The sequence below is a fragment of the Rutilus rutilus genome (genome assembly GCF_951802725.1).
Source record: "Rutilus rutilus genome assembly, chromosome: 4".
Lineage (NCBI taxonomy): Eukaryota > Metazoa > Chordata > Actinopteri > Cypriniformes > Leuciscidae > Rutilus > Rutilus rutilus.
In genome coordinates this window covers 19453291-19570929 of record NC_140212.1, presented here as the reverse complement: position 1 = coordinate 19570929, position 117639 = coordinate 19453291, and the positions used below count along the sequence as shown (strand labels likewise).

General features: G+C 39.1%; 2 protein-coding genes and 1 long non-coding RNA gene across 3 annotated transcripts; 1 reads left to right on the top strand and 2 right to left on the bottom strand.

Moving 5' to 3' along the window:
* Window positions 1–24558: 24558 nt before the first annotated feature.
* Window positions 24559–25703, bottom strand: LOC311289182. Its single transcript, XR_014627073.1, has 3 exons — window positions 25577–25703; window positions 25022–25075; window positions 24559–24888 (listed from the first exon to the last, which is right to left on the bottom strand). It is a non-coding gene; the product is annotated as an uncharacterized lncRNA (long non-coding RNA).
* Window positions 25704–31977: 6274 nt separating this feature from the next.
* Window positions 31978–57970, top strand: b4galnt3a (beta-1,4-N-acetyl-galactosaminyl transferase 3a; the record flags this gene model as incomplete). Its single annotated transcript, XM_084406799.1, has 18 exons — window positions 31978–31995; window positions 32251–32340; window positions 32423–32513; window positions 32624–32724; window positions 51219–51286; window positions 51386–51461; window positions 51557–51623; window positions 52104–52250; window positions 52336–52442; window positions 53277–53377; window positions 53499–53560; window positions 54126–54303; window positions 54933–55156; window positions 56021–56174; window positions 56263–56335; window positions 56440–56593; window positions 56757–56883; window positions 57496–57970. The coding sequence occupies 18 exons, from the start codon at window positions 31978–31980 to the stop codon at window positions 57596–57598; spliced, it is 1941 nt and encodes a 646-aa protein (XP_084262925.1). The 3' UTR covers window positions 57599–57970.
* An 8123-nt stretch (window positions 57971–66093) lies between these two features.
* Window positions 66094–71774, bottom strand: tnni1d (troponin I, skeletal, slow d). Its single transcript, XM_084408466.1, has 6 exons — window positions 71740–71774; window positions 71606–71647; window positions 71397–71528; window positions 71208–71297; window positions 67102–67284; window positions 66094–66864 (listed from the first exon to the last, which is right to left on the bottom strand). The coding sequence occupies exons 1-6, from the start codon at window positions 71749–71751 to the stop codon at window positions 66778–66780; spliced, it is 546 nt and encodes a 181-aa protein (XP_084264592.1). The 5' UTR covers window positions 71752–71774; the 3' UTR covers window positions 66094–66777.
* Window positions 71775–117639: the final 45865 nt, after the last annotated feature.

Below are 117639 nucleotides of genomic sequence, written 5' to 3'. Positions count from 1 at the left end.
TGTTTGCTTTTTGGATCCTTTTTGCTGCATCTTTTGACAACTTGTAAAAGAAGTGCACGGAATAGTAACCATATTTGAAATCCTAAAAGTATATTTTTATATAAATCAAATGCATTAAAAGGACTGACATATTCTCTTGAATCTCTTGAAAAAACATAAATATTTTACAAGTGATTCATATGATGTGATTTGTACAAAGCGTATTTTTTTTAAATATGATATGTGCAAAAATTGATAATTCAAATTAATTAGCCACCAATTCAACAAAACATGAAACATATGCCATGAGATTGTGTTGTCTCTGTTCGTTTGACGCACAAGTTCCGTACCTACGAATGCGAATAAGATCACTCTGTCGTCATACAGTACCAATCAAATCTCTTTTCCCAGCATTTCATCATATAACTAGTGTGTTACTGACTTGATTAGCAACACAGAGTCCTAAGAAAGCCTGGTACGTGGGTGATGACACACAAATGCATTTGTATTTGAAGTGTGGCGGCTGCCTGGAGATGCAAGGGAAGTACTAAGCACCCAAAAGACATGACTCCCCCAATCCTATAATCAAGGCTCAGCAGCTTCCTGTGAATCTATCCGTCTTAATGAGAACCTCAACCCACACACAAGCATTCCCCTACCACCTCTAATGCTGCTTCACTTCAAAGCTCATTCAGACACAACCTCATCCTCGCCATAACATCACAGAAGCTTCTGAACGAACAACCGTCTTACCTAACCCTCCTCTCCGATATAAGATAGGGTGCTGGGACAAGGCAGATATACAGTTACATGTCATTTTTTGATCTTGAGCTCTTTTTTTTGTGAATTGCAATACTCTTACCTTTGGTTTCAGAGTGAATAACATTAGGCTGTTGTAGAAAAAAAATGGCTTTCATTAAAAATGTTTCATTTGTAACAGAGTTCTGCTCCATTTTGGACCGAATTGAGAATGCCTTTCACGTTCAAATTCATTTCCTGAATTCTAAGCACATTTGAATTGACTTCATATTTCATTCAATATTCTGATTCTGGGAAAAGGATAAAAGGATAAAAACAATAGATAAAAGAAAAAAATCTGTTTAATTTAAATTGTTAATGTGACCTTCATTTAAAGAAAATAAGCTGGCATTTCTGTTATACTCTTATTTTATTCTAAGAGCCCAGTTTCTCATTGTCATTCTGTGACAGTCTTTATTGAATGACAGCCTCACTACATGCCCAAACCCAGGCACAACAATGATGTGGCTGTCATCCTACTGTGTAAACCTCTCGTTTTTCATTACATGCTGGTGACTCCAAGGGTGAAATGAACTGAGGCCACACGAAGAGATGCTGGTAATTGTTTACTGTCAGGCCCCTCTTCCTCCCCCCGTAGACCTCAGATGAAATTCATGTTTTCCAGGCTGTCTCGGGAACACCAAAGAAAAATGACTGGGTCTTGTCACTTGCAGCTCCTCTGAAGTGTTGTGTAGGTTACATATCAGGTCTTGGTCTTTTTTGTTTTTACTGTTATTATTTGTATTTATTAATATTTCGTTTCAGCCAGGCTCATTTGTATTGAGGGTCCAGATCACAAAAATGAAAAGGATGCTCTGAAGCGGGCTTTCCCAAACTATCTCTTGTTTCCATGGAGATAGCTTGGCGAATGGCAACATCCTTTTGTGTAGCAGTGTGATTGGAGGAAAGAGAAAACTGATTAGATAGAAACGATGACAAGTGTTGAATAAGATCTGTGAGCTGGCAATACCTCTCTATGCTCAACACAAACAAAAGTGTTTTTCTTGTCTTTAGAGCTTACATTAGCTATATTCAAACGACTCAGAATTGATCTGATAAACATAAAACAATGCAGTGACAATAAAAAGGATACTGTTCATGGAATAAGCAGGCTCACCTTTCTTCTCAGATTTTAAATATATTCTGTAGTGAACTGTATAAGGTTTTTTGGCCCCTAGATGGGTCCAGTATAGGAAATCTAACTAGCATCTAGTACATGGGTTTATATTAATGAAATAGTCTTGTATATCTTATCAAAACGCAATATGATTGTCACGACGCGCACACGAAAGGGTGAATTCCAAGTGCAGCTTTATTTTGGGTAATCCGTAATCATATCCACAAACAGGTAAAAGGTCATAATCCATGTAATTCGGTCCAAAACAAGAAATAAACAAACCAAGACAGACTCTGCGATGCGGGTGACACAATACAAGGACTCCACACCAGTGACTAAGGCCCCGTTTACACGATGGGAAAATGGCCGATGGCCGATGGCCTGTCATTTACACGAAAACGCCGTTTTTATCCAAGAAAACGATTATTTCTAAAAACTCCGGCCAAAGTGGAGATTTCTGAAAACGCCGGTTATGTGTTGCCGTGTCAACTGGGAGAAACAGGGTTTTAGGTTCTCAAACGTCACATTATGCGCCAGAAAATGCTTACGTCATGTGAGCGCCCTATGTTTAGAGTTTGTTTGGCTACTATTTGATCATGGATGCTGTTAAGGTGGTACTCATTTTTACTTTTGTGCAAACGTTTTTGCCCTTTTTGCATTTGCTTCGCTGTCTGTACGCACAAACGAATCTCGCGCCATTTCTGTTGTTTTGAAAGGAACTGGAAGTCGCTCGTGCTATTCGTTGTTGTCGATTTTGAGGAGTCTGATTGGCTTGCGTGGCTTTATCCTTCTCCCTACACTGCCGCCCATAGGTTTGGCATAATTATGATGTTGCTCGACGGCGTATTTATGCGGGTTGATGTAAACGACAACTTTTTTGAAAACGATGTTGTGTGCACGATGTTATTTTTGAAAACGGAGGGGGAGAAATATTCGTTTCTCTAAATACCCGGCTATGTGTAAATGTGGCCTAAAACAGACAGGGTATAAATAGACAGGCACTTAACAAGGTGAGTGGGAACAGCTGAGTGCAATAAACAAAGATGAGTCCGACAAGGGTGATGGGGATTGTAGTTCATGAGTGAATGACACCTTGGGGGAAGAGGACCTCTAGTGGCTACCCAGGGAACATCACCCAGACATTGTGACAATGATAATCTCCTTGCCAGAGACCCCTTTTCTAAAATGTACAGGCCACTACATTTCCATGTATAAAGACAGATTTATGCTGGAAAAATAAATAAAACTAATAATAGCATGATTTCTGACCTTTAGAAAAATTAAACCGAGACAAATTCAGTAAACTTTGGTAAAATAAGTCACTTATTTTAACTTTAATATTTTAATTCATGTACTTTTTTATCTGTTATCTGAACTTTTTCTAAACAATTCAGAATTTCAGAATTGAATTGACTGTTTTTCAGTTCATGAGTTGAGTTGGTCAGAACATAGAACGTGAATGACGGGAAGATGAATTTACTGAATTCCCATTCAAATTATTAAGGTTATGTTATCTTGCTTGTTGTGACCTAGATCACTGGGCCTACAAAGCCTGTTTAATGACATTTCGCTTTGTGACCAGTTCTCTCATATACTATGACAACACTGTCCCCGTTTTTGTCACAAAAGATGATCGAGTTCATTGAACTGTATCTTGTTGCCTGGCCAATAATGGTGGAAGTGTCCAAAGACTTTAGGTGTGTCTATACTGAAATTGAAAATTGGGAATTCAGTTGCTTATAATTAACACCATGAACTATACTATAGTAAATCTGATTAAACTAAACAACTATTTTGAGTCCCTAAGCTCTCCAGAAGTCATAGTTTGGTAGTTCTGGTCATAGTTTGGTTTTCTTTTAAATGAAGAACACAGCTGACTATGGACAAACTATTGCCATTTTGTGATGATATAGACAGGGTTTCCATGGGGCATTAAAAGTCATTAAATGGATTTTGTGAAAATTAAGGCCTTAAATGGCATTAAAGTCCACATGAATTCAAAATTGACCATATTTACTTTGTTTGCCTAAATTGTTAGTTTTGTGGTGAACAATTCATCCATGCAAGTCAATCCACAAAAAAAATTTTTTGGGCTTTGTAATCTTTAATCAAAATCTGAAAATGCCCCTCCCCTCTGCATTGGAGGACCTTCCCTGATGACGTATGTTTGACGGCTTGGTTTGGGAAACGCTTAACCACTCCCCTCAAACCGTTAGTCTGTAATGAGCAAGAGATGGAGAGGAGGAGCGCTAGAGTAAAACCCTGCCCTCTGTTCAATATTCCTTTTCACTGGGAAATACGTCACAACACTGGAGAAAAGTCGTTTGCAACTTCCGGTTCACGCGGACTTTAAAAAGCATTACATTTTAATCCTACAGGCATTAAAAATGTAGATAGTTTTGAAGAAAACTTTGTATTATCTATTTGTTTGAATATAGCCTTCATAATTAATCCTTTTAATTTGCTTATGCAAAATCATTAGTGTGATAAACACGCATAACCAGTTTGGTTATTGCTTCAGGCTGGAGCAAAAGGCATGTGTAGTTACTTTCCGTCATCAGCCTGACATCTGCGGTTAAAGCTCACTTTGCAGTTTTGTGCAGATGATTTGTTGACTTGCAATGTTTTGTCACAGCGCTGTCTCTTTTGACTGACTTGAGTGGTATAATTGTTGATTACTGTCTGAGTTCGTGGCTTAAAAAAACAATAACACACACATATATATATATATATATATATATATATATATACAAAAGCCCTAATATATTTATATATGTATTTATATGTATATGTATATATGCGATTCATTTTTGACCAGTTTAACACGTTAAAATATTTAACGCAAAACGCAGCATCCATTAATTTTTGTCATCCTTCGGGTAGCGTTATATGATCCCGCTCTATTACGCCCCGTCTCTAGGGGAATATAGAACACTCTAAAGAGGCATAATAAATAATGTTGGGTTGTGGTAATGGAATCCCAGCAACGAATCGCTCTGGTCGATAATCAAACACATACACACAATCTAAGCAGAAAAAGTAATACATTTATTAAAGAATAACAAGTGAAATAAGGAGCATCTCTTCAGGGTGTCCCAATGGCCAAAATAACAAACAAAACAATATAAAAAAGAAAAGAGGAGAGAATTAATAACCTAATCCAATAACAAAACATAATACATTTATCTTACCTAACTCCCTGCCAAAAACAGAGCTCAAACCAATTTCAAAATAAACAAGGCAGCCCATCATTTCTTACAGCCCATCATTGGACAACCTATTAGAAATCAGACCAAACAAGGAAGAGAAGAGGAACACAGAAAAATTGAAAAACAGTAGGCTACATAAACACAGGTCGTAACACACTCTTATTCATTCAAATGCTTTTTACATCCTATGTCTTGTCTATGTTACACACACAGAGAGAGAGAGAGAGAGAGAGAGAGAGAGAGAGAGAGAGAGAGAGAGAGAGAGAGAGAGACGCGCACCAGAAAACGGTTCTCTTTCGCGCTTGAACAAACAATAACACACACAACAATTATGCCAAAATGTCTGTTATGCCGAGTATCCTCATAACATAAGAGCAGTCTTAAATTAGTTAAATAAAGTCTTAAATGAACGCAAATAGGCGCCTGTGAGATGTGTTGTGCAGCAGCAGCTGGTCTTAAAGAGACAGCAGCCAATAAAGCTGTCTGTCAGTCAAGTTAATCACAGAACAAAGGGAACAATGAAAATTACTCACTGCTTATTGACTAAATAACTTTTGCAGCTTTAATAAGGATTAGTCTATATTCAATTTATAATTTATGCCTTGCAGACTGTTTGATAACTTTATTCTGTATACGTCCTACCTGTTAGACAGGAAGGGCAAAGATAAATATAAATATGACATTTATTATAGGTTTATGTGAGGATTGTTTGTTAAGTAAATTAAACTAAATTAAAAGTTGTTATATTTTTTTGAAGCCTATAATGTTAAAAAATGTATTGCTTTCAATTACACTGTAATGTTGGATGGCTATTATTATTTATTATTATTTATTATAGTTTATTTAGATAGGGACAGATACAAAAAACATAGATAAACTTCAACAGATGTATATATCATAGTGTTTTTAGCTAAAGCTAAATCACAACACTTGTCCTTAGTAGGGCTTTTAGTAAAAAATAAAAATACAGACTAACATTAATGAGATAGAGATTAAATCAAATAATAATAAAAATGTAAATTGCTAACGATCCGCCAGCTGCCCGCCCCATAAGCATGCCGTCAAAAAAAACGCGTCTCTGTAGGCAGCCTAGGCTCTGAGATCTGCACACAAAAACAGTTGGTTTCACCAACCACTCAAAACCAAAATAAATAGTGTTCCAACCAATCACCGACAGGGGTGGGTGTTGTGAGGTTTTGCGCTCGTGCACGGCTGCACGCGAAAACCTCACAACACCCACCCCTGTCGGTTAGATGACTCCATTAGATGAATGTGATCATTTATGTTTGGGCCTGAAATCGCTGATACAACCTTTAAGGTGGGTAATGTTGGAATACATTTCAAGTGGTCTGGTAGAGAGTTCCATAATTTCGCCCCTTTTACTGTTTGGGCAAATTATGTTCTACGAAAAGGGTTACTACAATTGCCTCTTAACGCTGCTCGGGTGGTCGGTCTGGTAACATTTTGCTGTCTTGTTATTGTTTTGCAAAGGGCTGGGGGAGCAGCGGTATTTAGGCATTTGAAGACCAATTTAACAAAATGTAGGGAGATAAAATTAGCAAAGAATTTGGCAGTGATGGAACCTTATTCTCTTCTTGTCCAGGATTTTTAAGGCTCGGTTATAAAGACACTCTATAGACTTAACTGATGACTGGTGAGCTTGGGACCATGTGGTTAAGCTGATCATAGAGAAAATCATAGAATTTATCAAAATAAAAGCACAATCAAGAGTCGAGCCGTTTCTTATCATCATGAAACAGCCCAAGTTGGCCTTAGGCCCCGATCACACCTAACGCGTTTTTTGCAGTGAGAGGCGCCTGTTTTCAATTGGTTTCCTATGGCAGCGAGCGTTCTGTGCGCTGTTTATGCGCCTGCTGCGCCTCGCGTTTTACCGCCCGCTGCGCCTCGCGTTTTTGAAGTTGAAAAAAAAGCAACTCCGAGCGGAAAAAGCGCCCGACGTCATCGCGTTTTTTTTCACTGTCCAATTGAATGAAGTGAGAGGCGGGCCTTCCGTTTTAGTGATAAAAGCTACAGTTGCTTGAACGCCAGGAGAGTGCGATGATGGAGGATAAACTTGTGGTGCTCTCGCAGGTTACCAGGAACTTAACGACTTCACGACCGTAACTACCACAATGTTAACAGAAAGTAAATATATTTAAAGGGATAGTTCACTTTGAAATTAAATTTTGATATGTTTTAGCTTACCTCAAGGGCATCCAAGATGTAGGTGTCTTTTTTTCCTCAGTAGTTTCAATTTTGATATTTTAGGTCAAACCGTTCTTGTCTGTCAGTCATATAATGCAGGTCTGCGGTCACTGTCTCAAAACAGCATGCACAAGTCCAAATTAAAACAATTCCCCATCGTCCAAATGAAACAATTCCCCATCGTAAGTACACTTTGATGGCCTAAGACACGAAACGAGCGGTTTGTGTGAGAAAACGAACCGTATTTATATAGTTTTTGCCTCTTGAACAAAGCCGCGTCCAACTGATCTGACGGCGCGGGCGGGTATAGATATATACACTGATGTCGCCTTGGCTAATGAACTGCAATAGCGAAGGCGACATCTAGTGTTTCTATATCTATATCCGCCCGCGTGCGGGTATAGAAACACTAGCACTAGATGTCGCCTTACAGTTAATTACAGTTTCGATTTATAAACTTAGTCAGTCTTTTCTTTGTCAATTTTCTTGCAATTAAAGTCATATTATGGTCAGATAGACCAGTGATTAACTTAAATGTTTTTATGAATCTGTCAGGTTTGTTTGTGAAAATTAAATCTATCAGTGTTTGAGTATTCCTGGTCATACGTGTAGGGGCTTCAATCATTTGACAAACAAGTCATGTTTGGATATGAGATTTGTAAAAAAAAATCCTGTATAGGCCAATGTCACACTTCCTGCTTCCGGAACGCGGAGTAGGGATTCAGAACTTCCGGTCAACAGTATTTCTCGATAAGGATTTAGATTATCAGCCATAATGTCTAAAAAATCCGAGGTAGACTGACCACGAGCTATGAGGTTGTGAAATGAAGGTTTTTGCTCCTGTAGAAGCTATAAGTTCGTATGAAATCAACCTTGTTTTAAGAAAAACATGTTTTATCCGCGATCTTATGGAAAAAAAACTACACTACCCACAATCCTAAGCGTAGCAGAAACGTCTGCTGATTGGTTCAACTCGCTGTTACCATAGAAACGTTTACCTTTACCGGCGAACGGCTAGAGCTATAACAACAATGACAGGCTACAACCGCAGCTGTTGTTGTAGTGTACCAGGTTGCTCTGCATCAGGACGTAGACAGCCATACCTCAGCTTTCACGCTTTCCCGAAGGACGAAACACTCCGCAAGTCTTGGGTTAGGTTAATAAGGAGGGATGAGGGGGCTTCTTTTAAGATTCTCCGGGGCAGCACTTTCATTTGCAGTTTCCATTTTGAAAAGGAGAGCATCTACGTCTCGGAAAGTGGTCGGAATAGACTTAAAGCCAATACTATACCAACCCGGTTTCCCTGGAATAACTGGGGGGATAATCAGCCCCGTCGTCGGTCAGTTTTTGACCGTGTTAACACACGCCTAGGAGTAGCGGAGGGCGTTCAGGCTGGTGCTGAGTCTGAGGTGGAGGAGGACGAACAGTCTGCCGCCGGTAATCACGAACCTGCCTCAGAACACAACTATACCCGCGCGGATGTGGACGCAGATATGTATGTAGTGGATGCTGCTGCTGAAACCATCAGGCTACTGGAAGCTAAAGTGAGAGATCTAGAAAGCCCACTAAGGGACCTGTCCTTTACTGCTACACTTAACATCAACAGGTACTGTGCAACGGACGATGAATTCCGATTCTATATCCGCTTTCCGTCTGAGAAAGTGTTTTGGTCGTTTTGGAAATCCAACGCACCCTCAGCTTCCAGGTTAGTCTACTGGAGTAGAGCCCAGAGGACAACTGATGTAATGGCACTGGAGAAACCCAGCCCTAACAGGAGACTGCAACTTGTTGATGAACTCTTTCTTTACTGCTGCCGCGTTGCTGTTGGGATGAAAGAGAAGGTGATAGCAGACATATTTGGCATCAGCACCACCACTGTGAGCAGAGTCATCATCACATGGGCCAACTACCTGTTCCTTGTCTTGGGGTCAGAGCCAATTTGGATGACAAGGGAACGAGTGCAAGCAACAATGCCATTAAAGTATGCCCAGTACTGTCCCAACGTGCGAGTGATTCTAGACTGCACAGAAATCAAGTGTGAGGCACCATCATAATAATAATAATAATAATAATAATAATTCGTTACATTTATATAGCGCTTTTGATGGGGGAATCTCCTCAACCACCACCAATGTGCAGCATCCACTTGGATGATGCGACGGCAGCCATATTGCGCCAGAACGCCCACCACACACCAGCTTACTGGTGGAGAGGAGACAGTGATGAAGCCAATCAGTATATGGGGATGATTAGGAGGCCATGATAGACAGAGGCCAAGGGGCAAATTTGGCCAGGATGCCAGGGTTACACCCCTACTCTTTTTCGAAGGACATCCTGGGATTTTTTAATGACCACAGAGAGTCAGGACCTCGGTTTAACGTCTCATCCGAAGGACGGTGCTCTTTTGGCAGTATTGTGTCCCCGTCACTATACTGGGGCATTAGGACCCACACAGACCACAGGGTGAGCGCCCCCTGCTGGCCTCACTAACACCTCTTCCAGCAGCAACCTGGTTTTCTCAGGAGGTCTCCCATCCAGGTACTAACCAGGCTCTGCCCTGCTTAGCTTCAGTGGGCAACCAGTCTTGGGCTACAGGGTGATATGGCTGCTGGCAAAGCATCATCACTCACCCTCCAGTCAGAAACATTTTCTAACTACAAGAACACCAACACCTTCAAAGGTCTGATTGGCATTGCCCCATGTGGAGTTATCACCTTCATCTCAAAGCTGTACACTGGTTCCATATCAGACAAAGAAATCACACAGCAGTCAGGAATCCTTCGTCTACTTCAGCCTGGAGATGCATGCATGGCTGACAAAGGCTTTGTCATTGACAAAATGCTTTCTGAAGTTGGGGCCACCCTCATAATCCCCCCATTTAAAAGAGGCGCCAGGTTCAGCAGAGAGGACACCGAAAAAACCCAGAGTGTTGCCCGACTTAGGATCTTTGTGGAGAGGGCCATCAGAAGGATCAAAGAATATCATATCTGGGACAAGACCATTCCTTTGACCATTTCAGGCTCTGTAAATCAGCTGTGGGTAACTTGTTGCTTAATGTCCAACTATCAAGGCCCTTTGGATATGAAGGGTGATGTCCCAGTGTGACACATTAAAACACACCCTAACTGCAAAATTAACTTTTTGTCTTACCAACTACAAACTGCACAGAAATATTTGCATTTACACACACATGCTGTTGTTGACACATTTATTTATATCACATATACATTTATTTATTTCACAGAACAAGTCAGTGCAACATATGCACAGCAGATGTATTTGCATTGGACAGAACAAAAATAATATGCTTACAAAAAAACAGTGAACTGAAAAAGTTTAAACTGCAGAAAATATGTGCAGAAATGTTGTAAAAAATAAAATAAAAGTGTCTGTGGTCATCCGTAATGATATTTTTTTCCAGTACTTATACAGTAAAAATACAATTTATAGAATGTATGATATACTAAAATTAAATACTTATACTAGTTAAAGGGATACTCCACTTTAAAATGAAAATTAATTTTTTCTGTTGTTTTGACAGTAAATTCTGTCATCATATACTCACCCTCATGTTGTTTCAAACCTGTAAGAATTTCTTTCTTCTGCTGAACAGGAAGGAAGATATTTAGAAGAATGACAGTAACCAGACAGTTTCTGGTCCCACTGACTTCCATAGTAGGAAAAAAATATATACTACGGAAGTACCAGAAACTGTCCCTTTAAGATTGTAAATGTGTGTGTGAGAAACAGAGAGATCCTACCATCACTGTTGACTATATTTACTTGGCATTCAGGAGGTATGTGTCCATGTATGTGTATGTGAAATAAAACAGATCAAGTTTATCCTTCATTGCAGTAATTAAGGATTCATCATGCCAAATTCTTTCCACTGTCAGGTCACTTTTTGTTGATGTTATGAAATCACACCATGACAAATTAGTGATGGCTAACTGGCCTTGCACTTGGCAGTAATATTTGTGTGTTTTTTTTAGTTTGGCCTTACCATTAACAAACTTAACATGCCTGACTTCGGTTATACTGTCTACATTTGGACATTTCACCTCAGCTACCCTTACGGAAAAAAAGTATACTTCAAGTTCATTTTATGAAGTATACTTGAGTAATGTTCAAGTATATTTTTAAGTATACTTTATGTAGTAAGTATACTAATGTCAATATGTACTAGTAGTAAACTTGTAAGTGTACTATTTTAATACCGCTTGGGACTAAATTGGCCCACTTGAAGTATATAAAAGTATATGTTTAAGTGTACTATAACTTAAGTGTAACAGTAGTAAACTTTAAGTGCACAACTAGTTCATAATTATGTTTCTCATTTGTACTGCAAGGGTGTACTAGTAGTTTACTATTTTAATACTTGTAGCAACTTTGAAGTATACTCTCAGGAAACTACTAGTTTAGTAGTTTTATACTACAAGTTTTCTTTAAGTCGGGTATTATTTAGCATTTAAATCCTTAATGTACATATTTTGTATTTGTCTTTCTAATGTACACATTTATTTTTAATTATTTTTTCTTTCTTTGTTTTTTATTTTTATTATTTGTATTATGTACAGGATTTTTGAATAACATGTGACTTAGGATTTAAATGTACATAATGACCGAAGAAATAAATTACTACTACTACTAAGTGAACTTAACATCATACTTATAGTTTACCATTTATATATTATTTTTGCTCTTTTAGTGTACTCTCAGTAAACTACTAGTTTAGTAGCTTTATACTACAAGTTTTCTTTAAGTGAACTTAACATTATACTTAGTTTACTATTTATATACAATTTTTGCACTTGCAGTAGGCCTATACTACTATGTTCAAATGTTATTTTTTATACTTGAAAAATACCTTTAACTCTACTTTAATTTTAAAAACCTTTTATTAGCTTCATGCATCCTTTTTTATCAACACTTGAATGTCGGTAAGTTTCATAAAGAAAGGCAACATTTTAAACAAAATAGTTGAGAAAATCACATTTCTGTCAAAGACTACAGCTGTGTCCCAATGTTGAAGGCTGCATCCTTCGAAGGACGCAGACTTCAAGGATGCAGCCTATGCGTCCTCTGAAGGACGCACCATGTAGCCTTCCTAGGATTTCCTAATTGTGCAACCAGGTGTTCCCGATCACCGCTCCTGGCGCCAAGCAACGGTGCGAGAGGACAGCTGCTATCCTGATCATTCATTTTGATAACTGAGTAAACAGCTATGGAGCCAGAATTGGCTATTGTCATTTTTATGTTTTATATTTTACCGGAGGTCATGGTGTGCCCCGGCGCTGCCGGATCATGTATTTTCGGTTTAGCCCTGTTTGAATACAAAACCCAATTTAATATAAAAAGTCCAGTATTTCTCGCGCTCGTCATCTGCAGCTGTCACGGTTGCCAGGCGACAAGAACAATCCTTCGTAGGCTAGACCGGTCCGAACGCTTCAGATGCGCCCTTTGATATGGGACGCTGCTGTAGTTAGCAACAATTTGTTAATATTGTGACAATAAGCCTACATTTTGTTACTTTAATTTTCGGAACTGCATATTTCGTTAAGTATTCACTTACAAATGTGAAGTAACCTGAAGTACCTTTTTCCCTCACATCACAATGTGATTACATTACACTACACAAAAGTATATAATGTAACACAGATATTACAGTATATTGAAAATATACAGAAGTAAAATGCAACATAGCCTACGCAGTAATAGCCTAATATAAATGCAGTAGTTATTAAAAGTACTTTTTTCAGAAAGCCGTCGATTGAATCAGCCCTGCAAACCTGTTGGTAGACAACTTAGTGGATAGTGGAAATATGCACTTTAACACTCTGGAGACCATCCCAGATGATGTCCCACCAGCAGGAGGCATTACCAGGGGCAGCCCATCCCGGTCCAGCAGCTCAGCTCAATAGAGTCTACATCATTTTTTTCTTATTTTATGTATTGTAAAATTAAATGGTTATGTTGATTTTGATATGTTTAACGTATTTTGTAAATAGTTGGAAAAAGTACTTTAATGTAGCCTAAAGAACAAATGATTTTCATTTACCAATTTTATATGAAAAAATAAAAAGGTATAGAATTTGTTTCATGCAGAAAGTATTACTGTCATTACAAAAATAAACAATGTCCAGAACAATTCATTCTCTTTTATTTACACAATTAAAGTTGCATAAAAATAAATGTACATAATTTTTCTTTTAAAAAATAAAAGTGAAAAAAGTTAAACAAGAATATGTAGAAAATATATATATTTTTCAATCATTCTCTCAAGAAGAGAAAACAGCCTGTCCATCCTCTCCCTTCTTTCCTGTGCACTCCTCGCCTCTGCCTCCCTCTGTAGTTGCATTTCTTCTCTGATCAAGTCCAAAAACTCGTCCTGTCTCGCCGCCTTCGTGCTGGTGCTCCTGCTGGTGCTACTGGTGGTGCTGGTGCTGCTGCCCCTGGCTCCTCCTCACCGTGGGCACCCACTGCTGAACTCGGCCCTGGTCTGTCCTCAGGGATTGAGGCGATGAGGACAGGGGGGTTGGTGCAATGCCTCTGTCCCAACATCTCATCCATGAGGACAAGCCAGGGCCAAGTTGCAGCAGTGGGTTTCCCATTCACACCCTCTCCTGTCCCAGGACACTTGCAATCCTAAAGGCAGAGCAAATGAACCATATTGTTAACAACAACAGGACAATACATTTCAGCAAAGATGTGTGTACTACTTTTCTTTCTTTATATATATATATATATATATATATATATATATATATATATTAGGGCTGTGAAAAGATTAATTAAAAGTTTGTGTTTACAAAATATATGTGTGTGTACTGTGTATAATTATTTTGTATATATAAATACACACACATGCATGTATATATTTAAGAAATATTTGCATACATATACTGTATATTTATATATAATTTATATCATATATATATATATATATATATATATATATAATTTTTTATATATAAATAACACATTTTTCTTAAATATATACATGCATGTGTGTGTATTTATATATACAAATTTAATTATACACAGTACACACACATATATTATTTTAACACAAAATCATATTTCTGTATACTAAAATTTGGTTAAAACCACATAGCTTGCATGACAGCACTACAAAAACACATAAAAGTGAAACCCCATTGCCTTATCTACTGCTTTTCTTATTGTTTTGGGCTTTATTGGGTGAGTAATATTTCTTATAATACACAAGTGCAAATATTACAAATAGGTCGTTAAACTAATAACGTTATTACCACAAGTTTTGCCTAAAACTACCTGATAAATGAGACCACGCAATGGTGACGAAGGAGTTAAGAAGAAGTTTATAAGAAAATTTAACTCTGGTTTCGCTAGCTATTTAAGTAAATGAAAACATAATACTTACATTTAAATGTGAATTTGCTGTCCACCACCGATCTCTAGTCTCGGCCGCCTTTAAAAATAAATAAATAAATGCTGTCGTCAACGGAGCGCAATGACTTATGGGGTAAAATAGGCCGCTAAGTGTCCATTTATGCATCCTTCTTTTCACGGGGAAACGAAGGGTGCATTTGGCGTCGCTTTTGAATCAGGGAAGCCTTCGTCGCGGCGCGATGACGCCAACCGGCCTTCGAATACGGCCTTCGGAGGATGGAGAATTGAATTGAGACAGCCTTCATCGAGCCGCGGTGACGCAATCGGCCTTCAAATGCGACCTTCCAAGGATGCAGCCTTTGAATTGGGACGTCCTTCGTCGCGCCGCGGTGACGCAATCGGCCTTCAAATACGGCCATCCGGCCTTCAAATACGGTCTTCGAAGGACGCAGCCTTCACTTTGGGACACAGCTTACGCCTTGATCAGATTCAGAACGATGATCAAACACTGATGGAGTAAATCGAGTCCGACACCCCCCCACAGCTTCAGTCGTTTTCTCTTAATGGGTTACGCTTCATTTGGAAACATTAAGCAGTTTTGATTTACACGCTGTTTAATGTTTGATGATCACATTATTTTACATTTGAGTGAGCAATCTTCTATCACTTGTTTCAGCTTCTTCTTCTCCTGTGTTTTGATCCGGAGAGTCTGTACTAGAACATGTGTCATAGCGCCCCCTACCGTATACCAGTGAAAACATGGATAGCTGGAAAATTCAGTCAATGGTGGGGAAAAGTTGAATTAAAGTAAATTCCTATGTACACCAGTGGACTGGCCTACACAAAAATTCAGATACGCAGAATTAGAAACATATCTGTTTTATATCAATATTTTAATCAATATTTTCAAACAAAGTTTCATAAGACTGTATATGAAAAACTATGTAAAAAAAGTATATTTAATAGGCTACTCGATCAAAAGAGTTAACACAACTACAAGCCAAGTATACTTTGAATAATTAAACTTTTAACTATATCTCGATCAAAAGATTGAGTACAAGTATAGGCCAAGTACACTTAAGTGTAATTAAGTATATTTTTGAGAAGTATATAAAATGTAGACTGAAAGTATGCTTTCTTCTTTTTAGTTGAAAAGAAGTATACTAATTGAACACTTGAATAAACTTATTTTCCATGCTTATTTTATTTACTCTATAAGCTATTGCACCCGTAAGTTTGTTACTATATAAACCTGAACATGTTAGTTTATACGACAGTGTGTAATATTATGTTTTTAAAAAAGTATTTAATAAGCTACTCAATCAAAATAGTAAACACAAGTACAAGCCAAGAATACTTAGAATACTTAATTATACTTTTAAGTATATCTCGATCAACAAGTAGAGGCCAAATATACTTAGACTTTTCTGTCAGTATAAGTCAAGTACACTTAAGTGGAATTTGAAGTATATTTCTGAGAAGTACATAAAGTATATTTCTGAGAAGTATATAAAAAGTAGACTGAAAGTTTACTTTCTTATTTTTAGTGATAAAATGGAAGTACGTCTTTTAGTAGGGATACGGCTCTTCCGGTTAGCTTTTTACAATGGTGGAGTCCGAAAGATACAGCTGGAACAAATCTCTCCGCAACCTGCCTGAAGTCACTTATGATGATGTGGTTCGGATGGTAAATGTAAACTCTAAAGTACAAACGTCAAAACTGAGGAAAGGGTACAAGGTCTTCTGGGAGAAACTCATTTTCAATTACAGAGGTAAGTGTTTGAATTCCGCTGACACGCTGTCGCTAGCTAGCTTGAATGTGAAAGTGTATTTATATAGCTAGCACATGAATGTGTCAGATAAGTGCAATACGTGTGTCAGATAAAACATCCTTTTTAATTAATCGAAAAAATATGATTTACATCATTGGTAGGAATACATATTTAGTTTCTCAGTGGCTCCAAAAACTTTGCCTGACGAGCCGCAAGATGTTGTTTAGCATAGCTAGTGGCGCTTTTCCACTGCATGGTACGGTACGGCTCGGTCCGGTACGGCACGCTTTGGCGCTTTTCCACTGCATGGTACGGTACGGCTCGGTTCGGTACGGCACGCTTTGGCGCTTTTCCACTGCATGGTACGGTACGGCTCGGTTCGGTACGGCTCACATATGGCGCATTTCCACAGCATGGTACGGTGCGGTACGGCTCGCTTCGGCTCGCTTTAAATGGTACCACCTCTGTTGAGGTTCCAAGCGTACCGTACCGATACTAAAATGTGACGTGAAAACACTGCAGATCACTGATTGGTCAAACAGAATCATCATCACTACCAGCGTCATTGTATTTACGACACAAGACACTAAACCCGCTAGATTTAAACAGCCAGTAGACAACAGCCAGCGCTGTAGCGCCTGTTTTAAAAGTATTTGCTTAAAAAAATAAATAAAAGAGTATAAACTTAAAAAAAAAAAATGGCTGAAGTCAGTGGACGAGGTGCAGACGTTCCTCTCGTTGGTTGCCGAGGAGTGGATGGGGAAACACGGAATTAAAAATTCTGCACTGCACCTTTAAATCACCCTTACTAATTCAACTCTTCTCTCTTATCTACATGTTTGTTTAAATTAAACTTTTTTTTTTTACCTTTTACTACTATTAAACTATTATTAACTATTATTAACTCTTGCACTTGTATTTCCTTCAGAAAATGCCAATCTTGTTTAAAGTGTTTATAAGTTAATGGTTCAAAAGTTATCACCAACTGTACATGTTTGTTTTTTTGTTTTTTTTTTATGTAAATTGTTAGTATTAAATGGTTTTGTATTAAATACTAACACCTGTAAATTGTTAGTATTAAAGGAATCCCTTCCCAGTGAAGATGTTGGTTCCAAGTAGGGCTGCACGATATTGGGAAAAAATGACAATGCGATATTTTATTTGTCTGCGATATATATTACAATATTTCACCAGATGACTTGAATAGCACTATTTGGAAAGAATGAATCATTCTAGAATGACTAGGGTGATTTTGTAATGGAGTAAATCTGCATAGAAAGTAATAAATAAATTACAAGCATAGATAAATACAATAGAACAAAGATATAAATGAAATAAACAGTGCTTTGGTTTTTTTTAGGTAAATCTAACTGTATTCAGGTTATTCAGACACTCTTTTTTTTTTTTAAAGCTGTGATTTTACCACTGGATTTCATAGCTTTGTAAGATAAAATCCTTCTTTGCTAGACCTGATAATTATTTTGGTATACAATCATATCAATATCAAAAAGTAGAATAAAAAAAGTAGCATTAAAAAGTTTATTTTGACTAATTTTCTACCATATACAATTGAACAAAATTAACAGCTAGCTAACAACAACTCGCTTTGCACTTCTTTCTGTTTTCACCTCACTCCATAAACTATAGGCTAAATTATTATTTTTTTGATAATTTTTCTGAAACCTGAAAATACTGTAGTTCATTAAGGTTAAGCTAACCACTCTTACTAAAAAGCATTCTCATTTTAAGAGGTGTTCTGAGTAAATGATTTGTTTGTAACACTTTACGATATGGTCTGATTTGTTAACATTAGTTAATGTATTATGAACTAACCATGAGCAATACATTTGTTACTGTATTTATTCATCTTTGTTAATCTTAGTTAATACAAATACAGCTGTTCATTGTTTGTTCATGTTACTTCACAGTACATTAACTAGGTTAACAAATACAACTTTTGATTTCAATAATGTAGGCTATTAGTAGCCTAAATGATGAAATTAACATTAACAATGCTGCAGAAGTGCAGTTTATTAATAGTAAATGTTAACTAATGTAGTTAACTAGAGTTTAATAAATGGTAAATGGACTGCATTTATATAGCGCTTTCACAGACCTATGGCCACCAAAGCGCTTTACATATAGCCACACATTCACCCATTCACCGACGGCAGTGTCAGCCATGCAAGGCACCATCCAGCTCGTCGGGAGCAGCTGGGGTTAGGTGTCTTGCTCAAGGACACCGCGACACTTGGTCAGGTGGAACCAGGGATTGAACCACCAACCTTTCCGGTTTGTAGACAACCTACATGAACCACTGAGCCACTGCCACCCAGTATAAATGGAACATTATTGTAAAGTGTTACCGATTTGTTATAGGCTACACCGATTCAGACGTCTCGTGAGTTCAGTGTTGGACAGATCAATTGTTTTAACAATTCATTAAAGTGAATCGGTTCAAAGGAGTCATAAGTTTGCGAATCGGACGTACGTTTGTATGTATTATTTGTGTGATTAATATATAGTAATAATTTTGATGAACTGTTGTTTGAAGACGGTGAGAGTGTGCGCGTGCCAGTGCGCTCTCTGTGCTCGTTCTTATATGTGCCCTGTCAAGCACAGCAGTCATTCTATTCTACATCACTCATCGATCAAATAAGGCTTTGGCAGCCGATGGACTCTATGATGGTTAAACTTTGCAATTAATCCGCGAATCAGAAGCGTTACGGATCATGAATCACGGATCAACTACTATACCTATTCTTGACATCGCACATCGCGATATCGATGCTAAAACGATACATTGTGCAACACTAGTTCCAAGCCCTTGAGCAGCCTTTGAAGTTTTCTGATAAGGCCTCTGCTAATCTGAGTCAGAAAGTGATATTTCAAGCATTCAGCCCTCTGGGAACTGCCTTGATAGTCTTGTTGGGTGAGTTGGCTTCCTCTCTCTATATAGTCTCTCTGCTGAAGCCCCGGTTCTATTGAGCTCCAGTTAAACCTTCTGTGACTATACGAAGGTACTTCCTCATTGAGGCAAGATAGCTTGGGCAGTGGCCATAGGGAGTACTGCCACTGACAGTCTAGTGTGTGACTAGAAGGGGTGAGTCGTTTTGGCATTTCTACTTGAAACTGCCATTATTGTGCTATAGTCTCAGCCATAGTTTTGGCATGCACTCACCTCAGCATGGCGGTGCTGGTATTTCGTTCCCCATAAGCATCTCAGGACACAGTGCTAGTTCCCTTTCGAAAGGGAATGTCTCAGGTTACGACTTCCAGAGACGATATTAAAGCATTCCGATTATTATCAAGGATATGTTCAGCCGCTAGTTATTTTTAATAACAATAGTCAAGTCAAGTCAAGTCACCTTCATTTACGTATATACCGCTTTTAACAATATGAATTGTTTCAAAGCAGCTTCACAGTGATAATAGGAAACGACACACAGGTTTTGGCTTTACAGCATCTCTAAGATAAAGTTATTGTCCAGCTATAGTTAGTTTTGATTGAATGATTGATTTACTTCCATTGCGAAGAGCAGAGCCCGGCAGAATGGGTGTGGCTTATGGCTTTATAAGCACCCATTCTTTGCCAAGGACCTCAGGTTTAATCGACTGAGGCGATCCCCTGATCAAAGCACAGAGCAGGGCGGGTTCCAAAGCCGCTTTCCGACTGGAGGAACCTTTTCACAGTTCCTAGAACTATTGGCTAAAGTACCCGTATGTTCCTGCGGTGCGAACACACCGACTAGGAACGACTTTAGTTCTAGGAACTCCATTTGGAAGAACTAATTTAGCTCCTACGACGAGTGGGCAGGCTCCGTTTACGGCCCCGCACTGTCAACACAAGCCAGCGCGGGGCCGTAAACGGAGCCTGCCCACTCGTCGCAGTCGGATGCAGCGATTGAAAGGCTGTCATCCTTCTGTTCATCCTCGTCCGATGCCCCAGAAGAGACGAGACCTGCCGCTCACAGAGAGGGGCACTGATCCGCCTGCGTAAACAGGACCGGCGAGGGGGTTTCCTCAGGAGAGAGCGAGGCACACGGGGACTGGGCCGGCGTGTGGTCGCTCGTCTCCGTCTGCTCTGGCATCCTTTGTGAACGAGAGAGAGAGCAGGAAGCACGGGGTCGTCGTCGCCGAAAACGGCCAGTTGAGCCCGCAGGGTGGAGAGATCCATTACGTTGCACTTAGGGCAGCCGCCCTTGGCGAGTGCAGCTTCCGCGTGGTCACGGCCCAGACAGGAAGCCGGCATCCTCAGATCTGCGATGCAGCTGCTTATTCCGATGAAGGCTCTTCGACGGCGGCGACAAGGCTTCTATCCGGAGATCAGCGAAGTGGTGATTTCGCTGAAGGAGATAAAATCTGAGGTCCTTGGCAAAGAATCGGTGCTTATATAGCCATAAGCCACGGCCATTCTGGCCATTCTGCACAAACCTATGGCCGAGGAGGCTCAGACCTCGCCATAGGTTTGTGCAGTTGCCGCAGCACAGCCAATGACTGAGCTCGCCGCTCATCTGAGAAATTTTCTGAAAGGGAATGCACTCCCGGAAATAGGTTCCAAAGTGAAAACGATTATCAGTTATCTCTGCACAAACCTACGCAACCTCTGCGCAAACCTCTGAGCAAACACCGACGCGCTAATAACTACAATAACGACAATAACTAATCAAAATTGCAAAAAACAAAATTGCTAAAAACGTTTTTTTTAAAAACTCATCTAAATGATACTAAAATAACTGATTTTATTTAATCGGATAATTATAGGTCTATATTTAGAAAACTAGTTATATTATATAAACTATATTTAGTTTACTAGCATCTAATATGTTTATTCAGTGACAAGCTTTTAAAGATGAGAACAAGAAATGAGAATTCTCAAAGGACAAGAGATCAGCATATCATGTGATTCTCACCCTAAGTCATTCACCTAGGAACAGGGCATTTAACTAACCCTTGTGACAAAACATTACACCTATCTTGTTAAGCTGGTTTTTTTGTGTGTGACTGACAGTGGAAGTATGGCATAATATATGCTGTGCATCATCATACCAGGCTCAGTGTCTAGCAAAATGTTTGTAAGAGCTTTTAACCACCGCAAGACTATGCTATATTCATTTTATCTACTCGTTATATGTATTGTATTTTATGTTTTCATATCCTTGGGAACATATCATGTGGACGCAAGAGAAAAAAATGTGCCTGCTGGTGAGTCATCTTTATTTTATTATTTAGGCTGGATTCATTTATGTAATTTTTGGCTGATTTTTTTATGCTTTTTAGTTTTTCTTAAACATTAATTTTCTCATACTCTAAGTCTAAGTGATTTATTTATGTAATGGAGTTCAAGTCCTAAGATCAGTTTGAAAGCAAGAAACTAGGTGGAATATAATTGATTTGTTCCAACAGCTAATCATAAAATGTCAGGTCCATACATGAATTACTGTACGAGGCTATGTAAGTAAGGTGTAATGTTTTATTAGGTTTGCCATGTTACTCCACTCTTTATTTATCTATAAAGCCTATTTAGTTATCTTTCCAGTTTCAGAGATTCCAAGTAAAAAAACTAGTTGCGACTTGACTTTTGAAAAAAATATTAGAGGGAAGGTTGCAGGTTAAGAACATAATAGGAATATAGTGCAAAAGCCTATGGAAAAGAATAGAACATAATATTTTGTTGATGTTCCTGTTGGTCTGGTAGAGAGTAGCACTCTCTGATCTCACATGTGTAAAATCTCAAGGAATGCACAAACTGATGGACTGTACTTTCAGTTCATCATAAAATTTCTGATGATCTGAGTAGGGCTGGGACGGTTACCGCATTACTGCAATACCGCTGTCACGTGACGCCTACCGCGGGTCTGAGCTTGTCACCGTCATCACCGCAAAAAAAAACAAAAAAAAAAACATGAAAAAAATAAACACTGGCCTTCACATGTGTTCACGTTGTCTAATGACATGGATTCATTGATTCTAATGACATGGATTGTGTCTAATAACATTGTGTCTTGCATGGATTCAAGGTTTTCTAAACAAAACATCAATAGATGGAGCAAATCCGACCTTTCGCAAGTCCGTAAGTTGTTCCATGACACATAATAACATTCCATTCGTAGGCTTGACTATAACCCCTTACCCCTCATTTACACCGCACACGTCTGCGGCGCATTACGGCTGCGACACGGCTACCGGAGCTTATAGCGCCCATTCTAGTCAATGCTTGTGTTTACACCGGCCGCGACGCGGCGCGTTTCAGAAGCTTCCCAGAAGCGGCTATCCGCGCCGCTTCGCTAAATATAGGCGCCTAGTCTATTTTTGACGGACGCGCGTCCAAGTCGCACCGGAAATACAAAATAAAAGTGAAAAAAACCTGTCAATTTCAAAATAAACACCCTGTGCAGACTCCCAAACGTATTACACGTATATTGGCAATATATCCTTGGTAGGAGACCAGAAATGGACGACGAGAGATTCATCCTGGAATTTGAAAAACACACAGTCAGGCAAATCACGTGGTCTCACGCATCCAGTCGCTCCGCTTCTGATATGCTCCCGGTGTGAGTTTGCACCGCGTGGAGGACGGAATAAAACCTTGTCGCAGACGTAATGCACCGCACACGTGTGCAGTGTAAATGAGGGGTAATTTACACTCTGTGGCGTGTTACGGCTGCGACGCGGCTACCGGAGCTGATCGCGCCCACTCTAGTCAATGCATGGCTGCGTTCCAAACCGCATACTCAATGAGTAGGTACTTAATTTCAATAAGTACTTACTCAACGAGCGCTAAAAGAGTAGGTACTTTATAGCAAGATCTCGTTGAGTATGAATGCGAACCGGACATCTGCCATGTTGACGTTATCATGTGACCTACGACGCGTTATCAAGCGCAACAACTTAAAAGATTTGAACGACACGTTTAATTCATCTATCTGTAAATATCTTGATATTGATTAAACTTGCTCATTTTGTGGTCTTTTTGAAGAAACTGCTGCCCATTTATTTTGTGAATACATTTAGGGTTGATTTAAGTTCTTATATTTAACCCTACTAATGTGACCCACCGTTTTATCCTTAACGATATTATTTATTTTTATTACGAAATCCCAAAATTGTCATCTCTTGAATATGTTGTTAATTTGTTATCCAAACGTTTTCATCCACAAGCGAAAGTGGCTAACTGCTTTATTTTTTCCTCTTTTTCTTGTTGAATTTAACTGTCGTTTCATCCCTAGGCCTATAAATAACAAAAAAATATATATTTTTAAATGTATTATAATGAATTATTTAAGAAAATATATATTAAGATATTCAACCTTGTAGGTTCTTTTTTTCCTGTGTAAAAAATATCATATTATGTATGCAAAGTTTGCAAACCCATAATATATATATATATATATATATATATATATATATATATATATATTATGGGTTTGCATACATAATGAGATTTTTTACAGATCTCATAACATCAGTAACTCGACAGCCCTACCTAGAACGGATTTCCTCAGCGTTTGTAATGTCTGCACAAAGGGCAGCTGTGCGAAGACTCGCCTTTGGAGGAAAACTGTTGATTTTATACTCGAAAAATGTACGTATCATTAATATTAAAAAATAATATTACCTCAGAATGAATTGCATTGCTATCCCACCCCAAAACATACAATAACAACAACGATAAATGCTGACCAATACTTAATTATATTACTTTTTACTGAAAATGATATAATTCAATAAAACAAACAAAATGTAATGTATGTCATATGACATAGCTCTGCATGATTGAATACACTCTAGATGTGTATATAATGAACATATCTACATTTTCTTTCAAACAATTAAATAAAACATTAATTAAATAATTATATTTTATTTACTGACAACAATGAGAAATATTAATAAATTAGTAAAAGAATGAATGAAAGTCACCATCACACAATAAACAAATGCATAAGTCAACACATGAAACAAAGCTTTATTCAAACTACATCATGTATGTAGGCTACAGGCGCTCAACCCCACATCCTTCTGCCATCTCAACACAGCGGTTCCCATTCTGCAGCTTTATTCTGATGTATCAGCTGACCGCCAGAGGTGAGCCGTTCCCTCGTGCCGGAGGTTGTTGCGTGATGTGTTGTGCTTCACAATCTGAGGCAATAAGAGCAGGTTGAGTGATCAAGGGTCTTGTAAGGGCAGGTGGAGTGATGGAGGGTCTCATCCATGGCACCATCTCCAGGATTCAGCTCTGGGCTCCTCATCCTCAGTGCTCACACCAGCCTGCTGACATTTCAGATCCTACAAAATGCACAAACATAAAACAAAAGCAGTCATTTTAACCGCACAATGTCATTTGATTTCAGTATTATTTAGAAGACAAAAACGCTTTTTTTCCACAAATGCTGCCATCATCTTCCCTTGCAGGTCCTGCTCCACCACAAAAGATCTGCAGCAAATGCACAAAAATCAATAATCAGAAAAGTGCTGTAATAGCTCTGTTTGAAATTACAATAATTAAAATAAACTACAGCTTAAGATTTAAATAGTTGTTATTCATTTCTTGATAGTTGTATACTCACTCAAAGCCTTCATGAGCCACTCCACCGGATAAACACACATCTGTTCATCTGTCCCTGTAACATCCAGACAAGATTCACATTAGCCTACCTCTGTGATTTATGAACTCAACACTACATTTACATGTTGAGGTTGTTTTAACTTTTTATCCAACATAAATGTTCCTCAATTTATCAACTACTAATGGACAAATAAAATAGATAACTTATGTTTAACGTTAGTTACTTTATAGATTTGTTCTACATAATAGCACATTACTCAGATGTCTATTTCATGTTGTGATATTTCAAGATTTTCCTGTCAGATGTAAATAGACATTTAAAATAAGCGCCTTTAAGATGTATATGGTTTATGTAAATCCACGTTAGAAACGTAACTTACGTGTCTTTACTGGAGCTCGCCTGTTAGCTAACGTTATACATAATAAAACGTGTTTTTACAGCAAAATCACAACTATACTACACTGTGTAACGTCTTTACATCTTCAACAATTCAACAGTTTACTCTACAGTAGTTCAACACATGCAATTTTAACACAAGGAACCGTGTTTACTCACATTTGAAAGCACCCGCGTCTCTGATCTCTGCGATGTTTGCGATGACGTATCCTCTCGCGTGGCCTCCTGGGATAGAAGAGTATCCATCGGTCGAGCACTCAAAAATCTGGCCGAAAGCAGTAAGCCATCCGGGAACTTCTCGCCTACTCTTTTATGAATACTGACGTTTGGAACGTACTGCTTCCTTCACGTACTGTTTTCGCCTACTATATAGTAGGAAAGTAGGCATATCCGAACGCACTTAAGTCCGAATCTCGCGATAATTAGTATGTCACCCAGGTAATTCTCGCCTACTCTTTTGGATTCGTACATACTTTTTCCCTTCCCTTCACTCTTTTTCCCATACTAAATAGTAGGGAAGTATGCGGTTTGGAACGCAGCACTTGTGTGTTTACAACAACCACGACGCGGCGCGTTTCAGAAGCGTCTCTCCGCGCCGCTTCGATAAAGATAGGCGCCTAGTCTATTTTCGACGGACGCCGCGTCCAAGCCGCACCGTAAATAAAAAAAAAGTAAAAGGACCTCAGCTTTTAATTGCACGTGCGTATTTAACACAATTCTCTCACGTGAAGACCGCATTTGTCAACCCTTGCGAGTCGCGGCAAGTGCACACTCACAGCACCAGAAAGTAATCTTGACGGCACTTGCAAGAAAATGGATAGGCTAAGTAGACTACATAATCAAATTCACAAATATTACGCCTTTTAAACTTTATTAAAAATACATAGGCTAATGAGTTACTAAAACAATATTTGTCAAAGAATACACTCTCAAACTGTATGTTCACAGTTTGAACGTTCTGGTTTCCATTTGTTTAATATCAAGATCTGAGGTGAATTATCCATTGTTGCTTTTACAGCTACAAAGCTGGAGCACTAAACGATATTCAAAGTCACATTGCATGCTTTTAACATTAAATAAAGCACATAAACAGTAGGGTAGAGTGGGGGAAAACGCCCCCCTTAAGGAAAATGTGACATTACAGTGAAACAAAACATAAATGTGACTAGAATTGCCATCCCGGTTTTGAGTGACTATGGCAGGAGTTATTCACCAAATATTAAAATTGCTCAGCCCTCATAATTAATTAGTATTTTCACTGAAAATATTTTTGTACAAAGGGGGCGTTTTGCCCCAGCGGTGGGGTAAAACGCCCCCCAAGGTGGGGTAAAATGCCCCCTTTCTTACCAACCAGTTTGCTTCATAGATCAACAGCAAAATTAACAGACAATAGTTTTTAATCTCTAAAGGTAAAAGGCAAGTGATGTATCAACATGTATATATATTAATATTTATTTCAGCAATGTTCAAAATAGGCAAAATTAACTACCTTCCATCAGTGAGCTAACTGTGCTAGCAAGCTAGCTAGTTAATGCTCACTTGAGGTAATTTTTTCATGTTTTGTTCAAATATTTTGATTTTACCACCTAGTTATACTGCATTAAGTGTAAAACAAAGGATTTGATAGACAGAAATATTTTATTATAGTAATTATGATAGAGAAACTATGCCCCCAGGGGGGGGCGTTTTACCCCTCAGCGTAGGGGGCGTTTTACCCCACAAGCTATGAGTTTTTAAAAAAATGTTTAATTTTTTTAATATAATTATATTCCTTATAAATAATATATGATCTCAAACTACAGACTTCACTATTTATCTATCATACATCACTGCGATATCCTGCAGAACAATATTCTCTTAAACACTTATTTACTAATATCTGAAAATTATAGCATTTACCATGTAATCCTCTTCTCTTCAAATGTGTCGCTGGTGTCAGCTTCTCCATAGAGATTTGTATATCCCCGTTATCAACGTAGTGCATAGCAACAGTAAAAATGTATCTTGACTACTTTTAGTGGTTATTTTCGGAAAAACAGGTGGGGGGCGTTTTACCCCAGGGGGGCGTTTTCCCCCACTCTACCCTACCTGAGATTATCACTGTCACACTTTGTTTGTTGTTCCAGCCGCGACGTCGCAGAAAAAAAACTGGGGGAGGGTGGGAAGGGGGGTCGAGGTTTAAAGCGGTTTACCGCAATACCAATTTCTTGCTTTTCAACCGCGGTAAGAAAAAATCCATACCGTCCCAGCCCTAGATCTGAGGGGGCATTTACACTACACCATTTTCAACTAAAAATGGAAAACTTTATGCGTTTCGGGTGTTTATTTACACGACAACTGCGTTTTGGGGAGTAAAAAACACGTGAGCCACTGACATCACCAACTACTATAGCCTGGCAGCATCATACAGCATTTTTAGTCGTTTTGGTGGATCCGCGTGAACAGGGATTGTTTTGACAACGTTATCATCTGTGTGTATCATCTTTTCAGTTTTTAGTAGCCTACATCGCTGTCATGTAAACATACTCTGAAGTTTTTTTTTTTTATTAAACTAAAATTAACATTCAGAAAAGATTAAGGTTAGAGTTTTGGTGAGGAAAATGTATTACGCTTGGTTGAGTTAAGAGGAAATAAATTATTATTATTAAATAGGGTGTATTATAAAACGTTGGGTGTCTTGTTCATATTTATTTTCATATAAAAGCAACAGAACTTAAATTACATCCAGTTTATTGGCAACACCGTGCACGAGAGTGAATCCCGCGATATCCGTCTTTGATCTCATAGGTGTCTGATTCTAGCCTGGTAATACCAAATACTTCGCTTTGCTTCGTAGACAGAGTCTACGGAAGCCCTGAACCGCAATGTAAAAAAAAAAAAAAAAAAAAAAAAACTATAATTTCGAGATTAAAGTCGAAACGTTTCGAGATTAAAGTCGAAACGTTTCGAGATTAAAGTCGAACCACAACGTAAAAAAAAAAAAAAAAAAAATTCTGTAAAAAAAAAAATGCTATCATTTCGAGATTAAAGTCGAAATGTTTCGAGAATAAAGTCGAAATGTTTCGAGAATAAAGTCGAAACGTTTCGAGATTAAAGTCGAAACGTTTCGAGATTAAAGTCGAAACGTTTCGAGAATAAAGTCGTAATATTTTTAAAGGTGCTAATCTAACATGGCATTACCATTTGTTTTAGGACGTTACAAAATATACTGCGCCGGAATAGACTTTACAGGCGAAAACACTTTTCAGACTGGATGGAGGTAGCCAGCTTTATATCTGAGGAAATAACGGGATCCGGCCAAATGATTGGATACAGAATGATGCACCTAAAATGTATCCAGAACGGTGAAGAGGGAATCAGCGCGGATACTGTTAAGTGTTCTCGACCCAGATAGTGTTGCCTATTATAGACGAGCACGAAAACACGTCAAAAACACTGCCACATAAAGTTGCGATCAGATTGTGAACCTACTCCGGCGGAGTCTGTGCTCGTCTATAGGCGACGCCATGATAATGCATGTTGGTAGATTGGCACCTCGAATTTTCTTTTTGTTGAAAGCCCAGATAAAAGTAAAAAGCTACTATTTTGTGTAGATCCATGTCCGAGGCAGTTCGACTTCACAAGTGCATTTATTTACACAGACACACACACACAAAATTCAGAATTGGAAACACGCCCTATGCGCAGTGGACGCGCGCCGTTATGAATGCACACACACGCAACTTCTATAGAAGACTGTATTCTCTAAACGTTTCGACTTTATTCTCTAAACGTTTCGACTTTAATCTCGAAATACTAGATTTTTTTTTTTTTTTTTACGGATTTTTTCTTTTTTTTTACGTAGGCCTACTAGAATTTTTTTTTTTTTTGACGTTTTTTTTTTTTTTTTTAACTAGATTTTTTTTTTTTTTTTACGTTGCGTTTCAGGGCTTCCGTAGAGTCTGGCATGGCATAATTGAAAAGCGTTTTCTTTCTCGCGGGGAGGCGCTTGTCTGAAGTTTAAAATCATTTGTTCCCGTAAGCCAATCACATAACGTTTGGTTATGGCGTGTGTTATGCGCATGCTCAGCCGCATCTGACTTCCACTGTAAACACATGTAGTATGATGCGAAAACAAAACCATCGAGCGAAATACCGGAGTGAACATGGCTGTGAACGACTTTTGCAGATTATGTGAAGTAAATCTACGCATCCACGGTATAATCAGTGTCTACGTCACGGCTCTCAGCCCGCCCTCTGTTCGCTGATTGGCCGACTGTTTTCAGGCCGGAGGAAAACGGAAAGCTATTACGCTGTCTCAGACTGAGTACAGAAGCGAAATGAAATTGAGCGGAAGTAAGAAGTCTGACGTAGTCAGGCTAATCTGATTCACTGCGAGAAGAGAGATCTGTCCGTCTTGCTTGCACTTTCTTCACTCCTCCCCTCACTGCAGTCGTGCAGCCAATGTCACCTTCATTTCAGGCGAGGCAAGGCGCATCTCAAACAAGCCTAATCTCACAGTCATTGAACAGCTGCTATAATTGTGTGAGTCACAGTCACACAATTATAGCAGCCAGAGAAAATGTTATACTAAAAAGTTAAGGGTCAAGAGTCCAACTAAAGCAAACACTAATCACCATCATGGTGACTTTAAAATACAACTATTGATTTCATTAAAACGGAAATTAAATAAAGTAAATCTGGTTAGTAATAAGTGAAGCTGGTAATGCTGTTTGTGGAGTTGTCTAATCCTCCTCTGCTGAGATCTTCACAGATTTAATGTGCTGTGCCATGCATGTCACATTTTTCTGCGATGCTTATTCCAACCAAAATTCAATATCTGTCTGACGTTGGAGCTTGACGCCAAACAAACGTTGGTTTTAGACGTCAACCTGACTTTCATTTTCAACCAAAATATGACGTCTGACTGACATTGGATTAGTTGGAGTCCAACGTCTTCCTGACGTCACATTGTGCCTGCTGTGATCTTTTTTTTTTTTTTTTTATAAAACAATAAATGATTACAATTTTTTTAATTTGACTGCATTCTTGTCAATTTCTAAATGTTTACTTTTTGATATATGAATTATAACAGACTGATGGGAGAAAAAAAAAAAACATTATTTTGCTGTTACTTTTTTAGAATTGGTTTTATTATTATTTAACAATTTCTTGCTTTTTGTTAGTTTTTATTAGTTGTTTTTAAAATTATGTTGTGTTAACTTTTAAAATAAAGGTTTTACAACAACATCACCATCTTCTGTTATATGTGGGCCTGCATGCTCATCTACTGTACAGTATATGATATTGGTGGAGGGTGATGGGGGCCCACATCAATATTTTTTCAGGGGGCCCCGAATCCTCTAGCTACGGCCCTGGCCATCACATAAAGGTTTAAATCCTTAGGCTGGGGCCGTGCAAAATAATTAAAAGTTCTCTCTTGAACTGCAAGGGTTAGGGTTAGGGAGTAAAATGCCACCATCAATTATGAATCCAGTGTGCAAACCATTCAAACGTTGATGCATTTGCGTACTTTTGCTTTGTATATTTTTGAATCCTCAAGGGCCTGCAAAAACAAATGTGAACCAAGATATCTACAAAAGGAAATCACCTCTAGAAAATAAACCTCCTGAGGCACAGGGGATGCCGGTAAGATTGTTAACATTGTCTTTAGCATGTTGAGATTTGTCATCATCACGATTTATGTACAATATATGATCAAGAGTCAAGACCATTTTTGTCCCATTTCCCTGATTTAAAATAAATATTTTCTTTTTCCTGTGACTTTCCAAAAAAAAAAAAAAAAAGATTGCTGATGACCAACAGCCAATCAAAACACATCAGGTCTGTATAAGATTACTTTTATTAAGTTAATTGTGATTTAAATTTGAAAAACAGAATTCTGAATAATTATTTTCATATTCTGTAAAGTTTTGAAAAACATTATCTTGGCAAAGTAAGCATCCACAAGATGGTGACTGACACATTTTTTAAATACAAAACAACTTTGTTTAAAACCCCCAGTATCATTTTGTACAAAGCCATTAAATGTTATATCTGAATCTAACATTAATTGCATATAACGCTGTCCTTTTTGGAGTAAAAAATCATACATTTCACTATTATTTATTTTGAAAGTCAATTAGGGGTATGGGGTGTAAAAAGTGCTCTGTTGTAATTGTACATTGTAAATAAACTAAATAAGCATGTAAAAAAAAAAAAAAGGTAAATAAAAGGAAAAACTAACTCAGACTTAAAAATTAGATAGTTGCAGAAATATCTCATATAGCAAAAAACAAATGTCATTTACAATACAAGTCTGCAGCAAAATATGATGTTTGCGATTGGTGGGGGGTTTGAGTCATCTCAGTGAATCGATCCTTTTTAACCAGTTAAATGAAAAGATTCATTTCAATTGGTTCACTGACCCACTATAGGTACTAGACTCTAGAGAAAATGTTTAAGCATTAAACAATATACAAAAAGTTGCCCCAAAATTAAAAATTAAAATAAGATTCATATATTATTATTAATTTATTAATATTATCATTAATATATTAAAATAATATAGCTTTGTTGAAATGCTAAAAACAATCAACGTAAATATGTCAACACTCCCAATTTCTGTTAAATAAAAATGTAGAAAACAAGCATCTTTCTCATAATTACAGCAGAAATACTGGAGGAAACCTCTCTTACATTGTGTTGGACTATGGAGATAATTGAGTCAAAAAGATTAAGAACCACTTAGATCCTTTATTTTTTAGAGTGATACAACAATTGCATTATCTTGGTGCCTATTCACGACAACAGTTTGATTGCTTTTTTATGGTGCATTTTTATCTTCCCCTCAGGGTCGAGTGAATCTGCACGTTTTTGAAGACTGTTGCGGCGGATCCCTTGATCAACTTAGGAATAACCTGCTCTATCCCCTATTTCCCAATGTTAGTTCTACACACATTCAGTTGTATCCTATTAACAATGATAGTCTCAGTGTATAATATAATACCATTGTGTTTTGTAAAGGTGCGTACTACGGTGAGCAAACTTGCTGTGTCCCCTCAATGGAGCAATTATGGTCTGAGAATCTTTGGCTACCTTCATCCTTCAGAAACTGGTAGGTCCAGCATGAAAATAAAAGTTTTTTTTTATTAAAATGTTTTATTGAATGTAATTATACACATATAGAGGAAATAAACAAATACACTGATATTTTTCTGTTTATAGAAGAATTTATTTTTGCTGTCGCCTCTGATGATAACTCGGAGTTCTGGCTCAGTTTAAATGAAAGTCCAGAAAACATTCAACTTCTCGCTTATGTTGGTGAGGTAATTTCTGGTGTGAATGATTCAAGTGGGTGAGAGATTCAAGTGCGTGAGTGGGTGAGATTTAAATGGAACTGAATATAAAATTATGCAATGTATCACACTAGTGGAAGAAGATTCCGTTTTTACTCCGTGGAACAGAATATGAGACTTTTTGATGAATCTTCACACAGCTGTTTTCTATAAAGTGACAGTTTGTAGTGACCATGTGTTGTCAAGTTCGAAACAGGACAAAAAGCACAATAATTACCCAGTTACTTGATAGGGAAAGAGATGCTGCGTCAAGACATTGACACTATGGTCTGAAGCACGTGTGGAAAACGCCAAACTTGATTGGCCAACAGCGTGGTTAGGTGACGTAGCGTCAGCATGCTGAACTCAACACTGTGTCATTACGTAGACGCTATGGGAACGTTAATAACCACGTTGCCATACTGAAAAAATGCCTAACCAACAAGGTTTTGAAGTATGCACAAGCACAAACCTTAAGGTACGGATTAAACCAAAAGAGTCAAGGCCAGGTGTCAGTCCAATTCAAAAAAACATCCATGAATGCATGTGGAAAGCACCAGCCTGACGGAACACAAACATATAAAAGCATATTAACTAGACAAAGCCAAGAGACGTACACTCCAAATGGAGTGGACCCCATTACCCAAGGACTAAGCATACGTGTCTCACAGGTAACTGAAATTGTCTGAAATGGGCACAGTCTTAGAATACTTATCCATAAAGGTAGTCCCCCCAGTGCCTGGTGGTGAAGCATACTGCGCACCTCATAGGCTAGAAATGGAACTTAACCTAACATAAAGGCTAAATTCTAAACTTATCCACAAAGCCTGGAAGGCCTGGAAGATACGCAGGCAATTAGGTTGTGAAGTACTTATGTGGACAGACCTGTTAGCCTCCAGAAGATTCCTCCCTTTGCAAGTTCCATTTAGAATAAAATCCATGAATGTGCACAAAAAGGGACAGCCCACTGCAGCACAAAACACTCCATAATGGCACACCTTAAACGCCTAAGAACAAACTACATTCTTATGCTTAACCCTCTGGGGTCTAAGGTGTTTTTGGGGCCCTTGGGATGTTTTGACATGCCCTGACATTTGTGTTTTTTATAAAAGAAGAGAATTCAAGCTTCATGCCTGTGTGTCTGTATGCCTGTTTGACTGAGTATTCGCTGAGTTATTGTTCATTTTCGGACGCATTTCAGAATGGACTTAACTGACAGAGAGAAGGCAGAACTCGCTTCGTGTTTATTTTTCTTTATTTGGCAAAAAGCACAACACTTTGTTTTTATTGTGAGTATACACAAAAATAATACACATTTAACAGAATCGATTGATGTATGAAACTTGTTTGTAATATCAAAGTCAACACAGCAAAATGAATCTCTTTTGAACTGATAAAAAAAAAGCGAGCTGGTATTGCCAGCGATACCGCCGACCCCAGGGGGTTAATGGCAAAGCATGATGTATGCCTCATAAGCGAAGAGAAATAACAAACCAATAAAGTTATGACTTCCATTTTATAAACCCAAAAATACCTGAATCCTGGGGTATAAACCATCCAACTGAAGAACTATACGAATGTGTGCGGAAGGAATAATCCACCACAACACAACATCCCAAAAGGGCTCACCCTTAGGTTAAACGGGTGGTTGATTATGATTTCACTTTTTTAACTTTAGTTAGTGTGTAATGTTGTTGTTTGAGCATAAACAACATCTGCAAAGTTACGACGCTCAAAGCAAAGGGAGATATTTCCTTTTAAAGGTGATCTAAGTAACTTTTTTACCTTAACTGAACAGCTTCAGAGTCATTGGAATGGTTATATTACTTAGTTGGGGTTGAATGGTGGTCGTTTTGCACCCCCCTGGTGCCCGTGAGCGGAAAATCCGCACTTGCAACTTTGGGCCGCCGCGTCAGGAAGTATTGCGTGATATCAGGTCTCGCGATGTAAACAATTGCTTTACGGCCAAAAGAAATCTGCTAAAATGCTGTCATTATTGCGCTCCCTCACGCTGTTCGAACCCGAATGAAGAAGACGTTTTAAAGAATGTCCCATCTCCTTTGATGTCGTTGATCTACTAGCCTCTGGTGTCTGAGAATCGCCAACGAGTTTTTACAACAGTGTTGTCAAATATCTATTCCGAAGCTGTGGGGGGAGCTCTAGAGAGAAACCTGCGAGCAAAAAGCGAGAATACAGCGAAGAAATCCCGAAACTACTGAGCCCCGCTTTAAAGAAATTGCTTATAAGGACTACAACAAACAGCTGGTAGGGACTACACGACATTCCTCCCGGGTTGGTGACATCACTAACCCTAAAATTTACATAAACCCCGCCCACGGGAATGCGATTTATAGATTATCATGACAGAATATTCTAATAAATGACAAGAAGATAGTTAACTCCACATCAGCTACATAAATTTAAACATAAACAAAAAAGTTTTTTTTTTTTTTTTCAGGACACAAGCTGTTGTAGCTCCGCCCCCCGTGCTGGGAGCAGCAGCTTATTTGCATTTAAAGGGACAGACACAAAAACTGCATTTTTGCTCACCCTCAAAAAGTGACAATTTTAACATGCTATATAAAATATCTGTTGGGTATTTTGAGCTAAAACCTTACATACACACTCAGGGGACATCAGGGACTTATTTTACATCTTGTGATGTAAAATATATTGTATTTGTATTCATAAGATGTATTTTACATCTTGTGAAAAGGGCATTATACCACCTCTTTAATGCCAGAAAAACTAAACAACAGTTCGAGTATAGTATTAATGCCTACAGGCAAAGCATGGCGTGCACCTCATAAGCAAGTGAAAAATAATTAACCAAAAAGGTTGTAATTTAAAGTTTTCTATGAACCTTATGGCCTCAGGTCCTGAGGTTGAATTCATATCAAAACAACACCAGAACCTTATGAATGTGTGCGGACAGGGCCAGCCTGCCACAGCACAAACATCTTGTAATGTCGCACACTTAGTTAGAACCTTAAAAGAAGCCACTAGTAGACAAAGAAAATGCATCAAACATCCAATGGGATAGAAGCTGCTTGGAGACGGGGAAACCTCTGCCACAGCCTCCAAAGCAGACCAGTAACTGATCGGATTTATACCACAAGCCTAACAATGTAAATCCTCAAGGCCCTGACTGGGGACAAGAGATGAAGCCTTTCTTACTCTGGCAAGTCAAATGGCAGAAGAGAAAAGGCTTGAAGGATGACCGAATGAATGGTTAAAAAAAGCAACTTTGGAACATAACCTGGCCTGGGGTGCAATATAACTTTGACTAGTCCAGGGGCAAAAACTAAGCAGGAGGAGCTGAATGAGCCTGCAAGTATCCTACTCTCTTAATATAAGCAAAGTTAACGCTAGTAACGGAGCTACCTTGAGTCAGAAACTTCTCAGAGGCTGACTACAAGGGTTCAGACGGAGCCTCTGATAAGCCTTACAGGACTATGGAAAGATTCCAGGAAGGATGAGACACAGGAGGATACCTCCCCAAAAAGGTTCAAAAGTGAACTTGGCAAGCTGAATGATGGCCAAGTAAACTTTAAGAGTACCAGGTGATAGTCCTGCCAGAAGACGCTCCTGCAAGAACTCCAGCAATGAACCAACTGGGTCAATGTAGTGCTGAGTACACCATGATGCAAGAGGGCATAAAGTTTCCTCATGGGTGGAGCTCTAGCTTTTAGGTTGGTCTCCACAACCTCAGTTGATAGACCGGAACCTATGAGCTGGTATCTCTCAGGGGCCAGACCCACAATTCCCAAATCTCGTGACGGGGGTGGAGAATCAACCCCATGACTAGGACACCAATCAAAGAATCAAACCCTGTGTTCCCTCCTGGTCGGAAATCTCCAAAGGAGAGCTTTCGAGGAGACAAAGCCTCACTAGGACTCCATGGAGCAGAGCAATTGGGGAAAAATGCATACAGATGCAGCCTCGGCCATGTCTGTACCATGGCATCCAGCTCAATTGGAGCTGGAGATGTGAGGGTGAACCAGAGTGAATAGTGGGTCGACTCTGCTGGGGTGAACAGGTCCACTTCTGCTCTGCTGTACCAAATCAACTCCACCACCTCCGGGTTGAGTCTCCAATCCCCAGGCTTCAGCCCCTGTCTCGATAGGATGTCTGCTCCTCACATACACGCAAGACTTTCCACACACATGCAAAGAAATGGATTCCTGAAGACAAAGAAGCTGGTTTTGTGAAGCTGATGTTACGTCACCTGACCACGCTGTTGGCCAATCAAGAATTGGCATTTTCCACACATGCTTCAGACACCGGCTCAGTCAAAACCGTGAAGCAGCATTGAATTCCACTTAAAAGGGCTCTTTAAAAAATAACAATTTAAAGTACAAAGTGCATTAAAGTAATGATGCCGAATGTTGAACTCCCATTAAGCCAATTGCGACAAAAATAGTGTGCAAAAAGACGGCCTTTTCATTATTTTATCTCTTTAAAATAATTGAACCAATTTTAACTAAATTTAAACAATATTCATCTTGGCAAGATTTTAAAAAGTTAGTTGTAAGTAATTAACTTGTACAGAAAATGTATATATTTTTTAAGGCAGTAACTGAATTAGATTTTGACAGTCGTCTTCTTACCAACATTTCTTATCAACATTTAATTGATCATCTTAAATAAAATGATTTTGACTAGGAATATAGCGCACAAGTCACATGGATTATTTTTATGGTATATTGTAGTTCTTCTTTGTCCTTTTGGTCACTATGAATATCTCGGTTACGTATGTAACTATAGTTCCCTGAAGAGGGAATGAGACACTGCATCTGTGGGAACGCTCTGTGTGATTGCGCCATGAAGCACGTATGAAACCAGTCCAATGGCGTGACGGGACGTCATGTGACGTCATCAACCAGGAAACTATAAACTACACCTGAACCAAACAGCGTCAGCTTCTGATAGGCTGAAGTAAGTTGATCATGGGCATGCCGGGAGTATGGCAGGGTGACGCAGCGTCTCGTTCCCTCTTCAGGCAACTAGGGTTACAAACGTAACCAAGACATTCCCTTTCAAGGGAACTCGAGCTGCGTCGAAATGCTGTGGGAACGCTAATACCCAAGTGTCCGCCTGTGTGAAATCAATGCGCACATCTAGGCGAAAGCACCTGCGCCCCTGGATTGGAGCCAAGGTCCATGAATGTATGCAGTGAGGACTAGCCTGCAGCATCACAAACATCTTGGAGGGAAACTCCTGACAGTAATGCTTTGGAAGCAGCCATACTCCTAGTGAAGTGGGCCCGTACAGCCAAAGGTGAAGGCTGACTGGCCGACTCATAAGCAAGTGAGATGGCCTCGACCACCCACTTGCTCATCCTCTGCTTAGATGCCGGGCACCCCTTTTTGGGGGTGATGAACATTTTGGCAAATGAACAGTGTTCAGACTTTCTCCACAGTTCTGTGGACGTAAGCATCTAAGGCCCTAATTGGGCAGAGCAGATAGATAGATAAAGTTTCTCTAGGTCTGACGTCTGGAGGAGGACAGAAGGCCTGCAGTACTCTAGGTCTTACAGTATTAGTAGATAACCTTAGGAACATAACCTGGTCTTAGGGTGAAGAAACCCCTTTACCATACCAGGAGCAAATTCCATGCACGAGGGAGATACTGAAAGTACTTGAATCTCCAATTCTCTTGAGAGACGAAATAGCGAGGAGAAAGACAGTCTTTAGAAATATTCTCAGAAACGTCCTCAATGGGCTAAAATGGAGCTTGGGAGAGGCCTTCTAGTACAACATCCAAGTCCCATTTCGGCACCCTCCTGCGGACTGCTGGCCTCAACCTCAAAGTGCCACAAAGGAAACAAGTTATTAGTAGGTGTCTCCTCAAATATACTCCACTCAAAGGGATGCGGTAAGCAGCTAGTGCCACCACGTACACCTTCAGTGTGAAGGGGGATAACCCTGCGGAAAAAGCGCTCCTGCAGGAACTCTAGCACTGCACCCACTGGACAGTTAACTGGGTCCAGCTGGTGCTCTCCACTTCTCCCACCAGGAAGTGAAAAGTCTCCACTTCAAGGCATACAGTTTCCTTGTGGATGGTGCTCCACAATTTCCACAGTTCTGGGCGGGAGTGAAGGATCGATCCACTCGCCTGAGAGAGTAGGTCCTTCCTGATTGGAATCTCCAGAGGAGAGCCGTCGAGGAGAGACACTATGTTCGCAAACCATACTTGGGCCGGCCAGAATAGGGCTACTAGCAGTAGACTGACCCCATCCTGGCAAACCATTTCCAGAACTCCTGGGAGCAGAGCAATCAGGGGAAATGTGTAGACGTGACCTCGGCCACGTCTGCACCATAGTGTCCAACCCCAGAGGGGCTGGATGGCTGAGTAAGAACCACAGTGGACAATGTGTGGTCTCTTGGGATGCGAACAGGTCGGCCTCGGCTCGACCGAAGTTCTCCCAAAGGAACTCCACCCCCCTGGCCTTGGCCCCTGCCTCGACAAGATGTCTGCCCCCTGATTTAACCCCCTGAGGTCGGCGGTCTCGCCGGCGATACCAGCTTGCTTTTTTTTTATCAGTGTAAAAGAAACTCATAAATACTCTGTTGACTTTGATTTTCCATAGGAGTTTCATACATCAATCGATTCTGTTAAATGTGTATTATTTTTGTGTATACTCACAATAAAAACAAAGTGTTGTGCTTTTCGCCAAATTAAGAAAAATAAACACGGAGCGCGATCTGCCTTCTCTCTGTCCGTGTAGTCCATTCTGAAACGCGTCCGAAAATGAATCATAACTCAGCGAATACTTCTCACACAGACACGTGGTATATGTCTTTATGAAGCTTGAAATCTCTTCTTTTAAATGAAGTAATTAATATAAAAAACAAATGTTTTCAACTCATGTAATCCGTTTGAAAGCAAGGAGAGGTACCGTTTTTTCCTTCTGCCTCATTATCTCTATAATGAACCGAGGCCGCCCCGCCCCCGGCACTATTCACATGGTAAATAGTTTAGGTAATCTATGCTTCGTACCCGCCCCCCGATCAATGCCTTGAAAACAGGAAGTTTCATCAGATCAGATTCACTGATAGTTCATCGCGTTTAGAGAGGATGGCTCGTTTCTCCGGGAAAGACGCCCTTCAGATGATTCTGGACAGCGAGGAATAACTCACCTTGGCTTTTCCTCAGAGGAAGATTGTAGCTCAGACGACGAACGGCAGCATTTTCAAGAGCGAATTGATCACGCCGAGTAAACACCGAGTTTTCACATGAGTAAATACATGTACTCAAGTGGTCTAGTGGTAGAACATTTGCCTAGCGTGTCAGAGGTTCTGAGTTCGAATCTGCACTCATATAGTTTTTTTTTTATTATTATTTTTTTTTTTTTTTATTATCAAATCAGATTATGTTTATCAGTGGTTGTATATCAGGCAAAGACATGTTTGTGTGTATTTTGTTTTGTAATTTCACTGGAACGAAAAGAGAGTCTCCACAACGGATTGAAGCGCGCGTCCGAGTGAAGACTGCGCGAGCCTAAAACAAACACAGTATCCGCGTTTGACTCGCGGGAATCCACGGCGCAAACCTGTGAGGGGAGCCCCATATCAGCTCGAGAAAACACAAGTTTATTCAGATCATTACTTGTTTACACCGTCTCGCAGCGCTGTGAGGAATAATAATAAGGGAAAATGTCCCTCAAAAGGTAGATGTAAACAAACTATTAAAAGGTAAATATAATTTTTTTCTTTAAATAATTTTTATTGTGTTTTATTAGTAACAAATTTGGGGAGAGGATAAATATTCCAAAACTGAAAATACAGTATGATAATTAACTGCACAATTACTAGACATGTTTACCTTGGATATTATACAATTTGCAAGCACAATTTGTGGAAAAAAAAAATGTATATAAAAAATATAAATAAAATTTATTTTTGTGTATAAATATATACACATATATATATTTGTATAAGCAACGTATTAAACTGCAAATTAACATTTATATTCCTTATAATAAAAATGAAAGACCTATGTTACAGACATATGAAAGACAACATTTCGTTGATTAGTTTTGGATAGATACATTTTTACTGTAAAATATCTGCCACCTCAAATAAGCTTTTATTTGCCAATTTTTTGTCAAAAATAATCAAATAATCAATCAAATCCTTAACTTTGAAATATGTATGATAAAATGTATACTTTAGTTTTTACAAAGAAAGATTACACTTGAATTGTTGTTTATTGAAATATTTACAAGGTAGATGTAAACAAACTATTAAAAGGTAAATATAAGCCTTTTCTTTAAATAATTTTTATTGTGTTTTATTAGTGACAAATTTGGGGAGAGGATAAATATTCCAAAACTGAAAATACAGTATGAGAATTAACTGCACAATTACTAGACATGTTTTCCTTGGATATTATAGGCCAAATTGCAAGCACAATATGTGGAAAAATAAAAAAGAATTGAGATGCTTCCAACTGTTGCTCTTGCATTCTTGTGGCTTAGTGACTCACCTGAATGAATGGCTCATTAAGTATGCGGTCCTCAGGTGTGAACCACTAAATATGCATGATCTGTGACGCCCACTCGAATATTGCCTTTCCAAACAGAAAGTGCTTTGCAAAATTCAAATCAATGTATTGTGTTATGTGAAGGATTAGGCAGGGTGATTTTCACATCATTTTGAAGAAAAAACACTACACTGTAAAAAATGATTTGTTGACACAACTTGACTTAGTCAAGTCATCTTGTTGCATTGACTCAGTTAAGTTTAGCCAACATTAGGATTTAAGTTCTCTCAACTTGTATGTATTTGTTGAAATAACTTGCAGTAAATTGAACCAACGTACTGTATCAATTAATAAGAATTTATAATTTTCAGTTAAGTCAACTGAGAAACATATTGGTTGAACTTAATTTTTCATGTTTTCACAACCATTAACCAAGTCTAATTGACATAAAATAGTCATTTTTCCTCAACATCATAACTTAACTATTTGAGTTTACTGGACTTCATTGCTTATTTAAAGGGATACTCCACTTTTTTCGGAAATATGCTCATTTTACATCTCCCCCAGAGTTAAACAGTTGAGTTTTACCGTTTTAGAATCCATTCAGCCGAACTCCGGGTCTGACGGTACCACTTTTAGCATAGCTTAGCACAGATCATTGATTCTGATGAGTCCAGTAGCATTTCTTTCAAAATGACCAAAGAGTTTCAATATTTTTCCTATTTAAAACTTGACTCTTCTGTAGTTAAACCGTGTACTAAGATCGACGGAAAATGAAAAGTTGCGATTTTCTAAGCCTATATGGCTAGGAACTACTCTCATTCCAGCGTAATAATCAAGGAACTGTGCGGCTGTACCATGAGTGCAGCAGGCGTAATGATATGACGCAGCGCCTGAAAATAGGTCTAATAGGTTAGACAAACTTAGTCCCGGTCACGTTGGAAGAAGTTACCGAGCTGGGGACTATTTTCAGGCGCTGCGTCATATCATTACGCCTGCTGCACCCATGGTACAGCCGCACAGTTCCTTGATTATTACGCTGGAATGAGAGTAGTTCCTAGCCATATAGGCTTAGAAAATCGCAACTTTTCATTTTCCGTCGATCTTAGTACACGGTTTAACTACAGAAGAGTCAAGTTTTAAATAGGAAAAATATTGAAACTCTTTGGTCATTTTGAAAGAAATGCTACTGGACTAAGCTATGCTAAGCTATGCTAAAAGTGGTACCGTCAGACCCGGAGTTCGGCTGAATGGATTCTAAAACGGTAAAACTCAACTGTTTAACTCTGGGGGAGATGTAAAATGAGCTTATTTCCGAAAAAAGTGGAGTATCCCTTTAACAAGAAGTTCTAGATATCTATCTGGAACCAAATTTTGAATGAAATCAACAACTGCAAAATTGAAACTCTCAGCATTTATTTTTTTAAACAGATGCATTGCACCCAAAAGACACAGACACAAAGAATTATCTTGCAAAGAAAAAAAAAAATACCACAAGAAAAACCCTCACATATATACAGCTCACACAAACAAGTGCAAACTTCTCTATGCACAGACCCATCTTAGAGCCAAATAGTACAAATAACTCTCCTTGTCATTATCAGATATTTTCATTGCAGGAACAAGTGTACATGAAGAATTCACAATAAGCTGTGTTAAAAAACTTCACAGATTAAACTGTTTAAAAACAGTGTCTTCAATTCCAACTCGTAGAAGCATGACAAAGAAAGAGCAAGCAGGACAAGGTAACAAGAATACAGTCTGTTTGAAAATCAAGAATACTAACGTTACACTTAAAACAATGAGATCTAAAATAACAAATGCTCTTAAACTTTAAAACAGTGCAACGATTTAACAGTAGCAAGAAGGAGAAAAGATTTTGTTTGTTTTCAGTCTTATCTCAGCAACTTGCTCTTCAAAGAGTGAACTCTTGAGTTCAAGAGTCTGATCCAACACCAATAAACAGGTGCTGTATCATTTCAAAAGTGAATTTGAATTTCTTTGGGTAGTCAAGGTTTAATGCGTACACCAGGCCCATCAGGTTCAGAAAAGCATTCTTCATCACTCAGGTGACGCATTACCACTTCTTCCTCAATCACCAGGACAACGTCATTGTAGAACGCTGACTGAGGTTCCATCACATTTTCCACAACCAGTAGGATTCCTATCACCACACCCTTGATCACTTCCTCTTCAATGTCACTGGGCTTTATAGAATGCAAACAAAACAAGGGACCATTAGCCTACTTAAAACCAATTACACAAACAATTTACAGTCCCCAGACCCCTGCAAATTAAGAGATTTAAATTTTTCATTGTTTTGCCTTAAAGGTTTCAGCTTACCTCACATATCTTCATGAATTTTGAAGGATTCTCTCGCATGTACCACGGCAGGCATCCTTTGGTTTGTTGTCTGTAAAATAAAAGGATGGTTAAAGTACCAGCTTTATTGGTTCAATCCTCAATCCAATGTTTTTCTTTATTCGTTTATCCTTTCTCCCCCTCCCTCTGTCTTGTTTAAAAAAAAATAAAAACACAAACATTAATTTCAAATTTGCGCATTTATACTTGTACACTTTTGTTGTAATTTACCAGTGATGTGGTGCAACAACAGTTGTTTGCTATCTTTTTGTTCAGCACCAAAATAAGATTTAATAGTGGGTGTAACACGCTCATGGCACTTAAATCAGGAGTGTCTAAGGGTGCTTTCACACTGGCAGTTTAGTTTAGGGGGGCTTTCACACTGGGCTCGTTTGTTGCAGTACGAGCCCGAGCGCGATTGTTCCCGGCGCCCCCCCCCCCCCCCCAGCGTTGGTCTGGTTTCACACTCAACTTGATTCTATCGAACCCTGGTGCGTTTTTGGGCATATTACATCATGGCAAACGTGCACGCCGCATGATAGAAAACAGAACATGGGTCAGTGTAATTCGGTACTATTATGCGCAGCTGAGTGAACAACACAGGTTTACTGTGTGTGTTTGTGTCGCATAAGGTGAGGAGACAGTGGATTTCCAAATTTGTTGCCCTGATTCCACGTGCTGTGCGCGAATACACTGCAGGCTCACTCTCGCTCGTATCCAAGGTAAATCATCAACACTGTCATCCCTTACATGTGTTTTATTTAACTAAATACATCATAATCAGCTAAAACGCATGCGCAGGTCACTTTACTTCCTGAACAAGCGCGCACCCGAGTCCATGTTGCTTTCTCATTCACGCGAACTGCGGCATGGTTCAGGAGCAACCGAACTCAGACCAGCGTTCACATTAGCGTTTTTTCATGCGAACCGTGCCCCATTCCGAACTAAACTGCCAGTGTGAAAGCACCCTAAGTTTAATTCGGAACGGGGCACGGTTCGCATGAAAAATCTCTAATGTGAACGCTGTCAGGCGGGCCCAGGTGTGCACTGGGGTACCGAATCCGAGACTACCTAGAGGAGGTGGTCTGAGTTCGGTTGCTCCTGAACCATGCCGCAGTTCGCGTGAATGACGTACGTGTGCTATCTGGGTAGGAAAATGTGGGTCGAATTTAGAGAACCACTGTTATAAAGCTATTTAAAACATCATTCAATGTAAATTATGCAGATAATCGTAATTAATAATCGCCAATTAAAATTTCAAGGGAATTGCCTATTCGAAAATTATGATTTTTGCCATAATCATGTAGCCCTAAAACATCTTACTCTCCAAATACAATGAGGAAAACAATATCAACATTTTTTATTTCTATGGCTGGGTGATGCATTGAATTATACAGATGATGTTGCTGTCAATATAAAAGTGAGCAGTGCTATAAATATAGCTTTTATTATGTGAAAATGTTTTCTACAAATAACGTAATTCTGAATTTCATGATTCTTGAGGGCTTCACAGGTAACACAAATTACATATAAGTTTAATAATGTGATTATTACACTACAAAAAGTTATGACTTATATTAATAACTTACATCACAAGTTACAAGGCCTACAGAAGACACACCGTTTGCACGTGCTCAAAACATCCATATGGTAGCCTATGTCATTTGAAAAAATAACAACTGGGTGTTTAAGAAATATAAGTCAATCGAGCATTTTTATTTTATTTTTTTATGTTAAACACAAATATGGACTGGCGGCGCTGCTTCAGATATTAACTTACTGGTTATTATTAGGCTAGGTGTTTCTAACGATAATGAGATACGATTAAGAACACGCTAAAAAAAATAACTTATATGTACACTTTATCTATTTATCAACATTAACTTATAATGACGACTTCTCTTTCTGCTCACTGAGTCGGTGCTCACGTCTCGACAGCAGCTCGGTGTCTCTGTCTAGCGAGCAGAAATTTGTCTGGCAGTGCGTGTGGCTCCTGATAAATAACGTTAATCGAGTTTGCCAAATGTGGTCAAAATGTGCCTGGAATCAAAATACGGAAGAGGTGCGCTAACGAAACAAGCCTAATTTAACATGAAAGAAAGCACAAATCAGGGTATACTTACTCATTTCATTATTTGCAGTCCATAAAAGTCCACCTGTAGCCTACTCGTTCAAACGCGGGCTCCTTCGTCTTTTCTTGCATCAGCAACTTCTCGTGCAGAAAACGGCGATGGCGCGTCTGCTTCAAATTCGTTCAAATAGTACGTCATCATGACGTAGAGTTTCTGGCACATGCGCATTACACAGAAAGTTGATAGAACCTATGTTTTGTTGTTATATGAACACGTTATTTAAAGTTGTCTATTTCCCTTCAAGTTGAGGTTGTCATAACTCATCCTATTGTGTAGTGAGACACTGCAAGTTGACAGGACATGATTTTACTAGTCCACCTGACTAAAACTCAGAATCACTTTTTACAGTGTAGGCAATGACATCTATTAGACAAAAGTCTTATTGGCACATATTTAGTATGTGTTTTATGGCCTTATTTCAGAAACTTTAGTTTTTAGTTTTTTCAATAACCACGCATAAACATTATTCTCTCAAAAATGCAGACATGTACATTCTTGTTGCTCACATATTATGGTAGCCCTGTTTGTGCTAAATAGTGTGTAATTTTTTTTTGCCATTACTATGTTTATAAGCAACTGAAAAAAGCACAAATGTCAGGGCATGTCAGAACATCTCAAGGACCCCAAAAACACCTTAGACCCCAGAGGGTTAAGTACCCTGGGATATATATCGCTCTCAAAGAAAGTAGCTTCCCCTGGGCCCACAGTAGGATCTGGTGAGCCAGCTTGTATAAGGGGCGCAATCGCAGACCCCCCTGACGGTTTATATAGGAGACCACCGATGTGTTGTCTGACAGAACAAGCACATGATGGCCCCTCAGGTCTGGGAGGAAGTGTTTCAGAGCCTGGAACACCGCCAACATTTCTAGACAGTTGATATACCACAAGAGATGATGGTCCTGCCACATACTTTGGGCTGGGTGACCACTCATGATCGCCCCCCAACCCGTGAGGGAAGCATCCATCATTAGCGTAAAGCAACGACACGGAGCTCCCAGCACGGGCCCTTGGGACAGGAACATGGTTCTTTCCACATATCTAAGGCACGAAGGCATCGCCGCCTGACCTTGATCATGCGGAGGGGGTTTCCCCTCGGGGAGAACCTCTTGGTCCTGAGCCACCACTGCAACGGTCTCATGTACAACAGGCTGCAAGGTATAACGTTGGACGCTGCTGCCATCAGACCTAACAGTTTTTGAAACTGCTTTACGGTGGCTGGCCTACGAAAGGAAGAACACAATATTGGTACACTTCGCCCCTGAAAGCGAACCTCAGGAACTTCCTGTGTTGTGGAAGTATGGATATGTGGAAGTATGCGTCCTTTAGATCTAACGTGACAAATCAGTCCTCGGACCTGATTTGTGACACGACTTGCTTAAGAGTAAGCATCTTGATTTTTTTTTTTTATTGAGCTTCCCTACAGCGCAGATCTACAATCGGACGGAACCACCCCATCCTTTCTTGGGACCATAAAGTACTGGCTATAAAACCTGGACTCCCTGCTGGGCGGAGGAACCCGTTCTATTGCCTCTTTCTGCAGGAGAGCTTTTACTTCTAGTTCCATAACCAGAGCCTGCTCGGGCAACCATTGTGGCTAGGACCCCGCCTGCAGGACCCAGCGAGATATATTTGAAGCCCTGAAGCAGCCCACCTGCAGGGAACAACTGCTCTAGAGCCCTCGGAGGAGGAAGCAAGCAACCCTCGGGTAAAAACTCGCTGGGACCCTCTGCGCCCCGGCATGAAGGCGGGGTTGGCAGACCGGCCCTCTGAGGGCACCAAGGGGAGACGGGCACCTTATAATGAGGTGGAAACTGTCTTCCCCACGGAGGGGTGTATTTCAAACAGCAGGCACAGTGCCCTGAAGTGGCGCACCAGCAGGGAACAACTGGCCTGACTGCTCTAGAGCCCTCCACGGAGGGAGAGAGCAACCCTCGGGTAAAAATTCGCAGGGACCCTCTGCGCTAGAGCTTAGATTCTCTGCCTGAGCCCAAACTTGACCCAGGCCGATATTTCCCGCCACTATCTTCGGGCCGGGCCGGGCCGGGCCCTTGATCAAGCATTTGTGTTACAAAATGTCAAGTGTCATGCGCAGCGTCTCCTCCACTTGCACGCATCACACCGGGCCTGCTGTCACTGTGCTGTATTGTGTAGCTCAAGTGCAACATGGAGCTTGCCTTGAAGATGTAAAAAAAAAAGAAAAACAGGAGAATTAACTTGAATGTGCAGCAATTTGTACAAATAGAGAGTCTGTAGGCCTACTATATGTGTTGTAGCCATTAAATAAGCGCATTTAGTTTCATATTTGTTAAAATATTATAATGTTATTTTTTTCCATCTATGTTGATTATGAAAAGTGAACAGCACGAGTAAGATAGGATGTGCAATATATCGGGAGACATGGAGGGGGTCAAACATGATTTTGACCACTTCATTAAGTTTTGTTTTGTAGAAAGCCTTTCTTTAAAGTGAATTTCGTTTTGTATTAATTGTATCTTAATTTTAATACTTATAATTGTATCTTAATTAATGAATAATCTTTCATCAACCAGTTGCCTGGATTTAATAAATAAGAATATAGCAGACAATATAATCATGACATGGAGGCGCCGGCGCGCCGCGGTCACTTGCACTGCACGTGAACTGGAGCGCATCTCATCATAAATTAACCGAAACTCAGTGTATGCCTCACAGACATGAGAAATATATCTAAAGAAAGCTTGAAATGTCTTTAAACGAAACAATTCAAAACGAAAAGAAATAGGCTACTCTCTGATTATGTAGCCCAATCCATGATGTGCATTTCTCTCTATAGGCGTGTTCACTACGGATATGGCGATCGTCAACTTTATCTTTGACACTGACAGAAAACACTAGTTTATTAATATAAATCAATGCAGGCATTTCACCGGATTTAAAAATACACAACTTGCTTGTTGCACGCACACATATTATGTCGAATTAACGAGATAATGGGCCCTATTTTAACGATCTGAAACGCGCAAAGCGCAAGTAACTTTGTGGGCGGGTCTTGGCGCTGTTGCTATTTTCCCGGCGGGATAAATTCACATTCATAGGTGTGGTTTGGGCGTAACGTGTAATAAACCAATCAGAGCGACATCTCACATGTTTAAGAGCCTTTAAGAGCAGGCGCGCTTGTTCTAAAGCGGATTCCTATTATAACGGCGGATTTGCCAGGCGCACGCGAGGAGCGGTTCACAGGGATGGAGAAACACACCCAAATTAACTTTGGTTAAACAGGCGTATGATAATTTGGGTAAATGTGTAAGCTAGATGTATGCTTTTATAATAAACTGTCTATCTATCTATCTATCTATCTATCTATCTATTTATCTTTCGTAATAATGTATGATTTGCAAAAATGATAACTGCTGCGTCTGTGTGTAGATGAGAGAATCAAAGTGTATGCGCGTTGTGCACACGCTACATTGATTAAGGCCAAGCATGCGCCCTTAAAATAGCATATGAATAACATGCGCAACGCGCTACTGACTTTAAACTGTTTTTTTTCGGTCAGTGGCGCAATTGTTTTCTAAACCTGTAAAATAGCATGAGGGAACGTTTGCGCCGGAACACGCCTCCTCTTTGCGCTGAACCGCCCCGGGGAGCGCAAGTGTATTTCTTAGTTAATCGACGTGCTTCTGTGGAGGGAAAAGTCCGCTTTGCGCGGGTGCAAAATAGGAATGATACATGCGTCCGTGTACAAAGTAAATTGCGCTGGGTGCAAGATAGGGCCCATTATGTTGAAATAACATTATTAATAATAATAAATCTTTAATTATATTTGATTGAATGCTGAATGTTGTGCTTGTTCAATTTAATAAAAGTAATACTTTAATTGTGATAATTAAAATAATTGAATATTAAATATTAAGTGGACAATTTTTGCTAATTTATTAATAATATTTATATATAATATATCTAGTACCCCCTCAGCACCTGCGTTAAAAAATTCTCAGGCGCTGCCCCTGGTTATAACGGCCCACGTATTAAAAAATGGTCGGGTTTCAATCGGGCTTGGGCTCATAATTACAGTTAATGTGTCGTGCTGGGCCGGGCTCGGACACAACGTGCACGGGCTCGGGTAGGGTCGGGCTTGATTTTTTGGGTCCGATCTAAGCTCTACTCTGCACCCCGGCATGAAGGCTGGCAGACCGGCCTCCTGAGGGCACCGAGGGTAGACGGGCACTGTATAATATGGTGGAAACCGTCTTCCCCAAAGAGGGGTGTACCCTCAAAAACCCGACACCACAGTGTATCATCATCCATTGTCGTATCTGCAATTTGAAAAAACCCTAACCTAACCCTAACCCTTTTAGTACAAAATCGCTGTCAGTCAAAAGGAAATGCAGTCTTTCGACAGACCCTCCAAAAATCACGCAGAAGCCCGGACTCCAGGCCAGCCCACTCCTCATTCACCCCCAGAGACGCTGAGCGTCCGTGAGCGGGACATAATCGCAGCATTTATCCAATGACCGTCTAGTTTCGAAGCACTGAAAAAAACTGTTCAAAGCAGCCCCATTGAAGTCAATGGACGCTGGGCTTCAACAGGGAAATGCAATGTGAAGCTACAGGAATGTATGAGAAGGAAATCGAGTCAGCCGACCTGCTATATGTAGCTGATTCTGAACGAAATCGTCTTCGAGATGAACGTGTTCTAACCCATTTTAGTCAATAAAATGTTAACACATATTTGACCATAAATTTTTTGACATTATAGGTGAAGCCGAGCTTCCCTTGCAGTCTTAAAGAAATCCCCACTGCTACAGTGATATTTAACCAAAGACTCGCGCTTTTGGGGTTGTTTGATCTGTTGAAAGTACCTTGTTGATGCTTTTACACTTTTTAATTTCCTTTTAATGTTTGACGGTTGAAGGGTGAGTAGATTAATGTCATCTCATTGTGACACTTTTTTTAATGTATTGCGTTCATAGAGCGAGCATTTCACCGATTGTTTACAGCTTAACGGAAGTTACACCCATAATTCGCGCAAAGTGTCATGGGGCGTAGGAATAAGGTGGATAAATGTTTGTAGTGTGAATGAAATCTGGAAGTACTGCATCTGCCATGTTGGCTTTGTCATTTGGCTTTCGTTGTCAGTTGTCGCTTCACTGCCATTCATAAATCCTCTCCCATGGCCTCATGGGATAGTAAAGTGTCAGTCAGATGCACACTTCAGAATCTTGCTGGAAGCAGGTCAAATGGGTACTTTTCGCCTGAAGTACTACAAATTCGGAAGATTAATTTCGTTGTTTAATAACTGATTGTACCATATATAAATCCAAGCACCATTTCTATTAATGATACTGTTATATAAACATACTTAAATATGTTATATATCATAAAATATATAGAAAAAAAGCTATTGCATAATGTATTTGCAGATGCAAATTGGTTTAAAATGTTGGTATATACTATTATATACAGACATAAAATGTGACTTGAGTGTCTAATTATGATTGTGGCATGTTTCTGTTCACGAATCAGACAGGAAATGAATGGACTGCTCCAGGCGAGTATTGGAAATTTGCGTCCCAGATATCCAAACCTATCTTGTACGGCATATTAATTTTTGCATTTTTTGATATTTCAAAACAATTATCAAAAAAGACTTTATAGAACCCAACTGATGCCAGTCTATCTTTCTTGCCTAGGTTAGTGAAAGACATGAAATATTTTTTTGAAGTTGTTTTAAAACAGAATGCCGGAATTGATCATCTGGAAATTGCGGTATGTACTGTTTGTATGTGTTACAAAAAAAGTTTAGCTTGTTCAACTTAACATGGCACATTTTGTTGATCTCAGTTTCTGTTTTTCTTCTGCAGTGGAGGTTAAACCATGACAATGGCACTTTTTCTGTGATAACCTCTGAGTTTTTATCATTATATGAAGGTATGTTTATCGCAAAATTACAAAATTATGAGCCTGATGACAGAAATGTTCAGAGTTTTGCAAAATGTTGTTGATGTGATGTTATGTGCTTCAGAGCACAAATTAAGATATTTTTAATGAAATCTGAGAGCTTTCTGTCCTTACAATGACAGTCTACGCGACTACCACTTTCGAGCTCCATGTAGTAAAGACATCATTAAAGTAATCCATGTGACTCCAGTGGTTTAACCTAAATTTTATGGAGCAACACAATAGGTTACTTTCATTATGTCTTCACTACCTTTCTGGGGCTTGAAAGTGGTAGTTGCGTAGCTGTCAATGGAGGGACAGAAAGCACTCAGATTTCATTATTTTATTTGTGTTCCGAAGATAAATGAAAGTATTATGGGTTTGGAACGACATGAGGGCGAGTAATTAATAACAGAATATATTTTTTCCTTGTAAAAATCATGAAAACATGTACACTCATTTCTTTGTCAGATGAATCTGCCCTACAAATGGGAGATATTGAGCACATACCTCAAACAAAAGCAAGTTACGATAGACTCCTTGAGTCGATTCCCTTGTCACCTCATCCTGTAGGAGAAAAGATCAGAGAAGAAGACCCACGGGATCACATCTATAAACGTCAGCATTATCTCCAATTTACATGGAAATTTGAAGATTACAATTGCCTGAATGACATTTTAACTGTTCTCATTCTGTTAACCAGACAAAATGCTAGATGAATCCAACCTGAGAGACTTGTTTCCCGAATGCCATTACAAACCAAGTTATGTATTCACTGAACAGATTGAACGATATCAAGGCGTATATTTGGTGAGTTAAACATTTTTAATCTCTGCATAAACTAAGCTCTTATTCTAACAAAAACTTCTCAGTTTCTTTTATAACCACTGATTTTTGCTGATTATTTGGCACTGATAACAACAGTATCAGACATCTAAAATTTAGATTTATCTGTGGGTGATGTCGAAGGGTTCTAGAGTACAACCAGGCCTCTATATGTAAATATATATGAGAGCCTAACAACTTAGCATACTACCCTACCGTCTAGCCGAGCTCTAGGAGTAGAAGCCTCAGTATGACGACTTGTAAGGAGGCTCACAAAGAGCCTACAACTCACAAAAGCTATCCTAGCGGAGCTCTGGGGATCGGAGACCTAAGATAACTCTCTCGAGCAAGAGGATGCCATACAATGCTTCCAGTAGCCAAGGAGGCTCACAGAGAGACTAACAACTTAGCTCTAGAAGCGGAGGACTCAACTCTCTAAATCGAGGGGAGACCTAACTACGGACGGCCCATGCTCAGGACATTGTCCTAGCAGAAAACACTGTCCTAGCAGAGCTATGGGAGGCGGAGGTCTCAGTGAGATGACTCTCCTTAGCGAGAGGAGTCCTAGCTACGCGCGGAGTAGCAAGGAGGATCACTGATATGTTAGTTTGGTTTTGTTCTGTTCCTGTGTTCCCAGTCATTCATTGTTCGTTTCCATGGATTAGTTACACGACTGTTTCTTGTCTCATTAATCATCTAGCCCTGTTGTAATTAAATTGATAAATTGTATACATTGTGACAACTTGCCACTCTAAAGAGACAGATCCTGTAAATAGTCAGGATAATTAATATATTTGGTCCTGTTTCTTGTTCTTATAGATTCATTTTTCTTCAGTGTACCCAAATGACTACACAAGGCAAACTCATGATCTCAATGATGAGATGTGCTTTTACACGCAAGATCCATCATTTCAGGCAGAGTATGAAGCATACAGTATTGCTTGATATTGTCTTGTTCTGTAGTCTTCACATTAGTTCACCAGTTTTACCTGCATTTCTTGTTTTGTAACTAACTGTATGCTACTTGTACTACTTTTTTAGTAAAGGACTTGCTGCTTACCTGACTGAGGTTGAAGACCCTGATGTACAAAAGATAGATACAGGTAAAACTATTATTCCGATATAAGGGAATACATTTAAACCGTTTTTTATTCACAAAACACGTTATAAGCACAGCTGGCATTTGAAACATTCGGTTTGAGTCCTTACCATTAACGCTACCCTACAGTACAGCTACAGTACAGCAAAAAAAAATTCTTATTATGAAGACCATTCTTTGTGAAATAGACAGTAGGCTACTTATTCTGAACCTAGTGTGATTCAAAGAACACTTGAAGAACCATTATTTTTTACAATTGTAGGCTCCAATTATATACTTAATACAGTGCAATAATAATTCAGTAGGCTACTCTAAACAGGGTTTCCCCGGGGCATTAAAAAGCATTAAAAGTCATTAAATGGATTTACCTATACAAATTTAATTGCGATTAATCACAGAAAAAAATGTGTGATTAATCGAGTTAATTTTTTTAATCGATTGACAGCGCATATATATACCCGTGGTTAGTCATGGTAAGGCATTAAAAATGTACAATAATGCCAAAAAGCATTACATTTAATTTGAAGATACCTGCAGAAACCCTGTCTAAAACATTCTACAAAATTCAGGTGAAGGTCCTTTTTGGCAGCGTGTCTATGACGTGAAACCCCTCAATCCTGCTTCAAAGCAAACTACCGTTGTGGCAAATTCCTGCAGAACAGCTGGAAACATTGTGATGTCCCAAGATCATGCCATGCACATCGTTAGAGCCTTTTTGAAAGCACTGCATTCAAGAGAAGAGACGCGGTAAGTTTGTCCAGTTTTTACCTCTTTCAACCTTCCTCACTCAAGAAAAGCCTGAAAGGGGGTGGAGGTGGGGGGCGGGATATTTCAATTTTCAATCAAGAATTTAACTTTTCTTTATTTAGAACATTCATTTGTTTTGAATATCAACATTTGGAATGTAAATCACATTTCTCAATGCCTTAACTTGACAAGACACATCTTACCCCCAAAGTGTGGCAAGTTTTAATTCTTATTTTTGTACGGCTATATGTTGTAGACCAGGGGTTCCCAACCACATTCCTGGAGCAGCACTGCACTGCATGTTTTTCATGTCTCCTTTGTCTGACACCCATTTCAGGTCCTGGAGTATGCAGAACGTGTAGTGTAGGGGCGAGGCATGGAGGTGGGGCTGGTGGGGCTGGGGATTCTGTCTAGTCCCTGTTATAGACGACTAAAGCATAATTTAAGTGACAGTTTACCCCTGGTAAAAGAATGCACATGTCTTCCTGATTAGCACGTTTGGCCTTTTCAGCCACAACCAGAATGAGGCTCTTTTTGTTGTTCAAACATGACCACACACAAAGTAGGTGTGTCCAGTCCACATACTTTTGGAGTTTGAAGTATTTTATTATGTTTTTATATTTTCACAGTGGTTACTCCCTGTTGCAAGTGGTGAATGTTGTAAGGCGTGAAGATAAGGACGTTGGCAGCCGATATCTGGTGGAACTGGAACTTGTTGGCCCACATAGTCAGAAAGTTCTTGTTTCACGTTATGTTTATGCACAAGCTGAGGATTCATCGAAACAAATGTTTCTCTGCAGTCCAAAAGCATTCAACTGGAACCCATCTGCTACTGTTCATATAATTGTGGCAGGTGAAACTAATCAGATGTATCAATATCTGTCTTTTAACTGTATTGCAAGTCTTGTTGGAATTACAGTACTTACAAAATTACAAATTCGATTTTCAACTAGGAGCAATTCATGTCTTTAGACTCCAAATGCTCAAACACACCAAAATAGATCCTCTTAAAAGCCAAATACACGATTACAATAATGCATTAAGATTAAGCTATCTCAAGCAGTAAAATAAGTGGAAATTCAATAACTGAATGAAAAACAATAAAAAATGAAAAAAATGCTGTATACCTTATCTACCCTCAAAGGGTGCATATTACTTAAGATAGTAATATGTTTCCTTAAGGTACTAATAAACAGGAGTAAATTCTGTTTATTCTATGTGAAATTTCGTTTCCAAAAACACCTCTCTGTAATGAACTTGAAACTTGAAACTTGAACTTGTGAAAGTTTCTTCCTAGTCAAAAATTCGTTCTTTTTTTTTTTCGATGGTCCACCTTAGACATTCTACTTACCATAAGTACCTTTGCAATAAGTACTCTCAGAGGATGAGTAGATTGTTAGTAGACTGTTAGGTTAGGGTCAGGTGTTAGGGTTTGGATTAGTAGAATAAGTTGACGTAGTTAAAAAGTTGCTTATAGTCAGTAGAATGTCTATTAGGGGAGCATCAAAATAAAGTGTCAGATAGTCTACTAATATTCTAATGACTGCTAGCTGACATGTAGTTCCTTATACTTATGAAGTTACATATAGTTAGTAGAATGTCTAAAGTGGACTATCGAAATAAACTGAATACAACAATACTTTGATTTGCATCATCAGATATTGTCCATGTATGTGTTCAAATATTGTGTTTTTAAGCTTCATTTGTCTCCAAACAGTGAAAAATCAGGCCAGATGGATCATACAGTTTATCAGGGAAATGGAAAAAGTGTACAGAGCAACTGGGGACAAAAACTTTAATGTAATAATTATAGACTATAACAGCTCTGACATGGATATTGAGAAAAGACTCAAAAAGGCAAAATTACCTAGGTAAAACACTTTGTTTAAACTTTTTTTGTACATATGAGTGCACATATCAATGGCTAATTGTGTCAACATTCACACTTCAAATATACAGTTACAAGTTTAAGAGGATGGAGGGTAATTTTCAAAGAACAGGTGGCCTTCAAGCTGGAATAGATCTTGTTGAAGTAGGTAACCTCAATTTAACAATCAAAGCTCTTCATGTTTCTGATGTCAAGCTACTTTTATTGGATGAATGAATGGAAAGTTAATTTTGGTCCTTCTTCCTCAGGATGAGCACAGTATTTTGTTCCTGTGTGATCTGCACCTCTACTATCCTGTGAATATAATAAACAGTATACGAAAACACTGTATTGAGGGAAAGATGGTTTATGCTCCAGTGGTGTTGAGGTTGGATTGTGGTGCTTCACCAAGAGTCCCAAATGGTACCGGTACTCTTTAAAGTGGCTCTTATGCCAAACCAAAACACATGAACACTATACTTTTCCTGCTTTGCTGGCAAATCTTCTAACAATGCTACTGTACTCTTTATTTGTTTTTCAATATGACATTGTTTGAGTAAGCTCAAATATCTCTGCTCTTCCATAGGTCTTTGGGAGGTTGCTGGTTATGGTTTGATGGGAATCTACAAGTCAGACATGGACCGTATTGGTGGCATGAACACCATAGAATTCAAAGACAAATGGGGGGGTGAAGACTGGGAGTTATTAGACAGGTAATGAAAGCCTATTGTCTTTGAAATGATCAAAACATTCCTAGTGTTTCATTGATAACACCTGTGCACTCAGTAATTTTTCGCTAATTGAACGAGTTTGTCAGTTAAAGAAATTATGGAACTTTTGATATATATTATTTCAGTGATGAACAACCACATGAGATGAATAATCAGTCTTCCAGGAAAAGTGGTTTTATTCTACAAGGAGTTGGCACCACCATTTTGAAATCACATGACTAACCATGTCTTACAATTGCTTGTTACTAGTATTACTACTATTGCTAATATAATAATAATAATATGTTTACTTTACATATACAGATTTAAACAGTGCTCAAGGCACTTTACAAAGCACAAACAAAAGTACTGAAACAAGCAAACAAGTGTATAACAAAAAAAAAACAATACAAATACTAAATACACAAGTACAGCTTCACTAGGAAGTGGCCAATAAACTAAACAGGCAATAAACATCCATCCATGCCATAGGTGTTACTGCGACAAAAACATTTTTTGTTTTAAATTACTGAGTGCACCTTTAATTTAAAAATAAATAAATAAATAAATATTATCCTAAAATATATCTTTAAACCTCTTATTTTTCTCTTTTAGAATCTTAGGCAATGGGTTAGAGGTGGAACGACTCCACCTGAGAAATTTTTTTCACCATTTCCACTCCAAACGTGGAATATGGGTAAACGACAATTCAGGATAAATACGAATGATTCTTTTTTTCCAAAACCAGTTCAGCGCAAACCTCGTCCCACAGCCGGTATCATTGGTAAACTCAATCATGCAGTCACCTGTCAATAAATGCTCAGACTTCATGGATTCAACTCAGAGCTCAGAAAAATCATGGATTAATCGATCAAGACCAAAAGTATAATGCTATATCAGGATGTGCAATCAATGCTATACTAGAAGTGTAGATTCGAGGTTTGTATTTGTTTCCGCATTATGTAGGCAGTGAGCAATGTGATTGACATGACAAGGAAATGTTTAGAACTGGTTTTGGGTGAGATTTGTGCTGATTTTGGGGGGGGGGAATGCACACATGCCTACAGTATAGCTCTGATGGCATGCTTTACAAGCAGAATGGGCCTTTTAAATGAAGTTGTAAGTTTAATTACAAGTTTAATTACAAGAAAGTTTGAATGTTTTATACTGTTTTATAATCTATTGATTTAATATAATACAATTTTGTGTAAATTTTGGGATAAAATGTTTTGGTTTGTGTATACATTTACATCTGTAGGTTTAAGTTTTTTGTATTTGATCAATTGTTTAACATATACTGTAAGTTTGACATGGATAGACATGATGAATAAATTTACTGAACTAAAGATATTTAAAGTGAAGGCCCTAAGTTAGACATGATTAAGTTTACTAATATTTACACAGAACAAGTTTCTCCAGTCCACTGCGCTTTTGTGCCATGGTTTTTCAATGTGAACACGCTAGACAGACTGATTAGTCTCTTTTGCAACGTCTCATGCATGGCAAATTATTCTAAAAATGCAGCGCTCTAGTTAAAATAACTTGAACTTTATTTTTTTATTATTTTTATTATCATTCCACTGAACCGTGTATCTTGTTTTTAACAGCAAAAACAGGTTCTGTCTGAACCAGCCCTAACTTTCTGTACAATAAACACAAAGTCAAATAGGCAAGGCAAGGCAAGGCAAGTTTATTTATATAGCGCATTTCATACACAATGGCAATTCAAAGTGCTTTACATAGAAGAAATTAAAATAATAAAAGGAAATAAGAATAATTAAAGCTGCAAGCAGCATTTATCGGGGTTCAAGCAGTTAAGGCCTTTAAGGCCTTAAAGCACAAAAGCATCAAAAGTTATTAAGTTTTATTTAGCAAGCATGTAACCACTGACATAATAGATGGAAAAGACCATTTACAGCCAATACAGGCAATGTAGGAAATACATGGTTTTAAAGCTGTTTAACAGTTATAGCGCCACCTATCGTCCGATCTGCATGAAACTCGGCATGCTTCTTCACCATTTTATGACACATATGCTCATCAATTTTGGTGAAGGTCTGAGTTTTCATTTGGGATTTATAGGCTTTTTAGTGTATTTTGCCACACCCCTTTTCTAAATGACCCTGTTACAGCCACCCAAATGCAAAAGTTCAACTTTTTTTCGATAATTATTGATCTAGAGAGTCCAGAGAATTGTCCTAGACTGGTCTGGTTCCGATCGGGCGAAAAACCAGGACTAGTTCGCAAAAGTAGGTTTTGGACAAAATTCGACATAGCAGAAAATTTTCCCTGCCTAAATCAAAATCGGAGATGACCATTTTGTCCGCCTTGAGCCAAGGATTCCAACGATATAAGACACTTGATCCTGGGACAAACGGTCTAAGAGTTATGAGCAATTTTGAACTTTTGGTTGCTGTAGCGCCACCTATGGGCCATTCGGGGTCATACTCTGATAGGTTGTCCCTAAATTGAGGCCTACCATCTGGCCAGGTTTCACGTCTCTAGGCCTTACGGTTTGGCCTGCACGATGCGTTTTACGAATCCTTACAATTACAATAGGGTTTCAGCATTTAATGCTTGAAACCCTAAAAATAAAATACAGTACAGTACAAACAGTCGGACGAACAGCGGCACAGTGCTCATTCAGTAAATGCATAGCTAAACAGATGTGTTTTGAGTCTGGATTTGAATGTGACTACTGTAGGAGCACATCTGATCTCCTCTGGAAGCTGGTTCCAGCTGCGGCTGGCATAATAGCTAAAAGCAGATTCGCCATGCTTAGAGTGAACCCTTGGTATTTCTAGCTGATGTGATCCTAATGATCTGAGTGATCTGTTGGGTTTATATTCAGTGAGAATATCTGCAATGTATTGAGGTCCTAGGCCATTGAATGATTTATATACCAGTAATAATACTTTAAAATCAATCCTAAATCTAACTGGGAGCCAGTGTAAAGACCTGAGGACTGGTGTGATATGTTCATATTTCCTGGTTCTGCTCAGAATCCGAGCGGCAGCGTTCTGTATGAGCTGCAACTGTCTCATGGTCTTTTTGGGAAGGCCAGTGAGTCCATTACAATAATCCATCCTGCTGGTGATGAAAGCATGAACACGTTTCTCTAAGTCTTGACTGGAAACAAAGCATCTAATTCTTGCAATATTTTTCAGATGATAGTATGCTGATTTAGTTATTGCTTTGACATGACTACTGAAACTAAGGTCTGACTCTAGTGTCACACCAAGATTCCTGACTTGATTCTTAGTTGTTTGACCCCTAGAGTGAAGGTATGCGTTCACCTTGAGAACTTCATCTTTGTTTCCAAACGCAATGACTTCAGTTTTGTCTTTGTTTAACTGAAGAAAGTTTTGGCACATCCAACTGTTGACTTCATCAATGCATTGGCACAGGGAGTCAATGGGGCTGTAATCGTTAGGCGATAGGGCTAAGTAGAGCTGTGTGTCGTCTGCATAGCTGTGGTAAGCAATTTGGTTCTTTCTCATTATTTGGCTCATTGGGAGCATATACAGGTTGAACCAGCCCGTTCTCATCCCAAGGGACTCCGAATGTCATGGATGTCCACTCAGACTTATGGTCTCCTATACTCACATAATAACCTCTCCCTTCTAAGTATGACCTGAACCATTTTAGGACTATCCCAGAAAGCCCCACCCAGTTTTCCAGCCTGTCCAGAAGTATGTTATGATCGACAGTGTCAAATGCAGCACTGAGGTCGAGTAGTACCAGCACTGATAATTTGCCTGAATCAGTATTTAAGCGAATATCGTTTATTATCTTTATGAGCGCTGTCTCTGTGCTGTGGTGCGGTCGGAAACCAGATTGAAAATTGTCAAAGTATCCATTCGAGCTTAAGAATTTGTTCAGCTGATTGAAGACAACTTTTTCAATGATCTTGCCTATGAAAGGAAGATTTGAGATCGGTCTATAGTTGCTTAATATGGTCTTATCCAGATTGTTCTTTTTCAGGAGGGGCTTGACAACTGCAGTTTTCAGGGAGTTTGGAAAACTCCCAGAGAGAAGTGAGGCATTTACCACTTCTAGAAGATCTGCTAGAAAAATGATGTGGGAAGTGTGTCAAGAGCGCATGTTGATGTTTTAAGGTGCTGTACGGTTTCTTCCAAAATTTTGCCATCAATTTCTTTGAAATCAGACATAGTAGCTACTTTCTCAGGTGGTCTGATCTGTCTGACCCCAGTGCAACTCAAGGATGTGCTGATCACCTTTCTGATATTATTGATTTTCTCAGAGAAGAAAGAAGCAAACTCACTGCACTTGCTGTTTGAGAGCATTTCACTGGGAATCTGGCTTGGGGGGTTTGTCAGTCTCTCTACAGTAGCAAAAAGAGTGCGTGTGTTGTTTAAGTCTGTCTAGCTTTGCCTAGCTCCATATTGAAAGCATGAAGGCTGTCTTTGTAGATGTTATAATGGACTACAAGTTTCGTCTTCCGCCACATGCGCTCTGCTTTTCTGCATTGTCTTTTCATATTTTGCACTGCTGTTGAGTTTCTCCAAGGTGCTTTTTGTCTGCCACTCTTCTTCCTGAGTTTAACAGGAGCAATATCATCAATTGCACTTTTAACTTTTGAGTTAAAAGAATCAAGGAGAAAATCAACAGAGTCAGCAGATATGCTTGGTGTTAAAGATATGGCCTTCATAAATAGTACACTAGTGTTCTCATTTAAGCATCTCTTCTTGACAGACACAGATCTAGCTTCAATGGCAGGAGAGATCAATATATCAAAGAAAATACAGAAATGATCAGACAGTGCTACATCCTTAATAACAATCGATGAAATGTTTAGACCCTTACTGATAAGTAAATCTAGAGTGTGTCCACGATTGTGTGTGGGTCCATGTACATGCTGATTCAGATCAAAAGTTTTTAAAACGGTTTTGATTTCTTTTGCCATATTGTTTTCTGCATTATCTATGTGAATGTTAAAATCTCCAGCAATGGCAAAACAGTCAAACTCTGAGGAAATTGTTGATAACAGTTCTGTAAAGTCCTCAGCAAAGGCTGGAGAGTATTTTGGAGGCCTGTAAATAATGATGAGTAAAATGTGTGGAGCACCTTTTAACACAATACCCAGATATTCAAAAGATGTGTAATTCCCAAATGATATTTGCTTACATTGATAGATATCTTTAAAAAGAGCTGCTAGACCCCCACCTCTCTTTACAGCTCTGCAGACACTCATAAAAGTAAAGTTAGGAGGGGATGTTTCATTTAGGATAAAAGAAAGTCCTACTCAAACCCGGGGAAAATTAATCACATACAAATGTCTGAAGGCTAGTCATTATCTTTTGTTATCATCTATTTATTCAGCTTGGTCTGCACACTTGAAAGTGTTTTTTTGTGTGTGTTTTTTTTTTTTTTTGTATGTTTAGCTACTGGCCAAGTTTTTAAAGGAAGTCTTCTGCTCACAATGGCTGCATTTATTTGATTAAAAATACAATAAAAACAGTAATATTATTATTACTGTCCAAAATGACAGGTTTAATGGTAATTCGGGCAAACAGACGATCAGGTAGCAACACACACTAACCAAGATGGTGAGCAGACAAGGGGCCCTATCTTGCACCCAGCGCAATTGACTTTGTACACTGACGTATGTATCATTCCTATTTTGCACCCGCGCACAGCGGACTTTTCCCTCCACAGACGCACGTCGGTAAACTAGGAAATACATTTGCGCTCCCGGGGGCGGTTCAGCGCAAAGAGGAGGCGTGTTCCGGCGCAAACGTTCCCTGGTGCTATTTTGCAGGTTCAGAAAACAATTCCGCCACTGATCAGGAAAAACCTAGTCTAAAGTCAGTGGCGCATGTTATTCATATGCTATTTTAAGGGCACATGCTTGGCCATAATCAATGTAGCATGTGCACAACGCGCATACACTTTGCTTATCTTATCTACACACAGACGCAGCAGTTCTCATTTTTAGAAAACCATACATTATTACAAGGAAAAATATTAACACACGAGGAAATCATTGTTGTGTCCATAAAGATGTGAAAAAATAGGCATAAATCTAGCTTACACATTTACCCAAATTATTATACTCCTGTTTAACCAAAGGGGTAATTTGGGTGGGTTTCTCCCATCCCCAATGTCACTTCTCTGTCTTTTACGGCCCTGATGAGAACGTCGGTCTCCTCGGCTGTGAACCGCTCCTGGCGTGCGCCTGGCAAATCCACCGGTATAATAGCAATCCGCCATGGAACAAGCGCGCCTGCTCTTAACACTAGAACTCCCAAGGCGGTCATTTTGACCGTTTTTTTATTTTACAGTGTAATAACTTTATTAAAATAAAATAAATGTGGCTGTAGGACTCTGACTTTTCCTAAATATGTGTAGATTTTATTCTGACACTGTTATTTTATTAAAATCACAAAACACACAACAGTTTTGACTATTTCTACCTAGAATGACCATAACGGTCATTTTGACCGCACGCATTATAGATATCATAAGTCCGCTACATTGCAAGTTTCGCGGAGGGACTTCATCACACGACTGGCGAGCGAACTTCGCTCCGACCACATGGAATCAAAAGCCATACAACTGGAGGAACTGCAAACAAAATAAAACCAAGGAGACATGTGCCAAATGTCACAAAGTGTGTGGGAGCTGCACACGAAAGGCGGTGTTTACCTGTGTGGAATGTGCGTAAGCGTCAATGATGCGGGGTGTTTGCGCCGTTCAAATGGGCAGTTAACCTGATTTTGTTCGTTAATATTTTTTGTTCACTGAAACTAATCGTTCTAAAGCAGTTCGTTTTTTTTGTTTAGCTAATGTTCATGTTTTTTCTTAGCCTGTTTGTATACATTTTCACATTCATTTGAATTACAATTTTGTGTCCTGTTTATTATTACCTATCATTTATTTTTAGATTTTGTATTGATTATTGAACTTATTTACAAACAGGGCTGTACTAAACGGTATGAAGCTTTGACGTTTCCTAACTTTTGTGCATGTCTATTCACGTGGTGAAAAAAATATTATTTTGACGCAAAACGTTCCTCAAATAGAGGCAGCACCTGTCGGGGCAATCTTTCTTTTGTGCTTGTTTTAAGGGCTATGACGACAGGAATTAAAAGCTTCATTGGAAAAGAGAAGGTTAACATGTACAATAGATATGACATGACGAAAATGACGTTAAGTACGGCCATATGAACGTCAAAGTATGAACGGTCAGAATGACCGCTATGGTCGTTCTAGTAGTTATGGAATTCCGGTAGTTCTAGTGTTAAAGGGAATGTGAGATGTCGCTCTGATTGGTTTATTTCACGTTACGCCCAAACCACACCTATGAATAATGAAGCTACTTCAGACCAACCCATTTTAGATTTGCGTCTAGCGCAAGAGTCATTTATCCCGCCGGTATAATAGCAACAGAGCCCAAGACCCGCCCACGAAGTTACTTGCGTTTCGCGCTTGATACTTGTATTTCAGATCGTTAAAATAGGGCCCAAGGAGTGACTGAAAAGGAAGAACTTATATAGGAACACAAACTAGGTAACGAGCAACACAGCTGAACAGAATGAACTCATAATGAGGTGATAATGGTAACTAAGAAATGGCGGGAATACAAACAAAGGCATGTGACGTGAAAATAAACTGAATGTCCATGATAACTGAAATAGAACAGAACAGACTGTGACAATTACAACTTAAAATAACTGCTTTCTATTTTAATATTTTTCAAAATGTAATTTATTCCTGTGATGGCAAAGATGAATTTTCAGTCTTGAGTGTCACATGATTCTTCAATAAATATGTCTTTACTGTCACTTTAATGCATCCTTACTGCAATGACCCCAAATTGTTGAATAGTAGTGTATATTTAATGTATGAAGACCCACAGTCTTTGTCTCTTGTGCCTTTGAGTTCACCGTGTGCTTCAATGTTCTTCAAGGGTAAGTGAGATTAGTTGCAATGAACAAATAGTCTAAAAATATAGTGTGAACCACTTTAGATGATGCCAACTTTAGTCGCTACCCTCTCAACTTACTACCGAAGAATTTTAGTATCCAGTCGCAATTTAGTTACTTTAGCTCTAGCATTTAGTTTCTTTAGCTCTAGCATTAGTCAGTCAGCCAATAACAAGTATTTTATTTCCATGTGTTATGCAAAAGACAAACTGCATTATATTCTTATCTCAGTGGGAATGTGTAACATGGACAATGCACACCTGTAAAGAAAAACAAGAAGTCAAGTCACATTTAGCGCTTTATACAATACAGATTGTTTCAAAGCATCTTTACAGTGAAAACCGGGACGATAATGATCAATGATGCGAACAGAATTCAAATCTGACTATTGTGGCATTGTGTCAATAGCAAAAATGAAAATTCCGAAGATGAACGAAAGTCTTACGGGTTTGGAACAACATGAGGGTGAGTAATTACTGACAGAATGTTTGGGTGAACTTACCCTTTAAACTGAATCTTTCATTGATCCAGTTTGTCAGCAAACATACTTGAAATGTTCATCACTATTTGATACATGGGTTGGGTTAAAGACCCAAGAAGTGTCTGTTGTCAACACATTTTTTTTGTCATTGTTTGTTTTTAGCATAAACCTCACTGTTCACTGCAACCACGTCTGATATTTCAGTGTTGCTATGGTGTCAACGACCCATGTAGGTGACAACAGGAAAGCTTTCTTGTCCTGCATGCTTTAGGTTCCCAATGACATGTGCACTTTTTAATGTTCATCTCTTCAAGGTTGAGTCAGATTAGATATGGGGTACAACAGAACTAAAAATACAGCATGAACTGTGCTGTACTGAAAAAATGGCCAGCTTGACCTCTTTATTTACTGCTGTCACCATGGAAGATGGCCTGTCGCCTAACCTGCTAGCCTAGCTGGTCTAATCAGCTTCACCATAGTAAAATATCATATTTAAGTCAGAAAATAAGAATGGATAATGAATCATATCATATTGTAACTGACTGAACAAAACAGAATAATCATTTGTCATCTTTAAGCACCAGCTGTGTATCATTAATCATGGAGAAATACATTGAAGAGTACATCTAAAAAGTGTAAAGAAAGATGTTTTACTGTTCAAATATTAGTTACATTACATATTCCATTGTGTCTGCATTTCCATACATTTTAATGCTATTAAAAACCTTTAGCAAAATTTGTTGAATACTGTGAATACTAAATTAATAAGGGGGGAAACGAGTTTAAGCCAATTCTGCAACTTTTATTGCCAAGTTAAGACTTCAATGTAGCACACAAAAACACACATATATCCCAGTGTAACTTATACTGAGTTGTTTTTTATATATATATTTATATTCATCATGCATGCATTCATAATGAATGAAATTATGGCAGATAAAGAATATAGGATGCAGACTATAGGTCTAAAACTCTTTAGAGAAGGGATGTCAATCATATTTTTAAAGGAAAATCATATTTTTAAAGCTTGCCCCATGTCATTGAATTGAATATAGCCATGTAAGCAGTCTTCTAAATTCTACTTTTCTGTTACGCAGAAATAAGACCATAATTCGGGTTTGGATCAACATAACACAGCAAGCAATGCCGTCATTTCACCATCTCAGTATAGACCAACTATAGACCCGATATAGTCCAGCTATTAGTAACCCACTTCTAGCCAAAATAACCTTGAATTTGGTATTTGGCCAAAATAACTTGCGATATGTATGATATTCCATCATATAAGCAAAGTCAACAGTGATTACAAGGTGTGTGGTTTAATTTCTTTGACATGTTTAATGTGTAGCCTGTGCATCTATTCTTGTCCTATGGTTAGACCTCTATTACATTTTCACTGACATCCCAAATTCTGCCTTGTTTTAGCCTAGACTCTAGGGCTGTGTTTGGGCGGCTATTAGACGTCTTTTAAGCATCAAACATCTTCTTTCTTCCCTCCATGCCAGACATGGCTTCCACATTCTTACGCCAGTCACCTACTTCACTGGTCAAGACCTATTTGACAGAAAGAAGCATTGGATTTTTTAATGGTAAAATTTGAAATGGTTAAAATCATGGCATTCAATATTTCCATAATGTGGAGATGAATTTAAGTATCTGTTACGACTGAGACTTTTTACAACAACAATAAAAAAGGAAAAAAAACTTGTAAAAACAACATGACGTTTGCTTAAAATCTAAAGTTATTCGTATTAGCTAATTTCAGTATATGTTTTATGTTTATCGCCTTACCTTTTCTTGCTTTATATCCTCCTTCTTGACCGACTTCAGATTTGCACGAAGGTCCATGGAGCCTTTGTGTTTGGAGCCCAGCAAAGCCCTCATCATCTCATCAGCAGACACACGCACCTTCCTTAGGGCGGGTTTCTTGAACTTCCCCCCTAGATCCTGAACTTTTAGCTTAAGTTCATTGATCTAATCAAGGGAATACAAAATTTCCATTACCAATGAGGCATAATACCTAGAGAATGCTATCCCTTAGAACTCTGATCCATCTCAGTGGAAGTTCGTTGGTTGGTACACCCTCAGAAGTATGCAACCCACTGTCCGGACTTGGGTTCATTTTTGTCCTGTTTGTTTTTGTTTTCTTGCTCTATATGGTGATTGTACGGCATCAGCAATTGGTAGTCACACTATATCTGCTCTCACTCTGCGTTTCCTCACTCTTGCGGATCCAAAGTGTTTATTGACCTTCACTGTCAGTCTCGTTTTTGTCCTGATGGTCTTGACAGTCCTGTCAATTCTGTTAGTCTTTCATACTGTGTCTCTGGTCAGTCTGGTTTGATCCTCTGCTTTGTTCAAGTGTGCGTTTCTCAAAAGCATTGTCAACCAGTTACTGTAGCAACTAGCAAGTTCCATTGTAAGCAACATATTTCAGACCGAGCGTTGTTAAATGGGACGGTCTAGCCTACAGAGGGCTGCTCTTGTCTAGCCTCTGTGACAGCTGCCATTGACGGGCAACAGTAACGTTTGTACTGGACTTTTAAAAAAGTGATATTCAACTGTCTGAGAGCAAAACTAGGTTCACAACCTGTCTAAATATGTTCCCCTTGGTCCATTTATGTACATAATAAAAAGTATAAACTATTTGTAATATTCCATCTTAGTAAGATATGCCAACATTTAAACCGCTTTAAAGTGTTTTTGTGACATTTGTATGGTTAGATATTGCAGTATGTTAAAACCCAATACAGAGTATAAATATTTACTTACAGTACATTTAGAAGTGTAATTGGGATTTTCTCAAAAAAACAAACAAATCCATCTGTTGTATCTTTCATAGCCCGGGAAACGAAGGACGCATTGGTAACACTTTACAATAAGGTTCATTAGTTAGCATTAGTTAATGTATAAGCTAACAATGAGCAATACATTTGTTACAGTATTTATTAATCTTTGTTCATGTTGGTTAATAAAAATACAGCTGTTCATTGTTTGTTCATGTTAGTTCACAGTCCATTAACTAATGTTAACAAATACAGTGTTTGAGTTTAATAACGTATTAGTAAATGTTGAAATTAATATTAACTTAAATGAATAAATACTGAAGAAGTATTGTTCATTCTTAGTTCATGTTACTAATGTTAACTATAATGAACCTTATTGTAAAGTGTTACCGACGCATTTCGAGGCCGCATTTGAAGGAGCCTTTGAATTGGGACAGCCTTCGTCATGCCGGTATGACGCATTCAGTCTTTGAATGCAGCCTTCGAAGGATGCAGCCTCTGAATTGGGACACAGCTTATATCTTTCATTCCATATACAAATTTCATTCTACCTTACATCTTGTCAAGAGAATGAAAACGGCATTTTTGAACACTATGCATGTGTGAATATGCTCTAGACTAGTTACTCTAAGGGAAACCTGGAGTATGTGGAGTATGAAATAAGAGGGAACAAGCAAAAGATTCAAACATCTATAAATAGAGCAAAACAACAGAAGACATAAAACGTAGTCCTCAGATGCCATGTTCACTTGCGTGATGGCATTAATGACAGTTCTATATTGTTGAACCAACGTGGTTTGTACAACATATGTGCAAACAAAGATTCTGCAGGTTTGGAAACTATAAATGAGAAATGCACCCCTAGTTCCTGATTCTGACTGTTCAACACTATCTCACGACCAATTCGTACGAATTCGTACGAATGATAAAAAGTTGGCTAATTCGTACGAATTCGTACGACCTCACTCGTACGAATTTGTACGATTTGTCTAAACCCACGTGATGGGTAGGTTTAGGGGCGGGGTCAGGGGCAATTTGTAAAATATGTACGATTTAGCAAAAATCGTACTAATTCGTACGAGTGAGGTCGTATGAATTCGTACGAATTAGCCACCTCGTAGAATTTGTACGTTTTCCCGTGAGATAAGGTTGGACTGTTTCCTGGTTATTGACCCCTGCCTGTCACTGACTTTGATCTTGATTTACCCTCGGATTCTCTATCTGCTGTTTGCTCCAGGACTTCACGGACTGTTGATTGTTTCCATTCAACATCACTCAGCTCTTGGCTCCAGGAGAAGACCCACCCTAAGTAAACATACCTGAACCAGCTAATCAAGGTCTTCATCTCACTAGAAAATTCCAGGTAAGTGTGTTGGAGCTTGCTTGAGACCCCTGCTGTACTGAATATCCAAGAATGCTAGTAAAGCTTCCAGACTTAGGGGTAGACAATCCTGCTCCTGGAGGGTTGACATCATGCAAAGTTTAGCTCCAACCTGCTCAAATAAACCTGCCTGAAAATTTCTTGTCGGGGTCCTGAATACATTGATTAGCTGTTTCAGGTGTTTCTAATTAGGGTTGGAGCTAAATTGCAGGAAAGTGGCCTTCCAGGAGCAGGATGGACACCCCCGTTCTGCCTTTATGTTGTTTTAGTTTGGTTATTTAAGAAATTTGTAATAAATAATAATAAAGCAAGATACCCTGTTGAAATATGTGAGATGTGTGGTTTATTTAAACTGCAAAGGTGAAGTATAAATTAAAATTATTGTGACAGATGTGAAGGGGGAGGAGAATTTATACGTGCGTCACGTTTAGTTGATAAAACTCTTCCGCAAAGGATACATCCGTGTATCCTCGCTCATCACTCCTCTGGAAGCTTCCTCACTCCTCGATCCTCGATCCTCGATCCTCGATCCTCGATCCTCGCCTCCTCGCGGTGCAATTAGAGAATTGAGATGTCCTTCAAGATGGCTGAGCTCGATCGGTTTCCGGGTCATAGGATGGAGGACGGAGGAGCGAGGAAACGAGGAGGGATGTTGAGAAGCACCCCAAGTAATCGCTTACTTATTAACTTCTTTCGATAGCTGATACAACTGTGGACTATATACTGACACCACTTGGTGTGGATGCTGAAACATGCAAACGAAAGTGATTTATACGTAAGGTGGGTAAGCTAAATAAATGATTATTATTCTTCTAATCTAAAAATAGCAGCATCATGAGGGGGATGACCAGCCTTACATAAAATAAAAAAGTTTTGTCTAGGATACTGATATGTCTATACCAGTTGTCTATAATCCATTTTTCCTGGAGGACCACAGAAGTGTTTAGCACCCACTTATAGCACTCTAACACAGTGTTTCCCAACCCTATTTCTGGAGATATCCCAAAAGTACACTTTTTTTAATGTTTCCCTTATCTGACACATCGATTTTAGGTCTTAGAGTCTCTGCTAATGAACTGTTGAGTTGATTTAGGTGTGTTTGATTTAGAAGAGTTTGAAAATGTGCCTCCAGGAACAGAATTTGGAAATACTGCTTTAATACACAATCCTGAAAGTTTATAGCTCTCAAAGACTTTGATTAGCTGGTTCAGGTTTGTTTAATTAGAGATAAACTGAGCAGGTCTGCGGACCTCCTTGGAGACCTCTGGTCTGTAGAGAATAGTCAGGGGTGGGTAACTCTGGCCCTCAGGGTCCACTATCTTCGTAAGTTCCCCTGATTTTAGTAATCCTCAAGACCTTGATAAGCTGATTCTGGTGTGTTTGATCTGGGTTGGAGTTAAACTCTGCATTACAGAAGACCTTGAAGACCAGAGTCCAGCCAACATCTCATGTTGGGGCCAATGTAGGCACGATATGGGCTTGAGGTATGGGCCTCGAATGTGTTTGTGATTCCGTGTTGGTCCTATCTGCATTTGCACCAGTTAGATTCTACATGAGATTCATATGGACTTTTTCAGATAGGGCTGGCATGGAACCCATGGACAAATCAATTTGGGGCCAATACCTCAAACCAATATCGTGCCTACATTGGCCTCACCATGAAATGTAGACTGGGAGTTGCCCACCCCGGGTATATACCGAATATATCTTATTTGTTGTTTTAGACTTACATCTTTGTTGTGCTTGATAACTTTATCCTCATAGCCGTACCTCTCCTCATCTACTACATCGATTTTTTGGTAGAGCTGCTTACACAGATTCTGAAAATGAATATAAAACATTAGTAAATACAACTGGTTTAAGAAATATTGAATGAAGCTAAACAGCATGTTTTGTCTTCAACAGACTGAATGTATCACCTGTAACTCCTCCAGAGAGAGTCCAGATAACTGCAAAGGAGGGTGTTTTTCTGTGAGGTAGCGATTTTTCTCTTCATCCCTGTCCTGTTTCTCGTTTTCCAAATCCTCCATTGCTCTGTTAAGAAGCATTATCTGATTGAAGATGGAAAAGGAGCTTTAATAACAATTTCACAACAAAGTAGGAAATAAGTTATGAAAATAAATCTAACCTTTAGAGAAAGTTTCCTTGATGCTGAAATCTTTGACTTAGGCTGTTAAAAAAGGTAAGGGAAATGAGGTATTGGTAGAATATTGATAAAATATTAATTGGCATGCCGTGATTTTTTAAATAATCAAGACGTACTTTGATGTCCATTTTTGGATTTCCAGGCCTTCGTATCTGCTATATGACAATATAAATTAAGCAACATAGTTCATATTTGAAAGCAAGCATATTGATTTGATATTTATGTAAATACTAAAAGCAATATATAACATTTATGTAAATATGGAATACAGTATGGAAAACAAATGCTTACCTGCCTGCCGTTCCGTATCGTTTGGTAAGAAACAAAAAAGGGAAACAATAATCAGTATGCATTTATTAAAGCATTTTGAGTAATCAAACTGTTTGACTGAAGTAATTCTAAACATAAATGTGACTGGTAGCACCAGTATCACATACTTTACATGGAAAAGAATGAAATTCTTTACTTTAAAATGTTAAATTATGAATAACCTTTGGGGAAAAAAAGACTTGTACTTACTCGCCCATTGTGACGTCTTGCTGAACAACTAAAAAAGAAATTCAAGAGATTTCAGATGTTACTTACAAAATAAGGAAAACAATAAACTGAAAATGTTCTCAAGACAAAGTCAACTCTTTAAAGTAAGCATGGATGCTGTACCTGGTATCTATCTGGTTGATGGCCACGGACAGAAGGCAAGAACAACAGGGTGTTGAGACAAAGGGATTTTATAGCCCAGCCGCCACTGGCTGGCAGATATAGTTTCTGTCGCCAGGAATGCCTTGGCAGTGCCCTAGAAATGAAATATCACCAACTGCAAAGCTGTAACAATACAGCAATACATAAGAATACATGATGACTTTTCTTTGAACCGGAGTTGAGTTCATAAACCCACACACAATCAAACACAATATTGACTCCATTGATATTTATCATCCACATACGCGCTGATATACCCTCTTAAAATAGTTCCTGATGGGTCGTAACCCAAAAATGGATCGCAGGTCTGTTCTCTGTGAACAGCAGGGCAAGCAATGTTAAATGCAAATGATAAACTGTAACACTATATGTTTATTTTTGACTTTAGTCAAATATAGTTTTCTATATAATTTGATGCCTTCCCATATAAAATTGCTGTTATAAAAAGACAGTGAGTTCAATCAAACTGAGATCCATCTGCCATTTGTTAATGTGCCTAATAGTAAATCAGTATGTAGTGCAGTGTTTTTGGTAACAAAAACACTTATTTGCTTATTTACTGTCTTTTGTGTTGAAAATTGTTATTGCCTATGCATTTATGGTAATATTTTCCTTTTGTAAAATAATAGAGCAGTTTTGATACCGTGTGAATGTCACATTCTAAGTTGGTTTTCTCTTATTTAGTATTCATGTTTTTGGTTTTGTCTTCTTGTTCTAGTTTGATTGTCATTGCTAATTGGTTCTGTTCGGTCTGTTCCGTAACCATGGTTACACATTGTTTGATTAATTTAGTTCAGGTGTTTATCGTTTAGTTTGGCCTGTTGTCTCACTCCTTGAGTTTCTGTCTGTTAGTTTGTCAGTTCACATCAATGATGAGTGCGTGGTTGTGTTGTAATTTCCCTGTGTGCTTTGGTGTATTTCCTTGTGGATGAATTAAAGACTTTGTATGTGCTACTACTTTGTATGTTCCACTACTTTGCATGTTCCTAACTTCCATGTTTCACTATGGAAATTTTTGATGGCAGTACTCACATTCTTTGGTTTCCAAAATAACCTCATAGCAACTCATGTTGGTTCTTGAGTAGGCTACTGATTGCAAAAAGGAAACTAGCATGTGTGCTCTAGAAATTTGTCACTGGTCAAACCCAACTCCAAGTCTCCTTCATTGCAGATGGTCCTGCAAAGCCTCCCTTGAACCTTGAACCCCTCGGCTCGTCCAGTGGTTCCTCCGTCCTGCTCGCATCCGCCTTGGTCTGTGATTCCCTCATCTCCACATCAGGACAGAGATGGATAATCATAGGTTCGTAGATAAAACATGAGTACAATACTTATGAATACTTACAAATTCTCATGAGGTCAAGCTGCAAATTCTTATTTAAAATCAGTGAATGAATAAATTGAAAATGGTTTCTAATGGTCGGTACCATCTACTGAACTATTGTCTCGGGTGTTTGCAGGAAGGCAGAGGAAGATGAATTAAATTCCAAAACACAAAATGTAAAAATAATATACTATTAGGCAGGCTAACAGGCAGAAGCAAAACACACTAAACTGAATGAATGTAATTGAGACCGGACAAGGTTGCAGCTTAAATAAGAGACTCAAACTTGGTAATTAATCTAACACAGCTAAAACAAAAGAACTCAGAAATAAAGAGGGTGACCATGGAAACTAAAAAGTGGTGGGAATACAAACAAAGGAACACAGGAACTGATGAAATACAAACTGTTTACACGACACTGTTTTCAACTAAAAACGTAAAAAATACTTTTTATGCCTGAAAACGGTTTTCAAAGTGCAAGTTTTTGAAAACGATCTCCGTGTAAACAGCAAAAATGCGACGTTCAGTCTACAGTCAGTGTTCAGTCTATAGTGTTTCATCGCCATCTTCTGGCCTGGCAGCAGAATACAGCGTTTTTAGCCGTTTAGCCGGATCCGTGTGAATGGGGATCGTTTTGGGGAAAACTCAAAGGAAAAACTTCTCCGTTTTAAGCATATCGTTGTTGTGTAAACGTACCAAGTCCATGAAAACTGAACACAATGGTGACTATTATTATTGCTATTACATGCAGTCTCTATTTTAGTTTTTCTGGTGCTGCTAGCAAATGGAAATTTAGGATTATATTATAAAGGAATATAAGAATTTTTTTACAATTATAAGAAATACTAATTAATACTAATACTTATGTCAGTCAGGACATAATAAAGTAGCTTTTTTAAAAGGTGTATAAAAATGTCTTTTATAATATAAGTTTAAAGGTGCATTGCGCAAGTCTCTGAGTTTTTGCAAAACTATGCCCCCTTCTGGCGACACGCGAAACTGCAACCAGAGTTGTGCACGCGGTTATGTGGAGTTTGCGTTGGGGTTTGGGATGAACTAGAAGCCGGTCTCTTTGAATCCATCTTCTACTTTTGCAAAAGTCGCTTGAGTTGTCTTCGCTGATGCGGATAATGGCGGCGAATACACAAACCTGCCAGACATAGCCAGGTGAGCGTGAACGCGCATGACGTCACGCCCAGTCGATTCCGACCCGAATCCCTCTTATTTATTTTACTGTACAGGATTATAGAGGCAATCGCAGTGATCAAAGAAGGGCTCATTCAGCCCATCAGGCAATTGTTTAAGCATGTATGGGTTAGAAAAACGGGTATTTTTAACATGAAATTTTGCGCAATGCACCTTTAACTGCAATATATATTTGGTTTACACTTTATTTGCAACTATGTGTCAACTAACTCTCATTACAGTATTAGTAGACGGTTAGTGTTAATGGACATTAAGCTGACAGTCTACTAATGCTTTAATGACTGGTAGTTGACAGTTGAAAAGTTACTTATAGTTAGTAGAATGTCTATAGTGGACTATAGAAATGAAGTGTTCCCTATGTTTGAATCATAATGACATACTGAGTTATTAAAGAGGTGACCTTTTGCCTGTTTTCACCTGCTAAATTATCAGACCCAGCGACACTCTATATGCACGGAACGGTTGCTAAAGTTGCCTGTGCAGGAAGTGATCAACTTAGAGGTCAGATGTCTGCATTTGTAATAAGCAAGAATTCCATCTACTCTACCAACAAACACATGACTGTTCTTCACAGTGAATGCGAGAAACCATTATAGAGAACCATTTGTGAGACTGGAAAGCTTTGTAAGCTTTATTGTGACATTTCAAACACAATAGTTCGCAATGGCAATAGCACAAAGGAAGGAAAACCATGAGAAGCAAACTAATGACCTTGCTGACATGCAGCTATTGTTCCAGAGCAGGTGCCTTAGCTATTTATTCTGAAACATGATCCCAACACAGTTATGGAGAACTTGCTCACCACTGTTATTATAGTATCCGTCTCAGCGACCACTGATGGCTCAATGCATCACTGCCTTTAAACACCTCTCACACAAATATTTGAAGGATTTATGGCTATTCAAGCCGTTTTGGATATGGTCATTTAAAATGAAAAAATAAAATCTTCTATGCTAAATTAAATTGTTTTTTTTTTATGTATTTCAGATCATTTTTAATTTGATTCATGTGCAATTATATCTGTTTATTTATTTATTTATTTATTTATTTTCTTTCTTGTCTAGACCAGTGATTCCATTGCACTGTGATGTGCTACTAATGACAAAGATGCATATGTTTACATATGCATATATTTACACATATAATGTCAGTGTATATAAAATTATATGGGTGTGAAATCTATCCCACAAGTTATTTAATGCCTAAGAAAACACATTGACAGATACATATTTAAACCCCATTGTAACTGCATTTCTGTCACTATTGTTTTTTGGGGGGTTTTAGCTTTAATTATTTTCTTTTTTTTTTGCTTGTTTGTTTGTTTGAATTGATGCTGTTAAGAGTAACTTTCAATAGAGATCAGCTTGACTTATTTAACCTGTAATATTCATTGAATAGAACATTGGGTTTCCCTGCAGTATATAGATCAATATATAAGGGCCAGATTTTTTAACACCTTGCCCCAGCACAAACCTTCTTTTGGCGTTAAAAAGCTGCTGTCAGGGTTTACTAAATACACACAGTGAAAAACTAGTGCTGAGTATTTTTGCAACTGACTTTATTGCATATACATTTGTTGGAGTTTCCCTTTCAGATGCAAAATTTATGGGAGGCAAGCATTTAAATGAATCATGTAGAAAATAACTAGTAGATGGCCTGCGCAAGTTGGCTTACGCCAAAAGAGTAACACTTGATGGATGTATGATGTAGGTGTAGCTTTGTACGCTTTGGAGAGATCTCTTGCGGTTCAAACAAACAGGGCTGGGCAACCGTGTTCGTCATTATGTTGTGCGTAAAGTTCAAGGGTTACTCCTTTGGCGTAAATCGATGTGTACGGCCGTCTGCCGGAATCTACTTATTTTAGTCGATAAATTTTAAATATGGATATTTTTCTTACACGAAAGCAATGCTTCACTTCAGAAGGCCTTTATTAACCCCCGGAGATGCATAGATCACTTTAATCATGAATGGATGCGCTTTGATGGACTTCCAAAGACATACACCCATTCACTCCCATTATAAAGCTTGGAAGAGCCAGGACATTTTTTTTATATAACTCTGAGTGTATTCCTCTGAAAGAATAATGTCATATACACCTAGGATGACTTCAGGGTGAGTAAATCATGGGCTGATTTGTTTTTTGTTTTTGGGGTGAACTATCCCTTTTAAGGAGTCCTTAAATTGATTCGACAATAAATGTAATAGATTTATTACATTTAGCTTTAATTTTCAGTTCTAATTGTGTAGCTTTTGGCAATGTTGGAGTTTTCAGCTCAAGCCTACCTCAAAAATACTAAATGGGCGTGGATGACTGTGTGAAGAAGGGTGTGGCAGGGCAAGGGAGAGGAAGAGGGGGGCGAGCAACTGTCATCTGTCAGTGGCCCATGGGGACTCTCATTAAAAATCAGGGGTAAAACGTGAGGAAATGCAAGGTTTTTATAGCTGGCAAAGTTAAAGTCCAACGAAATACACTGACAACCGTTTGTTTTGTCCTTTTTAAAAGTAACTGAATGCCCGGCTACATATATTAGATTAACCATTTGACGCGTGCGATCACACCAGTATTATTAGAATGTTCAGTGCATCACGTGATCAACTGCTAAATACATGTGCTTTTGAGGTTTGGCTGGCGCAGAGCCAGAGAAGGCTGTGCTCAGCGCTTGACATATATCACAACTGTCGTATTCTCTAGTGTATTACTTGAGTAAATAGCACACACACACACACACCTTTGGACTCTTAATCTAGCCTTTCATTTATTCCACACCCCAACAACGCCCCCTCATGGCCAGAAACAGTATTCAGGATTCAAACCATGTAAATCATTATGTAGTTTTATCACAAAGATTATCCCACATCTTCCCTTTTAACAAAGAAAAAACAATGAAAAACATAGCGTTGAGTCATTGAAATCTTATTCTTAATAGACATTGCTTAGAACACAACTCAACAATGAGCAATAAACAATATCTTTTGTACCGATGAACATTACCTGAAAACTGTTCACTTCAGACTACAAAAAGTTATGAAAAGCGCATTACCCACAGTTACATATATTTTTTTCAATATCACAGCAACTTTTCCCCTTTTTTTCAACCAGGGATAAACTGCCTGACTACTGTGAAAACTCTCCTCTAAGACTACAGTAGAGTGATTATAAATCCAGTAGGTTTCATGACTGGCCTCTCATATCGGGTTCTAGTTACTGCTCCTTTTGGACTGACAGAATAATTATGTTTGAGGTGCATTTTGTGTCTCTGTAATGTTCTCAAACAACTGGGAACCAGCCTGGGTGTCACAACCACCCTGCTTTACATCCATATATAGGAATGAGGAAATGGCAGTTCCTATGAACAGTTCCATGAGACACATCCACCTGGTAAGAACCTGCCATTGGATGTTCCTCCACCACAGTTCCCAGCACCTTTTGATCCGTGACCCACACCTGATTGCCAAGTGAGAGCATGTTCAGGTCATGCACTCGATGACGTTTGTTGAAATATCTCATGTCTGCACTTCTTTCCTCTCTTTCCTGAACACTTATGGTGGCACTATCAGGTAACAAAGTGTCCAGTAGTCTAGGGAGGGTTGGCACCGTAGTACGAAGACGGCGGCTCATGAGCAGCTGGGGTGGGCTGTACCCATTGTGAAGAGGAGTTGACCTGTATGTCAGTAAAGCAAGGGAAGGATCTTGTGCTTTTAATGTGCCTAATAGTAAATCAGTATGTAGTGCAGTGTTTTTGGTAACAAAAACACTTATTTGCTTATTTACTGTCTTTTGTGTTGAAAATTGTTATTGCCTATGCATTTATGGTAATATTTTCCTTTTGTAAAATAATAGAGCAGTTTTGATACCGTGTGAATGTCACATTCTAAGGCCACATTTACACATAGCCGGGTATTTAGAGAAACGAATATTTCTCCCCCTCCGTTTTCAAAAATAACATGTGCACACAACATCGTTTTCAAAAAAGTTGTCGTTTACATCAACCCGCATAAATACGCCGTCGAGCAACATCATAATTATGCCAAACCTATGAGTGGCAGTGTAGGGAGAAGGATAAAGCCATGCAAGCCAATCAGAACCCTCAAAATCGACAACAACGAATAGCACGAGCGACTTCCAGTTCCTTTCAAAACAACAGACATGGCGCGAGATTCGTTTGTGTGGACAGACAACGAAGCAAATGCAAACAGGCCAAAAACGTTTGCACAAAGGTAAAAATGAGTACCACCTTAACAGCATCCATGATCAAATAGTAGCCAAACAAACTCTAAACATAGGGCGCTCACATGACGTAAGCATTTTCTGGCGCATAATGTGACGTTTGAGAACCTAAAACCCCGTTTCTCCCAGTTGACACGGCAACACATAACCGGCGTTTTCAGAAATCTCCACTTTGGCCGGAGTTTTTAGAAATAATCGTTTTCTGGGATAAAAACGGCGTTTTCGTGTAAATGACAGGCCAAAACGCAGGGAAATATCTGCGTTTTCCCATCGTGTAAACGGGGCCTAAGTTGGTTTTCTCTTATTTAGTATTCATGGTTTTGGTTTTGTCTTCTTGTTCTAGTTTGATTGTCATTGCTAATTGGTTCTGTTCGGTCTGTTCCGTAACCATGGTTACACATTGTTTGATTAATTTAGTTCAGGTGTTTATCGTTTAGTTTGGCCTGTTGTCTCACTCCTTGAGTTTCTGTCTGTTAGTTTGTCAGTTCACATCAATGATGAGTGCGTGGTTGTGTTATAATTTCCCTGTGTGCTTTGGTGTATTTCCTTGTGTATGAATTAAAGACTTTGTATGTGCTACTACTTTGTATGTTCCACTACTTTGCATGTTCCTAACTTCCATGTGCTACGGCACTATGGAAATTTTTGATGGCAGTACTCAAATTCTTTGGTTTCCAAAATAACCTCATAGCAACTCATGTTGGTTCTTGAGTAGGCTACTGATTGCAAAAAGGAAACTAGCATGTGTGCTCTAGAAATTTGTCACTGGTCAAACCCAACTCCAAGTCTCCTTCATTGCAGATGGTCCTGCAAAGCCTCCGCTGTCTACCTTGAACCCCTCGGCTCGTCCAGTGGTTCCTCCGTCCTGCTCGCATCCGCCTTGGTCTGTGATTCCCTCATCTCCACATCAGGACAGAGATGGATAATCATAGGTTCGTAGATAAAACATGAGTACAATACTTATGAATACTTACAAATTCTCATGAGGTCAAGCTGCAAATTCTTATTTAAAATCAGTGAATGAATAAATTGAAAATGGTTTCTAATGGTCGGTACCATCTACTGAATTATTGTCTCGGGTGTTTGCAGGAAGGCAGAGGAAGATGAATTAAATTCCAAAACACAAAATTTACATAATACACTATTAGGCAGGCTAACAGGCAGAAGCAAAACACACTAAACTGAATGAATGTAATTGAGACCGGACAAGGTTGCAGCTTAAATAAGAGACTCAAACTTGGTAATTAATCTAACACAGCTAAAACAAAAGAACTCAGAAATAAAGAGGGTAACCATGGAAACTAAAGAGTGGTGGGAATACAAACAAAGGAACACAGGAACTGATGAAATACAAACTGTTTACACGACACTGTTTTCAACTAAAACCGTAAGACTTTTTATGCCTGAAAACGCAAACTTTTGAAAACGGTTTTCAAAGTGCAAGTTTTTGAAACCAGTCTCGTGTAAACAGCAAAAATGCGATGTTCAGTCTACAGTCAGTGTTCAGTCTATAGTGTTTCATCGCCATCTTCTGGCCTGGCAGCAGAATACAGCGTTTTTAGCCGTTTTCGCAGATCCGTGTGAATGGGGATCGTTTTGACAACGGTGTCGTCTGTACTTGGAAAACTCAAAGGAAAAACTTCTCCGTTTTAAGCATATCGTTGTTGAAACAACAATGAAAAACATTGCGTTGAGTCATTGAAATCTTATTCTTAATAGACATTGCTTAGAACACAACTCAACAATGAGCAATAAACAATATCTTTTGTACCGATGAACATTACCTGAAAACTGTTCACTTCAGACTACAAAAAGTTATGAAAAGCGCATTACCCACAGTTACATATATTTTTTTCAATATCACAGCAACTTTTCCCCTTTTTTTCAACCAGGGATAAACTGCCTGACTACTGTGAAAACTCTCCTCTAAGACTACAGTAGAGTGATTATAAATCCAGTAGGTTTCATGACTGGCCTCTCATATCGGGTTCTAGTTACTGCTCCTTTTGGACTGACAGAATAATTATGTTTGAGGTGCATTTTGTGTCTCTGTAATGTTCTCAAACAACTGGGAACCAGCCTGGGTGTCACAACCACCCTGCTTTACATCCATAGGAATGAGGAAATGGCAGTTCCTATGAACAGTTCCATGAGACACATCCACCTGGTAAGAACCTGCCATTGGATGTTCCTCCACCACAGTTCCCAGCACCTTTTGATCCGTGACCCACACCTGATTGCCAAGTGAGAGCATGTTCAGGTCATGCACTCGATGACGTTTGTTGAAATATCTCATGTCTGCACTTCTTTCCTCTCTTTCCTGAACACTTATGGTGGCACTATCAGGTAACAAAGTGTCCAGTAGTCTAGGGAGGGTTGGCACCGTAGTACGAAGACGGCGGCTCATGAGCAGCTGGGGTGGGCTGTACCCATTGTGAAGAGGAGTTGACCTGTATGTCAGTAAAGCAAGGGAAGGATCTTGTGCTTTTTTGAGGAGATTTTTTTACAGACTGTACAGCCCGCTCGGCCTCTCCATTGCTGCGTGGATGCTTCAGGCTAATGGTGACATGAATCCGTAAGTAACTGCGAAATCCGAGAAAGTGCTGGATGAGAACTGTGGCCCATTATCCCTCACTAATGTCTCTGGGGTGCCGTGGCGTGCGAAGATAGACTTTAGGTGTGTAGTGACATCTGCACAGCTGGTGAGTGAAAGATTTGTCACCTTGACTGTCATGATTCTGCACTCGTGTCCTTGATTTTCTTTAGTCTTGAGGCAGAATCATGACAGACCCGTGTTTTATGTGCAAACACATGGCCTTTTGCGGGGCCATGTGCTTGTGTTGTCTCGTTCTCTTGCCCCGCCCCCTTGTTATCCTCGTTTTGTCATTATTGCTTCACCTGTGTCACCTGTTTCCCTCATTAGTTTCTCCCTATTTAATCCCCTTGTGTTTGCTGTCCTGTGCCGGTTCATTGTTATTCAATCAATGTGATACCTACCGTGAGTAACCTGTTGAAAGTCTTGTGAAGAGTTGATCTTGTCTTAGCTGTTAGTTTATTGTCTGAGTCTGAGTCCTAGTCTAGTCTTGTCTGTCTAATATCTACCCTGTCTTGTTTTGCCCCCTCGTGGGTTTTGTTTTCCCTGTTTTTCTGTAATAAACCCTTGAGATGTCTGCAAATGGTCTGCGATTGGGTTCTCTCCTTCTAAACCATAACATTGACATACCGTCAATAGTAATCCACAACTAAAAGGTAGGTTTCTGGCTTTTCAGATCTGTCCCTAGCTTTTGCCATGACCTCTCAGGAAGATCTGTTGGAATTAGTGGTTCAGTGTGATTAGTGCGCTCTTTAATGCAAGCATTGCATTTCAGAACCAGCTCGTTCAACTGCTGGCTAAGTTCCGGCCACCACACACTTTCTCATGCACAATCTCTCCATTTAATTACTCCTTGATGCCCTTCGTGCAGCTTGACAATGACATCACACCACAATGCAGAGGCAATAACTAGTTTAGAGGATTTTTCCCTAAACCCTGACTATCTAGCGTCTACAAATCGACACTTAATAATCTTTATACTCTAGCTCTTTGCGTCTTCCGTCGACAACTGGCTGAGTCTCTTACTCTAACTTCTTGCTTCCCTAAACTGACCTGCTGTGCAGCAGTAATAACAGACAGTTATTACAGTTATACTCTAAATGCTTTAATAACGGCCAGGAGATCTTCCTGAGCAGTTCTCAGGGAATCTCTCCCAAGAAGCAAGGCCGGAGGATCTCAGACAAATTCCATTGAGAATCCCACCGTAAAACACAGATACAACAGTTTTTATAGAATCGAGAAAACAAATAAGACTAACATGTCACCCATGACTAACAATATGATTGGTTCAATTGGTTCAAAAGCCCCAACCTTTTTCCTCTGTCACTGGCACAAGCAAACTCTGTTTTAATGAGGACTTCATTTGTTAATCACAAGATTCTTACAGACGGTCTAGTTTCATTTCCCAAACTATGTTTATACACACACACATTGGTTTCGTACAGTACATCCTGTTCAAATGTTAGATGTTAAATAAGGTTAGATGTTAGAAACATGGTTAGTTTAATATACAGTTTAAAATTTCTAGTCCCTTTTATAAGAAGGCCATCGTGAACAGATAGATGAGCTTGCTCTAACCAGTAAAGCTTCTCAGGCCACCCGTCCAAACACATTTTCAAGACATTTGAGCAAACACTGTCTGATTTGAGGTGCTCTCTCAGGTTGTCCAGGAAAGATTGGCTTGCTGGGAGATGCTCATCAATGTTGTCCATGTAAATGTTAGTGCTTTCCATGAGCTCATCATTCGTGTTTTCTTTGTCAGCAGGTGGTGGAGCACGCGAGTGTTTACAGTCCATAAGCTCTTCCCTGGAACATGAAAAATCTTGTATGAACAGCACATCAGTCTCATCCAGAAACGTTGGATGTGGGGAGGCAGGACATCCAGTTCTTGGTCACCTAAGAGACTCAACAATGGTTTGTGATCAGTTTTCATCTCAAAATGTTGGCCAATCAAAAAGTCACAATCTCTCACATGCCCAGGTCAACCTCAAAGTCTCATTTGCTCCACAGGAGTAAGAGAGTTCACACAGTTCCTGTAGAGTAGGAAACAGGTCTCTAATCACCACCCTCTTTTTGCAGCAGGACTGCTCCCAGTCCATATGATGATGCGTCAGCAGCTACTTTGAGCAGCTTGTTTGCATCGTACAAGGCCAGCACTGGTGCAGAAGACAGGCCTTCCTTCAAGTTCTTAAAAGCTTTGACTTGTTCTTCCCCCTGTGCGTAGAAAGAACACAGGGGAACTCAGAACACAGAACTCTCTTTGTGTGGAGAGTGAGGCACGCGGGATCTGTGCTCAGTCCTCTGGCTCCGCTGTTTCCTCCTTCAAGGTAAAAATGCCTTTTTATATAGAGGGATAGCCCCACCCATTCGGCGGGCTCTGGCGGGCTTTCTCCCCATAGGTTCGTGCAGCTCCGCTGCTCAGCTATTGGTTGGAGCTGCGCGACTATAGGCTCATGCAGTTTCACTGCGTTATTCTATAATCTTCAGTAATCGAATCGTATTGAAAGGGAACAGATGCTACTTTCTATTTCTGATGCACTGGATCCGTGCGCTTGCGCAACTGTAACAAAAGTATTTGGAATGTTAGCTGTGATGTATCAAAGTATGCACCAGTGTAGACAGGGGGTGCTTCTCAATATCCCTCCTCGTTTCCTCGCTCCTCCGTCCTCCATCCTATGACCCGGAAACCGATTGAGCTCAGCCATCTTGAAGGACATCTCAAGTCTCTAATTGCACCGCGAGGAACGAGGAGTGAGGAAATCTATCCAGAGAAGCTATGAGCGAGGATACACTGGTGTATCCATGAGGAAGTCTTTCTTGTCGAGAAACCTGACGCATGTATAAATTCCCCTTCACATCTGTCACAATAATTTTAATTTATGCTTTACCTTTGCAGTTTAAATAAATCATATATCACACATACAGTATCAACCGGGCATCTTGCTTTATCTTTATTTATTAATTTCTTATAATAACCCAACTTTACCAACATAAGGGCAGATCCATTGAGCACAGCTGATGACAGTGAAGTGACGCCCGAGTGATCAAGAATATTCCAATATGCAAATAAGCTTTCCTTTAATTCCTCCGTCCTCATTTTCTTTCCTTGCAGCCTCCCCACGCGAGGAAAGGAAACGAGAATGCACAAGTAAGAATTGAGAAGCACCCACAGTGTTAGAATGTTGCAGACCATTTTCTTTAGCAAATAGTCATGAGTTTCAGCCTGTAAATCTTTCATGTAAACTCACATTAAACAAACGCCCCCCAGGAACACCTCAGCGCCCCCCCAGCGCAACAACCTCAACATGTTAATGTGGTATTGAGCACATAAATCACAGAGGTAACGTGAATCTTGTCTGGATGTTACAGGGACAGATGAACACGTGTGTGTTTATCTAGACATGGCTCACGAAGCTGAATGCTGCCATCAAAAGGCTTTGAGTGAGTATACTACAGAAATGGATAACAAAATCTATTAAATATTAAGTTGTAGTTTATTTTAATTATTGTAATTTCAAACAGAGATATTACAGCACTTTTCTTATTCTTAATTTCTGTGCATTTGCTGCAGATCTTTTGTGGTGCAGCAGGACGTGCAAGGAAAGATGATGGCGGCATTTGTTGGGAAAAAAAAGATTTTAGGGATTTTACTAAAATATAAAGTAAGGTTATTTATGTTACTGTTAATACAGAAATCAAATTACATTGTGCTGTTAAAATGACTGCTTTTGTATAATTGTTTGTGCATTTTTGTAGGATCTGAAATCTCTGCAGACTGGTGTGAGCACTGAGGATGAGGAGCCCGGAGCTGAATCCTGGAAACGGTGCCATGGATGAGACCCTCCATCAATCCACCTGCTCTTATTGCCTCAGATTGTGAAGCACAGCGCAGCACGCAACAACCTCCGGCACGAAGGCACGGCTCACCTCTGGCGGTCAGCTGATTCATCAGAATAAAGCCGCAGAATGGGAATCGTTGTGTTGAGATGGCAGTAGGATTAGGGGTTCAGCGCCTGTAAATACATGCTTGTAGTTTGAATAAAGCTTTGTTTCATGGGTTGTTGACTCATATATGCATTTGTTTATTGTGATAGTTACTTTTATTTGCTCTTTTACTAATTAATTCATGTTTCTTATTGTTGTCAGTACATAAAATATAATTATTTAATTAATGTATGCATTCATTCATTGCTTGACTGAAAATTGTGATGTTTCACTGCGTTTATCTAGTGTGTATGCATAGCCATGTCATATGACAAAACAAATTACATTTTGCTTGTTTTATTAAATTATATCATTTTCAGTATTAAAAAAAAAAGTAAAATAATTAAGTATTGGTCAGCATTTATTATTATTATTTTGTTTAAGGTTTGGGGTGGGCTAGCAATGCAATTCATTCTGAGGTAATAATAATTTTTAAGGAGTGATATTTAAATTTTTCCTCACAAAAACCTCACAACACCCTCCCCCTGTCGGTGATTGGTCGGAACACTATTTGTTTTGGTTTTGAGTGGTTGGTGAAACCAATTGTTTTTGTGTGCAGATCTCAGAGCCTAGGCTGCCTACAGAGACGCGGTTTTTTGACGGCATGCTTATGGGGCGGGCAGCTAGCGGATCGTTAGGAAAGATTAGATGAATGTTATCATTTTTTGGGGGGCCTGAAATCACTGATACAACCTTTAATAAAACATTATATCGTTATAAGGATAAAACTGTGGGTCACATTAGTAGAGTTTAAAATATAACAACTTAAATCAACCCTAAATGCATTCACAAAATAAATGGGCAGCTGTTTCTTCAACAATACCACAAAATGAGCAAGTTTCATCAATTGCAAGATATTTACAGATAGATGAATTAAACATGTCGGTCGTATCTTTTAAGTTGTTGCGCTTGTGATAACGCGTCGTAGGTCACATGATAACGTCAACATGGCAGATGTCGGATCGCATCATACCTAAAGGTGCTCTAAGCGATGCTGGATGACGTCAAGTCAAGTCAAGTCATTTTCATTTATATAGCGCTTTTAACAATGTAGATTGTCTCAAAGCAGCTTCACAGAGATAAATGTATAATATAACGTAAGATTGTTTTGGCTTTATAGCGGTTCTTTAATAAAGTTATTTTCCAGCTAAAGTTAGTTTTGATTGATTCGCTTCCGTCGCAACGATCATTTGTTTTTAAATTAGGGCCGCCAAGACGACACCATTCTCACTACACAGACTTTAAACGCGAACCTGTGAGAAACGCTGATGGCGTTCAGATGCGCATTAAGAACGGGTTCTATAGTTATGTGCGTTTGAATATATGTGTGCAGGTTTGGAATTCCCTACAAACCAAACCTAAACAAATTACTGGTGTTTCCTTATAGTTTTGATTCAGAATTTTATTTTATTTTATCAATTCGGGGTAGATACGCAAATTGAGTTTTCCCGACGACGCGTTATCTGTAGAGTGGGAAAGGGATCCTCCATAGGGAGAGACTAGTTGGCCCTTCAGCACTGCGTTGACATCGGGTCCAGGCGAAGGTCCTTCATCAGATCTGGAAACGGCCTGGATCCGGCAGGCTGCGGGAAAACCTTGGGATAAACAAAGACACTAAAATTAGCGTAGATGCCATTCTTCTCATGATGTAACAAGTACATCAGGATTTATGGGAAGTGTTCCCGGTTCCAGCTGACCTAATCTATGCAGCCTAATATTGAATTATAGAAGTCTATAATGTATTATGTGAACGCTATGTCAAAGAGATGTGTCTTTAATCTAGATTTGAACTGACAGAGTGTGTCTGCTTCCCGGACAATGGTAGGAAGGCTGTTCCAAAGTTTTGGTGCTAAATAGGAAAAGGATCTACCGCCAGCAGTCGATTTAGATATTCTAGGTATTATCAACTGGCCGGAATTTTGAGATCGCAATAGACGTGAAGGAGTATAATGCGTTAAGAGCTCACTCAAGTACCGCGGAGCTAAACCATTTAGTGCTTTGTAAGTAATCAGCAATATTTTAAAATTGATGCGATGTTTAATAGGGAGCCAGTGCAGTTTTGACAGAACCGGGCTAATATGGTCATACTTCCTGGTTCTGGTAAGAACTCGAGCTGCTGCGTTTTGGACCAGCTGTAGTTTGTTTATTAAGCGTGCAGGGCAACCACCCAGTAGAGCATTACAATAATCTAGCCTTGAGGTCATGAACGCATGGACTAATTGTTCCGCATTTGTCAATGAGAGCATATGACGTAATTTAGATATATTTTTAAGATGGAAAAATGCGGTTTTACAGATACTAGACACGTGACTTTCAAATGAAAGATTAGTATCAAAGAGCACACCCAGGTTCCTAACCGACGACGAAGACTTAACAGAGCAGCCATCAAGTGTTAGACAGTATTCTAGGTTATTACGTGAGGAAGTTTTTTGTCCAATAATTAGAATCTCTGTTTTTTCAGAATTTAGAAGTAGGAAATTACGAGTCATCCAGTTTTTTATATCAGCTATGCATTCTGTTAATTTAGTGAATTGGTAAGTTTCGTTAGGTTTTGAAGAAATATAGAGCTGAGTATCGTCGGCATAACAGTGGAAGCTAATTCCATGTTTCCTAATGATATCTCCTAATGGCAGCATGTACAGAGTGAACAGCAGCGGTCCTAGTACTGAGCCCTGTGGTACGCCATACTGAACTTGTGATTGATAAGACATCTCTTCATGTACTGCTACAAACTGATAACGGTCAGATAAGTATGATTTAAACCATGCTAGTGCAATTCCACTAATGCTAACATAGTTTTCTAGTCTATTTAAAAGAATGTTGTGGTCAATGGTGTCAAACGCAGCACTAAGATCGAGTAACACTAATAGAGAGACACAACCACGATCGGATGATAAGAGCAAATCATTTGTTACTCTAACGAGAGCAGTCTCAGTACTATGGTATGGTCTAAATCCGGACTGAAAATCCTCGCAGATATCATTTCTTTCTAGAAAGGAACATAGTTGTGAAGATACTGCCTTTTCTAGTATCTTTGACAGAAAGGGTAGATTCGAGATCGGCCTGTAATTGACTAATTCTGAAGGATCAAGTTGCATTTTTTTAACAAGCGGTTTAATCATAGCCAGCTTAAAGTTTTTTGGTACGTATCCTAGAGACAAAGAGGAATTAATGATATTAAGAAGAGGATCTATGACCTCTGGAAGCATCTCTTTCAGTAGCTTAGTCGGTATAGGGTCTAACATACATGTTGTAGATTTAGATGATTTAACGAGTTTAGTAAATTCTTCCTCTCCTATAGCAATGAATGAATCAAATTTTTCCTCAGGGAGACTACAATGCACTGCCTGATGCGATACTGTAGTAGACGGTTGCATAGTTATAATTTTATCCCTGATATTATCAATCTTATAAGTGAAGAAGTTCATAAAGTCATTACTGCTGTGCTGCTTGGAACCTTCTGTGTTTGAAGCTTTCTTTTTCGTTAGTTTAGCCACTGTTTCAAATAAATACCTAGGATTATGTTTATTTTCTTCTAATAGGTTTGAAAAATAAGCAGATCTAGCAGCTTTTAAAGCCTCTCTGTAAGCAATCGAGCTCTCTTTCCATGAAATGCGAAATACCTCTAATTTTGTTTTCTTCCAGTTGCGCTCCATTTTTCTGGCTGCTCTCTTAAGGGCCTGAGTGTGCTCGTTGTACCACGGCGTTGGATTATTTTCTTTAATCTTCTTTAAGCGCAAAGGAGCAACTGTGTCTAAAGTGCTGGAAAAGAGAGAGTTAAAAGTTTCTGTTGCAATATCAAGTTTTTCTAAGCTATCCGGGATGCTAAAATGATGAAACTGATCAGGAAGATTATTAATAAAGCAATCTTTAGTAGCAGAAGTGATAGGTCTAACATATTTGTAACACGGAGTCGGCTTTGCAGCCTTGGCTAAATGTAATTTACACGAGACTAGATAATGATCTGAGATGTCATCGCTCTGCTGCAGAATTTCAACGGCATCAACATCTATTCTTGTTGTTGACGTTCGAAGTATTGTCAAACAAAACGGAGGCTAGCTCAACCCTCCGGAACGCTTTTCTGATGTAAATTCGGGACTTCGCGTTCCTTCTCCTTTTCCCTATTCTTTGTTATTTGTTCATCAGAACGTCGTCTCTTTGGTCGTGTGTTGACCATATCAAAATTCTCAAGAATATATACAATTTTAACGTTAGTCGTTGTTAAGACATCTCTCCACTTCCCTTTTCATGCTTCTCTCTCCTCCACTCCCCCCAACCCCCCAAACCCCACCCCTAAATCATTCTTGTCGGTTATTGGCTGGAACTAGGGGTGTAACCATAGACTGTAAAAAAATATGGACGTAGTGTCCGTGACGTCACCCGTAGGTTTCTGAAGAGCATTTTTGAAGCCTAAAGTGGGCGGAGCCGGCCGTCGCCATCTTGGCCTTGCGTCACTCCCGGATAACAGAAAATAGACAAACAGGCGGGGCGTGAGTGGAGCTGAGGAGCCTGGCTATCTGAAATCACCTAGCTCGATGTGATCGAGTTAGCTGATGATGTAAAGCCAATTAAACGTTCCTATTTTTGCCCTTCGAAATATTATAATAGTTAAAATACATGGCTACAAGTGAGACTGTGTATTACTTCGAGAGTGTTTGTGTGTGACAGTGATTTATGTGCATACATGTCCATCACTCTTTCATGGTCCGTCAGCGCGGCATCGCTCAAGTTCGTAGAGAGCTTATTCAGTCCATTTTAAATTCTGATGTTGGCCGTCTCTCAAATGGGTTATGGTTTAACCGTTAAACCATAGATATATTGCCTTTGAAGTGCAAGTAAATGCGCTAGAAAATCCGCGCTCATTCACGGACGGAGAAAGCGCCGACGCCCGCATGATTTCATCTGACGGTAACTTACATAAGCATATTATAATCCATCTGTTCCATGGGAGCAGAACGAACGAGCATTTATTGACGTTTTAAATTTGAAAACCCCAAAAAGCAACGAAATTGTCAGACATCCATTAGTGCATGTCACAGAGGAAAACAACTGAAATACAGCGCTGGTTGTTCTCTCGAACGATAACGACGGAATCCAAAGTCGTGGGCTTTGTAACGTTACCCAAGTATTAAATTGTATGAAATAATAATCCCGAAAAAAAGCACAAACACTGCAGAGATGGCAAGTTCAGCAGCTAACATTGCTGAGGTGAAGTGACGGCTAGCACTGACAGCGGCAATCCATCTGTCACTCAAGTGGCTTGGCCGCACCCTTAAATTTAAATATTAATCAACTAAACGGACGAGTTATAAAATAATTCACCCCCCTCACAGTTGTTATGAAGGGCAAAATTAGCTGTATAGACCAAATCCACATACAGACACCAGGCTTTAAACACGTTTTTTTCTGCTGTAAAATTTGGCATTTTAACATGGGGGAGATACAGATTTGACTCACTTCTGACAACAGCCTCAAGCGGCCAGTCAACGAATTGCAGTTTAACTTACTTCCGTGTTGGTTTCAAGAGAGAGACGGGGAGGTTGCCGCTTGGGTGTAACGATTCATCAACTACATCGATGTATCGATTTATATTCCTACGATCCAACTGGATCGATCTGTGCTCGGCAAGTTGGCCTTCTGGACGACATATATCGATCTAATATCGTTTTAAAAGGTAATGAATCGATTGTATCGATACTAGGAAATAGCGCATTGGATTTAAGCACGTTAGACTTTATATGGATGTTTTTTCTTTGCACTTTTAATGATAAAGGCGTTAAACGTTACTCGATTCAGTCTGCCTATCTGTGTCGTCGTCGCCATGCGTGACGCGCCAGCAGCAGCGCAAAGACAACAAGCAGCGCAAAGTCTCTCGCCTCAGAAAAACGGACTGTCCTGTCCTCTCAGCCGCTATACTGCAGTAGTGCGCACTCTTCAATTGCACGCGCAAATGCGGTGGAGCGCGCTGTATCACTTCACTAAAGCGCAAAAGAAATACGAGCATGCAACGTCGTAAATTAGTAAGTTAAGAAATAAAAGTAAAATACCAATAAATTACGTTATTGGTACGTCATGTGTGTTGCTATTTATCAGGAGCAGTTTCCATGTTTCTTTACCAGTTCTTCTAAGTATTGTGTATCACCATGGTAGCCTAATTGTTGTTTGTTTCCATAACAAAATGCCACTTACTGGTTTTGTATATTTTTATATGACTGTGGTGGCTCATACCAAGATTGTATTAACAAAAACTAGTTTGGGACTGCTATTTAATAGCTTAACCTCGCAGTGCCTACTGTCTATCAGTATTTGTCATATTCTTAAAAAAAAATTGTTAAGTAAAGGGGGACAGAACTTGTGTGTCAACAATTTTTGTGTAAACAAATGTATTATAATAGGCTTATATAATTCCTAAAAAGGTGGGTCGCGGCTTGATGACCATGGGGAAATGTGGGTCCCATGGCCAAACTATTCAAAACATCATTCTATGTTGTGATAATCGTAATTAATAATCACAATTACAATTTCAAGGGAATAATCAACAATTATCATTTTTGTCATAATCGTTCAGTCCTACTTATTAAAATAAAATGTGAATGCATTTTACATTAATTGTTGTTTACTTGTTTGTTTATATCTATAATTAATTGATACCTGATTCCCTTACAAGAATTTTTGGCTAAAAAGTTACTGAATCGATTTCAAGTCACTGAATCGTTTCGGATCGGATCGTTCTAAATGAACCAATATCGTCCTTGAATCGTATCGACAACCATGAATCGCGAATCGAATCGAATCGTTGTTAAAACGAATCGTTACACCCCTAGCTGGAACACTGTTTGTTATGTTTCGTGGTCCAGGCTAGGCCAGTTCTTTTTTCTTGCCGTTTGTGGAGCCAGGGCTGTCTACAGAGAGCGTGTTTTTTTACAGTGTGTTCAGGGGACAGGCAGCTAGCGGATAGTGAGGAGATGTTTGCTGGGTGTGACAAAAAAGTTTTGGCCTAAAAAACGCGTTACATCGCTTAGAGCTGAATAATGCCTGAACTTCGTATTCTGAACACTTCTTGCGTTGTTGTTGTCTTTTGCCTCTTCATGATGACTCGCTTAATTTAGTCCTGATTTGTAAGTCGCTTTGGATAAAAGCGTCTGCTAAATGACTAAATGTAAATGTAAATGTAGAGCACCTTTAACAAGATCTGGCTATTAGCGCTCGTTAAGTAAGTAGCCTACTTATTGAAATTAAGTACCTACTCATTGAGTATGCGGTTTCGAACGCAGCCACTACCATAGAAGAACCATTTTGGGTTCCAAACCTTTTTGTGGACAGTTCTTAAAAGAACCTTTGTGTGTGTGTGTGAAGAATATTTGGATAATCTAAAGAACATTTTACAACTATTACGAGCCTTTGAAATGAAAGGTTCATCATGGAACTATTTGCCTATAAAGAACCTTTAGTTTTAAGAGTGTACTGATAATTTGTTACTGTAGCCTAATTGTTGTTCCACATTAAACATTGTCAACTGATTTTTTTTTTTTTTCTGTGTGTGTAGGGTGCAAAATATCTGTGTGAGATTATAATACGCTTTTCCCATTTCTAGAAAATTATTAGAAAAAATATAATTATCAATGGGCATGAATTGTAGAATGACTCAAATGTAGTAAGATCTACAGAGCAGTGTGAGTGCAGAGTAGCCTATGTATTTCGGTATTATTTTAAACATCTGCACCTTCATCTTAAACCATTAGTCAGGCCTTATTTAACTGCCAAAAGATGTTTAACACAAACATGGAAAACAACAATCATGTTAAACAGAAGTTAGGATATTTGACAAAAATGAAGCATGTTTTTGATAATTCGTATTCATGCTATTTGTTTACGGTGTAATCAGCTCATAGTCCAGGCAAAGTAGCGTTTTACGACAGACTAATTGTAAGATAATTTTTTGCAGCTTAGATCATTTCTATGAGGTGTCCAGAACAACATACTAAAAGTCCTAAGAAATCCTAGTTGAGGAAATATGTTAAATTCTCATCAATCTGAGATGTGTGCCAATAAGGCCAGGCAACAATACACCCCAATAGGGCTATTTTTTCCCTTTATTCCTATCAAAATGAAACTTTACACAATGAAAGTACCCATGAAAAGTAAAAAATTACAAGTTTCTTTGAAAATGAATTTTAATATGCAAATGAGCTATACACTAATCGAATATGCCCAAAATACACCCAAATAGGCTTAATTTTTTCCTTTACTCCTACCACAATAAAACTTTACATAAAGTAAAGTAAAAGTAAAGTAACTTCTTTTTTTTAAAGTAAGTAACTTTTTTTGTATTACAAGTTTCTTTTGAAATGAATTTGAATATGCACATGAGCTCCACACTTACTGAATATGTCCTAATTTGCATAGGCAGAAACACCATTCATATGTATGACAAATACATCAGCCCAATCTTCCAATCATCCTACTGCCAATGGGTGATGGCAATGCTGCTTTTAGACTGGCCTCTAACCTGAAAACTGCCTGGCTTGGTAGTACATGCCAGGGGTATTACCCCCGCCGGTATAGTCTTCAGGGTCATGGAGGCACACAAGCCTCCCCACCACGACAAGGTAGCAACAACCCTGGATCCTCGACCCCTTCTCTGTGGCTCTTGATTCTGGCACCCCCTATATCAGTTCCTGGTTTGTTCTTTGCTTAGTTCTTCCCCTCTGGGTCATATTCATCTGATAAATCAGGCAACTGTGAGTTTGTGCAGCTAGTACCACGACATTCTCCGCAAATGGCAGTGCAAGGGAGTCCATGTTTTTTGCATGTGCATCTCTTTGTGCTGCAGTCTTTCTTGCAACTACAGCGGACTACATCTAGTATTTCTGGTGGTGCCACAGACTGATCGGTCATTTTTGGCACAAATCTCCCATCCAAAACATGCCACCCCCAGTCTTTTGGGTCCATACGTTCACTTCCCCCTTTCCACTCCATCATTTGGTAAAAGACCCGAAGACTATGGAACTTTGCAGCTGTTGACGTTGGAGGGAGAGTTTGAGGTTCCACTGGAGATGAGTTCTGAGTTACTTTATCACAGAATCACCTGTATCTCAGCATATCCAGTGATTCATCTTTTTAACCCCCATACAGTGATACTAGTGCTTTTTCACCTGCTGTAATGATGATGCCTTTCCCCACATTTTCCTGTGACTGGCTGAACACCTTAGCTTGTTCGAGAAAGCTAGTGTCATTCTTTACTTTTTTCAGTGCCATTCCCTTTCCTATGCCAAATAGACGGGATGTAGAATCACAGCCTAAAATGGCATGGATAAAGAGGAGATTGTCACACACCTTGGGACCAAGTAACTCCTTCGTCTGCTTTATGCACCATATCCATCCTGTTTTTGTTGCTTTCTTTGGTTCTGGTGCCAGAAACAGCTCCTGTGCATTCAGATCAGCATGATGCAACAAGAGTACTAACAAGTCTGTGTCATCACCTACTAATCACTGAGATAAACCAAGAATTGTTGTTTGTTTTCCTTATTGTTAAGGAATTGGTCCTTTTTGGATTGGATGATCATGTCACCAGAGAAGTGTACAGTCACACCGGGAGTAACACCTGTTCGACGCAGTTGAGTGGCGTCTTTTATTGTTGGTTCTTCTTTGTAGCCATCAAAGACTATGCCAGTAGCTGGACCATATTTCTGTGTGACATATCTGATATACATTCCACACACACTGTCATAAGTGGACCCTTGTGGCTATGGCAGACGATGTAGTAATGCACCCCCATCAAGGACATGATGGACATCACTGTTGGGTTGTCTTTGCTGCTCCTCAATAGATTTCCAGAGGACATCGGCAAGAATTGCCTTGTTTGCCTGTTGGGGGAGGTAGGATGATTCAAACAAAGCAGGCGGGTGACTGCAGAGTTCATACTTCAACAGTGATGGCAAATCTTCACAATGGTCTGTCACTGCTACAAGCCGCTGGAATAACAGCTGTGGATCCACTACCACTGTCTCTCCTTTGATCTTGACAGTTGATCTAGATGCAAGTGTCACTGCTTGGTCAGCTTTCCTGAAGGCAAATTCCTCCACTGGTTTTCCTACCATAGACTCCAAAATCTTGCACCCAATTTCCCTTGATTTCTCAACATTGACTCCCTGCTGGGCTGTCATACCATTAGCAATGTTGTGCAGGGAAGTGTTCTCAGTGAATGGGTCTTTCTCTTTGAGACAGGTGACCAGGGCAAGAGTGCCACTGACATCTCTAGTCTGCCTGGAGACCTTGGACAGGTCTTTATGTTGGTCGCTGTCTCATATGAGACACCCGTGAAAGACTGCATAGCATTGTTGATGTTTGCACATGCTGGCATTGAGAGGACCCACACCAAGCATTGAGTCTCTGTAAATCCTTTTCCTTTTGTTAAGCCTCCATGTCTTTTTACACTTCTCATGAGCACCTGCTCAATAATGAGATCAGTGGACAGTCCAGCCCAATACCTGTTGCTCCGCCTCACTATGTGAAATCCCTCCTCAAATTTCTTGTGGACATCTGGATGTGTTTCAGGTAGGGCTGTCATCATTTGCAGGTATACATAGGCTGACTTTGCATATAGTCTGTGTCCAGAAGCGGCAAAGTAGGGTAGCATATCATGAACACACTGAAGGTGCAATCTCCAGTTGCCTGTCCTCTCAGCTTTGATGAAGTTTCTCAGAATATCAATCATGTCCATGTACTGCAGCCAAAACTGTGCTGTCCTCATATGCATTGTTTCCTTCTTGTTGTTAAGTGCACTCTGGATTCTCTACAAAACCGCAGCAGAACAAAGTTCTTCCATCGGCATATTAGAGGACATGACTTGGTCATATAGCTCACTTGCAATACTCAAGTCAGTTGTGACTGTTTCTCGGGTATCGGGAACTTCCTCATCTGACTCAGTATCAGCAGCAGGCGTCATCTCAACTGGAGGTTGTTCTACTGTGTCTTTGGTTGGTAGTGGCACATTGTAAGCATCGGCCAGCAACATGGTGTTAAGTGCGGCATCCACTAGCATGTGACCACGAACTGCCCTGGACACAGCCTTGCCAGACATCATGTGGCACACTGTATTTCCAGCATACACCACCTCTAGTAGCTCCTCCAGTCCAGACCCTGCCATAAAATGTCCAATGCTACCCAAGAAGCTCATTTGCATGTGAAATCCCCCAAGCCTGAGGACTATTCGCTTGAGTTCATTGTTGCTTGGCTGAGACTGGATAATGGTCAAGGCTTTCCAGAAAAGGGGTTGGTCGAACGTCAGAACAGGGGTCACATCATACTGCAGAGCTTGAATTGCCACAAACCTCAATGTTGAGTATATGCAGGATTAATTACTGGGATCAAGATCAATCATTGGAAGGAATGTTACTGAAGCTCTCCCAGGGTGTTCACCTAGATGCAGCATCTGCATCATACCAGACCATGATGGCCTTTGAGAGTGAAGGAGTAGGGATGTCTTCCACAAAACATCCAGCTGTGATGTTTTGTTATCTGCTGGCAACAGAGCCAGTGGCTGATACACAATAGGTTCACGTATAGGAGGAATCTTAAAGTACTGAATGTTTATGCGACCAACCGCAGCAATATCTGCAGCAGTCACTTGGATCTTTGGAACAGGTTTGTTTTGTTGCATTCCTGGTGTAATACAAGCTATTATACCCATTCCATGGAACGTCCCAGTACCATCAATGGTTGCCACATTGTGGTCGACGTTGTCTGTAACATATTATGATGCTTTTCTGTGAATCCAGGGATCTCAGTCCCTTGTGCCACTGCTGCACTCTGTTCATATTTCATCACATCTGCACAGGAACAGGCAAAACCATGCTCATGGAGTGTGTTTACCAAAAAGCGTGACGCAAAATGGTGATGCATCTGGACCCCTAGGCCAAGCTGAAGAGGTGCAATCATCATCCTTGGTCTTATTGCTTGCATGATGGACTGTCCGATTGATGCAACATCAATGTTTTTACCAGCAAACATATTCCTCAGTAGAACTTGTAGTGACTCTGGAACAAAGCTTGCAGCAGCTGCAATGCCACTTGAGTCTGGGTAAGAATCGTTTAGGACTTACATGAATTTGACATCACTTCCAATTAACTTTGCAGCGGTTTTAATTATATTCAGCTTCTCGTCTTCTGGATTCTGATTTTTGTTGCTTGTGAAATTCACGAAGAATTGAGTGGGCTGTGTCTTGCAAAGTGACCACACATTGATTTCCCAGGCCAGTCATTATTACTCTATCTCCAAAGTGTTCCTTTATTTAAATTTTCATCCACTTTGCACAGTATGGTTCACAACCTGTGTCTTGCAAGTACTCTGTCATCTTTACCATAAGGTCTTGAATAGTAATTTGTTCATCATCGTATTCTTCTAAAAAGTTTGCCACCTTTAGGAATGCTGTTGTTCTCTCATAATCTTCAGGTCTTCCGACTTTTGGGTTTGTTGCCAGGGTTTGCAGAGAATTGACTCGGAATATTCGGTAACACTTTACAGTAAGGGTACATGAATTATCATGAATTCATGTATAAATTCATGCATGAAATATGCATTCATTTATGCATTAATATCTCATGAATCATCAGGAACTAACACAAGTTCAACGTTTTTCATTCATGACTTCATGGATGAACAACACCTTAATTAAAACATTAACTAAGATGAGTACATCATCATGAATTATGATTTATTACGCATGATCATGATGTTTTCTTTGTTCACACAAAAAATTGGTCTTTACCACCCATTGTGGATAAAGCTATGGTTATATGGTACATGAATCATCATGAATTCATGCATACAAAAGTATTAATTCATGCACGCAAGACTACTCTTCGAATTATTAAAGGAATGTACAAAAATCCACATTATCTAATGCATGCATACAGGCTAGAACAGTATATCAATTAATGTGAGAACTTTTTTTCTGAATTATGATCTGAGTTTCCAAGCATGTTCATGTCTTCTTCATAGCCTGCAGGTAAATGGACAGACCCCAAAATTGGCCAATCACAACACATAACATACGAATTCTGTTGGCGTTCAAATACAGTAGTCATCATTAAAGGGATAGTTCACTTTGAAATTAATTTTTGATATGTTTTAGCTTACCTCAAGGGCATCCAAGATGTAGGTGTCTTTGTTTCCGCAGTAGTTTCAATTTTGATATTTTTAGGTCAAACCGTTCTTGTCTGTCAGTCATATAATGCAGGTCGATGGTCACTGTCTCAAAACACAAGCACAGAGTCCAAATTAAAACAATTCCCCATCGTCCAAATTAAACAATTCCCCATCGTAAGTACACATTGATGGCCTAAGACACGAAACGAGCGGTTTGTGTGAGAAAACGAACAGTATTTATATCGTTGTTATCTCTTGAACACAGCACGCGTCCAAATGATCTGACGGCGCGGGTGGGTATAGATATATAAATAGATGTCGCCTTGGCTACGGTTTCGTTCCAATGAACTGCAAGTAGCGAAGGCGACATCTAGTGTATACATCTATACCTGCCCGCGGGCGGGTATAGATGTATACACTAGATGTCGCTTGGCTACGGTTTCGTTCCAATGAACTGCAGTAGCCAAGGCGACATCTATTTATATATCTATACCCGCCCGCGCCGTCAGATCATTTGAACGTGTGCTGTGTTCAAGAGATAACAACGATATAAATACTGTTCGTTTTCTCACACAAACCGCTCGTTTCGTGTCTTAGGCCATCAATGTGTACTTACGATGGGGAATTGTTTAATTTGGACGATGGGGAATTGTTTTAATTTGGACTTTGTGCTTGTGTTTTGAGACAGTGACCATCGACCTGCATTATATGACTGACAGACAAGAACGGTTTGACCTAAAAATATCAAAATTGAAACTACTGCGGAAAAAAAGACACCTACATCTTGGATGCCCTTGAGGTAAGCTAAAACATACCAAAATTTTATTTCAAAGTGAACTATCCCTTTAACTAAGCATTATTTATCAATGACTTCATCATGTGTGTGGCCCCTCAACTAAAGTGGAGACTTGGTGCTTTGAAACACTGATGAACAATGTGGCATAACTGTGAAATGACATGAATATGAACATGAAAGTTCAAGCCTTTGCAAACAATGTACTGTGGACACAAATGGACTTTGATCTTAACTTTACTGCTTTATTCATAAACGGTATAAACCAGTTAAAAACCATAAAGTTGTTAAAAAAAAAATGTTTCACAAACAGCTTGATCTCTTTTTCGGTAAAGAGTCACCTTTTAATGTGTTTAAGGCTACTGATGTGACTCCTCCATATCATGAAATTGTAAAACAGCTTTATGGTTTTGTAAAGAGTTTTCAGATATACAGGCACTTAATGGTGTAGGCTAAGTACTGAATTCCTTCTCTGCTCTTTCCAGCTGTTGATTTAACTGGTTTATACCGTTTGGTTTCAGAATAAAGCAGTAAAGTTACAGCCTGTGGTCTCATTGTTAATACGCAGGTATTAATACGTAATTTTCAATGTTAGAAAGCGTACTTTTTTGTACGTTTGGATATATGCTGAAACGTATAATATGGACGTATCTGCAACGTTTAAACGTAACATTATTACGATTTTACAGCTTAAAAAACCTACGTTAAACTATTTACGAATATTTCATATCATAAAGATATGTATAATTTCCCTTTTACCATTTTATGGATTATAAATGTAAGATCCCTTAACCCTACTCCCACACCTAAACATACCCATTTTATCCACCTTATTTTTAACGGAAATACGGACGCAGCCAGTTGACGGTATTTTGTGCGAGACTTCCGGTAAGGCACTTCCGGTCACTGGCGAGCTAACTCACTTTTCACCGTAGCATTTATCAAACAAATATTCATAACAACTAACTCATCGTTATGGCTTCGAGGAAGACCGGGATTGTTTGTGCAGTTAGAGGTTGTCATATAACTGCTACAAAAGAAAGATTTACTTGGAGCATGAGTGATTTAATCATCAGACGCCCTACAACTGGCGACACACTGGCTGCGTGGTGTTTTCTATGTCTTTGCACACCAGAAACTTGTCTGACGCGGCGCTTCTGCTGCTAGGTGACATTATGATAAGCCTCATTGCATTGGTGATATATTCGACATATGGGGAGAGAGTTGTGGAAGGCCTATATGTTAAACATAAATATATAGCAGCAAAGACAACGTCGGCAGTATTGATGGCAAAATAGGCTACAGAATATTTGCTCTGTATTGACAGGTGCAATATTAGAAAATCAAAATAATATTTTTTTTTTATAATTGCATTTATATCTGCATTTGTCAAAACCTAAACTTTCAAACATCAAAATGTCATTTATTAATATGTATTCATCTCACAATGACATACAAATATATTTTCCTATTCTATTTTGCCTGGAAACGCTTCCAAAACGCTTGCGTGTCGCGTGAAAAATAGGCGTCGATTCTATTTCTAGCATGCACGAGTTTTCCGCGCGGCACAAGCCTGAGACGCGCGTCACGCAGGCAGTGTGCAAGCTCTAACCTGTTAACATGTGAGCCGAAATAAAAACGGACACGCCACGCAGCCAGTGTGTCGCCGGCCTGAGGAATCCCTTCGCCTGTGGTTAAAAGCTTTACATTTGAAGAAACCACCGAAACGACCGTACATGTTTGTTCTTTTCATTTCGTGAACACAAGACCTACAGAAGACCCCCCGAAACCAGAAAAGTGGCTGGGCTAAAAGTTTCAATAAAAACTCTGAGGAGAAACAAAATCATTATAGTAACCCCTGTATACAGTAGAATAATCTAGTCATCATGGCGTTTATTTTGTCTGATTTACAATTATTTATATCCATCTACTTATTGCTATCCTGTGCTTTGGTTGCATTCTGATGGCATTATTAATACATTTAACATCACAAAATACCTCCTTATATATATTAGTCCAGCGCTGGCTCGACCGTGTTTAGGGCGGTGCTGAAGGCGCCGGCGAAGTGCGAAGTTTTAGCACTCTGCCAGCTAGATACATGAGTGTTTTCAACCAGGTCCGGTACCCGAACTGGGTGAGGCGGGGCTTTAGTTATTTGTTGTATTCATCTGCTACGTTATGTGTAACATTTTTCTGTCAATTCTGCATAATCCTTTGCGATTGATATCGTTAGTTAGCCCAGGGAAGCGAGGAAACGGAAGTGCCGCACAAAAACCGGATACTGGACCCATATTTACTTCCGCGTTCAAAAATAAGGTGAATAGACAATATTAAAAGGATAAAACGTAATGGACAGTTGTGGCAGTTTTATTAACAATATAGCATTAAAAGATAGTTTGAGCCACTAATCCTACCCCTACCACTAAACCTAACAATTTCTTAAAACTACGTAGGCTACAATTATAAATTAAAACAACAGACAGACAATCACAATCATTTATTTATTGAGAAAATGTCAAAACCGGTACAAAAGGTCGTTCACATGACGATGTGTCGCAGTCCTCTCTGGCAGTATATCATAGTTTTGTATGAGGTAACGTTACATAGCAAAATTTAAGTTATTAATCCATGAAAAATGTTGTTTCGGTTTGCTGTTCGCTCTGTGAAGGCGCGCGCGCTTCTCCATTTCAAATGTAGTACACAACTTAAACACGGCATGTCGCAATCTGTGACGAACAGGCGAGGGCCAATGAGCGTTTGATATCACTGCCGTAAAACATGTCGTAACGCTTCGGGCGCAATTTTTGAATTTGAATTCACCACGAGCGCGGGATTTGACGTTGACGGTCTCCGAAATGAAGATGAGAGATCGGAGACGGAGATGAAGATCACTGGATAAAGGGCTGAATTTGGATCTGTTTCTTGCAAACAACGTATGGATTCTAAAGGTCATCACATTGACCTAATGGATCACATTAAGCTAATAAAATTGATTTCTTTTGTGAATTTATGTTGTGTTTTAGTGTATTATGAGTCTATAGGAGAAAACGCCTTTTGTGTCTCACGGTAAATAAACCAAATATTACAAAATGGTTAAACGATTAAAGGAGGTATTTTTAAGGTTGTAAGGTGTATTCTTGTTTAACACCATGTAGGCTAATCCTCCGAAACGAGTTTGCAGCAGAAGGCACGAACAGAGCGAAATGTTATTATTTATGAGTAGCCTAACGTTATTATAACGTTAAACTGTATTAATAAATGCGACTGAAAATGTAATTGATAAGACAATTGAATGCAATAGAGTCAAAACATTAATGCCACGATTTTAATATGCATAAGTTAAATAGGAATAGGCCTACGCCCAAATTTGTACGTCGTTCGGTCGTTGTTTGTATAAGTTGTTTATACGTAAATAAATTACGTTTTTGTGCTGTCAATACGTAAATGTTATACGTTTTAGTGCTGTAAATACGTTAGTATTATACGTTTCTGTGTGTATAAAACGTAAATAAATGTACGTATGGTAGAACTACACTTTACGTAAAAATACACACGTATTCTCATGAGATCACGTTGCAACTTAAAGGAGAACTCCGGTCAATTTTAACATTGAGTGACGACGTCAGGCTAGTCAGTACAGAGAACAACGACAAAAATCGGTGTTGCCTACACCGAGTTATCCTCGTTTTAAAATTTGCATCCTGTTGACTTCAATGGGGCAAGTTTTAAACCTGCTTTTAGCCTCTTAACATCCTTGATGTGTCATTACAAGTGCACAGGTCATGTGAGTGATTCCTTCTGAGTGAATGCGGGTGAATCTGACTGCAGTAGATGTGAAAGAAATATATAAAAATTAAAGCTGCAAGCAGCGATGAAAGGGCCCTCGCACCCGTGCCATCAACACTCGGTGGCTTTAGGAAGACAGAGCATGGTTGGGCAATGCACATTTAAGGATGTATATATAGTAAGAGTATGTCAAAGTCAGTTACAAAATGTTTTGTATAATGGTGTTAATAGCATGCTTCATGACTCAGCTAAGTGTTGCTAGCATGTTTAGTATGTTTCTAGCATGCTTAGTACACAATAATTATGTGGTTAGTACTGCATTACTGTGTTAACCATGTCATTTTATGTTGCCAGTAGTTGGGGCTATGTCTATATCTGAATATCGCTATGTAGATGTGTTCAGTGCAGGACTTTTATCAAACATGTGAAGTTTGGGGCAGATTGGACATTGTATGCTTGAGTTACAACAACTTCCTTTAGCATTTCTAGCATGTTTTATGATGTTTCTAGCATTTTACATATTAATTTTGGGGTAGATTGGACATTGCATGCCTGAGTTACAGCAAATTCATATTTAATTGCAGTAATATCATGCTTTAGCACTTAGCTAAGTGTTTGCTAGTATGTTTTAGCATTTCTCTAGTATGTTGGTAGGATATTTAGCACCTACTGGCATTTTTTTATATGTTATTAGGAGTCCAGAACAGTGTTAAACGTCCCTTCCTTTTGCCAGCAGGCGGCGCTATGACTATAACTGAATATGAGCATGGACATGTGTTCAAAAGATAACTCTTATCAAACGTGTGAAGTTTGGGGTAGATTGGACATTTTATGCTTAAGTTACAACAACTTCCTTGAGCTTTTATAGCATGCTTTAGAACTTAGCTAAGTGTTGCTAGCATGTTTCTTGCATGTTACATATTAAGTTTGGGGCAGATTGAACATCCCATGCCTGTGTTACAACAAATTCCCATTTAATTGCAGTAATATCATGATTTAGCACTTAGCTAAGTGATTGATAGCATGTTTTAGCTAGCATGTTTCTAGTATGTTGCTAGCCTGTTTAGCACCTGCTGGCACTTTTTTATATGTTATTAGGAGACCACAACAGTGTTTAACATGTCACTTCCTGTTGCCAGTAGGTGGCGTTATGACTATAACTGAATATGAGCATGGATGTGTGTTCATGACAGAACGCTTATCAAACGTGTGAAGTTTGGTGCAAATTGGACATTGCCTTCTTGAGTAACAACAACGTCATGTTTCATTGAATTAGCATGCTTTAGCACTTAGCTTAGTATTGCTAGCATGTTTTAACATGTTTCTAGCATGTTTAGAAGTCAATGGCATTTTTAACATGTTGCTAGAACGGCATCAACGTGTTAAACATGACACTTCCTGTTACCGGTAGGTGGCGCTATTACTATAACTGAATATTCTCATGTAGATGTGTTCAGGCCATGACTCTTATCAAACGTGTGAAGTTTGGGGCAGACTGGACATTCCGTGCCTGTGTTACAGCAAATTCCTATTTAATTGCAGTAATAGCATGCTTTAGCACTAAGCTAAGTGTTTGCTAGCATGTTTTAGCATGTTTCTAGTATGTTGTTAGCATTTTTAGCACATGCTGGCACTTTTTAATATGTTATTAGGAGTCCACAACAGTGTTTAACATGTCACTTCCTGTTGCCAGCAGGTGGCGCTATGACTGTAACTGAATATGAGCATGGTCATGTGTTCAGGACAGAACGCTTATCAAAAGTGTGAAGTTTGGGGCAGATTGGACATTGCCTTCTTGAGTAACAACAACATCCTGTTTCATTGAATTAGCATGCTTTAGCACTCAGCTAAGTTTTGCTAGCATGTTTTAACATGTTTCTAGCATGTTTAGAAGTCAATGGCATTTTTAACATGTTGCTAGAACGGCATCAACGTGTTAAACATGACACTTCCTGTTACCAGTAGGTGGCGCTATTACTATAACTGAATATTCTCATGTAGATGTGTTCAGGCCATGACTCTTATCAAACGTGTGAAGTTTGGGGCAGATTGGACATTCCGTGCCTGAGTTACAGCAAATTCCTATTTAATTGCAGTAATAGCATGCTTTAGCACTTAGCTAAGTGTTTGCTAGCATGTTTTAGCATGTGTCTAGTATGTTGTTAGCATGTTTAGCACTTGCTGGGACTTTTTTATATGTTATCAGGAGTTCACAACAGTGTTAAACATGTCACTTCCTGTTGCCAGCAGGTGGCGCTATGACTGTAACTGAATATGAGCATGGTCATGTGTTCAGGACAGAACGCTTATCAAAAGTGTGAAGTTTGGGGCAGATTGGACATTCCATGCCTGAGTTACAGCAACTTCCTGTTTCATGGCGAAACATCAAAATTTGTCAGGCCGCCGAGGACCCGCCCTTTGACGAAAACTCAAGATCTTCGCAATTTAACGTCGCAAAGGCCTTAAGATTACACTCACCAAATTTGAAGATGATCAGATTAAAACTGTAGGAGGAGTTCGTTAAAGTACGAGGCATGAAAATGGCAAAAACTGCACAAAAATCTGAGAGAAAGTTGAAAATGGCTGACTTCCTGTTGTGTTTAGGGCTACGCTCCAAGAGACTTTTTTGTAGGTATTAGGTCCTTACATGTATGTACCGAATTTCGTACACGTACGTCGAACATAGCGGGAGGCGCACTCCGTTGAACTTTTATAGGTGGCGCTGTCGAGCCATTTTGCCCCGCCCAATTCTGAAACCTATATCAGATGTAAATTTTCGCCAGTTCTGACGCGTGTGCAAAGTTTCGTGAGTTTTCGAGCATGTTTAGGCCCTCAAAAATGCGATTCAATGCGGAGAAGAAGAATAATAATAATAATTAAAGCTGCAAGCAGCGATGAAAGGGCCCTCGCACCCGTGCCATCAACACTTGGTGGCTTTAGGAAGACAGAGCATGGTTGGGAAATGTACATTTAAGGAGGTATATATAGTAAGAGTATGTCAAAGTCAGTTACAAAATGTTTTGTATAATGGTGATAATAGCATGCTTCATGACTCAGCTAAGTGTTGCTAGCATGTTTAGTATGTTTCTAGCATGCTCAGTACACAATAATTATGTGGTTAGTACTGCATTACTGTGTTAACCATGTCAGTTTCTGTTGCCAGTAGGTGGCGTTATGACTATAACTGAATATGAGCATGGATGTGTGTTCAGGACAGAACTCTTATCAAACGTGTCAAGTTTGGTGCAAATTGGACATTGCCTTCTTGAGTAACAACAAAGTCATGTTTCATTGAATTAGCATTCTTTAGCACTTAGCTAAGCATTGTTAGCATGTTTTAACATGTTTCTAGCATGTTTAGAACTCAATGGCATTTTTAACATGTTGCTAGAACGGCATCAACGTGTTAAACATGTCACTTCCTGTTGCCAGTAGGTGGCGCTATTACTATAACTGAACATTCTCATGTAGATGTGTTCAGGCCATGACTCTTATCAAAAGTGTGAAGTTTGGGGCAGATTGGACATTCCATGCCTGAGTTACAGCAAATTCCTATTTAATTGCAATAATAGCATGCTTTAGCACTTAGCTAAGAGTCTGCTAGCATGTTTTAGCATGTTTCTAGTATGTTGTTAACATGTTTAACACTTGCTGGCACTTTTTTATATGTTATTAGGAGTCCATAACAGTGTTAAACATGTCACTTCCTGTTGCCAGCAGATGGCGCTATGACTGTAACTGAATATAAGCATGGTCATGTGTTCAGGACAGAACGCTTATCAAAAGTGTGAAGTTTGGGGCAGATTGGACATTCCATGCCTGAGTTACAGCAAATTCATATTTAGTTGCAGTAATATCATTCTTTAGCACTTAGCTAAGTGTTTGCTAGTATGTTTTAGCATGTCTCTAGTATGTTGGTAGGATGTTTAGCACCTACTGGCATTTTTTTATATGTTATTAGGAGTCAAGAACAGTGTAAACGTCACTTCCTGTTGCCAGCAGGTGGCGCTATGACTATAACTAAATATGAGCATGGACATGTGTTCAAGAGATAACTCTTATCAAACGTGTGAAGTTTGGGGTAGATTGTACATTGCCTTCTTGAGTAACAACAAAGTCCTGTTTCATTGAATTAGCATGCTTTAGCACTTAGCTAAGTATTGCTAGCATGTTTTAATATGTTTCTAGCATGTTTAGAACTCAATGGCATTTTTAACATGTTGCTAGAACGGCATCAACGTGTTAAACATGTCACTTCCTGTTGCCAGTAGGTGGCGCTATTACTATAACTGAATTTGAGCATAGACATGTGTTCAGGCCATGATTCTTAACAAACGTGTGAAGTTTGGGGCAGATTGGACATTCCATGCCTGAGTTACAGCAAATTCCTATTTAATTGCAGTAATAGCATGCTTTAGCACTTAGCTAAGTGTTTGCTAGCATGTTTCTAGTATGTTGCTAACCTGTTTAGCACTTGCTGGCTCTTTTTTATATGTTATTAGGAGACCACAACAGTGTTAAACATGTCACTTCCTGTTGACAGCAGGTGGCGCTATTACTATAACTGAATATTCTCATGTAGATGTGTTCAGGCCATGACTCTTATCAAACGTGTGAAGTTTGGGGCAGATTGGACATTCCATGCCTGAGTTACAGCAAATTCCTATTTATTTGCAATAATAGCATGCTTTAGCACTTAGCTAAGAGTTTGCTAGCATGTTTTAGCATGCTTCTAGTATGTTGTTAGCATGTTTAGCACTTGCTGGCACTTTTTTATATGTTATTAGGAGTCCATAACAGTGTTAAACATGTCACTTCCTGTTGCCAGCAGGTGGCGCTATGACTATAACTGAATATGAGCATGGTCATGTGTTCAGGACAGAACGCTTATCAAAAGTGTGAAGTTTGGGGCAGATTGGACATTCCATGCCTGAGTTACAGCAACTTCCTGTTTCATGGCAAAACATCGAAATTTGTCAGGCCGCCGAGGACCCGCCCTTCGACGAAAACTCAAGATCTTCGCAATTTAACGTCGCAAAGGCCTTAAGATTACACTCACCAAATTTGAAGATGATCAGATTAAAACTCTAGGAGGAGTTCGTTAAAGTACGAGGCCTGAAAATGGCAAAAACTGCACAAAAATCTGAGAGGAAGTTCAAAATGGCTGACTTCCTGTTGTGTTTAGGGCTATGCTCCAAGAGACTTTTTTGTAGGTATTAGGTCATTACATGTATGTACCGAATTTCGTGCACGTACGTGGAACGTTGCAGGAGGCGCACTCCGTTGAACTTTTATAGGTGGCGCTATCGAGCCATTTTGCCCCGTCCAATTCTGAAACCTATATCAGATGTAAATTTTCGCCAGTTCTGACGCGTGTGCAAAGTTTTGTGACTTTTCGAGCATGTTTAGGCCCTCAAAAATGCAATTAAATGCGGAGAAGAATAATAATAATAATAATAATAATAATAATAATAATAATAAACAGAGCAATTCCAAGAGGGTCCTCACACCATCGGTGCTCGGGCCCTAATTAAAGCTGCAAGCAGCGATGAAAGGGCCCTCGCACCCGTGCCGCCGCCACCCGGTGGCTTTAGGAAGACAGAGCATGGTTGGACAATGTGCATTTAAGGAGGTATATATAGTAGTTGCTAGCATGTTTAGTGTGTTTCTAGCATGCTCAGTACACAATAGTTATGTGGTTAGTACTGCATTACTATGTTAACCATGTCAGTTTCTGTTGCCAGTAGGTGGGGCTATGTCTATATCTGAATATCGCTATGTAGATGTATTCAGTGCAGGACTTTTATCAAACATGTGGAGTTTGGGGCAGATTGGACATTGTATGCTTGAGTTACAACAACTTCTTTTAGCATTTCTAGCATGTTTTATGATGTTTCTAGCATATTACATATTAATTTTGGGGTAGATTGGACATTGCATGCCTGAGTTACAGCAAATTCATATTTAATTGCAGTAATAGGATGCTTTAACACTTAGCTAAGTATTTGATTGCATGTTTCTAGTATGTTGCTAACATGTTTAGCAGTTGGTGGCACTTTTTTATATGTTATTAGGAGTCCAGAATAGTGTTAAACGTCACTTCCTGTTGCCAGCAGGCAGCGCTATGACTATATCTGAATATGATCATGGACTTGTGTTCAGGAGATAACTATTATCAAACGTGTGAAGTTTGGGGTAGATTGGACATTGTATGCCTAAGTTACAACAACTTCCTTTAGCATTTCTAACATGCTTTAGAACTTAGCTATGTGTTGCTAGCATGTTTCTTGCATGTTACATATTAAGTTTGGGGCAGATTGGACATCCCATGCCTGTGTTACAACAAATTCCTATTTAATTGCAGCAATAGCATGCTTTAACACTTAGCTAAGTGTTTGCTAACATGTTTCTAGTATGTTGTTAGCATGTTTAGCACTTGCTGGCACTTTTTTATATGTTATCAGGAGTCCACAACAGTGTTTAACATGTCACTTCCTGTTGCCAGCAGGCGGTGCTATTACTGTAACTGAATGAGCATGGTCATGTGTTCAGGACAGAACGCTTATCAAAAGTGTGAAGTTTGGCGCAGATTGGACATTGCCTTCTTGAGTAACAACAACATCCTGTTTCATTGAATTAGCACGCTTTAGCACTTAGCTAAGTATTGCAAGCATGTTTTAACATGTTTCTAGCATTTTTAGAAGTCAGTAGCATTTTTAACATGTTGCTAGAACGGCATCAACGTGTTAAACATGACACTTCCTGTTACCAGTAGGTGGTGCTATTACTATAACTGAATATTCTCATGTAGATGTGTTCAGGCCATGACTGTTATCAAACGTGTGAAGTCTGGGGCAGATTGGACATTCTGTGCCTGAGTTACAGCAAATTTCTATTTAATTGCAGTAATAGCATGCTTTAGCACTTAGCTAAGTGTTTGCTAGCATGTTTTAGCATGTTTCTAGTATGTTGTTAACATGTTTAGCACTTGCTGGCACTTTTTTATATGTTATCAGGAGTCCACAAGAGTGTTAAACATGTCACTTCCTGTTGCCAGCAGGTGGCGCTATGACTGTAACTGAATATGAGCATGGTCATGTGTTCAGGACAGAACGCTTATCAAAAGTGTGAAGTTTGGAGCAGATTGGATATTCCATGCCTTAGTTACAGCAACTTCCTATTTAATTGCAGCAATAGCATGCTTTAGCACTTAGCTAAGTGTTTGCTAACATGTTTCTAGTATGTTGTTAGCATGTTTAGCACTTGCTGGCACTTTTTTATATGTTATCAGGAGTCCACAACAGTGTTTAACATGTCACTTCCTGTTGCCAGCAGGTGGCGCTATGACTGTAACTGAATATGAGCATGGTCATGTGTTCAGGACAGAACGCTTATCAAAAGTGTGAAGTTTGGCGCAGATTGGACATTGCCTTCTTGAGTAACAACAACGTCATGTTGCATTGAATTAGCATGCTTTAGCACTTAGCTTAGTATTGTTAGCATGTTTTAACATGTTTCTAGCATGTTCAGAAGTCAATGGCATTTTTAACATGTTGCTAGAACGGCATCAACGTGTTAAACATGACACTTCCTGTTACCGGTAGGTGGCGCTATTACTATAACTGAATATTCTCATGTAGATGTGTTCAGGCCATGAATCTTATCAAACGTGTGAAGTTTGGGGCAGACTGGACATTCCGTGCCTGTGTTAAAGCAAATTCCTATTTAATTGCAGCAATAGCATGCTTTAGCACTAAGCTAAGTGTTTGCTAGCATGTTTTAGCATGTTTCTAGTATGTTGTTAGCATGTTTAGCACATGCTGGCACTTTTTTATATGTTATTATGAGTCCACAACAGTGTTTAACATGTCACTTCCTGTTGCCAGCAGGTGGCACTATGACTGTAACTGAATATGAGCATGGTCATGTGTTCAGGACAGAACGTTTATCAGAAATGTGAAGTTTGGCGCAGATTAGACATTGCCTTCTTGAGTAACAACAACATCCTGTTTCATTGAATTAGCATGCTTTAACACTTAGCTAAGTATTGCTAGCATGTTTTAACATGTTTCTAGCATGTTTAGAAGTCAATGGCATTTTTAACATGTTGCTAGAACAGCATCAACGTGTTAAACATGTCACTTCCTGTTGCCAGTAGGTGGCGCTATTACTATAACTAAATTTGAGCATGGACATGTGTTCAGGCCATGATTCTTATCAAACGTGTGAAGTTTGGGGCAGATTGGACATTCCATGCCTGAGTTACAGCAAATTCCTATTTAATTGCAGTAATAGCATGCTTTAGCACTTAGCTAAGTGTTTGCTAGCATGTTTTAGCATGTTTCTAGTATGTTGTTAGCATGTTTAGCACTTGCTGGCACTTCTTTATATGTTATTAGGAGTCCACAACAGTGTTAAACATGTCACTTCCTGTTGCCAGCAGGTGGCGCTATGACTATAAATGAATATGAGCATGGTCATGTGTTCAGGACAGAATGCTTATCAAACGTGTGAAGTTTGGAGCAGATTGGACATTCCATGCCTGAGTTATAGCAACTTCCTGTTTCATGGCGAAACATCAAAATTTGTCAGGCCGCCGAGGACCCGCCCTTCGACGAAAACTCAAGATCTTCGCAATTTAACGTCGCAAAGGCCTTAAGATTACACTCACCAAATTTGAAGATGATCAGATTAAAACTGTAGGAGGAGTTCGTTAAAGTACGAGGCATGAAAATGGCAAAAACTGCACAAAAATCTGAGAGGAAGTTGAAAATGGCTGACTTCCTGTTGTGTTTAGGGCTATGCTCCAAGAGACTTTTTTGTAGGTAGTAGGTCCTTACATGTATGTACCGAATTTCGTACACGTACGTGGAACATAGCGGGAGGCGCACTCCGTTGAACTTTTATAGGTGGCGCTATCGAGCCATTTTGCCCCGCCCAATTCTGAAACCTATATCAGTTGTAAATTTTCGCCAGTTCTGACGCGTGTGCAAAGTTTCGTGAGTTTTCGAGCATGTTTAGGCCCTCAAAAATGCGATTCAATGCGGAGAAGAATAATAATAATAATAATAATAATAATAAACAGAGCAATTCCAAGAGGGTCCTCACACCATCGGTGCTCGGGCCCTAATTAAAGCTGCAAGCAGCGATGAAAGGGCCCTCGCACCCGTGCCGCCGCCACCCGGTGGCTTTAGGAAGACAGAGCATGGTTGGACAATGTGCATTTAAGGAGGTATATATAGTAGTTGCTAGCATGTTTAGTATGTTTTTAGCATGCTTAGTACACAATAGTTATGTGGTTAGTACTGCATTACTGTGTTAACCATGTCAGTTTCTGTTGCCAGTAGGTGGGGCTATGTCTATATCTGAATATCGCTATGTAGATGTGTTCAGTGCAGGACTTTTATCAAACATGTGGAGTTTGGGGCAGATTGGACATTGTATGCTTGAGTTACAACAACTTCCTTTAGCATTTCTAGCATGTTTTATGATGTTTCTAGCATATTACATATTAATTTTGGGGTAGATTGGACATTGAATGCCTGAGTTACAGCAAATTCATATTTAATTGCAGTAATAGGATGCTTTAACACTTAGCTAAGTATTTGATTGCATGTTTCTAGTATGTTGCTAACATGTTTAGCAGTTGGTGACACTTTTTTATATGTTATTAGGAGTCCAGAATAGTGTTAAACGTCACTTCCTGTTGCCAGCAGGCGGCGCTATGACTATATCTGAATATGAGCATGGACTTGTGTTCAGGAGATAACTATTATCAAACGTGTGAAGTTTGGGGTAGATTGGACATTGTATGCCTAAGTTACAACAACTTCCTTTAGAATTTCTAGCATGCTTTAGAACTTAGCTATGTGTTGCTAGCATGTTTCTTGCATGTTACATATTAAGTTTGGGGCAGATTGGACATTCCATGCCTGTGTTACAGCAAATTCATATTTAATTGCAGCAATAGCATGCTTTAGCACTTAGCTAAGTGTTTGCTAATATGTTTCTAGTATGTTGTTAGCATGTTTAGCACTTGCTGGCACTTTTTTATATGTTATCAGGAGTCCACAACAGTGTTTAACATGTCACTTCCTGTTGCCAGCAGGCGGTGCTATGACTGTAACTGAATGAGCATGGTCATGTGTTCAGGACAGAACGCTTATCAAAAGTGTGAAGTTTGGGGCAGATTGGACATTGCCTTCTTGAGTAACAACAACATCCTGTTTCATTGAATTAGCTAAGTATTGCTAGCATGTTTTAACATGTTTCTAGCATTTTTAGAAGTCAATGGCATTTTTAACATGTTGCTAGAACGGCATCAACGTGTTAAACATGACACTTCCTGTTACCAGTAGGTGGCGCTATTACTATAACTGAATATTCTCATGTAGATGTGTTCAGGCCATGACTCTTATCAAACGTGTGAAGTCTGGGGCAGATTGGACATTCTGTGCCTGAGTTACAACAAATTTCTATTTAATTGCAGTAATAGCATGCTTTAGCACTTAGCTAAGTGTTTGCTAGCATGTTTTAGCATGTTTCTAGTATGTTGTTAGCATGTTTAGCACTTGCTGGCACTTTTTTATATGTTATCAGGAGTCCACAAGAGTGTTAAACATGTCACTTCCTGTTGCCAGCAGGTGGCGCTATGACTATAACTGAATATGAGCATGGTCATGTGTTCAGGACAGAACGCTTATCAAAAGTGTGAAGTTTGGGGCAGATTGGACATTCCATGCCTTAGTTACAGCAACTTCCTATTTATTTGCAGCAATAGCATGCTTTAGCACTTAGCTAAGTGTTTGCTAACATGTTTCTAGTATGTTGTTAGCATGTTTAGCACTTGCTGGCACTTTTTTATATGTTATCAGGAGTCCACAACAGTGTTTAACATGTCACTTCCTGTTGCCAGCAGGTGGCGCTATGACTGTAACTGAATATGAGCATGGTCATGTGTTCAGGACAGAACGCTTATCAAAAGTGTGAAGTTTGGCGCAGATTGGACATTGCCTTCTTGAGTAACAACAACATCCTGTTTCATTGAATTAGCATGCTTTAGCACTTAGCTAAGTATTGCTTGCATGTTTTAACATGTTTCTAGCATTTTTAGAAGTCAATGGCATTTTTAACATGTTGCTAGAACGGCATCAACGTGTTAAACATGACACTTCCTGTTACCAGTAGGTGGCGCTATTACTATAACTGAATATTCTCATGTAGATGTGTTCAGGCCATGACTCTTATCAAACGTGTGAAGTTTGGGGCAGATTGGACATTCCGTGCCTGAGTTACAGCAAATTCCTATTTAATTGCAGTAATAGCATGCTTTAGCACTTAGCTAAGTGTTTGCTAGCATGTTTTAGCATGTTTCTAGTAAGTTGTTAGCATGTTTAGCACTTGCTGGCACTTTTTTATATGTTATCAGGAGTCCACAAGAGTGTTAAACATGTCACTTCCTGTTGCCAGCAGATGGCGCTATGACTGTAACTGAATATGAGCATGGTCATGTGTTCAGGACAGAACGCTTATCAAAAGTGTGAAGTTTGGGGCAGATTGGACATTCCATGCCTGAGTTACAGCAACTTCCTGTTTCATGGCGAAACATCAAAATTTGTCAGGCCGCCGAGGGCCCGCCCTTCAACGAAAACTCAAGATCTTCGCAATTTAACGTCGCAAAGGCCTTAAGATTACACTCACCAAATTTGAAGATGATCAGATTAAAACTGTAGGAGGAGTTCGTTAAAGTACGAGGCCTGAAAATGGCAAAAAGTGCACAAAAATCAGAGAGGAAGTTGAAAATGGCTGACTTCCTGTTGTGTTTAGAGCTACGCTCCAAGAGACTTTTTTGTAGGTATTAGGTCCTTACACATATGTACCGAATTTCGTACACGTACGTGGAACACAGCGGGAGGCGCACTCCGTTGAACTTTTATAGGTGGCGCTATCGAGCCATTTTGCCCCGCCCAATTCTGAAACCTATATCAGATGTAAATTTTCGCCAGTTCTGACGCGTGTGCAAAGTTTCGTGAGTTTTCGAGCATGTTTAGGCCCTCAAAAATGCAATTAAATGCGGAGAATAATAATAATAATAATAATAAATATAGCTGCGAGCAGCGATTGCGGGCCCAAGCCGGTGGCACCGCCATCCCCGGTGCCTTTAGGTAACTAAAGGCACCGGGGATGGCGGTGCCACCGGCTTTGGCCCTCCATCGCTGCTCGCAGCTATATTTATATATATATATATATATATACACACACACACACACACACATATATATATATATATATATATATATATATATATATATATATATATATATATATATATATATATATATATATATATATATATATATATATATATTTATAAGACAGAACATATTACTTGTATTACCTTATTCTGATTTTATGATACACTCAAAATATTCCACAACAAATCCTTTAAATTTAATGTAAAAATAAAAACGAAAGTAAGCAGTGTTGGTCTCACGTAACCCTCTCATTAGAATCAAAATGTTTCAATTTTTGCGATGTATTTGGATGCTAAACTATTCTTTATTATAGGCTTTGTACTTCACTCGTGTTCCAATATCGATGGAAAAAATCATCCTCTTCACACGCGCAAAAATGTGCTTGGAAACATCACAGTGGAGCTCTGCTTACTGTGAATGGTACAGATTGTACTACTGACTATTTAAACAGAGCAGTGTAATTCGTTTATGTTAGGTTGACTATTTTTATTATTATATTGTATTAGGGCTATAATGAATGTCAAGATTGCAATTCTGGAATGTGTGTGTGACGCGGTTGCGGTTGAACAGTGGACACAAAAACATAAATAAAATGTTTTAGTTAATTCCTACATCCATAGGAATACATTGAAAATGCTCGCTCTACTCCGCACCATTATCAATGTCTGTGCGGACGTCTGTATTTTACTAGTATATAGTATACTATAGTTAGCGATTTAAAAGCCCTCAGCGGTGTCACATGTCGATTAACCGGTGGGAAAATTTTATCACAGTCACATCCCTAATATATTTATATATAAATACAATAGGCCTACCTGAAAGAGAATTTTACTTGCCCGACCAAAGTATAGCCTGATTAGAACGTCAATAACAAAAAAATAACTTGGGAATCACTAAAACGAGAGATTATTCTAATTTCATTACATTCATTTTAAGTTGCAATCAGCAGTTAATAATAAATGTATTACTGATCAATGGTAACAAGGTTGCACTGCTGAGGCTCATGCTGCTTCTCCAGGAGAATTGTAAACAAATGAGCGCAGCACACAAAAAAGCAACCCAGTTAACAACATACTGACTATAAAAATTACAAATATGGAGTTTTTATATATTTTATAACATATGATAGAGTTAAGCAACCTCACTTGACGAGTAGGCAACTATTTCCTGAATACAATCACGATTGAAACTGTGACATTGATTTCATACAACAGGTTAATAAACAGTTACAATTAAGTCACTTACATTTTAGATGCAATATTGACTGTTTTTGTTCTGTTTCAGCAGCAAAAATAGTTAAACAAAGATCACAGCAACTTGTTTTCTCATTACTGAATGATTCAGCATTTTGAAACGAATCGCTTGACTCAAAGATTCAATGGTCAATCCATAAACATCTGTCTCAATCATGAATGACTCAGTCATTGGAATTAATCGTTTGAACGAATGAATCAATGACTCGCTCATTAAGATGGTCGCCTGGCGACACCTAATGGCGGTTTAGTGTTATGTTTAAAAGTATCATTCTTTCCAACGTGCACCATTATCAATGTCCGTGCGGACGTCCGTTTTTTTTACTTTCACTTTTATATTAGCGATTTAAAAGCACCCGCTCGTGTCACACGTCGCTTAACCGATGGGAAAATATCCTCACAGTCATATACCTATTAAATTTATATTTAAATACAATAGGCCTACCTAGTAAAACGTTTTATATACTATTTTGATATCCTTTTGGACACAAGAGGGCAGTATAGCCCTATGTTTGCTTTTTTGTTGAAACAAATACCACTAAATAGCCTGTTTTTAACTTTTTCATACTTTTTGAATTGCAAAAACAGAATAAAATAGGTTTAGTTCTAATATTTGTATAATTTTATATAAAAATAAATGGTGTATAATTAAATTTTAAGAATATATGAGATGTTTTCTGATTCCTTTTTTGACATTATTTTAATCCCTCGCCATGTCAAAACCGTTTGAAATATTTAATATCCGTTCAC

Coding starts and splice junctions, on each gene's coding strand:
- tnni1d (XM_084408466.1), bottom strand. Junction 67,285..71,207: donor TTATCAAGCACAACAAAGAT/GTAAGTCTAAAA, acceptor TCCCTTGATTAG/ATCAATGAACTTAAGCTAAA. Junction 66,865..67,101: donor AGGATATAAAGCAAGAAAAG/GTAAGGCGATAA, acceptor TCTGTCAAATAG/GTCTTGACCAGTGAAGTAGG.